Source organism: Echeneis naucrates, chromosome 22 (assembly GCF_900963305.1).
Source record: "Echeneis naucrates chromosome 22, fEcheNa1.1, whole genome shotgun sequence".
Taxonomy (NCBI): domain Eukaryota; kingdom Metazoa; phylum Chordata; class Actinopteri; order Carangiformes; family Echeneidae; genus Echeneis; species Echeneis naucrates.
In genome coordinates this window covers 16,674,085-16,798,127 of record NC_042532.1, presented here as the reverse complement: position 1 = coordinate 16,798,127, position 124,043 = coordinate 16,674,085, and the positions used below count along the sequence as shown (strand labels likewise).

Below are 124,043 nucleotides of genomic sequence, written 5' to 3'. Positions count from 1 at the left end.
TGTCATTGTGTCCTAATTATAGCCTTTTGCAACTCGCTCAAAAGCTGATTTACAGCGTGTGCTGCTTCTGTGTGTCATCTGTGACTGCACACATGGCTCAGTTGGAAGCACTCAGCTTCACTTTGAAAGCCTCACAAGAAACCTTGGCCCTAATCCAAAGAGATTAGCCATATTGCGCTTGTGGGCTACTGATACCCCGACCCTCATCGAATAAAAAAGGAATGACCAGGGGACTGAGAAGAAGACCGTCTTAGATATTTGATGCAGACAGAACGAAATGTGGCACTGGAAAAGATGCCCTTGGTAGAGCCCAGGCCACACCTCGCAGGAGAATCCTGTGGCTGTGTGTCATGTGCCAAGATGCCAGGAGCCGCCATAAGAGAGTAAAACTTTTTTTTCTTTTGTGAAACAGCAGGTGATCCTCCAAATGTGTCCCCATCATGAGAGAAAGGCACCAGCAGTTGGTGAGTGGATGGTGTCGCGTGGGGAAAACCCACAACCATTAAACATAAAAAAAGGAATTAATGGAATGACAAATGGCTCCTAAAAGTCACGTACTGAATTTCAATCTCCCTACAGCAAGAATGTTTGTCATTTTATAAGTTGACACCATCAATCCAGAGCTGCACCAGCTGATGTCAAGAACAACGATTCAGCATCTTGTGATAGTCAGTGGGGTCCAAAAATGTGCATCCAATGGGAATACTGATTCCATGGCCTGAATCAGGAAAGACCTCCTCCAGGCAGCTATATTGCATGAACTGAACACAAATGTTTACATTTCTAGTTGCTATGTCAAATTGAACGGTGTACAGTATTTATTAAAAGGGGCCGTTTACAATTAGAGTTTTGTCTTTAGGGACATTTGATTACGCAATGAGCATCGATTCAGGACTTTAGATGGTAAATTAGATTTATTTTAATCAGGTTAATCAGTTCAATAAAAATGTTTCCAAAGCCTCTCTAATAAAAAAAAAATCTGCTTTTAACCACAATGTATCAATTTTTTTTATTACAACATGTACAAATCACCAATCCATCATTCAGAGACAAACAACTGTTCATGGTCAACACAGAAAGGACCCAAGCCTGAGAACTGAATTTAAATATAAATATATTTTTCACTTTGTCTGCCTAGTCTGAGAGCATTATTGTATTCTTTTTACTGGTTTTTGTTAAGTGGACCACATGAAGGCATGATTGATCATTCTTGTGAGATTTATGTCACACATGAAAAGCTTCTTCACACGGATCACTAACCCTATAATGTATTAGTATTTCATGAGGTGGGCGCATATGCCTTGGAGATTGACATGATCACATGAACGATTGATGTAAAAATCTATTGCACGCTATGGATTTGCTCAACGTTCGTTACACAACCGTGGCTTTTGTTTCCTGCTGAGTGATATTAGCAGAGAGTGAGGCATCACTCACTTCTTTCATCCTGCAGATAACATTGTGAGGGAAAGAATAAAGGCTGGTCTCTTAAGGAGCCTTACAAACACCTGAAACAGGATGGGACCTGGAGGAGTGTGCTTTGTTTTCCACTGCAGCGCCGCCCATGTCATGAGGGGTCTAATTATACGCCAAAAGAGACTCGACTCAGAGCACACAGCAGGTTTTTTTGCCAAGTGGAACAAAATGTTTTATAGTCATCTAGCTTCGACCAAAGCTGCGTAAGGCAGTTACATCTAGAATGTCCCTGGATGTGTAGACCAAACAGGCAGGCTTTTGTTTAATGCTGAGGCAAAGAAGATTTTTCCATTGCTGAGCTTTTCAATATGAACTCTGGGCTGAAGAGAGGCCAAGCAGGCTAGACTCTGCCACAGAGGCTGATATTGTTTGGGCGTACTCAGACTTGGATGGGAGCGCCTGACAGATAAAAGACACGAAGTTCCTTCAGGGGTCTTCCAGCACGTATCATTTCAAATACTTCTGTTTGCAGTAGTCAATGTTAGGGAGAAAAACATACCACGAAACATATTCTTCATTACCAAGAGTGTAAAAGCTATTCGCCGAAAATACCAATGCCTTGCAAGTTGGTGCCAAAACAATTTGTTTTTGTGAGAGTTGGTGCTGAAATCAAACACTTTATTGTGTGGAACATTTATTCAGACTGATAGCTGACCAGTTGTCAGTATAGACTGTGGCTGCACTGAGTGACTTGGCTGCTGATGGCTGCTCGATGAATGAAGCTCACACAGCACAATCACCACTGATGTATCGGCTGAGTAAGAGGGAGCCTTTAGACTGTATTGGTTGTTAAGAAGTCACACTTCAATAGCATGATGATGAATGTCTTAATTAGCCAGACACAAAATCTCTTCTCTTCAGTCTTGAGTATGAAAAGGTCGGGGATGTTGAAACCTAAAAGCGACCGTCTCTAAGTGGGTACTTTATTAAAGTGTCATCCTGTTGATAATGCTATATTAAAACATGATGGCATAAAGGTTTCTTTGTATTAACAGCCTAACTTAACTGTGTACATCAATAGAGATTGCCTCGGAAATGACAGGGAGGTCTGTGTGAGGGAGGATCACAGGGCATGTAGATAGAGAGATCAAAACCTCCAAAAACTCATACCAGCTGCTTCTGCCCCACCCTCCCTCCACAGGGGCCCTCACTAGGACTCAACGTGGGTGCCGCGCCCCTATTACACCCCTTAGGCACAGCGCAGCACACGTGTGACCCCTCTACAAACCCTTACTTCATGTTTTGAACAAACACTGGGTAGAAAATGAAATGAAATGACAGATTAATTGAATATATGCAGTATACAGCAGCTAAAAATAGGCTGATTAGGTTAGACAAGGGAGCAGCGAGAGTACATACAGCGGAACCGTTTAAGTCATTTGCCAAGTAAAACAATACACCCACATCACTAAAAATGGCATTCAGTGGAATCTAACCCCTTCCAGTCCCAGTGGGGGTAAAATACTTCAAAATTGACTGTTCACAGCTGAGGAAAACACAGGGACACTCTTTTGGAACTATTATAATGGAGCCACCAATAGACTTGTTTTGTCTGTGAGAGACAGAGGTTCAAAAGGTTCGCTGTGTATGCACATGATGGGTCAGAGATGAAGAAATAACTGGGGCAGGGATGTGATGAGCAGACCAGAGGGGAGGACTTAAACAGACAAGACCCCCATGCTGATTAGCATCATGATAAATCATACGGACAGAGCTCGACCGTTATTTGTTATTGAAAGTTTCCAGCTGCTGTGACTTCAAGACCACCTTAAGGACCTTAAGGAGGAAATTATCTTCAAAGAATTACTTTATAAACACAAATCTAAGAGGACTGCTTGTTGTTTCGGGAAAAGGCGCATTTTACTTTTACAGCATAGCCACAGATTCTAGCGAAGGTAACTATTAACAATAACAATTTAGGCGGATTGAACATTATTACGTGATCTTGGTTTTGTTATATTAGCATGAACTCTCTTTTTAACTTTAATTATGTGTACTCGGGGCCTGCAAACCTGGAGCCCCTAATGGCAGTTGGACCATTTTGGCTGGAAGTTAATCCAGCCCAAGTCTAGGCAGAAACAACATGATTAAAACAATCAATCAGAAATGAGCAGGGTTGCAGGTTTATATTTAGTAGAACACTTCAATCAGAAAGTTCTTTTGCATACTTTTACTGTTGATAAAAGCTTGTTATATACAAACCAATTACAGGGACAGAGTCTGATTATCTCTGGGGACAAAGGCCGTCGCATTTTTCAGCAGAGAAAGAATGTAAACAAAGCTGCTCCTCCGTCTTATCCACAGATACAGTATCAGTCCATTGAAATCAAGGGTCACTCACCTAACATATATCTTATCATCTGCTGAGCGTGTTCAATCGTACCGCTGTCTCCCAGCAGAGCTAAACACAGGCTGCTGTTTCTAAAATAATAGTCACTCAGGAGTGTGTGTCATGGGAACATTTCAATAATTAATTCAGCTTCTTTTTTCTCTCTCTTACTCAAAGACATGCACACGCTGCGCCGGCAGTCACGTGTCCTCCATCCAAACACTGTATTCTTACATTTTCAGAAATTCCACAGCTGTCTGAGCACTTTTAAATGATGTGCTTGTGCGCCTTAAATAGAGGCCTCAGAACCCCTCAATCTGGCCTAAATCATCTGGTTGCCTCGCTCTTGTGCTCGTGCCCGTTTGCTGGAAGGAGCAGCCTGCTGTGGTCTTGGGCTGGGCTCAGGCGGGCCGTTATGTCGGCTCCTTAGAGCAAACAAAACGTCACGTGGCTCCTGTTGATTATGTTGCATTTACATCTGTAAAGAGTTTGTGGGTGGTTGTGAGACGGACAGGAAGGAAAAAGGAAGGGAGTGAAGACAAAGACAGTCGAGTTCCACTGTCTGAGGCCAGGGGTGGCTCTGGCACCTGTTTGGCTTTGGGACACAGGGCTTATGTAATGCGTGTTTGGGGCAGGTGTGCAGCTAGAATCCATAAACACCCCAGTCCTGCTGGCTGGGCCGCTGTCGCGCCTGAGAAGTGTCTGTCGAAACCATTTTTTGAAAAAGTTACTGTGTTTTCAACAACAGCTAACCAAATTCACAATAGGATTCACACACACACACACACAAAAAAAAAAGAAATCATATGGCTGGTACCTCTGTGAGATTAAATCATGACCGAAAGTTCGCTATTTTAATCCATTTAATTCACACATTGCACATCCTACGTCAAATTATTAGAGTATGGTTGCATTTGTTGGTTATGCAATAAAATTTAAATTATTAATGGACAAAATTATTGAATTGTTTAAATGCATAAGCCTGGGCTGACACTGTATTTATGTATACAGGGTATATTTGCATTTTTTTCTGATTTGAATTGGCCCTCAGTCTTCTCAAAAGGTTTGCTTTGAATATTATATAATTATATTACTGAATAATAAAATAATCAAATCCCACCACAAATTCAATCAGCCACGTTATGAGAGCGTTTGCATGTAATATTTGTGAAGAACTAGTGAAGCTTTAAGAATGATAAATAAAAGATAAGGACATGTCAAGCTGTCACTTTTTAAACCTTGGGTTTCTTTATCCTAAATTTATCAGAGGAAAGGACTAACGTGCTTCCAGGCCCAGAGGCCCAGCTCACCCTTCTCCCTCCAACCCTTTCCTGTCTATTCCTGTCTTTCCCCGTGGGGCTGGATGCTTGATCTGCTCTGGAGAAACAGCGTTAGTGTGAACCCAGCGCCGGATCAGAAGCAAGTTAAAAGTAAAACTAGTGGCCTGGATATGTCCACCTCAGGCTCCCTGGGATTACCCATTCATCAGAAGCATCAACTCATAACGCCTCAGAGAACAAGCCTGTCAGACGCATGTCCTTCACTTATCATTCAGTTTGCTCCTACAGCATTTGCAACCTTGGATTGTTTTTAATATTGTTTTTCAAGGGATTTGCTAACTGTAGTATCATCCTCTCACACAGTTAATGTTTTGTGCCGGTAGTACACCATTGCTTTCATCTCTATGGCATGCACTCAGTGATCCAAGAGCGCCGGCACTCCTCAGTTTCAGTCTGCTACCTCCTCTTTGTCTCCATTTTGCTCTGTAGTGTATTTCACCTCCTCTCCTCTCAGCAGGTTCGAGGTTGATAATGCGACACAGCTGAACTGGCAAAAAACCTGCAACCACAGCAAGCAATTGGAGGTGAATGGTAATTGGAACTTATGTCCTCTGCGAGACAAGCTGTGAAAGATGCAGAAAAAATGTTGTACTTTTACTGGACAGATATATTATCTGGCAACTTTGTCAACCAGCTTTTACTTTGAGCATTAAGGCCAGATTACCTAATAGGCAAAGCTGCCATCCGGCCAGCCCGGTTTTTATAATTTGACTAATTACAAAGCCCTCTATTCTACATTCTACACCACAATCAGGCATCAGAATCCAACTGAGAAGGTGTACGTTTATTTGGGACCTCTTGTTTTAAATATGTAATTCATTGAAATGGCTCCAGTGTTTTCTATTTGCCATCTAATTAATACTTGGAAAAACCTCAAGTAGGGTAGTACGTCAGAGTATTAGTGTAAAATACAAAGACACTGAGCTTATTATCAACGAAAACTATGAAACTAGCGATCATCAACATTTAAGAAGCTGGCGTGTAGGAAAATGTGCCAGAAATGTCTCACTAAAAACAATTAATCAGTTATGAAAAACACATTTTCACCCTGAGGTCCCATAGGAAGTTAATCTGGCCAGAACTGTTACTGATCAGGAATGCCCCAGAAGCTGCCCAGTTTTTGCTGTTTGTTTTTTGTTTTTTTACTTGCGAGGCCGTTAGCCCCCCAGCTAACCCTTCTGTTCAAAACAGTGAAGTCAGAGATAAGGAGGAACCGGTTACAGGCATGCTGATGGGTGCTAATCAGCCGGGACACAGATGTGGGAAATATCAGTGTCTGTTCCTTGATCAGGACCTGCACTGTGTCACCCAGCAGACAGACCAGACAGCACTGATGTGTGAAAGAGATGAACTTAGTTGCTCTCAAGAGGCCTGGGTGGAAATAGTCTCCAGTCAACGGGTCTTTTAATTTTGTCATCATCAGGGAATGCTACAACTGTAAGTCAACCCGGATTGTGAGAAATTCAGAAACTGTTTCCCTTCGTTGGCTGAATTTGTCATGAAGCCAGCCGCCCTTCTTCAGGGGAAAGCTGATCCACCCCAGCCACGTCTCAGCGTCTTCCTTTGCCTAACAAATTCCTACGAGTCACTCACTCTGAAAGGGTGCATTGTAATTCGACCAAGAACTGCCTACTGCTCTCTGGAAACGGGGAAAAAGGGAAATGGTAGTGCATGTGCCTCTGTGGACTGCTTCTCCACTGGCCCACAACTTTTCCCGCCTGCCTTGGCCTGCCTGTGAAATCCACAGCCTTGCCATTGGAAAAGGAATGGTGCCTTCAATGCTGCTCGTAAAATTCACAACTTTTAGCCGACAGCAGTGATTTTATTTATTTTTGAAGATAGTACACTTGACATAAATTTGAGTATAGATCAGATCATTCAACCGAGTCTAAATGTGTCAGTGTGTTTAAAGGTGCTGCCACTGAGCCTGGTTCTGCCTCATAAAGGATCTGGGGTCTGTTGGGTCTCTTTAAATCATTTTTTAAAGAGTTTGATCTAGAACTGCTCGATGTGTAAAGTGCCTTGATGTAACTTTGTTATGATTTGGCGCTGTGTAAGGAAATAAGATTTGATTTGATTTGAATCGTGGGAAAATATGATTTATTTTACTAAAGGAAGTCACCATAAAAACGTTCGTGACACCGAAACATGATTAGAAATAACTGTCTCAGTAAAAATGATTTGAAGTATGTTTCTTTTTTCATAAATATGAATAGCTAAAATGAAAACGGACCACGTGGCTAGTGTTTTCAGTAAAAAGCTCCCTAAAACATTGAGGTAAAATACAAAGTGAGCTGTCTGGCCAGTTAGACATTTGACTCAAGTAAAATATTTTGTTCAGATTGAAAAAAAAAATGAGAACAGAGCGAATCAAAGAGAATCACACTGTTTTTATTTCGTGCTCCCACAAATTCCGACAACACTTGAAGCGGACGGAGGGGGGGAGGGGGCGGGGTTATGTTAATGAGCCGCTGGCTGAATAGACGCTCCAGCCTCTGAAGGGGAAGCAGGACACTTGCTGCTGGAGAGAGGACAGACCCAGACAAACAAAACACAACACCTCCACTCGACCCACAACACCCACAACACCCACAACATGGCCTCAAAGTGCCCCAAGTGCGAGAAGACCGTGTATTTCGGTAAGCGATGTCCGCTCTCATTTATTATTATTATTATTATTATTATTATTTACTTATTATTTTTAGGGGGGGACTGTTGAAATTACTTTTGCCTCATGATGGGGATCCCGCTCGTTTGGCAGAGGAAAGCGATCCTTTTCCTTTGATGCTTTTGATCTCACATGTTTAACACTCACTTAAAATATATGCTAATTGTAAATACAAAATAAGACGTGCACAGAAACCGAGTTCACGTAAATTAAAAATACCTAGTTTTCAAATTAAAGTTCTGTGGTGGACCTATAAAGGCCAATAACTGCTTTAAGGTTGTTGTTGTTGTTGTTGTTTTTTGTCTAATGGTGGGAAAAATCCTAAATTACTAAAATTTTCTCACGTAAATGAAGTTAATAGCATTTTTTAGATTAGACCACTGTGTTGGGAAAATATTTGCTGGAAATTTAAGTGATTGACGGGGATAAAGAGAGGCGAAGGAATTAGTGCAAACAAAGCCTAAATGATCAAATGTTTTCAAAAATCCAGACTTTTTAAGATTAAAGGCTGAATGAAAACATGCCCTTTCTGCACTGACCTCACAAAACTGGATGGATGATTTATCTTATTTTGACACTGATCTGTGCCTTTTTTTCTTTTTTTTTTTTAATTTGTTGTCTTTGGTAAACATCCAAGGCTGGCAGTTGGCTTTGGAGGTTTGCTGACGAAGGCCATTGCCAAGAGTGCAGAAATGCCATATGCTTAGATTGCCCACTCACAGATAAGCGCAACAACATCATGCTGCGTCAGTGGGATGAAAACCTCTAAACATGTATATTCTGCATCCTTCTGCATGAAGGTGGGAAAACAAAAACACCCACTCGGGCAGAGAGCTTCTGACACACACTTGCAGTCACAATGAGGAAGGTGGCACCTTAGATCTTCCTGTAACAGATGCTCACAGTGAGAGGAATTCACACAGGCGAGAGCAAAGCAGAAGATTAAAGGAGCTCAGATTGGTAAAATAAACAAAAACTGACATCTCTGCTTCTGAATCTGTCTTGGATTATTTTTAGGAAGCATGTTGCCGTTCTGTTGAACTTCGAATAATACAGTGGTTAAAAAAAAACAAAAAAACAGAAAAACTGATGCTGTCTGCACTTTGCAGCACACAATCAGAGCTGTCACGGGGGGTCAAATTCAATTATGTGAGTGGATGGAAGGCCTCTTATGTAACGGGAGTGGCAGCGAACAACACAGCTGCTGCTCATCCTATGGGTTCCCGAGAGTCATTGGCATGGAATAATATCTGCAAAATAAGATTTATTTGTGTCCAATACAGATTTTATGCACGTCTGAATATTCCTTTGCAGCCTGGCCTTAATTCGCTGCAGCCAGTGAGTCACAGCTTCTTGGTGATGTATGTTTTTTTTTTTTTTTTTATGTAACATAGTGAGCTCCAGCCTCATGGAGTTATTTTTGGTCAGGGTGTGTCTTTGTGGATGGAGAGCGCCACTATAAAGATGAGGTGGAGGAGGTGGATGATCATGATGATGATGAAGTGCTACCGGAAAGCCAGCATGGGTGGACTCAGCTGCGAACCGTGAAGATGTAGAAAGTGAAGGGAGGTGTTAATGACAATGTTGAAGTCATTGCGAAGGGAGGCAAGGAAAACCTATCACAAGACATGGGAGAGGTCAGGGAGGGAGAAGAGTTCAGCTGCTGCCCACGGCTCGAGGAATCAGAATGACATCAGCGACGAATCCCACCTACATACATCCTCCTATTAGCCTCTCCGTAGATGCCAGAAATCTAACTAGTGAGGGGAAATTTCAAGTTAAAAGTGAGAAAACAGACGTGCTTCTGATCTTCACCGGGACACGTGTTATTGATAGAGAGAACTGTCTGTTTCCTGTCTCATTTCGCTCCCATTTTTCCTTCTTCTGGTGGTTTGTGGTGTGCCATATACTGCGTTGATTGGCCCAAGTGGTAGTTACCCACCTGGTGTTGCCCAATATTGGATTTTGCAGGAAAGGCCCTCAACACTCGACTATCACCTCCTTTTACTTCTGCGAAGAACAACCACAACCCCCACCCGAATCGCCGCCCCCCTCCAAAAAAAAAAAAAACAAAACACAGAAGTGGCAGCGGTGAGCCACAGTCTGGGCTGGAAAATCTTTTGCTTTCATTATTTTCCAGCTGTTGCTTTACAGGCAGCTGTTTCAGAGTTGCGACGGTTCGGTTTCACTGCCACCAAAGGGAAATGTTGCCGTTGCTACTGCCTTTCTCCCGTGTGTTCAAAGTGTTGTAATGTTTTTTTTTTTTCTCCAGGAAACCAAACGATGGCAGCAAAGACAGAAATGAAAAAAATCGTTTGTTGCTGGTGTTAATTGTGGGGTTGAATTCAAATTCCCAGCGTGCACACTGAGGGCCTTGCATCTGTTAGTTCCTGTGCTCGTAATACACCAGGGACCACTGACAGACACGTGACCAGGCCAGCACAGCACAGCACGGCTCAGTAAATCTACCAAATCTAGACTCGAATTCAGCTGAGCGATCTAACTCTCATTCATGACAGATCGGAGCGATGCATCTTTGTGCAGCTGAGTGAATGGACAAGAACTTAATGGGAGCTAATGGCGCTCTGCTCTGAGTTTCTCTTTCATTCACCAACTTCTCTCACTGTGGCTCTCTTTCCTCTTCTTCAATCGCTTGGTTTTGCCTCAGGTCCTGAATTCCTCTTCCACTGATTTTTTTTTTTTTTTTTTTCTCGGACTGGGGGAAAATGGGGTGAAATGGTTTGCCGTTATTTAAATGGAGACTCTCAAAGCGCCTCATGCATTATAATGAGAGACGACATCTCTATTAACACAAGGTTCTTTCTGTCTCTGCACGTTCGTCGTCCCGTTGAGGGAGAATACCTTCGACCTCTCAGCCTGAAGATACGGAGCGGTGCACTGATTCCCACACACCTCTTTTTATCCTACTTTCACACCAAACATCCACACAATACCTTTTTCTCCCCCCCCCCCCCCCCCCCCCCCCGCTTTTCTGTCAACACTAGAGTACCCTGTTTTCCACTTGGCTGCCCAGTCGACTGTGTGAATGTGCCCTGTCAGTTATGTAACATCATTTCTTGAGTCGTTGCCTCCTGTTCTGTGCCATTGCATAACCTGCCAGATACCGTGCACCAGTCAGTGAGGGTGCTTTTTTCGCTGCCTTTTTGAGGCACAAATATGATCCCCTAATGGAGAGGGCATTAAGCTTGGCGATGAAAGTCAGACTGCCCCCCCCCCCCGCCCGCCCCCGTCATCCTCTTCCAACACAGGTGAAACCATTCCACCTCCAGCAAGATGACCTGTTAGGTAACTGCACAGAGGAACAAAGACTCTTCTGTATAGTTCATTCAAAAGATGAAAAAACATTTTATCTCATTTTTTGTTATAATTTTAAAATCCTTTCTATATAATATTCCACTGTAGGCATGAAGGCTGAAGATCTGCTGTCAGTGAGTTTTCTCTGATGCTGGCAGTAGGTGACAGTGATTGTGGTTTGATTAAAGGTTGGCTGCGTGTTAACATTGGACTCACCATTCGCTTGATGAAGTCAAGCAAATCACGTCATATACATAACTATGAATTACACTTGGGTAGGATGGAGGATGCTGAACGGTAAACATTCATAATACTGGCCTGATAATCTTTTTTTGCTCTGCTCCAGACAGAGTTTGACTGAAAATGCCAAGTATATGAATGCAAAGGACAAATGTAAAGAGGATGTGAAGACAGAAACTCATCCAGTTTACAAAATAATATAAATCCTTTATGTTTATCATAAAATTGGCTCTTATCCTCTCACTTTATGGCTCCATGAACAGACAAACCAAGAGGAAAAGAAAGAAAATGATGAAAGAATGGATGTTGTGAGTTGGATCAGATTAATTACAGACGTCATGTGACGTTGGATTCAGCATTAGACCTCATCAGTCCGGTGTCTGTGTCCTCTGACAAAGGCACGCTATGTTTTCTTCATTCCCTTCCTCTTGATGAAAAAATGTGGCAGGCACATGGTTTGTTTGAGATACTGCTGTGCTTCTAACAGCAGGCTCTTAAGGCGGGTTTGCTGGCCTGAAATGTCAATCCAGGTGTTGCTGGGATGTATTTTCTCATTAAAAAAGCACTTATTAATTCTGCCACAGGTGTGTTGCCAAATTGACACTTACCACTAAGTTCTACTGATACAGCCCTACTTCCTCTTGTGGTCCAATACTTTGTAAGCAAGTCATGCACAGTGGATTTTTTTGAAGACCCTGTAGCTGGGACACTGTGTCCTCACTGTTTAGATGAGATGTGGTGTAAGCAGACTTGGGGTTTTGGGGTCGGGGGGGCCAACTCGTCACCCCGACGGGGACTGTGAGGCAGTGCTTTGCCTGTGGCTCCTCTGACCAGCACAGACAGGATGCGAGTTTAGCTGCAGCCCATTTACGTCAGCCAGCAGGATTCACAAGGTCAGCCTCTTTTATTCGCAGAGGGGGGGTGAGACAGAGAAGGGGGAGAAAGCCCGGGGAGGAAACCTCACCGAGGCGACAGACGACCTCCAGAGCGAAGTTTTGCCACAGGGTTGCATCAGCCGAAAGGAGAGTTGGGCGTCCAAATACATGTTTCTTAGAAGCTGTTCAGCGTCGGCCTTTAACGCTGCACAGCCAGAGTGAGCTGCATGCACACATTGACCCAGAACAAATTGATTCTAATGTTCAACAGCACAGCACCGCCGGGCTCAACCCACTTTTAGTTTACACATAGATATTTGAGGATGGTCTTTTAAAAGCCCAAAACATCCTTTTTGGAAACTTTTACAATTTCTTCTAATAGCTGTCTGTCAAAAGTAGTTTTATTTCACCAGTTAACGTTAATGTCCACTGTTGTGCGTACTGTTCTTCATAATGATAAAGAAATGAGAAGAAATTATAAATTCATAAAGAAATTTCTCCTTCTCATGAGGACAGTAAAATCTAATACTGCTTTTTTAAATCTCATACCACTAAGAGCCCAATTGGTAAAAATAACAACTCAGCCAACATTTGTTTGCAGTTTTAATTTTTAGATCTTCCAATAGATGCATTTTGGTCTCTAAATATGCAATTATGTCGGCTCTTAGACATTTTGAAGTCACTTCCTTTGGTGGAGCAGAATTCCTCTGTGTGCCCGACTGAATGGCCATTGTCTTTAAGTTAAGTAAAAGGTCACAAATCCTTTAGGGTGTTTGTGCTCCAGAGAGCAGAATAGTAAGAGGATGCAAAGAAGGAAACACAGGCTGCTTGTTTTTTCCTTTCTTACATCTCTCCCGAGAAATGTACCTTTCTTGTGTTTGACTCTTGCTCTGCCCTTGACGGGCCTCCAGTCAGTCAGGCGCACCATGTTTATTAGGGCGCGCAGTTATCACACTGCTGCGACAAAAACCCAAACAAGAAAACACCCGCGTGGACTCAGCTGTCACTGATGGATGAAGGGAATGAGAGAGGGAGTCTGTATGTGGCAGGAAAAGCTGAACAGATGGGTCCATATCACCGAAGGCTGCAAACAGAGCAGCATCTATCCAAGTGAGATTTAGAAATATTTACTATAACATCGGTTACATCATGAGCACGACTTGTGCAAAAGTGTTCCTAAGCCAGTGATTTGATACACGAATGAGTCCTTCGATGATTATATTTCGCGCCACGCTTGTTTAAAGGGGGGGGGGGGGCGTCTGTGTGTGCTGCTCTGAAAGCTGTTAACGATACGGAAACTGAAGCTTCTGCAGCGGCTGCCAGTTTAATCAATTTATAGAGTCAAGATCCGGTAGCTTGCTGAGGAGCGCCGCTGCTGCCCCCACCCTCCTCCTCCGTGCTGCACCCTAATCGAATTATTGAGTAATAACAGCATCCAGCCTGCTTTAGCTGTCTAACTGTTGCTGTGTAACTTTGTAGAGCTTGTTTATCTGTTAGGACTCAGAGTAAGACTGAGGACAAGTTAGCTCCTGACCTGAGGTCAAACCCCGTCCACTGTCTGCCCAGAGGTTTCGATGATTAGGAGAAATGGGCCCCCGTAATGCTCCGTCTTCATGCTCTGTCCATTACGGTGCTGGCAGACCTACTCCCGTTACACGCCGTGCAGCTCCGCCTGAGGTGGAATTGGTTTCACTCCTAACGTGATTTGAAGTTTATATGCATCATGTAACAGAACAAACAAAATAAATCAAATCACTGTCTGCTCCAAGTTCTCTGATGTCCCTCTACGGTTGGATTGGATTACTGTTACTGTTGAAAGTCTTTTATATCTAGTTTGTTGGTTTTTTTTCCTTTTTATTACATTATTTTTGTCTCAAATTTTTCTCTTAAAAAAAAAAAAAAAGTCAGCCTCAGTGAGTGACTCCTCTTCGTCAGGGATTATTGAAAACTGAAAGCTAACGGTATGGCTGCGGATAAACCTCAGTCTTCTGGATTAATGTGGAACAATATGCTACTACAACAACAGGAGAGGCTAACGCCAGCTAAAGCTGTTGTAACAGTTATGGTCTGCTAAATGTGTTTGTAGCTTTGAAATGGATTTACGTCTGCGTAAACTGTAAACATGTCTCACCAAATTAAATCTGAAATCTGAAGCTCTTCTAAAATCACTTCCTCAAGCTTTTAACTGAAGATCCGTGCAGAGCTAATAGTCGTGCTGTTAATGTTAATGTTATTTTCATTGGATGTGAACTTTCTCTCTTTTCCTTTTCCTTTCCTATTTGGTAATTTCCTGGCTGCAAGTCAACTTAATCTCCGTTGGTGTGGCTGAAGGGCGGCGGCGACGGAGGCTGTTTTCATGCACATCAGGAGTTAACAGTTCTGCTACAAGTCGGCTGACAGGCACGCACAGACAAAACGCTGTCAGCCGGGTTCAGCAGTTCCTCCTTTGCTCCGGTTAATTATCAGTTGGACCAACTGTAAACACTGAGGCTGGATCAGTTGGGGGGTCAGCAGTCTACTGTTTCACTGATTTAAACCGCATTGACAGCACAGTCAGAGTCCAGAAGCTTAGACCAGGAATTTCCAAACGAAGTTAAGCAGCTTAAGCAGCGGTGCAGGTATCATATGGTTTTGGTGATGACCTCCGACTAGCACCGACTTTTAATTTCTCTCTCTCTCTCTCGCCTCAACTGTAGCTCAGCGTCCCTGCAGCCGCAGCATCTGTCTGCCAATCAGGTCTTCACATCGGTAAAGGCTAAACTACAGTCACTTTTATTCCCTGATTTATACGACGTGGCGACTTTATCAAACAAGCACATCCGACTGCCGAGCTTTTTTTGTTTTTCGTCCAATCTTTCGCTCAGGAATGGTTTCCTCTTTTCCAGCTTGCAAATGTACAGAAACAGTGTTGACTGATGATTACATATATGTATATATATTTTTTATTAATTAATTAATTTATTTTTATTTAGAATTAGGCTACAACATAAAATGGGAAACAAAATATGAAGCGGCCTGAAGATAGAAGTTGAAACAGCATCTAGAAAGTAACCTTTCAAAGCGCTTCCAATGTGAATCAAGGGGGGAAATCCTGTGTTGTGTGTGTGTGTGTGAGGCGAACTGCAAACTACAATGAGGAAACACAGTTTGGCTAAAAGGATTTGGCACATTCTCATCAGTGTTGACAGTGTAAATGTTAATTTCCGGGGAGACATCTCTGTTCACAGGAGCTTGTTTGTTTGCACAAGTGGGTGCCTTTTCCCTCCTGTTGTTTTTTGTAATGAGGTAGGAATATGTGGTGGCGTTTGAGTCGCCCACGTTTACTATTTTGGGGCACCGAGAACTGACTAGCATTACGCAATTTAGATATTTTAATTGAGCCTTTTCTTTATGCTTGTATCGACACACTGCCAACCCAAATGCATATTTAATAAGCACAGAGGCTGGCTCCGAGTTGGGGGTATAAACATCTGGGCCAGATGCTGATCCCCTTCACCTCCCCCACTGTATATCCCCCCCCCCAACACATTGTACACATTGTACACATTGTTACAATAGCAAGCAGGGGGCTGTTAAACAGGAGGCTTTGTTAGCGCACAGTCGTATACAGAGGAATGAGGACGGACTGGTGTGGTTCTGACGTCTGTCTCCATTCATGCACCGACTCCTCAGAGCTGTCTGGACGTGTGTCAGTAGCAGATACACGTTACATTGCCGATGCACTGGCCGCTGCTGCCTTTGTAAAACTGCGGCGGTGTGGGGGGGTTTATGGCCATCCTCAGATTTAGCAGGAAATAAATCAGACGAACGTGCTCGCTGCTTCCTCTCTGTCTTTAAACGTCAAGGTGTTGCGATGGTTCCTTTTGGTACCACTCAAGGCCCGACCACCATCAGGTTCAGGTTTTTGAAGTGGTTTGGCATAGAAAGAAACAAAATGCCATTTCTTGAACAGACACCTGACGGGTTGAAGAGAGCGCTCTCTTGCATGAGCACCAACGATTTGGACATAAACAATCCAGCGTATTCTTCCTCTTGAAGAACAATCCAATGGGCTCTCCTGTTTATTTGAAGCAGACAATGGTGGATGTCTCCAGTTTGTATAATAAAACCAGGACTTTTTTTTTTCTCCCATGTTTTGACTGGAGCACAGTCTTTGGATACAGCTGCAGGATCAGTGCAGCTCTCAGCGGGTCTACACAACATCACTGATGTTGTTTCAGTATTAAATGAACATTTCCCTTTAACTCTATTTCCTCTGACTGTATTTACACTTTACATTTACAGCAGTTGATTGATTTATTACAGACTCTTTAGTCTGATTAACTGTGCGTTTAAGGATGACATCACATTTCCGGCAGTATCTTCTGGACAAGTTCACATTCCTCTGTCCTCAAGCAGTGACAGGCAGCCCCCACTTGTCACCCCTCACCCTGCACCCAGCCCTCGGCTGTTCTCCAGGGTGTTGTCAGCCATTTGTCTCATTGTTGCAATCGACACGGAGAGCTGATGGTGAAACTGACTGGAGGGTAAACAGAAATCTCTGCAGGGAGTCGTCGAGCATTTGCCACATGACGTGGTTTTTGTCTGTCAGGTCAAATCTAATTAAACTTTATGTCCCTACAGTTGGCCCCTTTGCTAATAATTTTTTAATACATGCCTCCATCAATTTCGTGTTTTCATTTCTGTAACATCAATGTTTAGTTATGTTTCGCCTCCAGTTTTGTTCTTCCATAGCGTTTTATGGACTCCGGGCTGTTGAGAAATTAACTTTAAATGTCTCATTTGTTTTGCTTCCTGTCACGAAGGAATGAAGGAATTCTGCATTACTTTAACAGGTTATGCAGGAAACAGGAGGAATCAATTGTCTGTATGTCTGCATACATACATACATGCTGTATGTGTGTGTATGTTTGTGTATGAAGGTTTGTAGGAAACTGACTCCAGCATGCAGCTATTTGTGCCCTACCCTGATAAGAGAAGGTGTTTCCTCTGCTGCCTGCACAACTCCTTAGAGCCCATTGTGTGGACGCAGGGGAGATTTATTGTTGAAGTGGGTATAATTATATAATCCTTTGCCTGTCTGGAGTAAAAAGGCGACGGAAAAGGGGTTGAAGAGTTTGTCTGCAGAGGGAGGGCGACCCTGTAAACTGGGGGATGGGTGTGTGTATGTTTTGGAGGGGTAACACAAAGGATCTGGGTTAGAAGTGGACCCCCCCCCCTCCCACTACTCCAGCTGGACTGGGACTCACGCCACTGTCTGTGCCGATGTGACATCATGACAACATCCTGTATGGCACACCAGGCATTCCCAGCATCCCCGCCCCCACCCATCCGGAAAACAATCACTCGTTGACACGATGACAGGATTTCCATCAGGGCACAGCAGCTCAGAGATGCAGAGCACAAGTCAATCATTACTGCAGAGAGTGATGCAATGAGAGGACGTCATGCCGCTCTGCGACGAGCAACAAAGCGCGACACAAGTGATGGGAGAAGATAGTAACCGTCGCTGGGATTAATGTATACAGATTCAGCTTTATGTGAACGTTTGCACTCACTCTGTCTTTTGTCTTTCATGTGCAGCTGAAAAGGTGTCATCACTGGGCAAAGACTGGCACAAGTTGTGTCTAAAGTGCGACCGCTGCAACAGGCTTCTTAATGCTGGAGGCCACGCTGAGGTCAGTGCACACAAACAGTCCTTCGCTGTCCTGTCAACACAGAAATGTTACACATTTTCTTTTCTAGCTTTTATCCTCTGCAGTTCTGCAAGTCACAGTTCGTTCATCATCAACGCATTGTGTTTTCAATGCATCAATGCAAGGTTTATTCAGACTGCCAATGCTCATTCATGGAGAGCTGTCCGGTTTTGAGCCTCTTCATTTTTTGCTCTCTGCCAAAGCTAGAGGAGAGAAAATCACATTCCTGCTGGAGGAAAAATGGGAACCACTGACTAAAACTACCAAATGTAGCTTTTAGCTCTGCAACTGGAGGCTCTCTGTAACCGATAGTCATGAGACAACTCTAACGTTGCCCGGGGTTCAAAGGGCAACAAACTCTGTGCCATAGTTCACTGACTTACTGTGAAATCGAACAAAGGAAAGCCCGTGTAGCCTGGTTATTTGTTGATTTATTGGTAGATTTGACAAAAGTCAATCCTCAGAGAAGAAGGTAAACAGTTCAACAAAGAGGTTTAACTTCTTGTTAGAAAATAAAGCAATGTGATTGACTGGCAGGGAGGAATGTCAGTACTACAGTGGAAGAGGATCTTTTTCAGTTTTTTTATTTTTTTTTTTTCATATCACAGACATTTCAACAGGAAATTGCTGAGTGAATCGCCTTTTTTCAGTGTTAACCCCCTTCGTGCCACAGACTGCAGTTGCTTTCAGAGCCCTTTTCCTTTTCATGTTACATAATCAGAGTGCAGTATCACGAATAAACACGGATTCCCCTGACTGTGACCCCTGAATGTGCTCTGCTCACTATCTTGTGCTGTCACCCTGAGGATTTTCTCATCACTTCCCTCCATGATCCAGCCAGCGCTCTCTCTCTCTCTCTCTCTCCATACCTGCATTAGGGTGAATATCACTTTTCTTAGTTTCCCGCCTCTTTTTTCCCCACTTTGTGCAAGGAGGAAGCAAGGAAGCAAGGAGGATTTCAGCCTCTTCTGTACAAAAAAGCAATGTCCCTGAAGACCCCAAAGGAAGCTGCTGCTGCTGTTTAATCTAGCCGTGATTACAGTAACGTAGTCACACAATCTCTGAGGCCGGCTCTGTCAGCACTAACCAATCCCCTCCGTCCATCCTCCCTCCCCATGCACGGCTTTCCAATCCCGCCCTGGGCTGCACCGCTGTGCCACGAGCCTCACGCTTGTAGGGAAAAAGGTCGATGCTCAGGCTTGGGCATGGAAACAGAGTGAGGCTGATGGAAACTGTATATTAAGAAATGAACTGGAGGATCATTGGGGAGGGTGTTCGGTGTCATCTTGGGCACGGTACGCAGACGGTTATGAACCTCAGAGCAGTAACGGCTGCCGGGGCTGGGTGGGAGCAGGCAGGATGAAGCACACTGTGGCCTGTCAGCTGCAGAGCAAGGGACAGCAGCAGCTTCTTGAAGCTGGTGGCAGAAAGCCATGCTGGAAAAGACAAAGTGACTTTTCACCCCGACGGATCATGGCTGCGTATCAAAAATCACATAACTTGTTTGCTGAGTCCAAACCAGAACATTTATAGAACTATAATTAATGTCATCTGTGAAAATTCCTAAACTGTTCCCAAAATAACTGACAGCTATGACATTTGAAACACATTTGTAAATAAAGGAAGTGAAAGAGGAGAATGCAACTAGACAAGTGGATTAAATCCAACTTCACAGAGAAGATGTGAAAGGACTGGAAACTCCCGGAGAGATTATTAACGTTGAGGTCTGATGACCTGAATGTCTTCTGTGAAGGATGGACACTTCAATCTATAAACATGCTGAGAAATCATAAGAATACCTTGCAACTTAAATTTCACCACATAATCACATTTGTTTCAATTTTTTTTTTTTTTACATCAGAGGTTATCCACAGTATTCACCAAAAAAAAAAAAAACAAAACGCTGATGCAGAATGACTTTCACGGTGCAGTTAACATGTTAAATATGGAAAAAATAACAGGAGACAGGTAACACCTACAGTTAACGCCCCATCACTGTGGCAATAATCTCATTAATCATGGTGAAATGCTCTAAAAACTCACAATTAGAATCTACAGTAAGCTGCGCTCTCTCTATCACACACTGATAGTTCAGTCACAGGTATGTGTGTGTTCTGCTGGTTGCAGCTAAACCTTCAGCCTGCGGCAGAAATGAGGAGTGGCCTACAGAGATCTGGTAAAATCACTTCTATTTCTCTAACCCCACACTCCCGGATTATTTTCCAGTCCTTCGGACTCGAGCCACAAGAGAATTTATACAATCTTTTTCAAATGCGCAGTGATGTCGTTCAACATCTGTAAACGTATCGACTATGAAACTGGAGCTTTGCAGCTTTTCAGTGTGAGGGCAAGCACCGCCCACTAAAAGACAAATGTTCTCGTCATCCAGAAAGTATCATCAGACCTCAGACATTTCTCTGTTTTTACGAATGACTTCCGGAGGATTCAGGAGGAGGATATGGGAGCGTCCAAGTTTAGTCTGAGTCACCATGTTTTTCTTTTGAGACATCCCAACCTGAAAACGACAAACGGGGATGTTTTAGAGAAGCTTAACCTGATCGTAAAAGAAGTGAGAACTGAGACATGTTGTCACTTTCGTGGGTAAATAAAGGAAGTAAAAAGCTAAACGAATCCCCCGTCATTGGCCTTGAATTCTGAAGCAGGTCATAAAGGGATGATGAGGTAGGAGAGCAGGTCAGGAAAGGATTGAAAGGACAGATGCAGAAGACATATTTCAGTGTCAGGATGTGGGAAGTTAACTGCTGAGAACAGAGTGGGCTGTGCAGCAGCAGTGGATAATCCATTTTTAGGTTCACTCTGCCTCTTAGTGTTTCACAGCCAGACCCACAGAGATGATGTCCAGCATCTGCTCACTCGACAATGAAGCCCAGTGTGTCCTGTCCCTGAGAAAGTCATCAGCCGAACCTTTAAATGTCCAACAGGGTTAGACTGCTTCAACGGCGGCCAATCCTATCGCAGTTAATGCATTATTAACGGCGAGAGAACAATCCTTTTCACTGCGGCATCACCTTCTGAGGTGAGGGAGCTCACGTGGCTGAAGCAGAAGTGTCGTTTGTTTGCCCCCCCCCCTCCCCCCCACCCGACCACCCGACCACCCAACCACCCAGGGCCTGGCGTCTTGCCCGTAGGTTCCCTCTCATGTATGGGCATTGGGCTGTGGACCAGTGGCCACCCTGGCTCTCAGCCCTGATCCCCCACCGAAGCCGGTCACATGCTCCTGCCACAGTCCCAGCATGCATCGCCAACAGGCCATCTATGTCGCAGACCAGGTCCTCTCCACCACCACCCCCCCCCCTTCAAGTGGCAGCCAGTCATGTAGGTAGCACCGAAGTGTGGCGATGAATTCATCAACACTGAGCTGTTTCCTGGAAACATCTGCTGTCGTTATTGTCTGTTGAAACAACCTGTGACTGTGACGTCATCATCAGGCAGCAGTGAGCTGGAAAAAAATGCTCTCTCTTTCCCGTTTTTGGACACAAACTTCTCTCCATCTCCTTTTCACATAATAAAAAAAATTATTCAAACCAAAATATATGATGTCAGAAAAATGATGTCCGCTCATTAACATCACGGCTCAATCTTCCTGTGCGTCATCGGGCTTTATTTTAATCCTTCCAGGCCTTTTGAGCTGGTTTCTATATGTCATGGCGTTTCTTTTTTTTTTGTCTCCCACAGCACGATGGAAGGCCTTACTGCCACAAACCGTGCTATGCTGCCCTCTTTGGCCCAAAAGGTAAAGCGCAAGTCAATTCAGGAAAGACATGGTGAACTTTTCACTGTTAAACACGACAGCACAGTGCGTCATGTTGAGCGTTAACGATGATTTATGCAGCAGTCAGTGAATCAGTAAAAGGTCAACAGTTCACTTCATCATCCAAATCAACCAACGCTGTTTGCATCAACATTTTAGTGAACGGGGGAAATAAGTCTACAAAGAAGAAAAACAATCAAAGTTTCAAGAAAGAAAAAAAATAAATAAATAAATCAGGGATAAATATATAAAGATGACATTTTACTACATTAATCACACACAATTTATTCACTTGTGTTGACATTGTAGATTTGATTGTGTGTCTATTCTCACACTACCTGGAATATCTTTACTTTCAAATTAAATATACTTATTTGTCTTAATTCATCCATTTATCCCATAAAGTTACCGTCAGTGAAAATGCAGAGCTCAGTACTGATTACTTTCTTGCCCTTTAGGTGTGAACATCGGCGGAGCCGGCTCTTACGTGTACGACGCTCCAGCCAACAGTAACTCTACCGGTGTGGACTCGGCCCCCAAAGCTGAGGAGAAGAGAGTCTACGCACCGAAGGCACCGTCGAAAGGTGAGAAAGACGTGCGGCCATGGGATTTTTAAAAAAAGAAAGCTATTTGACAGGGATGTTTTTCCCAGCAGGATTTAATGTTTTCACTGTTAGTCAGACGGAAAGCGGCTGCTGACTCAGTGATAAGACCATCGACACACAAAGTCTCCTGGGACGTGAGGCAGATTTTCTCAGATGTGCTAGATAAGGATTTTCCAGGAAACACACCCTGCCAGCTGCCACAAAATAACTCAACTATAATAACTCCTCATTTGATTTTAGAAGCCAGTATTTTTAGTCTTTTCTTTTCTTTCTTTTTTTTTTTAAAACCTTTCCCGGGTTCTGTGTTTGGACAATATTTAAATATCACTGAAATCAATTAAACATTTCATTCATTCAAGCAGAAATATGAGAAAATAAATATCGCATCTTTCAGATTTTCTGTGGCTTCCATCCAGGTGCTTTTGTCTAATGCTGTCATGAAAAAGAGAATTGTGCAGGGCTTTACTGTGCCAAAATGAAACTAAAACAAACCTCACCTTTTGGCACCATCTGCAGTTCCCAGCACAGCACTACATGCAATCACTCGTCACGTACACACTTTAACTTGCTTGCTGGGCGTTTTCTAAAATGGCATTTTCCTTTTCAGTCAGTAATTCCTCTCCCTAAAATATAAAGACTGTTTCGTATTTGGCTCGGCCTGTTGCACTTTATTCTTCCATGTTATTTGTACTCCGGATTTCATGCCTAACTGCAAAGGTCAGGGGTCATCTGTGGAACCGGTTTCCTCACTGTGCTGTCATGTGTGTGCGATGTGTCTGCAGCTGGCAGCATCACCACTTTCTCCGGAGAGGCCAACTTGTGTCCCCGGTGTAACACAAAGGTGTATTTTGGTGAGTAGCTCCACATTTTAATGATGAGGCGGCGTGGGCATGGGTGTATGGAACAGATGTGGGCCTGCAGAGTGATTGACATGGTGTCTCACACGTGCGTTTATGTGTTGATGTGTCGCACAATAGCTGAGAAGGTGACATCACTGGGAAAGGACTGGCATCGACCCTGTCTGCGCTGCGAGAGGTGCGGCAAGACGCTGTCTGCCGGCGGCCACGCAGAGGTGAGAGAAAGACATGTTTTTAAGGAGGGAGGGGGGAGGAAGGAAAGGAAAATACTGAAAAGGTAAAAAAAAAATATTTAAAAAAAGAGCACATGATTGGAAAGTCACAACAGAAGTGGAGGCTGTTGACAATAGCTTTGGTTTTTAAAGTTTTTTTTAAAGCAGAAAAATTTATTTTAGAAATAAAATCAAAAGCAGAAAGAACAAAAACACAGCACACAACAGTTGATTTCATTTCTGTGGCGTGCACATATTTTCAGCCTGTCACCAACTCTTACAATTCAATTCAGTTCATTCATGAGCACATGTAACTCCTGCGACTTGACTCACGGACAGAGAAACGCCGCTCTGATTGCATTAACGTTTACAATCCTTCCTGTTGCAGCACGATGGCCAGCCTTACTGCCACAAACCCTGCTACGCCGTTCTCTTCGGGCCCAAAGGTAACCGCTAGGGGGTGTTGTCGACCCACCGCTTATCAGCTACACTTGAAACAGAATGTCAAACGCTTGATCCAACTTGCACATGTTGCACAAATTAAGTGTTACTCAACAGTCATGTCATCATAAGCATTGTCGGCTTCTTCTTGAGCCCGAGGGCAGCTGTTACAGCGCACCGTTTCGCAGCCTCTCCTGCTCATGTTGCACCTTCTCTTGCCTGCCCCCCCCCTCCCCTCTCTCTTGACCTCCTGATGACCCTGTTCTGTCCCTGTGGTTTTTCCAGGCGTGAACACCGGCGGTGTGGGCAGCTACATCTATGACAAGGAGCCCAGCGCAGTCACCCAGCCTTGAACCTTTGTCCCCTTCAGCCTCATCCCTCCTCTCTACACAACACTGATCATCAACCACAGTATTATTTGTAGGCTTTGTTTTTTTTTCTGCCCCCTCCCCCCACCTGTATGTTCATCCCTTAGAAGACCAGCCTTCTTCTCCAGATCCTATGCCCCCCCCCTCTACCCACAACAGCCCTGGATCAGATGATTTATTTATGATTTATTTTTATTTCTCCAGAATTTCCGTCTATACATCCAGTAAATTCCTAATTGATCGACTTGCTATTCGTTAAATAATTTCCTTTTTTTTTTTTTTTTTTTGTATGTCAACACTTTAAATGTCACCACATTAAAACCTGAATGTCTCATAATTAGATCCTTGCACCAAGAGGACATTGTTTGGATGTGCGGACATGATGGATGTTCAGAAAGAGAAAAAAAATATAAATATATATATATACACACAATCAGTGAATCACTGTGCTGCTGACAGCCAGAGGAATTTCACCTGGGAGCCTGCAGCGCACAGGTGGTGCTCAGGAGAACCACGCTGCCAGTAATAATAATGAAAATAAAAAAAAAAAAATCAATATTTTACTAATGCCATATTTACACTGGGCCGCCTGACAACATTCCTAATGTTAAAAAAGAAAGAAAGAAAAGTAATTTAATTTTTAAAAATAACAATAAATCTCAGAAAAGTGGGAAAGTGGAACTCTGAGATAACCTTTACATGATTTTCAACATCCCTTATTGAGACTTTGTACTTTTTGAGCACACATTGATAAGCAGTTTTATGGCAGAATCAAGATTATACAGCACGTTGTGCTAATCAATAACAGGAACGGTTAGATCCGGCCGTTCGATACGGATCGACTGCGCGGCAGGATGGGGGTGAACGGGGGAGAAAGTAAAATGTATTTATTGGTTTAATTGAAGCATTCAAATATTTCCCTTCATGGGACCGATTATGAAGGAGCTCAGATGAGGTGATGGAAGCTGTATAATTCTCTATGATAAAGATTTTTATTGTTATTTTTAGATAAACAACCCTGCTGTTATTTTCCAAGAGGTGACCTGCTATTGGAACTATTCTCTTTAATCGTTTCTTATTTGGCCATTAGCAGAAACAGTAGCTCAGCTTGTAGAAACAGAGACAAGTCATTCTGTAAGAATGTGCTCTAGTATTGTTGTATGACTGTTACTGGGTTTGTTCGTCGCCTGTCGTGCTTCGTCGACGCGGCAGGGCTCACTGTTTGTAGATCTGAAACTGTATTTTGTCTTTTTTAATCCCTCATAAATATTTCAGACACCTTACACTATGATTATTGTTTGACAGATGACGAACTCCTCTTTTTTTGTTTCTGAACTGCAATAAACAAAAATTACGTGCTATGACTTTGTGGTTTTGGGTTTTTTTTTGTTTTTTTTTTTTGTTTTTTTTAAACTGTACCATTCAGCCATTATGTTATGAACCTGTTCGCCTGTGAATGAAGGAAGCAGAGACTGTTAAGAAGTCACTATGAAAGCAGCGCAAGCTTTCCCTGAATGACTCACTGGGTTAAATAAAGTCATTCGTCTCAGGTCGGTCTTAACTGCCAGAACGGTAACACGCTGTGGTTAATGATGCAAAAAAAAAATAATAATAACTGGGCTTTCCCCCCATTTAGTACTTAAAGTGGTGCACAAAGAGCTGTGCATAAAATGACTGCATGCATCTTAACTCAACAGGTTTGACTGGCTGAATTTGTGGATAATTCAACTGCAGCGTGGACTCAAGTGACTTTGCTTTGAATTTGAAGGCCACACTGAAGAGAAAACCTAAAGAAAGAAGCCTCAAGGAGTGACCGGACTTTGCCTCTTATCCAAACCCGATCAGTGACAGCAGGAAAAAAAAAAAAAAAAAAAAATTCTGATTCACCCCACAGCGCAGTTTCACCCCTCCACAGGTTTGGTAGCATGGCTGCTGCATGTTCAGGCTGCATGCTTGCTCACGATGTCGTCATCTTATTCACAGAATCAAAGTATGAGCTACCACTTTTCCCACATTTGGTCACATTCAATAACGCTACGGAAACATCACTGTACGGCTGCACTGGGCCGCACCCAGGAAACTGTTCTGTATGTGTTCTTGCCTGGATACCAAACAGATGTCATCATATATGCAGCCCCAGGGCCGCCTACATGTGAGCCCTTTATTATGTTCAGATCAGTGACGACAGACTCACACACACACACACACCTCGGACTGACTGTGGCCTTGTGATGGAGACGGCCGAGCGAAACCATCTGGTTCAGATAAAATTAGACACACAGGACTTAACAGAGAGGACAGTTCGTCATCACCTGTAGGATCTGCTGTGTTGCAGGATTAAAGAGTTCACAGCTCTAGTTAAGTCCGGCCCGTCTCTGGTTTCTGTTCAGAACTTCAGCAGATTGAGAAAACCAGCACACGTTTCATATTTGGGAGTTTCAACTAAAGAACGCAGAGAAATATATTTTCCTTTTTCATGAATCAATCATGCAGACAAATCTCCCACTGACTAATTAACCAAGTATGCAACAAAAATTATTTACAAAAAGTTTTCTTTGTTGAGGAGACAAGGTGTTGAAATGTTGCACCAGTAAATGCACATTTATTTTGCAAAATAGTAATAACATCACAGCTTTTTAACAAGACTGATGTACAGAAGGTAGAAGCAGGAAATTGGATAAGTCGGACATGTTTTCATCTACTGGTGTGGAGCCACGTTGGAGGTTTAACTCTTCAGGATAATAATCTAGGAGCCAAAGCCCCACATGGACTCCTGGGAAGGTAAACAATCCTTTCTGTATTTTACACATCATTTCTGATGTGGAGCAGAATATTTTTGAGTCGCTACGCTACACTGCGTAGCTCCTTTGGTCCAGACGGTAAAATATTTTGATAAAATGAGCTGGGTGGACTCCCAGCCAAATCTGAACGGACATTTCCATTTCCCACCGGATGACTTGCAATAACTTTTTACCACCGTCACCATCATCACCAGTATACCTGGCACATTTATGGCCTAGTGCTGTTAATTGGGCCTAAACATATTACAGGTGAATCACTGTGAGAGCGTTTTAAGATGTTTGCTAAAAGCTGTGCTCGATATGAGAGCTTCACGCTAACCCCAGCGGGACAGGCCTAACGTGGCGTTGAGCAGATAAACTGATCCTGCATCAGCGCTGGTGTGGGAATAGCTGCTCTTGATGTAATATTTTTCATAACTGTATTTCCAGTGAAGAGATATAATTTCCTACTCATGTCTCTTTTTTTTTCTCCCCTCCCTCTCCTGGACCGTTCCCCATTCATTGAGGTGAGCGAGACTTTGTCTCACATCATAAAACAATATTTCCAGCATCTACAGTTATTCCCTAAATAGATCTTACATACTGAGGCTGTGAACGCTCCACGGGCACAAACCATCTAACAGATGTCCGAATGCCTCACTAAAGTGACCCAACCGGCAGCGTTGGAAAGGAGGGAGCGTAGGACTCGTTTTAATAGAACCAGGACAAGTCACTGGGGACGACTTTGTCACGTTCCCTAGCAGTCTGATACTGCAAACACAAAGCAGCGAGCACCAGCATCCAACAACCAAAAGTGGTTTTCTATCAAAACTCTCCTTTCATCTAAAGAAACAATTACAGTTTCCTTTCCTGAAGACCTTGAAGCGTTTGGAGGGCAAAGGCCATCCCCAGGAGTTATTTACTGGGAATAAAAATAAAATTTGGCTTTAATTATGCAAAAAGAAAAAAGAAAAAACAGGTGTTTGGCTGATGTGAGGTGAGAATATTTGTTTTCAGGCACTTCTCTGTCGAAATTAGTGTCAGGAGGTTCAAGTGTTGCATTGCATCATGATTCCTGGTCTGGATAAGCATTGGGTGTTTCAGCTCACAGAGTCATTAACACCATATGCTGCTATGAAAGGAAAAGAGTGTGCATCATTACGTCATTAAAATGCAACACTGAAAGCCGCATGAAGCCAACATCCAATTTTAATTCAAGAAACTTACTGTGAGTGTCGATTCTTGGTGCTTACCTTTACGATTAATTCAACAAAAACCTCCCAACTCGACTATACAATGTTGTTTCAGCACAGAAATGGAGGCAATAATCACTCTTTCATAACCTTTACTAAACTTTATATCCCTTGTTAATTATTGACCAGCATGCCACGATTAAACTTTGATATTGAGCTGAACGCTGTTTACAAATTGGAAATTTGGAATTAGTCCAACTTTGAAACTGCAAAAATGCTGCACGTCACATTAAAACCAAGACTGTGATCGACCAGATCCGACTGACTGGTACATAGAACGTGATTAGTGGCATCACCCTCCTGACTCCAGAGGAAAATGTTCCCATCTTTGACGCCGAGGAGCTGATGTATGCAGAGACACTCCACGGCACGGTCACATTTCTCTAACACCTAATACGGTGTCAGTCTGATCGTGATGCTGTAAAGCAGCTGTACTCTGGATCTGGATCTCGCCCATGCTAGATTAAGTCCAGTCCCAGTCAGGTGGCTGACAGACTGCCTGGGAGTCGCTGCTTTGTTCCCCAGTCGGTTCGGCAGCCTGTGGAAATTATTGAGGCGCCTTTTTGTAATTAGACTTGATCTGCAGTGATTATAAGAGACTCTGTCATCATAGAAAATTTGCATGGAAGTCGCGGTTCTGATTTTTTCCAATAGCCTCCGATCCAACAGCCAAGCGTTGAATTCGGCAACAGAATCTGACGGGAGGGGCCCGCTTAATGACTCAGGTCGCACGTGTGCCTGGTTATTATACGAGGACTCAATCTGGTTTAACAGTACAGTTACCTCAGATCCTGCACATTAGTAAAAGGCGTCAGGGGTTTTACAAGCATTGTCCTCCTGGTCGCAGAGGCAATGCCATCTGTGTCCACATCCTTCCACCATCCCTGATGGTTTTCCAAAACCACAGATGTCATCTCACTGCAAAAAACATACCCCCCCCCCCCCCCCTTTTTTTTTTCTTCTCTAATGTGGCACTTATCGATATAGAGAGTGTGAAATTATCAGAGAGAAGCAGATGTGAGAGTTTAATCACAGCCAGCCGGGCCGGCCGGCCTCTCCCTCCTCCTGCTCGTAACATCCTCCCTATGGCTCCAACAGCTCAGACCTGCCTCAACACAGCCAGAGAGCCCTGCATTAAAAATGTGACGACTATATAATATTGCAGCCATCTTGATTTAAAAAAAAAAAAAAAAAAAAAAAAAGAACCCCAGAACTTCCTTGCTACCCCGACGGCCCAAACTCTATTCTCTAGCAACCCCACATGAACAATCACTCAGCACAGGTGGGCCGTCTGCTGTTTCCCCGCTGACAGGAGCAGCAGAGAAGAGGCACGAAACCCATGGCAAGCTGCCGTCATCCGGGCCCGAAGCCAAGACCTTCCACCCCTCCTTATCGTCTCCTACACTCTGAATCCTCCGTATTTCTCTATCCCACAGGTCCCTGAGGGCCTGCCCGGCCCACGATGAGGGGATTTTTATCATGCTTTAGCTAAAAGGAGCTCCAATCTGCACACATATCAGTAACAGGGCGAGAGCAGCTGCCCCGTTCAGGTCATCTCAGACCTACAGTATCTGCAAAACAACATGGCAAGGATAAGTGAAGGAAAAGCAAATGTAAAAAAGAACAGAGCAAAGAATAAGCTTTGATTTTGGCTGATGGAACCAAAACACATCAAGGTAGACAAAGACAGCCGGTTTGGTTGAAAAGCTGCAGAGCTTTCCGGTGCAATTCATTGGGGGCAGGGGGGGGGGAGATAAAACTGTAACCCAGACTGTGAAAACAGTATAAAAAAAGTCTGATATCAAATGGATGCTTTCAGGGTTACATGCCATTCTTGCCAGACGCTCCTGTTCCACTCCCATATTTGGCCTTCCTGTCTGCCCTGTTGGCAAGCAAAGAAAAGCTCTCAGGCGACACAAGCTGCCCATTCTCACTTCTGAAAATGTGTGTTTTCTGATGTCGGATCGGTTATGTAATGTTCAGCCACACCCTTCAGACAGCCAGGAAGCAGCTGCTAAAATGATCACATGGAACAGAAGTTATTATCACATATCAAGTATCTTTCCCCTCTTCTCACCCTTTCCTGTTTGTTTTGTGTTTTTCCCCCCTTTCTTTTCTTTTTTGCAGGTTTTCATACCTAGAGGATTTATGGGAGACTCGGGGACGCAGATGAATAAAAGAACTGAAGATTAATATGGAAAATCCGGTGGCTTCTGATGACATGCTTTTAAATAGGAAAGTTGGCAGTCCATTCATCTTTTTCGGATTTTTTTTTTTTCTAATTTTGTGAAGGCTGTTGGAAAAGCAGAGCTGGTGCTAGGACCGAGGAGAGAGAGAGGATGGGATTCGGTCCAACGTTCTGTTGGTGGGCTGCTGCACTCGGATCTGTTTGTGCGTCATGGTTTTATGAAAAATTCATTGAAAGAAAAAAAAAAAAAAGGGAAGGGTGGTGGGGAAGTTCCTCTGACTTTAACATTTGACTGTCAGTTCTTTCACCAAGACTTCTCTGAGCTCCATAAACCCCACTAGAAAGAACAGCAAACATAACACAACTTGTGGGTGAACATTGTGCACCAGCGATTTGCATCTCCATCAACTCCCTCATTTCAGCTCAAAACGAAGCTAAAGCTAGCGTTACTATTGAGCTCACATCTGTCAGGCTGACACAAACACGACTTCCCATGAACCCTAATGTTGTTCCACATCTGCCAGATGCGTAAACAGGCGACCGTTCTCCAAAACACTTGTTCAGTAATATATGAACGCATGCACCAAATGATTGATGATGAACATGAAGGACGAATTTTAACCTTTATAAAATGATAGAAAACTCTCCCTGTCAGTGAGTTTCTAGACTCCCTCTATATTTCAAATTTCGAGTTTAGGCCCCGCCGGTGTTGCAGCAGGACTCCTGGATGTCAGTCGGTGGAGGACGTGTGCCTGAAGAAAAGGCCGGACCCGCTGAGGTCACAGCGGCTTCGCTCATTGTCGAGTATCCACTAAAGCCTTCGCTGACAATGGACCCAGTGTGCACAGCGGCAGGCTGAGATGGAAAACAAGCGAGGAAGGGGCACCGAGCTAAAGAGCTGCAGAGGAGGAGGACGAGCGATGCCTGGAATGTCGACGAGACGAGGCGATCTGCACAAACACTGCAGTGACACACGACGTGAGACGATGTGTTTGACAAGCACTCAGACCCGACACAGGAGGGGCACTGTTCCGAAACAAGAGGTGGAAGGTTGCTGCCGTGATTGCAGCTCCTGCATCCGTGAAGTCTTGGCAGACAGGCTGTTGACTTTTAGCTGTTGAGCTGCTGAAGTAACCCAACTACCCATTCCTGTTTTATCTTTTTCTGAATGCATATCCAAAGCTGCACCCTGATACTCCCCCAGTGCCCTGTGCCCATTCATAGCACTGCGACAAAGATGTATTTTCCCCCATAGGCTGCTTCTGTCTGTAAACACTTGCCAGGAATCCTCAAATAAAATTCAGATCAGACCTGTTGAGTTCATTGAAACCCTGACCCCATTTTTGGGGGGTGTTTTATTGGGTTTAGTGAACCAATAAAACTTTGATGTGCATTTGGAGGTTAAGTTTGAGACTGGGGGGGGCAAAAAAAAAAAAAAAAATTAGCGTCAAGCGGCAACTTTTCATGATCCTGCGTGGCTGATAAATAATACTGATGAAATATTTTACTGGCACAGTTTGCCAGGAGGCAAAGTTTGATTTTCTAACAGTTGTAGCGGATGTTGATTTGTCTGAGAACATGCAAAGTGAAACCCAAGAAGAAAAAAAATGCTAAACAGGACACTGAGTTGAAGTGAGTGGAAGCAGTGGAACCGACTACAGGATCGAAGCTGACGCACGTCTGCTGTTTTACATTAAATGAATTACTCACATCAGCTTCAAAAGAACTCTGGATCCTATTTCTTTGTATGAAGGTTTGGATTCAGTGAAGGTTTTCTTGTGTTTTTACTTCTTTAATCCAGGAACTCTGGACCGTGCACAGGCGAGCTATAAATGTGAGGCGCTGGACGGAAAGTGAACTGGAGCAAATGTCCAAAAAAGTGGGCACTGACCAGATCTTAGCCCCGCAAAGACCCCAGCTGTCGCTCTGATATTATTTCACAGGCTTCTTCAGCGGTCTCAGAGTGTTCCCACATAGTGAAAGCCCACCACAGGGACCCTTCAGGGCCTATCACTTGGGAAAACATTTTCTCTGCTATTGCCTTTTATTTCCCTGGCGAGGGAATGGCGGCCTGTTTGTGTTGTAGGGAGGCGGTAGCCAAGGAGATGAGGATTTCTCAGACGAGCAGCATTCCTGATTATTTCTAAGATCTCTTATTTTCTGTATGACTTGGAGAGCCTCCTAACTCACAGAGCATACCTTCAGGCATACATTACAGCTGAAAAAATGTATCGATAGAAACGCATCCAGCTCCAGATCCAAACACGTCTGCAGAACCATACATCTTACAGAAATAACATGCTATTAGGGCTTGCTCATTGTCTGGTCTGCGGTTGGGTGAATTTGGTGGTGTTGCCAGAAATGTGGCTGAAAAATCCGCCCTCCTCACATGAACCTTTATTTGAGGTGGCCTAAGAAGAAATGTAATAAGGAAAACCGCAACATTTTTATGATTACTTTCTCCTGGAAAAAAATAAGTGTCTTGCCTTATTTAAAAAAAAAAAAACACGGAAAAGGTCTTTTGGACACACTAATAAGTTCCCCTTTGGATTTTCTGATGATACATTTGGATATTTTATATGGAGCTTTAGTGGGTGCAGTGTGTCTTTTTAAGGATGCCAAGCGTTGGATTCCTCCACATGCTGAGTTTTGAGTTTGGCGCAAAAATGGTGCCTAAAAAGTTTTGAGGGTGGAGGTTTTTTTATTGAGCAAACCCAGAAGAAGAAAAGGGGGAAAGAATGGATTATCATGCATGTCATTGCTACCACCAACTAGCTCTACACGGGTCGGCCGCTGACGAGGCTGAAGAGGCACCATTTAGCTTTTAGCATTAGCCATCCAGGGCATATTTAAGACGTCCTTTTTCACAGGAATCTTTAGGATCATCTTCTCCTGCAGAAGAGGAGCAGGAATCTCAGTCAAGCATCAGTGCTGCTGATCACAAATCTAATTAAAAAAAAAAAAAAAAGAAAAAGGGGGGGGGCATGTTAACACATCATCTGCTGCTGTTGTGTGCAGCAATGCTTGCTTGAGTTCAGCAAATTCACATTATTACACGATCAAGTCATTAAAAACAGAGTAAAAGGAAACGCCTGTATTCGGCAAACTATTCAAATTACAGAAACACCCAGAGAGAGCGCATTAATGCATTGACCTCATAAATCATGGCATTTCTCTGCTTTTCATGGCTGGCCATTAGCTGCTTTTTTAAATAAACCTTTAGATGCATGGACGCTTGAAAATGTAAAAGTGCCGAGCTCAATTATGGCGCCGCAATAATTTAAACGGCAAGTCAGCTCCTCACTGGAAGCTCTGGACTTGAAAGTGACACCACTCTTCATCACCACGTACCACTAACAAGTAAGGCATTATATCATCGATCCCTCCAGTGCAGCAGCTGATGACGCAGGAACAATACGGCAGATGTGAGTTTGTATGGAGCGCACTAACTTCCCTGGACAATCAAAGCTTGAAAACATCCCACAGTGGAGCCGTTTGCGTGTTGAGCTTTGTCAGAATCCATTAACATCTTAACACACATCAAAAACACATCTCAGTATCTGGCGTTCCACTCAGTGCAACATCCAGATTCCTCGCTGAGAGATAGCCCACAGCAGAGCCGAGCTTCCCGAGGAAGAATCGCCACATCACAAACTGCAATTACAAAATCTAAAGCGTCGATATATCAAGATGGAGGCCGCTGTAGTCAAGTCGCAGGAGGGCGTGTGGTTTCCCAGTTTCCTGGACTTGGGCCTCGCTGAACCCTGACGACAGAATTAAAGCACCGACACGGTATTTGTTGTAAAACTACGATCCTGATGCCACGTGCATGCTTCGAAATTTCTGAAACAAGAGAAGAAATGGAGGGCACCTGCCAAATTAAGTCTGTAATAAGAAACAGCAAACAAAACAAGGAATTATATTCACATGAAGTCCTTACTTACACATAAAAAAAATAAATCTCCTCACTGGGTGCACAAAGTTGCCTTTTCACATATTTTTACTTTGCGCTTGGGCAGTCTCATACTTCCAACGCTCAGCAGCTGTTTTAATATTTCAGATGCAGATGCCAAACCGACTTTATGAAAAGACAAACGAACGTGCCGTCCGCAGACTCTGTCCGGAGGAAAGGCCTGTTGGTTTTCCAGCAGTGCTGAGGCCTACATCTCATGTGATCCGGTATGTTTCTGGCCCCGTTCACTCAGTGGACTCCCTGGTTGTAGAAGGAACAGCCTACTGTAGGCCATACTGGTAAATGTCTGAAACAGCAGCTTTCAGTCATTTTCTAAAAATGGCACATGGGAAAGTGTGACGGAGCAGATAATAGGCCCATTAAATACCTCAAATGTGAGAAATTACTAAATCTACTGAGAATTCCTTCAGGGTGAAAGCTGATTGTTTTTGGTGTGATTAGTGGCTTTAATACTTTGTGCTTCTGCACACACAGCAGGCTCATTAGACTCATGCTGGTTCAATTTTCCTCTGATTATCAGAAACAAAACATTTGTGACCTCATTCTAATTTTGGATATTAATACATGCATCCTCCTGAATTTCCCCCCGTCCCTGCTGCGTAAACGTAACAAAGCATTAGGGCGTGACTGCCTCAGTTATTGATCAACCACACAGCGGTCTCTCATCAGTCATCTATCAATACTTCGTTTGAACGTGACTTGTGAGGAGATGGAGCGCACAAGCATGTAATTCCAGGCACTCTGTGACTCATTAGCCCGGTGATTGATCTGAAGTGGGGCTTGTGTGGCATTTACAGGATAAAAATAGCTCTTCAGAGCAGTTGTGGCGGTGATCGCTTACAGTGTTTAGGATTTATGCGTCGTTTCGGCTGAGATTGAAACCAGGCATGAAGCTTTTAAGGGAATTTCTTTAAAAAGAAAGTAAGAAAACCACTGTGTGATGAAAATTGCCTGTTGGGAGCAGTGGATGAGGAAAGCCACTTTTATTAGTGGGTTTTTGTACCAGAACTGCAGTGTGTGTGTGTGTGTGGGTGTTTATTTCTGTTTACAGAGAACCAAACCATTACTTTCTCCAGCTGTCACCTGCCCCTAAGAAATTCAGCCATTAAGTGACTTAACCCTAAATAACACCTAAAGACGGTTTCCTTTTTACCTTCTTGTATTCGACGGACAGATTCTTACGAGAAGCAAATGCACCTGATGGCTGGACGTTAAACTTAACTGGCGGCAGACAGCCCTGCAGATGCTGGTGTTTTTGTACCAGAACAAAATACAGCCATCAGCAACCAGCTCAAACTGATGATGTGAAGTCCAGACCAGCCTCCGTCTCACCAGCTTCTGTAACCAAATCCAATTAAAATTGATCCATCTTTCTGAATAAAAAGGAAGCGTGTTCCTGGACTAACATTTTACATAATTATAGAAATCAGCCTCAGAAATGAGCTCAGAAACGTAAACCTATTTACAAAAAAGAAAAAGAGCACAGCAGATTTTCATAAAACTCACCCTTCAAGTTTCCAACTCGTCAACGTTTTGGCTTCACGCTCTGCTGTCTGATAAATGTCCGTCTGTCCTGCTCTTACTATCTAAAGTTTGATAGTTTAGTCAGAAGCAGCTGTTGCTATCAAAACATTCGCTACATGACGCGCTGCTGAGAAAAGTTTCAAGGTTGGATTAGTGACAGCAACAAGCGCTGCGATTGGGAACAAGGTTCTTACCTCAAGAGTGAACCTGGAAGTGCTGCGTTCCCTTCAGCTCTCTGTGCTCAGTGGAGTTCACGCTGAATAGGCCACAAACAAAAGTGAAATGAACAGAGTGTTTTCAGGGGATATTCTAGTTGAACAACTTCAGGTTAAGATGTGTATTTGCTGGCATGTCAAACAAAAGCAAGGGAATACATGTAGAGCATTAAGTTGACCTAATAAAAAGACGTTTAAATCGTGATGTGTGAAATACTCAAAAGGCTTTCTCAACCCAATAAAAGCAAAGCCATAATGATTTAAAACCTCGTGATCAGGAACTCAGATATATTACTTCAAACCGCAATATACCTCTTTCTGGCAACCAGTCTGCCCAGAAACACCAGAGCTGACTAACATTTCCTCCCCTTGCAGACGGCACTAATTACTGGAGTAACTGCAGGTGAGGTAGGGAGCAGTGGGGTTGTGTTCAAGAACCTCCAGTACATCACAGCACCCTTCAGCTATCCTTTCAAAGGCAGGGAGTCTGCACATAGCGAAGGCCTTTCACAGAAAACCTTGCTCATGATTGATTTGACTCATATCTACAATAAAACCGTAAAGACGGCAGCATCTTAAACAGAAGCAGAGCTCCCTCTCTAAACATTATGAAGAGGTTTTAGTCACCATGGTAAAAGTATCCAAAAAAAATCTAATTTAACACAATCTAAAATTTAACACAAGTCCAGCCTAGAAGGCCAAACTGGCTCCACAACAGATCCTGGATGTTGCACAAGGTGGATTTACGAACCATCTTTTGTCCGAGTCAAGCCTGGTGATGTAGCAGCGAACCATGTGGCCTTCTTCTGTAAACTTTTTACAAGGCCAAGAACTAGAAAAGAAAGCAGAGGCCTGTAGCTGCTCAGCGGGAAATGCTTTCAGACACGACATTGTTTGGACCGGCGGCAAAGTCCACAATGAGGTTCGACGGGACCCACTGAGTTCCTAAAAACCGGCTCATGAGTCCTGATTGAACTGTGAAGCCCACGTTTTGAGTGTTAATGTGCTGCTTTTAATGTTCCAAAAACACGTCTAAAGATCTTCTGCACACCTTCTCTTGCCTCTAATAGTCCCACTGCTGATGAAATAAAGCAGCCTGAGTTGGCCTCACGGCCCCAAAATTAGGCTCTAATGAGCACAATCACGTTCAGAGATTTTGGAGGTAACAGGGAGGAAATCAGCAGCAGCTAAGAGACTGTCAACAGGTGCTAAACTGTACGGCTTCGGTGAAGATGGTTTTTTTATTGACTGCTTTTAATGAAAAGTGATTTAAGGATGGATGTTTTCAGAGGAGGGCTGTTCTGGCTTCAGTGACTTGGAGAGGAGAAAGAGGGAACTGCGTCACTTATTAAAACGGACAAAACAATTCCAATCTAAGAAAAAGTGTAAGTATTTAACCAACAGCGTTGGAGAAAGAGCTGCAATCAGAAAAGTAGCAAATAAAAAAAAGACACTATTTATAAAATAAATGTATAAACTAAGAAAATAAAAGGAATGTTAACTAGGCAGTTTGACTTCAGTGGGAACCAGAGCTGCAAAAACAAGTCTACCACTGAAAGCTATTAAAACCTGCGGGTCTTAATAAGCCTTAACTGATCTCTTATATAAAGTAATTGTCTGATTGTGGAAAATTGTCGTCATGCCTTTTTTTTTTTCTTTTTTTTTAAGAAAAGAAAAACGCTGTTTAATTTGATCCAGCATGCCATTCAGTTAACGAGTTCCAGTAAAACTGTTTTTGACACTCGATATGAGCCGATATTGTAGAATAGAATAGAAACAGGTTTGGAGCTGTTGTTGTTGTTGTTGTTGTTGCTGTTGTGATACCTGAGGCTGAGTGATGTCCATGCGATGTGACAGGTGTCACTGCAGCGTTGTGGGAAGTGTGTCAAAAAAAGGTGACTCATCACTGAGCGCTTCATGCCGAAATGAGTAAAACATCAGACTGTGCGTCAGAATCCTGAACACAGAGCGGCTGCTGCAAACCAGAAAAAAAAAAAAAAAAAAGGATTCACATAGTTCAGGGTGAAATATGACATTTCCCTCTCCGCCAGAGAGCAAATTATACGATGCAGGTTACGCAGCAATGAATCGACAAGCGTGTGCAACAAATCTTAAGGCCCAAAACGTGAAACTAACAACCGTCCTGTCAAAAGCAGATGTTGATGATATGCAAGCATGCTGGGTGAAATACATTTTCTTATGTGTCCACCCAGCAGGCTACTTGTTTTATTCGAGCACACGTCCAAATTTGAATCCATTAATTTATGACAGTGAAACTATATTTCTGTATTTTTTCAGCTGGATGCGGCGTCCACGGTGGCGAAGCTTTCTATTTCCTAACGGCAAAGTTGCAGATTATATCTCTTCAAATGATTGCTAATGTTTTAAACATATCAGTGTGAAGATGGATGTCGTCATGAGCAGAAGAGTGAGCCTCCACCTTTGGGTGCCCTCGCTGTGAGTGAAAAGCTGATCCTTGGTAGAAAATATCTGATGTTTGTCTTTTATATTAGTAAGATAGTTACAACAAGGGAGTCAAGGGTGAATTTTCCTTCATATCTTTGAAAGGAAATGATCACATCGTATCCACAGCCTCGTCGTTTCCTGTTATTGAGGAACTCACTGTTGCCATGGCAGCGAACACAACCTGCCTAACAAACAATTACCAGTTGTCAAGGAAATTACAGTTTACCACAGTGTTTATTTGTTTAGCCTCTCTTGTCCTGCTACATGCTTGAGCCCGCGCCAGCTCTCAACATTAAACAGGCCTTACTGGAGCGCTGTGGGTTTAAATGGCTTTTCTCAATTGGTACAATCTGACTGGCTTTTTTTTTTTGTTTTTTTTTTATGAAAAACGTCTGTAACCATGTTGTCCTCTTGATGATGCCCAATTTCCTGCCCTTACTTTTCCCATGGTGATTCAAATGCTGAAATTCAAATTGTTTTGATTGAGGGGCCACGGCTGAAAGCCGTCCAAGCCAAAATCGGCCCAGACTTGCCTGCCATCTCTGACTTCTTGCGCAGACGAGCTGGAATATTTAGGTGACAGCATGGGAAGAAAAGGAGTCTCAGAGTGCGCTGTGCACGCTGCTGGACACAAATAAATCACGACAAGAGTGCTGTTTGTTCAAATATGGCACACACACATCCCTCTCTTTAGAACTATAAGGCCTAAATAAACAGAAAATTACAAGTAAGCATGTTTGTTTTTCACACTGAGCAAAGAAACAGGCTTGTACCAGATGTGCTCAGATGCCATTTATAATGCAAGAGCCAATCAGAAGTGATTTAAACCTTCCAGCTGTAAATACCAACAGTAATTTTTTAAAAGCAGCTCTAAGGAGCCAGTGCAAAGAGAGATGGAGGTCAGGAGCAGAGCCGCAGAGAAACCATTACAATGGTCCAAATAGCTCAGTGCTGCTGATGAATTGTGCATCATGTTGATTGTGTTAAAGGATTCACTTTCTGTCACAAGAGTTAGTACACTTAGTCCGATTGTGTCCAAACAGCATTGTGCAAGAGGGTGTTTCCGCACAGAAGAACAGTGAGAGGCATATTCAGTATCAGCCGTTCAAAGGGTGAGAGACAAAGAGCCGAAGATGACATCATGGCAGGTAAATGACTCCTCTGACATAACACAGTGTGTGCATCACCTTGACATGAATCTTTGCCGTCTTGACTGACAGCAAAGTGCCGGAGGAATGGAGACTTTGAGTTGTCATGTGGGGACAAAGAATCAAAGAGCACAGATGCTCAGTATTTCCAGATGACGCTGATTTTGGAGAATCTTGATGTAACGGGAGCATCAGAGGTGAGCGGAGATAAAGGGGACAGAAAGAACCCGGAAGAAACGGTGTGTGAATCTGTGTGGGTCAAATCAGGTCACTTCAAACTTCACACTTCACTGCTAAATAAGAGCGCCGATCACTGCCGTAGAATTCCTTCTATCTGGCCGTCTGTCTGTATTGGCATTGAGGTGAACTAAACTGTATAACCAGATACATCCGTGTGTGGACGGGAATTCTGCCAAACTGAAGCACTTCCCTCAGCGACACCTCGATCTCCACTGAGCGGACACGGTGTCCTCCAGCTAGCCGTGCTGCCGCTCGGACTCGTCTCCTTCCCAGTCTCCTCTCCGTCCTCCGGGTCTCCACCCGGCTGAGGTCTGGCCAAACACCCTGCTATGCCCTGATTTCCCTAAAAACAGCTGGTGTTTGCTTATGTTGCCGTCCACCACTGTGCCTAGCTACAGTATAAATTCAACTAAACCCAGGAAACATTTAGCAGAATCGAAACAAGCAGGGCGAGGACTCGTTTTCAGATCCATGATGGGAAATTTGGGCTTTCATCTTTTCTGCTCTGGAAGTAATTCTGGACTCTCCTCTGATAATCTTCCAGTAAATTAAGAGGCCTGTGTCCGTTTTCCTTTTACATTTTAACATCTAATTAAACCTTTTTTTTTGGATCCTTTGAATGACAAACCACTTTCTCCGCTTTCATAGGGAGCAGATCTCCCTCCACCAAATACGGATGTGATTTCATGCTTCAAAATGCATGAGCTCCCAGAGGTAAAAAAAAATAATCTTAATGTGACAGTCGCTGCTCTTACGGTAGCTCCTGTGTGTTTGGTGATTGAAAGCTAAAGGGTCCCACCACATCGCTTTTGATCTGGCCCGTTTAAATCATACAAATTCAGCTTCTGAGGTCACTGCACAGCCTCCATCACTTCGACTGATGCGAATGAAACATGAAACAGTCCTGTGATTATTATCTCAGAGGGAATGTGGTGTCCCACACTTGGACTGTCTGACATAATCAGACAGTCCAAGTGTGGGACACCACATCCAACCCACGCTTTCAGTCAGAAAATGAATAAGGCTTCCAGATGACAGCTTAATAAAATTTAAATGTGCAGCATTGTCGGCCGATTCTGATGGTTTTGAACAGACATCCATAATAGTCAGCCGAGCTGGTAGAGCACCTTTGGGATAAAAATGTTGATAGTGATGAGATAGACTGAAATAGAAAAAAATATTGAAGTTGTCCACAGGGACTGAGGTCAGGTCAGGTCATAATTATCTGCTGTTCACATTCCAATTATTTATATGATCTATTACTGACAGAAAGATAATAACTGAAGCCCCCAAAAACTCAATTCTCCTTTGAATTCATTTGCCTAAAACTTTCTAAGTGTTTCATCATCCAAAGTAACTCACATGTTTCTCAAACCCGGAATAATACCGACGACACTAAAGCCATAATTTGTCCGACCAACCAGTGAAATCTCTCCTTCCGTCTGCCTGTTTGGCTCAACAAATGTTGGAGCATAAACTGGGATGTGCATGTCTGCAGCAGATTATGCACTGTAATGTTTTTGTGTATGTGCCATACGGAAACGGTGAGCATCAAACCGTTCATTTTACTGCACCCTGATGATTTGTTGATGCCAATTCATTCCTTTTCAGCAAAGGTTGTGTTGATGGTTAAAAAAAAAAAAAACTACAACAACCTTCTTTAGGTGTATAAAAGAAAAAACCAAATTGATGCAGCAGGTGGGAGCAGACCGTAACGCTCCAAAAATCTGATGTCCCACAGTGTCAACACATCACACGTAGCCATTTTTCTGTCTATATGACGGAATTACCAGAAATAGTAAGAAAAATTGATCAAAAACACAAATTTATCAAAACCAAAAGTCTTGGTTTTGCAATTTTTTGATTAGCACATAATTCATGTTCAAATTTTGGGCCATCTATGAGTAACGTTGGCGGTTTTCAGTTTCAGGGGTGTATCCCTGGATTGCCACAGTAAAATCGATTAATGATTTCGATGATGAAAGTTGGTCTCTTCTAATTTAAAGGAGAAGGAATGAGCGCTGAGAGGTGTAATTATAAGGCAGCAACAGAGACGTAAGCTGGACATAAACCTCAGAATCCACCCTGAGGCAGCGCAGCCACCTGGGTGGATGAATCTGCAGCAGGGCAGAGCTTCTGTGTCGCCTCCCAGAAAAAAATTGCAAGACAAACTTTGGGGATCCCCCCCCCCCCAGGTAAATTTGTCACAGTAGACCAGATCTGAAATGAATTTAATGGTATATCATTAAAGTGAATCTCAGTAGTCTGATTTTCCCACATGGAGTCCGTCCAATGCAAAGATTTAAAAACAAGTTCAAGCATTATTTTTTTGTTTTTCTTCTGTTTTAGATACTGTTGTCATATAGTATTTCTTCTTCAGCTTTCGCTGACGCTGGGAGTTTCCTCTCAAAGATATCAGGTAAATTAATGTTGTGTGTTGTGCAGTCAGAGGTCAGAGGTTAATAAAGACTAAGGAGGAAAACACGGTTAGCTCAGACAGTGAACTACTGCAAAATGTTCCAGCCAAAAAAAAAATGGGACCAAATGACGGTGTTACAATCAGACTGACATCATTTTTTTTGTTTGGTTTCCATGACAGTTTTAGAAGAAAAAAAAAAAAAACATCCTCAGGAGGTTTGTTATCTTTTAGAAATCATTCAGCTATGGTGGAGATCTGACATAAACACACTTTGCCCTGAAGGCACGCCCGTATGTTAAGACGCCATATAAAAGGGAGCATAACAACATAACAACCCTCATATAAGTGCACGCACAAGCAAATGACAACAGCTATTCAACCACACAGATCAGGTGTGATCAGAATCACTCCCAGGAGACGCAGGCCGACCTTCTGCATCCAAATCTAATCAACTGAAATCATTATAAAAACGTTAACGCTCATCAGCAGTTATCCATCTGTCCGTGTTTAGGTTGGCTTTTTCATGGACAGCTTTGGGCTGCGGCAGAATTTCTACCTTTTGACCATTTTAACCATTTATCTGCCGCTTTCAGCAAACGAAACAAACTAGCTCAAATGTCTTCTTTAACCCATTTCAGCTGTTTTAACCAATTACTTTTATTTACATTTCAATCATCAAGCGAACCTTTCACTTATTTATTGCTTTGTATTCTGCTATTTTGTATTATTTCACCTGAATTTCAATCTCTTATCCCACCAAGAGCAAAATCCACTGTATCATTTAGCTGCTTCGACTCCTTGTAGCTTCTTCTCTTGCCAACTAAACTCTGCTCTGTTGCTGAGGGACCGGAGAGAATAGATAAATCAGGACTTCCAGGAAAGTTGAAGCTGTGGTGTTTGCAGTTTGGATTATTTCCCAGGTTGATGTGGCCACTGTCGGTGTATGAGATTCCAATATCTGCTGCAGAGAAAATGCAAAGACTAGTAAGCTTTTACTTCAGGAAGGGGCTCGGTGTTCTGAGATGTTTAAGCACTGTGGGACTGTATGGGAAAGGCATACTTCAGCTCCCAGCATCTAATCTAGTGGAGGAGTTTAAATGTACTAAGGTTAGGACAGAGCTCCTGTTGTCTGGGAGTAAAGATGTGGTAGTTAGTAAGGTGGTTCCAAACCCATCCAAGGGCAGAAAATGGAATCCAAGAATGGCAGTGCAGGAAGTGAAAGCAACTCTTAGGCATGCAGAGATTGTGGGTAATGTACAGATAGGCCAGGGAGGCCTGATATAATGTTGTGGTCTAGGAGTAGAAAGAAAGTATATTTCATAGAGCTGACTGTGCCGTGGGAGGATTCAGTTGAAGAAGCATATGAAAGGAAAAAGCTCAGGTATGCAGATCTTGGTAAGGATGCTGAGCAGCGAGGGTGGAAGGTTAGGATTTGTCCAGTGGAAGTAGGACGTAGAGGGTTTGTAGCCAGATCTGTTGTTGCTTTGTTGAGCGAGTTAGGAGGAAGGGGACAGAGGGTGAGGAAGATGAAGATGAGTAAGAAGTCAGTGGATTTGGGTTAGAAGAAGTAATAGTAGCTGGGGGCCCAGCAGGGGGAGCTCTTAAGACAGACAGACCCTTGGGAGGAGCAGAGGAAGAAATCCAGGAAGAGGAAGTGTATTTAAGTGGAGGGTGTGGCCTGTTTGAGCCTGTTTGAGCCTCTTTGAGACCAGGCGGTTAGTCCAGGTGAGTTGGCCTGTGTTGGTTTGATTTGGTTTGATTATAGGACTGTTCAGGTGAGTTTGTTTGCTGAATCTGTGAGTGTAGCTTGTCCTCCACCTCCTGCACCCTCTACACTTTCATGCCCCCTACCCAAACCAGGGTCTGTATCCCCAGTTGGTGAGAGGTCAGAGGTCAGACTAGTTGACGGTAGTGCTGTTTGAGATAGTTGTCTTTGTGTGAGGAGCGGTGATGGCTGGCGTTAGGGGCCGACTCTGGGACGCCAGTGATCACGGTCTAGCCTCCTTTGTTCGTTTGTTGTAAGGGAGTTAATCACTGAGTCTGCTCCATTTTTGGTTGCACATGTTTTTGTGTTTGCTCTAAATGTTAATGAATTATTCAGCCACCTAAATGCTTTTTTTTGTTGCTTTAAGTCCAAGTGTTTAAGCTGTTTATTCATTATTCAGCTATTCATTTAACCATTTAGCTCCACGTCTTTTAGTTTTCTCACCACATCCTCCATCTGTTTGAGCTGCTAATGTATTATTTGTAGGTTGTTATTCCAACAACTAATCCTTGACTTTTAATTATTGATCGAGAAGTAATTGCGATGCCCCCAAACGACTTGAGCCTCCCCAGAGTCTCCTTGTAGTTGGTGGTTTAAAGACACAGCAGAGAAAGTAAAGCTGTATGATTTCTTTCTTCCTTTTTTTTTTTTTTACAACATGTCATAAACAGAGATACAGAGTTACAGCTGCGTACAGATGGGCTGGACTGCCGACTTCAGCAAGGTGTGTGTTTGTCTGAAGGTCAGCGTGATTTGGATTATTCATCAGGGTGGGTTATCTTCCCGTTCAGTAAATAGACCGGCGTCACATATCAAGTTGATTATGAGACTCAGGGAGCTCCTCTTACTCATGTCACTCACACCACAGAGTAAACAATGACGCAATGCAATGCAAGTTGGAAAAACAAAAAATAAGGAAAGTCTGTTTTATCGAAGGTTTTACTTTTAGAGCGGTTATTCATTCCAAATAATCTGTAATAAGTGATGTTTGATTGGGAGGAGATTGCTGTGATTATCATCATTTAATGGTGGCATGAAGTGAAACTTGAACATTTATATTTTACCTAAAATTTAAGCACAAACCCCTTGAGAGGGAAGTTACCATAAACATCCCTCTTCACACAGCAGCTCAAATCGTGATTCATGTGTTAGTGTGCTTGTGATAATCGCATCATAATTGCTCACGCATTTTTCTGCAGCTACTCGGTTTGTTGAAGTCCCAGAATGTGTGCAATAACGTTGAGCAAAAGGGAACTGAGTCCAAATAGAAAGACAACAGAAACGCATTCACATTTAATCTGTTTTATTCTGTGGGATTAATTTGTGGACTACAGTCTGCAATCCCTTCAACACTTAAGTCCACATGATGACACAATGAAGCAGGACCTTTAAATGTTTACATAGAAATCACTGCATTTCAAGGCTCGTTCGTCTATTTTCCTTCTATCTTGTGACCCAATTCTGCTGCAAATGCAGCTTCTTTAAACTTTTAATGATACATACCTCAAAATACTGCATTTCATTTCTTTGGTTCGTTTTACGAGCCTGAAGCTGGAAATCTATTCAACACTCCAAAAGCAAACAAAAGATGAGTGAAATGTTTAGAAAGAAACCAAATAAATGTCATAATATATATTCCAGCTTTAACTGCTCCAGGCTGCAAAAATTAAAACGATTACAGTTTAACGTAAAAGATTTTAGTTTCTGTCCATTACATGAAATCTTTCTGCTCATACTCTGAAGCCTCTCCCCCCAGAAAAAAAAAAAAAGAAAAGAGAGAAAGCTGTAGAGTTTCAGATGCGCTCTTCCCCTCGGTGGTATAAATAGGAAGGGGAGCGCACATCTGCACTTCAGTCCGAGCCGACAGGTACAACCGCTGGATACCTTCTGCACATCAGCACCACATACTGCAAAATGCCCAAGTGCCCCAAGTGCCAGAAGGAGGTTTACTTCGGTAAGATTCATGGTTTTTTTTTTTTTGTTTTTTGTTTAGTTTTGAATCTCCCTCCCTGATCGTCCTCTGTGACTGATCATTTCCTGGTTTAATGAGAAACTGGCGTAAATGCGCAAACAGGAAGCTGAATTCAACTGACCGACATGACAAGAAGCACGTTTTTTTTTCTCTCTCTCTCTCTCAGCAAAAGTCTGCTTAGAAATAAAAGCCTTGTATGCAGAGTTTTATTATTTATTTATTTTTGCAAAAACTCACAAGACTCCCGTTAATATTAACACACGTCCTTTACATTAGAGTGGATTCTGTTTGTTTCACTTGACGTCTGTCTGGGTGTGTAGAAGAATGAGTGCAGTTAAAAAAAAACAAAACCAAAAGAAAACACAATATTGACCACTAAATGTACAAAAGATAAGCACAACTGCCTTTAAGAAGGGAGTGAATGTACTTGTTGGATTATTATGACTCTTGGACAGGCTACTAACTTTTAAAACTTGGATATTTTGCTCATCTCGACTTTACTCGATTTACTTGATCTGTCGTATTTTTACATTCTGGTATTGATACTTTTCTCAGATCAATGACCTGAATGTTTTTTTTTTTTTTTTCTTTCCATTTGTGATTGTTGGAGATCCGTAACGACCACAGCTGGAACTTGTCCGCGGAGCCACATTGAATGGCTCTCTTTGGTTTTTCAAAGCAGTACGCTGTGTGATACTGTGTGAACTGGAGGTGTGCATGTAAAATCTGAGTCTGGAAAAGGTGGCTGTGGGTGAAATGTCAAGGACGGTACTTCACTGGAGCAGCAGAAGCAGGAAAAACCAAGAGTCAGAGTCACTTTTTAGTGTCCTGGCTGTCCACATTTACTGGCTCTGTTTGCGTTTTGCAGATGAATATCTGGTATCCTCCCTGCTTTCTGCAGGCCGCCTTGTTATCACGTTACTGAGGACTTTAAAGTCCACGCTTCCTGCAGGTGCCAAACTGTCTCTGGTGATGCTTCATGAGCTACGTTTGGATGGAGCAGAGGAAGCAGGTCGTGCAATGCAGTCGTTCTGTCTCGCAAGGACGCTATCAAACCAGGGGAGGAAAGGGACAGCTCCATTTTATCTCGCCTCTTAATTCACTGAGCATATTGTCTGACAGCGAATCTTCTCCAGAGAGATGCTCTGAGACTGAGGCCAATGCGAAGTCTTTAGACTGTCAGTCAGATGAGTTATCTGAGAGTCTGGGGAGCCGCATTTTCCTTCCTCCCTGTTCATGGACAAACCTTTGCCTTCCTGCCAAAACAAGCAAAACAGTTTGTTTGGGCCAGAACAAGCCAACCAATCAGTTTTGAATTCATCTTGTTTCTGTGAAACAGAAACTGAGGGGAGGGAAAAAAGCTGAAACATTGCCGAGGGGAGTCGTAGGCCTCCCTTTTTTCTGCTCGTGGCTGAGCAGTCTTGTCACAACTTCCCACCAAACCTCTTCAGTTTTTAAATCTTCAACGTCTCCGTCCGATCACCTCCCTGCTCCACTCCCCTCGTCCTCCTCTGCTCTTCATCTGTCTTTGTGTTATCCAGCTCTCAGATGGAAACAATCGGGCTACTGCTGCTTCACAAAATGATGAGGAAAGGGGAATCTGGTCCAAGTCCAAACAAAAGAGAGAAAATACTTTTGTTCTTGTTGGAAATTCTGTAGACGTGTTGAAAGCAGAGACACTAACATGTAGCGGAGGTTGTGTGATGATGTATTGAGGCACACACTGGCGATAAATCAACCAAAGAACTGAATGCCTTTAATGTAAGAACAGCTACAGTTTATCAGCCTTAAAAATGTTGTTTTATCAAGAAGATCGATACCTCGCTCCTATCTGGCTGTCACGTTTAGGGCTACAGTTCGAAGCCAGTTAGTTCAGCAGAAGATAAAGTCTGGAAATGGTGGAATAGAAACAAGCCTGGCTTTGTTCAAAGGGAACAAAATCTGCCTCCTGGTTTTTTTTTTTTTTTGTTTTTTTTTTTAAGTTAAGTGTCTGCTGGCTGTGGCATCATGACAGCTGAGCCAAAACGTCGAACTGTTCTCAACAGAAGTTCGTCAGACTTAAACTTTAACATTTAGTTGACGTGAAGAGGTTATTCACTTAAATCTAAGTGTTGTACAACCCACCCGTGAGTCTTTTTTCTGGCGGATTGAAGCCCGTAGCTGAACAGCCTCCCCTCTCAGTGGGTTTTTCCATTCAGATTTATGTGCTTGTGTGTACTGGACTGCTTCCATAAAGCTCCCAGTTGGTGCGAGCTGATGAAGAGGGCAGATTGGATTATTCTTCAGGCCGTCACGCCTCATTTCTCTTTCATATCAGAAGGTAAAACAAATAAGCCATGTGAAGAGACAAAAAAAACAGTGCTCTCTGACCTCTGGGCCGTCAGCTCAGGCCTCTGCTTTGGTATTTGGAGTTAAGTGCAGTCATTCCTTTGGGTCAGACTTGCCTTCCAAGTCCCACCACATTTAGCTAAAATGTTTTCATGGAGCTGGCCTGAGCGGCTGACCACACCCCAGAGCACATTCCCTGTTTCCACAGCCGCTTGCATAATCTCATGCCCCATCAGGCTATTTTTAGAGATCAAATATGTCATATCCTAACATTGTGGGAAGATCTTGAGACTTGTGGCATCACCTGAACTCAGTTATTTACATTGGCTGCCTGTACGGATTTTTATTTATTTATTTTTTTTGAGCTGCAATAGTTCGGGATCGGATCATGATAATCCTTCTACATCTTCTACATTTTGTACACTTCCTGTGCTTGAATTGAAACGCTGCATCAACACTGTTAGCCTTTTATGACATTCTGACCAGACGTCGTCCATTTCCTTCAGTAAAGTTTTGTCCCCTCCAACCTCCCCGTCTGCATCGTCTGCGCTGATCAGCCCTGCAGATGAAGATGGCCTTTATCAGACTACGTGACTCATCAGGGACACTCGGCCCTCACCCTCAGGCAACACGCCCAGACAATGTTCTCAAACTAATCTCCACAGAGGACGACTTGATGCTCTTAAACTGAAACATTTGCGGCCTTATGAGCTCATAACTGAACTGATCAGCAGACGAACGTGTTGACCCCCTGACGCTTCCCCTCTCCTCTGCAAACAGTAACTCTCTTAGTGGTGAACGTTTGAGGATGTGATCATTAATGTTTGGATGTGTTTGGCAGCTGAGAGGGTGACGTCACTGGGTAAGGACTGGCACAGGCCCTGTCTGAAATGTGAGAAGTGCAACAAGACGCTGTCGCCAGGCTCACATGCAGAGGTGAGAAACCTGAACGACACAACACAGATAACTTTATGTCTGATATTTCATCTGCTATCCAACCTGCAGTACGTAAGTTTTATTTTCCAACGAGCCACAAATGAAAAAACAAATTTAAGGATTTAAGAAGTGAATTGACATGGTTGAAAATATTGTTGTTGCTTAATTTGGTTGAATGAAATTGATACATCCACATTTTCTAAATATCTGAAATAAAAAAAAAGATAATTACTAATTATTAATTATTAATTATATTATTTCTTTTGAATGGCCTTAATATTGTAATATATAATTAATGTAATTTCTTGATGTTTTGACATTTCTATCATAACTAAGTGTAAATTTCACTCTGCCTGTTACAGCACGATGGGAAGCCATACTGTAACAACCCTTGTTACGGTGCACTGTTCGGACCAAAAGGTGAGCTCACTCCCCGCACGTTATCTGCTCTTACACAGCTTGAATGAGCTCAGTTTGGCACCACAATCACAACAGCTACGACTTGACATACTATAATAAACACGACCTTTGGCCCCAAGACTTTGTGTCGTGCAGACACGCCCCTCTACGAGGATCATGTTTCGCATGTGGCAGCGCTGAGGCTGTGAACACTTCTGTGAAATCACACTGTCAGCTGATATGAACCTGTTGTAACGTAATTGCAGCCAGATGCATCTCTGAAGGCCTTCAAGCCTTCTCCAGCTACTTTAACTTAGTCTTGAATCGTAGTTCACAATGCAATTCTTTCTCCCCTCTCAGGATTTGGGCGCGGTGGAACCGAGAGCCACTCATATAAATAGACAGGTATTGTCCACGCGTGCATCCGTTCATTTATCAACCGTAGCATTTGCATGAATTTGTTCCTGTCATACATTTTCATGGCATTTGTTAAGACAAACAAAGACCGCTGACAAGAGCAAATCCGCCCTTTTGCTTCGCAATGTCTGACGTGTGTTTCTCCGCTTCACCGCCAGGTTCAGGCCTCGCAGTAAAATGTTGCTCGGAAAACAAGATTGAAAGGCTCCAAAGTGTCAATTTAAAAAAAAAAATCTGCAAAAACAAACTGCACTGCAGTTTAGAGGAAACATTTTCGGTTCATGTGTTTTTATGACTTTTTTTTTTTTTTTTTTTTTTTTTGCCCTGCTTTCTGAAGACGATGTGTATTCTCATGAAGTGGTTGTCATCTGACCCCTGATCCTTCTGATTAAACACTTTTTAAAATTTGTGTCATTTCTTTTTTTTGTGTGTATATACTATTATGCTTAGATCCTGTGTTATCTAATAACATCCTTTAGCATGTATGGAACTTTCCTTATACTTAAATCACGCTTTTTATAAGGATAGAATTTCTAATACATCTGATTTTCATCTGACTGCATGATGTGCAGTCCTAGTTATTAGTAAAACAATCTCACCACAACTTCAAAGGTCTGGAGCTTTCAGATATGTCACATGATCTTCCTCAGAAGATCTGTACTGTCACATAATTCAATACTGAATTTGTTTAATGACTTCACAAACAGAACCTGAGAGTAATTTATAAACGGGCTGAAACTTTAAAGATCAGTGGGAATGAAGAGTCGCTTGAGCCTTAGATAGATGGTAGATGACATGACATCAGCTGATGATGCCGTTATTAGCTGCGCTTTAAATCCTACACAGAAATGTTTTTAACTTGATTTATTTATGGTTCAACTGGAGAAAAAAAAAAAAAACAGTGAGAGCAGTTATTTCAAGCACAGTCTGAATATTTTAATACACAACTGTTTTTTTTTTGTTGTTTTTTTTTTTTCAATCAGGTTGAAGAATTCGTCAGTCTAAGTTCAAACCAAAGCAATAAATCATGAAAGCAACAACAGATGGTTAGCACAAGTTTAATTTCCCAAAATTAGCTTTTTATCTTTCCCATATACAAATCCTGACTTGACCTTTGAGTCACTCCCTCCTGTTTATCTCAGTGTCACATATGACATTATCCTTTTATTGCTTCAATTTCATTCTTGACCTTGGAAACTGTAAAACTGTACAAACACCATCTGCTGAGGAAGACTGGGTCAGCCCACTGAAAGCTCCAGAACAGCTACTCAAAGGACCTGTCTCCAAACCCAAGAGCCTCCTTTTGATCTTTAATTGATGTTTCATTTGGTGGATGAATATGTGCGCCCTGGCTGTTGCATTGTGGGTAGCAGCTGGGGCAACTGAGGCCAACCTGAGTCTGTGCAGATCCAGCAGATGCTTCCACTGCCAAAAACCTTCCGCGCTGCTCGGCCGCCCTCGGAGTCCATGAATCACGTAGCAGCCGCCGCCTCTGCCGGGCCTCCACCATTGCAGCTTGACAGTTGCTACGGCAACAGACACAAACAGGCCCCAACAGACAGCCGGTGTGCCCGTCCGTCTGGCCGTCACCCTTTTCTCTGCAACAAAGACATTCACTGTCACAGGAAAATCTCGACCGAGGCAACTGGTGAAAACATGCAGAGGATGTTTGGCAGCAAAGAATATTTCAGCTTTTTCCTCAAAGTTGGCTGCGAAAAGTACAAAAGAAAAACAGCTTGTTTTGCAAAGTTGCAGGTACAAAGTATGGCTTCCACCAACACATTTCCAGTGTTCACTAGAATTCACATTCTTGTATTTATCTAAATAAAACTGCATGAACTGAACTACCAAAGAGCAGAATATCCAGATTTTACACCGAGGATGTCGAAGGGGACTCGACAAAATATAACAAAGATGTAGACTGAGGAGAAAAGTTGAGCTTCGCCTCATTTCAGCTCAACAGAAGAAGAAAGAAGGGGATTTTACACGCTTCCTGTGTCTACGCAGTGTTTTGACACAGTCTGCTGGAGTGCGTTAAGATTTCTCCTCTGATAATTACAGTGCACTTTTTGGTATTCAAATACTTCTCCCTCAGTCCTCTTTAGGCCGGAAGCATTGCATCTCTGTTGCCATGGCGACACATCCTGATGTTGTGATTATGTATGAAATCTGCAGCAATTGTGTTCTGGTGTTTAAAATTAGTCTGTTTAAACAAACACCAAAAAAAAAAGAAAAAAGAAAAAGAAACAAGCAGCAAATGTTTTCTAGTTCTGCCTCAGAACAGACTCACTGGACGCTCTGGGTTCAGCTTGAAGCCTGAAGCAATAGGCTGAGCCTCAATTACCTGATGGGACCACCGTGCACACAGTAAGCACATTAATAAAGCAGTTATGTTGACTTTTAAGCTGTTTTTTTTTTTTTTTATTGTCAAACAGGAGGAGGGGGAAGCCGGAGTAGGACGCGTTGTGTCAGCATGAATAACAGCCCTCAGTCATGAAGCTGTAAAATTAGACCCATAAGCCTATTAAGGCCTGGAAAATAAGGGGGCTGAAACTCAAGTATGCAGGATGGTCATGACTCCTCCAGCCATGAGGTTGGTGGGAAATGTGTTCAAATCCCAGATTAATTTGTAATGTGAGCAAGCCAAAGACATTTCACACTTAAAAAAAACAAAACAAAAACACATTAACCCGAAAAGAAAGAATAAATAAAGCTAATTAAACTTCCAAATGTCCCATCAATAACAAATGACTCCTCTCTCTACAGCTCCTGGAAAACTTTCTGACTTTGGTGTCTCCTAGTGGTTGTATGATGAAAGAGACTGCAGTGGGGAAAAAAATGTCCACGGCATCACCTCCCATTCCTCTCTGTGACGAATGGGCTGGAAACACCACATATCACACTGCTGTCCTGAGCTGGGCTCCGACTTCTAGCACAAACATGTGGGACCAATGTATTTTTTGCATTTATGACAACCACCAGCTGCAACACAATCCAGGCATAACATGCAAGAGAAGGGTCGACTAATTGACTCAAGGAGTGAAGATTTAAAGCAGCAGATAAAAATGAATGAAAAAAGTTCACCTCATGGAGCCAGAACTTTGTGGCATCTGAATCATTTCAGAGATGACGCAAGCTCATGCATCTCTCAAAAGCTTTCTCCAAATAGAGGCGTGACAAAGACAAAGGAACAACAACTGCTGCTGTAAAACCTGAAATGTGTGAGAAGCATCTTTGTAACTCAGGTAAACGTACTTCCATCTCTGTGTGTGTGTGTGTGTGTGTGTGTGTGTGTGTGTGTGTGTTAACGTGCACAAGGCTTTGAAAGGCTCGCTCAGGAAGATTTCCATATCACCTCTGCTCTTCCTGGTTATAACGGCACATCTCTCACGGACAAATAGTGAGACAACACAGCACCTCTGGAGTTTCCATCATTCTCTTAAACCTGTCTACCACTTCATCTTAAATAATTTCTAATTGTTAATAGAAATGTCAGACAAGATATTTACTCTTTTCCTCATTAGTGTTAGCTTGATCTAAAATATTGTTTAAATGGGGAAACAAGACCGCATAGAATATACAAGACCGCATTTAAATATTTCATGATGCAGAGTTTAAACCTTTGAAACTGCAGTGTAACTCAGGTGAATGCTTGCATGCACAACATAAAGGTTTAGATAGGTGACATATATTACAGCTAAAAGAAAATATTCCTGACTAATTAGCTATTACAAGTACATGTCTGATGAGAAACACAAACTCGGGCCGGGAGATATCTCCCAGTGTCCTGTTTCGATCCCGTGGCTCCAGCAGGATTTGAGTTATGGTGGATGAACATTGGACTGATTGGAGAGAACTGTGGTGATTACTGAGCAGAATCTGTTCCTCATTTCTCCTCAGTTCCTTTATCTTCTGCATTCTCTCACTTCCTTTTCCTGCCGCCTCTCTTGTTTTGGTCTTTTCACCCTCCATAACCCCCCCACCCCACCCCCTTTATATTACCCCCTACCTTCGACTGCCCTCCCTCTCCTTTAATTTGCCAGGCCTTCCCTGCAGTTGAATCGAGCTGCTTGCATGTATCTGTTTCCACTGCAGCACCTCACTCTCAGCAGATGTGTATAAATAGGCCCTCTGGTGTTGTAATAGCTAATATGGAGCCAACGTGTGTGTGCAGACAGGGGAGCTGCTGCCATGAACATTTGTATGGGAGCCAGCTCCCTGTAAACACACACAGAAGGGATTCATCAGCAACACCAAGCCCAGGAGGAAGCCTCTGTGCTGGGGAAGATAATGAGGTAGCCAGGCCTCTAAGCCTCAGCCTGGATCTCCAAAATAAAATACCATTCTGGTACATCAGTCATGTTTTTTCCCCTGCTCGAGCCAAAGGGTACAAATCTGGCAGACATGGCTGTCTTCTAATTAGGCCTCAAAAATAAGGCTCTCCCCAACAGAGTGCAATTAAACTAAGGACCCACATTAGCGTAGTCCGTTTCGCACACAATTCCCACCTTCTGCCCCCCCCATGTCAAAAAAAGAAAGGTTCATAATTCCAGTTTGACCTTGCATTGTAAAAGCTGGTGGATCAGTAGAAATCAGTAAAAATGTAACAATGAGTTTGAAACAGTGCCTGAATGGACCAATAGCATCAGTCATTTGAATTTGGAATAAATTGTTTAATTGCAAAATCTGGGAATGGCGGAAGAAAAGTGTAATTAATGAAATCTGGAGGATGAGAATGGAGATGTCGAGTAATTTTGATGTAGTCTTCCCCACACAGGATAGTTTTATTACCAGTCATCCCGTCTCCATGGTGTGATCACATTTAGACCACTTTAGGCTTCAAACCCAAAGCAAAGTGCATCAAAGTTCCCGCTTCAGGTTAGAAATCAAGCTCATGGATGAAAGTCTTTCCTAGCGTGATGAGAAAACCAGATTGTTGTACTTCTTTTTAGAACCGATAAGCTGTTCAGCCTGTCCGCCACTTTGCACAACATTTTGGGGCAGTCCAAGTCCAAACATTTATGTCTGTAGCAGACATTTGTGCTTCCCAGAAGATCAACCCTTTTGTGATCCATTTACTTCTCATGCTGAGCTGCCAGTAGATCACGATGTGCCCAGAAACCTCGGCATGTTTGCAGGCTAGCCTAACATGGTTAATGTTATTCAGGAGTTGAAAATAGCAAATTTTCTAAAATAATATCTGGACGAAAAACAAACACGCACACACAATAAAAACATCTCCATGGCCTTCATTTTAGTGGCATTGTCACTATTTTCTTACATTTTATATAACAACCACTTGCAGCCTTACTGTAGCTGTAAATATTACTGAATATAGCTACTGCATTTCACAGAGATCTCTTGTGGCAGATCCTTCCCCGCCTTGGCAGGATATTGGCCTCAGGCTAAGCTCTGCTAGCCAGGAACATACTGTACACGGGCTGGAGCAGAATGATGGAACTGATGAGTGAGAGAAACTGCAAAAAAAGAAGGAAAGATAAAAGAAATCAGTATTTATTTCTTCTCTCTAACTCCCGCACACACAGAGAGGGGAAGAGCACCTGGCCACATTCGCCAGGATGTCGTGGACATGTTAAGTGAGCCTCGACAGGAATTGGAGACGGTCTGATTGCATATCAGTCATGAAAAATAACCTGGAGTCTCCCTGCTCTCCAGAACCAGAACTCATCAAATGCAAAAGATGAATGCCACTTTTCAGAGCCAAACAGGCACTGAGGTCCATGTGAACGAGCTTTTGTGAATTTTATTTCCCACTGAAACCTTCTGAGTCTTCACTCTGATCTCTTCATTTTCTCCAGGTGTAAGATAGACGGGCGAAGTTGAGATGCCTTTTGTGTCCAATCTTCAACTCCCATCCCTCCTATTTGTCTTCCTGCTCCTGTTCCTCCCACGGGTTGGAACAGACAAAAAAGGAGAACAGGAGGACACATCTGAGCCGCATGCTGTTCTTGTTTGCCTTTCCTGCACTGCCATGCTGCTCGCCCCGGTGCTGCTGGGAGTTTGTTGTTTCAGATCCGAATCATCCTACACGGTCACAGGAACAGACACCAAAACATGGCTGCTATACAAACCTGAACTCTTCCATTTTCCATCTCTATTTTTGTGTTTTTACACATTTTTAACTGAACACAATGTCTCATGAAAACCAACTATGGAAATATGCGAAGCAGTAAATAATGTGCCATTGTATTGGAGATCCAAAGCATAAGAAGGCGACTGACACATGAAAAAGGCCGGTCACAACGTCAACTGTGACCAGACTGCAGCACACTGTTTTACACTTCTCAAACTTATAATCAGCACATTTATACATTTTCAATTTAAATATGGGATCACGTGACAACAAATGGGAGACCAGGGACGAACCAGGGAGCTTTGCAGTTTTGCTTTACAAAAGAAATGATACTCACTCGCCACACTCGGGAACAATGACGGAAGAGAACCAGCCGAGCTGAAAGGCAAACATACAATGAGCTCAGAACAAAAAGTATTCAACACACCTGTGTCCATGTCGTCTCCACTCACGACACCACGTCACACAGCATTTACGTAAAAACTAAATCTAGTTTACCCGTGTGGTTGTTCTGTGACCACTCTGGACAATACTCACAAAAAGCAAACAGCCCATTCATTTCCATGTACAATGAGCCAAACCTTCCTACTGAGGTGAATCATGGGAAGAATTTCTAGCTGAAAGCAGGAATCAGCATAAAGGGGTGAAAACTGGAGATTTTTAACATTCAATAGATTCATCTTGAATGGCAAAAATGCTACAAACAAATGAGCACTTTTGGAAAGGATGTGAAAACTGAAATAAAGTGGAAAACGGCCAAAGCGAGCTGAATGCATGCTGGGCAGGTCCAGTCCAACCTAATGAAACCGATGCATCTACAGCAGCCCCAGATGAGTCGGGACAAAAAGTACAGCAAAGAAACACAAAGTACACTTCTCTGAGTCAATCTTGTGACTTTCTGATAAAGACATTTAGTTTGAAACCTCAAAGGACGCCACAGTATCTGAAAAAAATGAGTCTGTGTGTCCGAGTGCATCAGGACTCGGCTGCAGGAATAGCTGTAATATGCTGCCCCCTTGTGTAACTTAAACAGGCTACGCTCTAAAATGGTATCGACAAAAACACCTGTTCCCCCCCCCCCCCCCCCCCCAAGGGGTTTGGTGTGGAGTGAAAAGATGAAAACACATTTAAAGGTTTGCTGAATATTTTAAAACTTTAATATACAGTGCTTCATGAATCATCTAAAAACACAGGTGGTAAAAATCAAATTGAAACAAATAACTTACACTGTAGTAAAAAGCACTTGAGATTCCTTTCTGTTTTCATCATTAGTGTGAACCCCATATGAAAATAGCATAGAAAGTATGCAAACATAGAATTTCAATCATATATATTTTCTAATATTTAGCTAAATAAACCTTTTTATTCCCAAATTCCTTTAACCAACCGGATGAAATGAAAGTTTACAGCTGTGTTTGAGTCGTGGCATCAATGTTATTCATTATTCTGCTTTTTAAACAGCTTGAAAGCCTCTTTTTTTTTCCCGCAACAACGTTCCCCGCAAGAACCTCAAGAGAAACCCAAATAAAAAAAAAACAACAACAAAGAAATAGAAATTAACATACCAAACATGTGAACAGTCTGCAAATCGTGTTATTTTTCCATTGACTGGCATACAGTTAGACATTAGACCTCAAAGCAGTCACTCATGCACACACACACACACACACACACACACACACAGCCACACACACTCACACAGTCTGTGCATAGACCCAGGTTTGACTTGTGGAGTAACCGGTAATTGGAGCCGTTTCTCCCTCAACTCCCCGCTGTGGTTTTTCCTTTAAAAGGAAAATAACCATTTAACCCATTTGTTGCTACGGCAACAGAAGCTGGCTCCAGGCCGAAGGGCTTAGCATCGAGATATGTAGAGAGAGAGAGAGACAGATCAAAACATCTCGTTTCCATAGCCCAATTCAGTGCCTGCTATCAGTAACGAGGTAAACAGAACAAAAAAGGCAACCATAGATACACACTGCCGGGTTACACTGACGATAGAGAGGTTTCAAAATCTATTCATCCTTTCCAAATCACCACCATCCTTTGGCAGACAAATCAAATCTACATTTAATATTACTGATTGCACGTTTTCCTCATTAAATCATTCAATCGTTTCCCTTACTCATACACACAGTGGCCCAGAAAGTCAACGTTTCAACTGAGTACGTTAGTGTCACAATGACCTCAGAGCATTTTGAAAACACACCTGCAGGCAGGCAAAACAGGAGCGACAGCCTGGCATAAAAAGTTTCAATTCAGGAGAAACCAAACAGATGGATCTGATAGTAGACTGTAAAAAACAAATAACGCAGCAAGCAATGTTTAGCTTAAAGATGGTTTTCAGAATGCTTCTGCCTCCAAAGGCCTGTTTGTCAATGACAAATAACTGCTGACAAAAATGTTTACACTTTGGGTCAAGTATACAGAGTAAACTAAAACTGCTGCATTCAGAATCCCACAGAAAAAAATGTGGATCAGGTAAGGTATGTTTGAGTCAGGGTTGCACATATAAATGCAACTACAACCGAAAATTTAACTTCACAAATTCCTCTGAAATTATTGATTTCATTGTGAAAAAAAAAAAAAAAAAACAAAGAAAAAACTGTGAAATTTAAATTAGGTGTGGTTTGTGTTAGAATGCTTCTCTTACTCCTCGTTAATTATGATAAATAATTTAGTCTGAGGTAAGTTGAAAAGAGTAAACAAAGAAAACAGTAAACTAAAAACTTGAATTTGGTTTGCATTGAAAAGGGATTTTTTTTTTTGCCTTTTTGTCCAAATGCCAATTAACTGTTCATTACCATCAAGAGAATAAGTAAACTCTGGCAAAATTTCAGGATGGTTATCGTATCAGACGTGTCAATATTTATTTCAAAATGAACTTGTTTGTGCTGTTTGTTGTCTTCCTCACTTAGTTATGTGTATCTATAGAGACCTGCAGAGTCGGGGCCTGCGATCAGTTACAGGGTTGACAGGGAGGCATCCAGAGCAGCCAGCCACAAGCATGACACAGAGAGGGAGGGGGGAGGCTTCGACGCTCTGGTGAAGGGGGGTGAACTTGTTCTATTGCACATACGGTTCTGCCTTTTCTTCACACCTGGCTTAAAAAAAAAAAAAAAAGGAAAAAAAAAATCTCACAGTTATAAACAGGCAGCAAGTAGCATTATTTTAGTTTTTGTAAAAAGGGAAATAAAGAAGAAGCAGCTACAAGTAAGGGAAAAAGCGCTCAATTAAATTGCAGCCAAAACCAGGATATAATAATATTAATAATATTAATAATCATCAACAAGAATATTCACAAAACAACAACAATAACCATACATAGCTACACAGGCATAAAAGGTAACATTTACCTGTATATATATATATATATATATATATATATATATATATATATATATTTCATATATATATATATATAAAAAAAAACAAAAACAAAAGAACAACAGTGTAAAATTGATTGTCATTTCAAGATAAAAAGCATCAAAACATCCAAGGCATCAACAGTGAGGAACAAACCGAACTATAAAAAGTGACGAGGGCCGAAGGGGAGTTTCACAGAACTGAAGCCCAAATGAACAACAGAAAGCACGAGGAGGGAACACGTTTGGTGCACATCATGCGTCGGAGAAAGCTTTCGGCAGCCTTGAATGCAGAACAGCAGCGAAACAGAGGCAACAGTTTAGCACAGGCCCACGCCCCCCTCTGTCCGCCTTTAGGTACCTCTGCTTGCTCCGACTCCCCTTCTCCAACCGTTGGGCTGCGGCGTTCACGTGGTCAAGAAAAAAATGGAAAAATTCATCCGATGCCGGAGAGCTGAGACACAGCTTGGGCAAGTGGCTCATTGAGGGAAAAAGGGGAAGTGGTGGTGGTGGTGGTGGGGGGCTCCAGCAAGTTCCACGCCTCACAAACGAAGAGCACAGCAAAGTGCTGAGGAAGGCTTTGGCCTGGCGTGGAGGGTAGGACAGCGCCGAAAGGAGCGGCATGGCTTTGATTTGACCGAGCCCTGTGACCAAGAGAGGTAACTCCTGAAAAGCTTTTGAAGCAGAGTAAAGGGGCGTTGGTGAGTTAACACACACACACACACACTCACACTCAGTCCATACATTCACACACAAACATACACAGGAGAGTAAATCCGTCCCTGAATGTGCCACGCAACGGAAGTCTTCTTGTTCCACTAAATCTACAGGGAGCTCACAGGAGGGAGAGAAAAGTTCCTCCTTCCATCCCAGAGAACCAACCACAGAGCGTGCAGCCTCTCTTTTACTGCCAGTCCTCATCGTCCTCATCCTCCCTGTCTGATGAGTCGTCGTTGGTGCTGTCCCCACTCGCTTGCCGTGTCCCATTCTGCTGCCGAGCAGCCAGGATGGCGGCGGCTTCAGCCGCTGCTCTCGCCGCCGCTCGTTCCTCGGCCTCTTTCTGACGCAGCGCTGCCGCCTTCTTCTCCTGCTCGGCGTGGCTCTTCATGTGGGCGCTGCGGCTCTTCACCTTGTAGAAAATCCTGCAGGAAGAGGTCAGAGAGGTTATTAATGACAGCACTAATAAACTCAGGGCTAGAAATGGCAATATGATTCTGTGACTATGTAATCGGGCCTCTTGATCAGAAAAAATGTAATCATATCAATTCCTTTAACGAAATGAGCAGTTGTGATGCTGCAGGGGTGACGATGCAGAAAGCAGAGAAAGAAGTGCTTTGTATAAAACTGAGCTGGAATGATGCCACGTTGCACTGCCATTCAAATACATGCAAATACCTCGCAGATACTACTATTTACCTCACAACCGTTGCAACTGGAGAGAAACTGCCACCATGCTAACTGCCTTGATTTGTAAAGTCTTTGTTCATATTGTACACACATAATTTTGAGTATTATTCTACACCAGATGGACGAGGTTCTTTCACTGCAACATTTTCTCTTTCTGCATTTGGTACTTTTTTCCCCCCACGGAGGCTCCACAAAACACTGAGCTCAAAGTTCAGTACGATGCTTGGAGATAAACTCTGGTAACTGAGAGCCGACTAGGCCAGGTTACTCTCCAACTCAAGATTCACAACAAAGCACCAGGCCTTACAACAAGAATTACTGACATCATCGATTGATCTGCTAATTATTTATTCATTAGGGTCTCAAATTGCTAATTTTGCTGGATTCACGTTTAGCTTCCAGTTCTATAAAACAGAGATTGGCTGGTAATACCTCTACCAAAAGGGTGACTGAAAATGAAGAGCGAGTAATTGGCTCATTAGTATACTTCTATAATAAAAACACTGCAGTGGTTCTGCACTGGGGACAAACTCTTTTGTACTAAACCTTAAAATTTCTGCAAAATGGCTGATAAACCTGGTTGGATTTCTCTAATATAGCTCATCAGCCTCTGTGGTGGTGGATATAATGAGCACACTTCGGGCAGGTGGGCTCTTCAGGCGATAAAGTGTAGATCTTGTCGTGTCACCGGCTAGAGCGGCATTGACATGAGCCACGATGCACCATATCTACTCTGTGTTTCAGTTGCTAGGACACAGTTGGCAATAACAGGCCCTGTGTTGCCAGAGGACAAGCCGCTATTTAATCATAGCATGGCAGGACAGTTCGATTCTTTCAAACAGACATCACAAGACACAGTTGCCTCTATTTACGAATAAATACCCGAGTGGGCACGAATAATCCTTCCTGCAGAGTCTCTGAATTTTACACCTGGCTCGTTCACGCTAAAGCTGCTTAGTGACTTTGGTGTAACTCTCAGCTTTGCGCAAGTAAACGGAGCTAGAGCAGCGTCTACAACACATCAGCAGTGACTGATCACCGACCTGCCACATTTCTTGCAGGGGAACTCTCCCTCCTGAGCGGCCGAGCCTTTGTTGCCCGTGGAGGGGCTCGTCCGGCGTGGGTTGCCGTCGTAGCGTGGTTTAGAGCTGGGATGTGGTGGAGGTGGGGCGTGGACGACCCGGGACAGCGGCTGGTCCTTCCCCATGTCCTCCTGGCTTTTCATGATCAGGACGGTCCCAGGCTGTGCATGCACACACAGAATAAGAGGGAAGTGTAGTTAACAAGAAAGCTCAGATTTAACACGGTCACTAAGAGCTGTTGAAAAGATAATAATGAGCCTGAAACTACTTTATGATGACTTTTTACGCAGTTTAGTGTTACTAATGGCATGCAAACACATGGCAGTAAACAAACTCATGGACACAGAGTTAGAGAAATCAGCAACATTAGCAGCCCGAAACTTTTGCCAAATGATGTGTACTTGCTGATGAAATGCAATGGAAATTTGTTTTGGTGTTTTTTTTGCCAAGTCATTGTTTACTGACATACATAATGGAGTTACACAATCCTGAGAGGGCTGACATCAGGTTACGCCCTCTAAACATCCAGCAGGGGGAAGCAGATTCACTCAGGATAGGTCCACAAAGGGCTCAAAGGGGACAAAGTGAAATCTGCTGAGGCAAACTGAGGATCATTTGATCATTTCCTCTGAAAATAATTATTTTTTTTCCCTTTTGTGTGAGCTTAGAAGAGATCTTTGTGTAACGCAGCCTTTGATTTTGTTTAATTTCACATTTATCTGACTGTATCTATGTGAATGGAAGTGTGTCCAAGAGGCATGCGGGTTTAGGTTAATCTGTGACTCTAGATTTGCCCCCAAGTGTGAGTGTGAGTGGTTGTGTGTCTCTGTATGTCTATATGTCAGCTGCCCTGCAGCCCTAAGAGAGATCAGCAGTACAGCTAGCGGGTGGATTTCGGAACAATTCTACCTCTACGGTGAGACTGCAAACATGCTTTACTTGAGTCATATTGAAATTAAATTGTAGTCAGTTACGTCAAATGAGACCTCCAGGATGAAGACCGTCTTACCCTTACTTTGCTAGTATTTCAAGGGAAATTTCCCAACAGGAAGTGCCAAAGTGTGTTATTATCAAAAAGATTTTTCCTTTTGGAAGATATTTATGCGAGCGCAGAGACTAGGTCAACATGAATGCAGGGACTTTCATCAGGGGCACTGTCACCTCCGACCAAATGGGAAATGGCCATTGTTGGAAAGTACAAATGACTGATGTCACTGTTGCAGGATGAAATCTCATTCCAAAAACATTTTTATCTTATCAGCGGAGGCAAAGATCCACGAACAGGAACGTGATGGTGAGATGCCAAACAGCAAAACCTGTTCGATCCTTTTATCTGCTTGTTCTACTTAAGAGTCTTAGCTGAACCATTGGTTTGTTTCACATGCGAGAGCCAATAATCAATTGCACACTCACGTTTTCCGTGGACTGCAGCGTATGTCTCACCCTGGTGGGGCCGACATCCTGTTTCCTGTCAGCTGACCCTTCCCACTTCCTGCTGTCCTCCTCCCGCTGTGGCTCCAGCCTCTGAGAGCTCTGTTTACCCAAGGAATTTGAGTTTTAAGACACAAGCTTCTGGGAAAGAAACTCAGAGCTCCACGCTGAGTGATAAAATCTCTGTCTCATACATGTTGTCTTTCACTTTGTGACTTTTATAAAGACGTTTATTACTTGTACTTATTTAAAGACAGCTAGTGTTGCAGGAGGAAAGAAGGTTACTTGATGAACATGGGAAGGTTTCAAACTTTCCCATGACCATGCCACACACATTGCTGTGTGTGCATGTAGCACAGTTTCCTGAACAACCACAAACTTTGCACCTGCATTGTTTCCATGGTGGGAAGAAATCTCAGCATCTAATGTTAATAAAAGGAGAAGTGCGCTGTGTGAAGAGTCAACTGATCAGTGAAGACTTTCTGAGTAGTTATTTCTGAATTCACGTTTTGCAGTTTCACATCTAAATAAAACACTGCTGTCCCTTCCTGTTTAATCATATCGCTCTGCCAGAAAACAGCCAGATTCATCCACGTACAACCATTTTAACTTGTTTAATTTGTCAGTTAAAAAAATTTGCATATTGGTTGTTACAGTGAAGTAACTTTGGGCAGCTTCAGGTCTATATATCAGGAACAAGACATTGGTTCCTGCACTACATGCTATAGAAGACTTAACTGACCTTCTGGTCCATCTCCTCCTCAGTGGTCCTGCTCTCCAGAGGCTCCGTCTCCCCGTAGCTCAGCGTCCCGTTGCGTCCAATCTTGACATGTTTTTTGTACGTGTAGTAAAACTCCACACACTGTGCCACTGTCTTCGTGGACACCTGTAAACACACACACACACACACACACACACACAGTTAGTGTGTAGGTGTTAGTGTCTTAATTTGATTTCATGTTAATGCATGTTATTAAGTACACACATACAAGACTTTTAATGGCAATAGAGAGCAGGAAAATACCAGGAGAGCTGTACTGTTTGATCAATTACCTTTAATCTGCTGTTCAGTTCATTGTATCTTTTATATGATGACCACTTGAGTGACTTACACATATTTAAAAAAGGAAACCCTGAAAACTTTTACACTCGAATGACCAAAGCGGTTTCTGATCAATATCCCAAAGTTTCCCACAGGCTAAGAACACACTTGTGGCAGTGGGAGACCAATGTGCTTTCAGACTCATGAGAAAGTCGAATAGTTTTGCATTGTTGTGGAAAAGCAGTAATTGATTGTGGCATGGGAAATGATTAAACATGGAGACAACATTGTTCTAGGGTGACTATATTTTCCCCTTCCCTGCCCGGCCAAAGGATGTCATTATGTGCGCACAGTGCAAAGTGGGACGTTTTGTTGACTGTGAAACTACCAGGTGTCGTACTGTCAGCCATGACAGCAGAGGGGTTTTGATTTTGCTGTCCTTTTATGTGAAAGTGCAACATGTACCTGTTTCTGCACCATGAAGAAGTCCTTCTTGTACGCTGTGATGCCTTTGTTGAACTGGCGCCTCTCAGCTGCCGTCCAGCTGTCTGATCCTGAGGGGGGCCGAGGAAGATGTTTCAACAGGGAGGAGAGAGAAGCAGCCAGTTTAGAAACACTAAATCACATAGCTGCATCTTCGCTTCATTCTGGGTGTGAGAAGACCCAGACAAGTTCAGTGTCCCTCCTCCCCCCTTCCTTTTAAAACCAAACACATTCACTCAAATCACTTGATGAACAATGACTCTCCTGTCTGCTGCTTGGGATTAGCAGCATGCTGTAAACCCCCCTCCCTGTTCCCCTCCTTCCCTCATCAAGTTGACCCTGACAATCCTCCACAGTCACCCCCTACCCCCACCATCGACTCCAACAACAGCAGCACCACACTGTCGCTACTGCAGCTGCCACGACTCTGAGACTCAGAGAGTCCATTACTGTTTATTGATAATAAGACAGAAACGGGCGGGGACTGACAGCAAGCACAGACACACACGGATGCGGATTTTCCTGGTAGAAATTTGGATTTTTAGCAAATTATGAACATTGGTTTTAAACTTCTTCGTGCACCAGACTGGTAGGTTTACCTGACGGGGAGCCAGAAAAATACATCTAAAACAGTTTTGTCAACTTTCTGTTACAGAGCCTGTGGCACAAAAAATATTGGTGCAATAAATCTAAATCTGAATATTATAATGACCACTTAAACAGTTATCTTTTTTCTTAAGTCATCCATGGACAAAACTGCAACTTTGTAATGTGTAATCACAGTCACATTACATTTCTGTATTTCTTTCACCTGTTTCAGTTTTTGGCAAGTCATATCCACTTATTATAAAAAAGGGGTGAAAAAAACAAAACAAAAAAACCAACAATCCCAAACATAAATTCTGATAACATTTTTATATGACATACCTGAGTAGTGGTAGTTTGACAGATGATTAGACTTTGGAAAAATTGGATTCTTCAGCATGAGGAGCGACAGAGCAGCCTGAAAAATAAATAAATAATAAACATTACTTGAAGGCGACACTAGGCCCATTCGCTGCCTTACTGCACAACAGAGATTGATATGAGCCTTGATAGAGATTTCTGCCAAGCAGCCTTGCTTTGGCTGTATTAAACCCTCCAACTGTGCTTTGTAAAGTTGCAAAAACACTTGGAGCCAAACAATGACTCTCACAGGTAGGCAGGGAGTGAGATAACCATCGTTCTTATTTTCCTACAAGCATAAAGTACCTGAGTGCATCATACTATGATGATCCACTCTGTGGTACTGTCGAAAAAAGAAACTGTATCACTGTGTATGAATGCTGAAAGATGAGACCGCTGCAGAGAGTAGGCGCTTTGACAGCAAACCCCCCTTCCCCAGCTCCCCTCCCCTCCTAATGGTTTCCTTGACAACGCTGGACCAGAGCTGGTCGCTAGGGCCTGATATCTCCAACAGTATAGTAGCACAAAGCTCTGACAGCTCTGAGGCAGGCATCGAGTCAAGTCCCGCTTGTGCTCCTCTTCAACCATAGAAGAAGTAGTTTAGGATCACTGCTTAAGTCACTCCAGAGACGGTGTAACACCAAATTTAAACATTCACTTTCTCTATGAAATTAGGTCTTTCTGTGCTGATTTTTTTTTTTTTTTATGACCACAATTTTTCTGAAATGTGACCATAGTCCAAAACTGTTACATCACTGCAAATTGAATAGCTTTGGGGTTTGGGCATTCAGGGAAAAATAAATAAATAAATAAATCATAGATATCCGATGGCATTAGAAAGATAAAAATTGTGCTGGTGATGTTAATACATCTAGCAATCAATCATATGGGGGTGTGACAGCCAATATGTTTAAGAATGAAAGTAATTGTTAGTTGCAGCAATAATCTCTATTTAGTAATATTGTTATTACTTGCATTCAGATGACTCAGATAAACTTTCCAACGTTTAAGATGAAAGCTGGTCACGTGTGTATCAACTCTATTCTGAGATACGGAGGGCTCGATTTTTCTTTTAATATTCCAGCATCCATCTGTAGCCATTGTTTCAAACCTCCTACTGTCATATTCCCTGACTGTATCTGATTTTGTTTTGTTGGTATTTAAATGGGGGTGATGTGACCGGGAAACAACCACTTGAGAGGTAGCCTTGCAGCACTTTACAATGACAGCTATTTGGCCTTATAACCACAACCAGCACAGTACACATTGTTCCTTTTTTACTGTTAAATCCACTCAGCGGCACAAAGATTTCTCCCCTTAAGTCATTATTGTAGCTCTTTTATACAGCAGTTAAAGATGAGGTCTGGTTTCTCTTGTAGGGTTACAGGCTCGCTGTGCAAACTGAAACTGAACTGTCCCTGATAGTGATCGCTCATGTAATTAGTGGTCTGACAGTGATGCAGTAGTTATGAGATACAGGATGTATCATTGCTGCAGTGCAGGTTGGGGACCCGTCTGGCCAGTCTTGGTGACATCTGACTTGGTTTGTGAATGCAAGCTGGAATATTCACAGCTTTTCCTGACCTTTCTGGAGTATCCAGGACTTGGGTGTTTTATTTGGCAAGTTGCTTTAAGGAAATGCATGCAAATTTGACACATGCATCAAAAAAATGTGCACGGTAACCAGAAGTGCAGGATATTGTACAATGTTCTGCATTTCACCTGACATCCTGAAGATAGAAATCTCACCCTTTCAGTATGTAACATGAGGGCTTGACATTTGTGTTCTAGAATATGGCTACACCACATGAACATTGAAACCTTTAGTTTATTAAATGTCAAAAGAAAATAACAAAAAAATAAAACAAACAAACAAAATTGATTAATTAATGAATTAATAATTAATCAATTATAAAAAAAACTGATCCTTGCTAATTTTCTGCCAATTGACTGAGCAGTCAACTGTTGTTGCTGCTTATGTGTTTGACACACGGCAGCATCACTTTGCCTCTGGCTAAATAACCAACCTGGTGTCAGAATACCACAGAGTTTCAGTATGGAGTAAAAGTGAAAATCTGCAGATCAGTCACTTCCGTTCAGTAATCCCTATGAGCTCAGACAAAGGCATTATAATGCACTCACTACATCTACATGAGGACAAGAAATCACGTTAGTTGGAAATAGCCAGTAAGAAGACGTGAGCTTGGGCACGTGAGTTTAAAGTAATCAGACTGTTTGGATCAGTCTGATTACATGCAGCCGGTAATTAATAAGATTCCTCCTTTACAACGCATCATATTTTGGAATTGCGATAGCTAGATGTAACACTTGGACATGTTTTTGTCATTAATTGTAGTTCATATTGAATTCTTTTGGCTACAAGGCCATGCACTTGCACGAATGAAACCACAACCCAGTTAGAACAAGGTGAAAGGTTCCCCCCCCCAAAAAAAAAAAAAAAAAAAAAAGAAAATCTGACAAAAAATAAAGCTGTGGGCTGGGGGAACCAGTTTCCATGTGTACATGACACCTGAGGTTGGTGCAGAAAAACAGTCAGTAATGAGCTTCTGCCCTCTGAATATCCACGGTAATAAATTATATCTAGGCTTGATGTAAACAGCAAAGTGTAACTACAATATTTATCTGTGGACTGTGCATATATATATATATATATATATATATATCTCCAAGCTGATGGCATTTTGTTTCATTAATCTTTCTTTAAGTGTGGGATGTGGTTCATGTCTGAAATCTTTTAAGTTCTACTAAACAGGAATGCAGATGTTGCTCTTTTTATGAGTCAAATTGATCTACAAGAGGAAAACAGGCTGCTGTCGTGTGTGGGCCAGAGGGAAACGTGAATAAATCGGAACATATAGCACATTTCCTGTTCATTTTTCTTTTTAATCTGTCAAATCCCTGTCCTGCCGATCAATACGGATTGTTCTGCCAGACTCACCATTATGTCCCCTTTGCATTTGTACAGACAATGGTGGGCTAACTCCTGATTGGTGCCTCCTCCACACAAAACGCTGGAGCAGGCCATGTGCATGAGGTCTTCCACTGAAAGGGACAATGCATGATGAACAACAAAGACGAATAATACAAACATAATCTCATAAAAATGATACTAAAACTCGCCAGAGTACTGAAACAATGACATATGCTTCATAGTACATATTTTATTGTCTCATTTCCAGTGTTATCTGCAGGCTTAAAACCGGTTGCACAGAAATAGACCCGTATTGCAACAGTCTGATCATGAATCATGTCGAAATCATTATCTACAAACTGATAAAAGTTACTTCTTTATATTTCAAAAAAGGAAATGACACATTTTAGTCTAGAAGGAAAACTGAGAGTGTTTCAGACAAAAAGAAACTGGTGATTGATACATGTATATTTCTAATAGACAACCTGTCTGAGAAAATTCATGCTCCTGGTTTCAGGTGATGTAGCAATAGTGAAATTATTGGTAGTTACCTTTCTCATGGAAATCAGGCTTTTCCTCCAGCTCATTCAGCGGAGCCCAGACCAGATCGGCACAATGGTGATCCAGCTCGACAGCTGAGCGCTGCCTCAGCTCTGGCACCTCGGCCTGGTACCGTGACCCAATATTTATCCGTCTGGGAACAGGACATCAGTGTGAGCGACAAGGCTGGAGGCCGTTCAATTTGAGTTTGATCAAAAATTAATCAAGTCATTCTGCAGTTAAGAGGCTTTTATTTACTCTTAAAATATTCACTAAGTCAAGACATCATATGTCAATATCAAATTTCTTGCGGGAGTTAAGTTTTATTTCTCATATCCTATTTTGCTTTCCAAGCTTTACTTTCTGCTGTGATCTTTAAATAGCCATCAGGAGATTGCTGAGGTCACTTGTGCTCTCAGTGCTGCAATTCTTGCACTGTTTTGAATTCGAGCTGGTGATACAGCTCTACTGTGCTCTTGGCATAATGAGTAAAATGCAAATGCATTTCAGAATTTGTATTTTTTAAAAAAAGAGAACGCATTTCTGGAATTGACTGAATTGAAAGTAAATGGATCCTCTTTCTGCTGTGAGACAAAAGGTCGTGGCAATACAAAAGAGAGTCTCATAATCCAGCCATTGCATAAAGTCACAAATTATTTCTCAAGAGTCTGAATACAGAGATGCAAGTAGTGAAAATCAGTGTCTGTGTTCAAACAGACAATCCTGTTCAAGCACGTTCGTTCCCTCCCTCCCCTGCATTTCCAGTGGGTGTGCAGTATTTCCAGCTGAGTGAGAGTATGTGTATTCTGGCTGCCTCCCCCAGGGAAGGTGGGCTGCAAACAGTTGAACTGTGATGCCTCTTGTGTGTTTGGTACACCGTACCCAGCTGAAACTGTGATTTATGAGAAGCCTCGCTGGCTCAGCCACAAACTAAGTGCTGAGCAGCTGGCACTAGTCAGGCAACAGCTTGCACAATGCAACCCCCCAAACCACCACCACCACCCCGTAAACAGCACCTCACTGTGAGTGCAACTACAAAAAAGATTTGTTGACCAGTGTTTACTGGGTCAAACACCCGGGTCTCTCTGATGCTCTAATTGTCATGAACACCCCAGAAATCAATGGCCCTCTTTAACTGTTGGATAGCTTGATTGTTGGTGATCTGCTTTAGATTTTTATTAAATTGAATTTATGCTTCTGTTTAGCAGCTTTGATTGTATTTGGAGCAGTTGCTGTTTGCAGTTGCACTTCCTAACGCAGACCCTTCACATTAAAAGTGCCTGAACTGGTGACTTTTGTTGTGAAACAGCCACAGGAAAGGCTATATTTCATAGGTTAGAATATACACAAACGACAATGTAAATTTTTTAAGTATATTTTCTGTATAAAAAGCAAAACTATATTTGTACATCACAAATGTTTTGCGATAAGGCCTTCACATATCATTAAGTTGTATAGAAGTATGCCTTAAAGATTTTGTATTGAAAATGGGAATATCACGCATGTGCGGTTTAAAAGGTGCAAAACAAAGAGAAAGATGAATATTCAAAAGTCAACCCGAGTATGTTTGACTGAAATGTTAACAGATAAACCAGTTCTTCTTGTGTCGTCATTTTAGCCGTAATTTGATCAGCTTCATGTTAAAGCATTCACCGAAGAGCTCGAGTGCAGGCCTCTGGTGCATTTACTGCCATGAGTGTTTTGTCATTTGACCGATAACAGGGACTTGTTGTGGCAGGATGCGTTACACTGAGGGAGACATTAAGCTGGGCAGTGAGATCAGAAGGTGAATGCTGCCACTAATACTGGCTGTGGATGACGGGGCAAAAGATTCCAGTGGTAACAGTGGTAAATGGGCGGGACGCTTTAAAGGATGGGTTTAGAATTTCAAGTAGTCCAAGCTCTCTTTCAAGACATTTCATGATTCTGCCCAGTGTTATGTTTTGAATAATTGATTGCAGAATTACTACACCAGCATGCGCTTGAGAAACCATGTCATTTATCTGAAAATTACACCATAATATCGCCCCCCTCCCCCACGCTTTCCATGATGGAAGATGATGACTTTGGGATGTGGAGAGGGAAAATACTCACGGCTCAATGCTGACAGGAGTGGCCTCACTCATAGCAGACAGAACTGGTGGTGTGATGTCGCAGCTGTCTAGAGGGGCAGCAACACAGATTTCACCTCAGTGATAGTTTCAGAAAAGGTTTGTATCATAATCAGTTTTATTTTGATTTACAGTAAAGGAAGTAGGTTTAAAAACCAGAATTTTAACTGGCGAAGTCTGTCAGCCATGTTTAATCTAAACAATTTACTTACAAATCATACATTACTGCTAGATGTTCATTTGTCCATGTTTGAATTTACAGTTTAAATGTCCTGTGGTGAATTCAGTGAGGTTTTGTGTACTCTCTGTTTTTTTTTTTTCCCCTACTTACTTGAACGCAACAAGCTGCGCGTGGCTGATTTGGGTGTTGCAGGTGGTGGCAGGCCTTGGCCGCTGGCTGCAGCAGCCGCAGCAGAAGACAGGAAAGTGGAGAAGTAGAGGCCTGAACCCTCACGAACAGGGCTGAGGATTGGCGGAGGTGTGTAAGGGGGCATGGTGAGGGGGTTGTCAGCCAGGCGCACGGGGGAACGTAGGTGGCTCTGGTACGGTGTGATGGTGGAGTAGACAGGCGGAGCGATGAATAAGCCTGGTTTAGGTGGCGGGATGAAGAGAGGCTCAGGGCGGGGACGCCGTTTGGACTTTTTGCCATCGTCGTCTTTCTCGCCCTCTGTGGCGCCGTTCTGGCGAGAAAGGCAAAATTATTTCAAAAAAGGAATTTCTTTGTGCACTTAGACTCATCGTATTTCATTTCATGAAGGAGCACACACATACCCACACAAAACTCAACATTTACACACAGCAACACAGCTGCCTTTATATATGTCTATCCAGAGAAATCCCAGAGAACAAGGCACCCTGAACCTCAACTGTGTGGTACATAATGTACAGTATGGGAGTGCTAAACCCTGATAATCTGCCTGATCTGGGACAGGGCAACCAGTTTACAAAAGCCCCCTCCCCAAATGATAGAGAGAGAAAGGAAGAAAAGTGTTGACAACTAAAATGGGGGCAGGGGAGACATTGAGCTTGGTGGGGGGAAGGGAGAGCATGTTGGTGGGGCGATTTGTTATAAATGCTGGGATCTAACAGCTGGAGTCGAGGCCAACTGAAGTTGGATCCAAAACCATTATTTGACTGAGATTAACAGTGATAAACAAATGTATGGAGGTGTACGTTTATATAGTTTAAAAACCTTCCTGGGGTGTGAATTATTAAAATGAAAAGCCAGCAAAAAGAAACCAGCTCAGAACTAAAGTGCACCGACCTGCTCTGGGCTCTCGGATGAGGAGTTCCTAAGGGAGCGCCTTCGGGTGACAATGACCGAGGGTTTGTGGTCTGCACAGCCGAGTTCCTGGGCGTTCGAAGGCCTGTGGGGCCAGTTGGAGACCAGGGTTGCTTCATCTCTGTCAGGGGAGGAGGGATCCTGCAGCCGAACCGGAACAGACACAGGGATGACAAGCGGCAGAAGGTTGTCATCTCGAGTCCGCTTCGCCTCCGATTCAGTAGGGCTCCATGGTCTGTGGGGCTCCTGTTAAGGTGGATTTAAATGTTACAGTGCGATTTTGCCTAAGATTTGTCTTAACTGTAAATAATAATAGACACATTTCACTGTATTTTTATATTTTTTACTTATTCATTCATAAAACAACAATCAGATTAATGAATGATGAAAAAGAATGGTTAGATGCAGCCCCGGAATAAAGGACAATAGTACATCCTCAATGTTAAATACCTCTCGGGGGCCACTCAGGTTACTGTAAAAGCTAAAGACTGAACTACAGTGAATACCAAAGGTGATTTTATCCTGTTGTTGGTTTGCTATAAAGCCATCACAGGAAACTGCAGCTCACAACATCAACATTTAGGTGACACATTTTCAAATGCAACATTTCATGAAATCAACTGGTGTAGCTGATGCAGTGAACCACCCCATCAAAAACACCACCACAAGTAACGACAATTCAGTCAACACGCTAAACAGACTGTTACCAAGTAGCTCAAGTCACCACTAAACCAGTCTGTGATGTATTATTAGAGAATAGAAACACTTCGGAAGAGACATCTATACCAAGCATTTCAAAATAAAGCAGGATTAAGATGAAAAATGTGATATTTCCATGTTTCAGCTTGATGTTGCACTGCTATGTGTAGTACTTCAGTGACAGATCTGACGCACATGTCAAAGAAACCATCCACATAGGCATTCTTCAGATTTTTTTTCCTTTGAGAAACCATAATGAGTGAGCACGAGGAGCCTGCTTGCTTTAGAGTGACAATCGACCCCAGAGCAACTTCAAAGCAGACCACCACATCAGAGGCCTTTTAAAGACGAGTGTGTTCTGCTGCTGCTTGCTGCATCTTCATGGGCAGAGAGGCATGCGGCAGTGTGGGCTACGCTGAGTCTCTGCTCATTATTGCTGGTGGAAAACTCCAGTCCCTACACCGGAGTGGTGGAGAGATATTCTGCTGAGCACTGCATGCAGGACAACCATGCACCCCTCCCTGCTCAGAGCTCAGAGAGAGAGAGAGAGAAGGGTGGGGGTTGGCAGGCAAGGCCAGGCTGGAGTTTCTCTCCTTTGATGGGGTGGGGGGAGGTGTGTGTAGGCATGTAACCAAACACACCGTCTGTATGATCAGCTACCAATGAGGCAAATCCAGGGCACAGCCGTGCTGAACTACAGACATACTGACTGTGTACTGTTTGGAAACAGGACTTGTTGCACAATCAAGACATTCAGCAGATAAACAGAGATAAGTTTAAGCCTTCACATGGCTCAGTTAGAGGCTAAATGCTTCCTTCAAAACATTTTAAGGGAGCTGGGAAGTCACAAGTGAAATAATTTATGAAATATGTGTGACAATATTCACAATGTAAAGACTGTGGTCTCAGATTTTCCCCACAAGGCAGAGCTGTATCCTTCATTGGTCTTCATTAGTCTCCACATTTCTTCTAGCCACACATTAATCACAAACAAAACAAGTTTTGGCAGAGTTTTCTTGGCAGTGGGCTGTGTGTTCCAGTTCCCGCTCTTGTTCAGAGAGCTGAAGTCCCACTACAATTATAACCTAGGATAACACTAGAAAAATAGATCTCTGGTTCTCACCAAGATTTTCGCAATTAAGACTTCCAGCTTGCAGCGATGCTTTTAGATATAATTTGCTATGTAATGATTGGGATTGAGAACATTCAGCCCTTTTCTATTTAAGGTTATTTCTGTGGTTCTTTTCCTTGAAAGGAAACAGCTGAGAAACAGATGACTGAGCAAAAGGGCTAGGAAAAGAGTCGCAAAAAGGAAAAGGCAAAGAAAACCCTAGAACAAAAACTAGATGAAGAACAGTAAAATGGCTGAGCATTTACCTTGACGACATTAGATGGCAGGGACTCCATTTCTGAGGCTTTCTGAGCAAGGGTTTCCAGGTTGACTTCCTGGGACACCCTGCGTTTCCTGCGTGTGCTCTGGATGACGCCCGTCGGTGCTGCCTGAATGTCACGGGCCCCGTTCTGGGAGCCCTGCAACCCTGGGGCCGCCTGTTCCGAAGAGACGGTGAGGAAAGGGTTGTCTGATGGCGCCCCTCCTTCCTTGGAGAGCCGTCGTGATCTTCGAAGCTGCTGCGATTGAAGCTGCGTCTGAGGTTGTGACTGCGACAAGGGATCACACTGGAGAGGGGGCTGCAGGGGATCTGATGACTGCAGGGGTTCTGGGGTGATATCTTGGATGATGGGTTCCTGGATCTTTGGGGGACCTGGAGCAGAGGACTCCTGGGAGTGTACCACCACAGGCTGTGGATGTGGGTGTGCATTTTGTGCGCCAGTGTAATAGTCAAGCACATGAGGGTTTTGTTGTTGCAACTGCTGATGTTGCATTTGGTGCTGAATATGGAGCTGTTGCTGCTGCTGCTGTTGTTGTTGCTGTAGCTTTTGTTGCTGTTGCTCATGCTGTATTTGTTGCTGCTGCTGTAGCTGTTGCTGTACATGCTGAATGATTTGTTGTTGGTGCACATGCTGATGGTGCTGCGCCTGAATTTGCTGCTGGATTACATGATGTTGCTGGCGCTGTATTTGCTCCTGCTTCTGCAGCTGCTGTAGCTGATGTTGGGGTTTTGTTTGAGTTGAGTAGTTTGGAGGGTTCGGTAGAGTTGTCCGGTTACCTTGAAAGGTCTGATAGTAGGCTGGCAGGTGCTGTTTGGGCTGACCAAAGGCCAACTGGAAGGGCTGCAAAACTGAGCTTCCTCCTGGATGGGATGTGCTGTGCTGCTGCGTGTTCAGTGCCCCAGGTTTTAAGGTTTCCTTAAAGGCCTGGGCCTGCTGTTGCTGCTGCTGCTGTTGGTGGTGTTGGTGTTGTTGGTGTTGGTGTTGTTGCTGTTGTTGTTGGTGTTGTTGGTGTTGTTGTTGGTGTTGTTGTTGGTGTTGCTGTTGTTGTTGCTGTTGTTGTTGGTGTTGTTGCTGTTGTTGCTGTTGCTGCTGTTGCTGCTGCTGCTGATCCCCCCACTCCATAACTCGAGCTTTGACTACATCCCGGTAGGCATCCACTGCAGGGTTGGCCCCGAGAGGTTGCTTGTCCGCAAGTCTGTTTGGGGGCTGTTGATGTGGCTGTAAGCCAGAAGTCTCGTGCATTGACTTCACAAATGCATTTTGGGTCCTTGAGTCTGTAACATTCACTCCTCCTATGTAGTTTGTAAAGTTTTGTCCCCAGTTACTCATGGCAGTCCAGGAGGCAGTTCTCTGCTGCAGGGACTGTGATGGCTGCTGTTGACTTGGCTCCTGGTGGGCCCACTTCATAGGAACAGTCTGCTGATAATGACCCCTGCTCTGGTCCCCCTTATCTGGGCTAAAGATAACAGAATTGAGAAACATGTGAGGGCCTTCTGGATTGGAGGTCACAGTACTTGCAGCCTCACTCTGTCCAGGATCTGAGGCAGTAACACCTGGGACATAATAGGACCCTTCAGGGTGCTGAGTAGTCTCCTTCATTGCTACAGTTTGATCGTTGAAAAATGTGATGCGTTTGCCTGTTCTCTTGGTGCTTGCTTTCTGCTGGGCTGGTACACTCATGACGGGCATGAATAAGCCGAGTTGTGTGAATATTTTCAACCAAACCAACTGCTAAACTACCCCTAAGAGTCACTTCAATACACAGAAAAAAATTAAAATAAAATAAATAAAAAAAATAAAAAAAGCACAAAACTACATTGGCATCAGTGGAAGTAGGAGTCAGGTCGACCAAGATAATCTTTTCTTCTTCTCTAAAGTTCTTTGTGGCCCATTCAGAGTTTGTCTGCCTGGGGTGGGTAGATCCAAAGAAGTCTGTGTGTTTTTCTCACTCATGGGCAACACCCTGCATAGAGAAAAAGAGAGGGGTCAAGCATTGAACCATCAGACTAAAGGGGTCCCCCACAGGGGGCTCTCATTATCATCCCTGCCTCAGCCATGTAAAAACCTGTTGTTTGCTTTTTCAACAATAGACCTCCACTGAAAGGTATCGGGTGTGAGGATAGAAGAGGGGAGGGGGTAGGGTTTAAATGGTGTCATTATTCGCTAAGCTCACATGATACAGGGATAAGGTCCTGCATGCAACTGTACACGATTACCAAAGCATCGGTACATAACATTCCTTAGGACAGCAGCTAGCAGAGACAGCTAGATCAATAGTTCCTGGAAATGTCATTACAGGATATAACTGCACTTCATTTCATGATAGGCCATGACAGCAGCACTGAAACACAAACACACACTTAAAAATTGTTGATCAAGGCCCACTTGCAACTTTAGCACCTTTATACACCTTCGACAGAGAGGAAGCTTCCTTTCCCGCCAAATAACCCGAACAAAGCGGCAGGTAGATCATGACAGAAACCACTCTGCTTTTTACAACTATGTGACTCATCATAGGCAAAAGAGGGAACTTGTGCCCTTTGAACCGTGGCTGCAGACTCAGAAAGTAAGGGCAACTGAAAGTGAGCATGCATGAGTCACGGTGAAAAGATCTACACAAGCGCGAAAAAGTCACAGTGGCCTTGGAGGTTTAGATAGCCTGAAGGGAGATCCAGACAATTGCTATGGTAACCTGTTATGATTAGTGAAAGGGAGAAACTACAACCAGGATTTGGAGCAGATTTTTTGACACAGTGCCGTCTGCCAAGGCTTGAGATGCACACAGATTGCTGGTGTTTCTGTAAAAAAAAAAAAAAAAAATCAATCCTTGCTCAGTCTGTATAAAAACTGGAATCCTGCCTCTGTTATGCAGCAGGCAACAACCTAAACAGAAAAAGAGCTACAACTTTCTAATTGCTGCAAAACCTCCAATAATCAAAGCCCTGCAGGACTCATGTTTCACAAAACTATTTGTCAAGGTAATTATAAAAATGAGTAAGAGAATCTCTGCAACATGGGCCTTGGCTGTGGCTTTTTCTGAGGACTTGGTGACTGGCAGTTGTCACCCTTAACTCCGTTGGCCCAGTAAAACACAAGCTCCCTAAAATAGACAGCTGCAGCTGTTCAGACCCTGCACTGGCTCGGAGGCACCGCTGACTGGGGAAACTGAATGGCCATGCAACGTTGCTGTGCGAGTCCGTGTGTGCATCAGCAACGCCATGTGATGTTACACACGCCTGTTGTCATCCTCTTTGTGGAGGGGGGGGGGCGCAAACAAAAAAGTGCACGTCGGAAAGCCCATTTGTTTCTTGCAGACCGACCATGCATCGCTCCACCTGAGGTGAGGAATTATCGTGACGCATCACAAGTGCAACCTTACACAAGCCAGGGGTTTAGCCCAATAAACACACCAACACGTTAAATTGGCTTAAAATAAATGTCAGAGCATCATTAGCCGCTCTAATCCATCGCCGTTTCCTAATTTACATCAGCCGACATATGCGGCCCGCTCTGTGCCACAGACGACAGATAAAGAAGACAGAAGAATAAAATAAAACGTAAAAGAACATGCTGAGTCCTTCCACGACAGGACTCTTCCTGGACACCTTCCTTCCTTCCCTCCCTACATCACTTTCCGCGGCCAGCCAGCTCAGCGCTATTTACGAGAAAGCCTTTGTTGCAGAAAACGGATTATCCAGCCACTAATGCCCGAGTCCCGCTGCAACAGCCCGGACCGACAATGCAACACCGGCACGACCCACACAACCAAAACACCGTCGATCGATTCAACTTGTCAACGCGGTTAATACGTCATATGTCTCCTTCTGTTGCAGACATCCTCGCCGACCCCCCCCCCCTCCTCCCTCCCTCCCCTTGGCTTCTCTCCGGCGAGGTAAACAAAACTTTGTCAGCGAGCTGCTGCTGCTGCTGAAGCCACAATAACACGCACCGTCGAGCCCCGACCATCGACCGTCGGACCCCCCCCCCCCCCCAAAGATACTCACCGTGTTTTGCGGGAGAAGCTGTCGATAACGCACACTCCACAAGGCCCGCACAAAACCGACCTGCGGGGATGACTGCATACATCCCCAAGGTTGACTCATGCTATGCTGCTGACCTCACTCACTGGCACTTTTTTTTTTTTTTTTTTAAATCTCCCCTCCCCTCCAACCTTCTACAACCAACACACCTCCCCTCCTACTAAGTCAAGAGGTGTGTGTGTGTGTGTGGGGGGGTTGTCGGTGCGTAAACACAACACAGTCCTGCTCGATTGGAGACGGAGAGTTAATGCGCACGGACGTGAACGCACCACCACCGCTGTCTGTTGCACGTTATTGCATTAAGATTGCACAGTAAAAAAAAAAAAAAAAAACTCTCACTAGCAAAGCGGCCTTTTGCTGATCAGCGACTCTCTCCGTGTTTGTCTTCTAATCCCCCCCCCCCCCTTCACCACCATCATCACCACCACCACCACCGCCGCCGCCATCATCATCATCATCATCATCTACTTCCCTCCCTCCCTCTGCCACTAGCTCACTAGGCCACACCCACTTCCATGCCCATAAAAGGACTTCCTCTGACATGGAGGGCGCCGTAATTTACTGAGCAAGATCCTTCTCAGTCCATGCGGGAAATTCCAGCACACATGGGAGGACGGCGGTGCTGGAGGGGAAGGGCGCACCCGGTTACACATTCACTTTCCTTAACACACACACACACAGAAAAGAAATCGCACCCCCCTCCCCCCAGCGTCTTCTTTTTAATGAGGATTTTCGTGTGTGTGTGTGTGTGTGTGTGTGTGTGCGCGCGCACATGACACATCACACAGCTTCTTATTCATGGAGGCGGCAGAAGAAGGCTAATGCTCAGCGTGTGTAAGGAAAATAAATGTTTATATTAAGCTCACTCGAAATTAATTACGATTTTGAAACTGAAAAAAAAAAACAAAAAACATTTTGAATCAAATCTGATTACATTTAAAAGATTTACTCATTTAAATTGAGAGGAGAGAGAAAGGATGCATTTTGAGGGTCCATTCAGTTTTGGCATTTTCGTGTTGATAAATCTTTCCTTCATGCATTAGATGATTTGGAAGATGTCAGAAAATTGAGCCAAATGTCTGTCACCACTTCCAAGAGCCCATGGTGCCATCTGCAGCTGTCTCATTTTTTATTATATCAAATTTGTCCAACTTAAATTGATTAAAAACAGAGAATGGAAGCAAAACTCGACACTGACGCGCAGGCTTGTCTGTCATATTTGCTTGGGAAAATGGCTTAGACAATATATTGTAAACTAGGCCAAGATGTTGCAAGGTGATCTGTGGCCTATATTCAATGTCAAACAAATAAAGCAATAGCCAAGATTTTTTTTTTTTTTTGAAGTGACTATGATCATCAAACAGCCAACTCTATAAAGCAGCCATGACACGAATATACAATCAGTTCACTCTTGAACTTACTGAAAATGACTTAGCACTGATAATTTATATTAGACCTAAACTCACTGAACTGTGTGGGCAGTTTTGACAGAAAACATCTGGATATAAAAAAAATAAAAAATAAAATCCCAGGTGTAAATGATAAAATGAACAACTGCTGAATTACATTTAGCTGACTTACTTTAAGGGTCTTCATATTGTGTAGAGTGGGACACCTACGCTTCATCTACAATGACAAGTATTAAAGTCCTCTGTGAAAATGACCTATAAACAATAGGAAGTCAAACTGAATCACTATTGGTATATGATGACACCATATCTTGTCACTGGACATGACAAAGCATGTGCCAGTCAGACTGTGCAGGACTGTAGTCTCTCTAGTGGACTCTCTCTTCTTTCTGGCCCTTAAAATAACATGCAAAGCCTAAAAACATTCACAGATGCAGTCGACAAGAAGTGGAGTCAGCCTGACATGGCTGAGACAGATGAAACTGTAACTGCACTGGGAATTGTAGTGTGAGAGTGTGTGCTGGCTTTTGCTGGAGACACTACAACAATTAGCCAGTTTATCAATTTGTCGACAGACAGAACATCAACTGGCCATTAATAATATGAATAAATCTTCCTGTATTATTTTTCATGCGATAAATAAACAAATAATCCAAAATTTTCATTTTGTCAGCCTCGCAAATCTTCATATTTGGGCAGCTGAAAACATTTTTGGGAGGTTCTGTCTATTTGCCCAATAAAACTATCAATATGAACACACCAAAAAGGGCTCTGGGAAGTTCTGATCTTTTAGCCCCTGAATTGAGAAATATGTTAGCAATTCAATCAGTAATTAAAGTACTCAATAGCTGCAGCTCTAGATACCAATCCTGTGAAAATCTTTGCAGTAAATTAACATTTGAGCAGGACTGATGCTATACATAAAAATTCACAACATAATACAAACTTTTAGCTACTGGTGATATCAGGAAGTAGTAATAGTCCAAAATTACTCTTCTCTAAAAGTAAAACTACACATCCTGGACTCAGGCACCGTTAGATTTTCACATTTAATACTAATTATGAATGCTTTATCATGTTAGAAGTGTATAAATATTGTATAACTTGTGCCACCCCCTTTTTGCACACTATCCTGGTGGCCTAGTTCTCTGCATATTAATCTGGAAAGAAACTTCAGTTCTAATGAAATAAAAATAATAACAATTGGAAAAAAAAAAAAAAAAGAAAAGATACAATACTGTAATGCTGCAAAGCAAAGACACAATCAAAACATTTGTGTAGTTTTCACCACCACATGCTGGGTGTTTCTTTTCTGGTATTTTAGGGGGATTCTGACATTTCGTTTGTGGGGTGGGGAGGGGAGGAGAGGGAGGGGGGGGGCAATTGGGGTTAAGGCAGGTGAATCTAGCTACATAGCTTCGAGTTAAGTGCAAATAAATGATGAGTAGCTGCATTAAGAAGAACACCTAGCATGAGTTGGCATGTACAGACCATTAGCTTTGCAGTACTTACATTAAACTCTGCCCCTCCATGTGACACCAGCCTTCATTTCCCTGTTTTCTGACGGCGTCCTGCAGCTGCCCCACTCAACAGTGAGCCCCCGTGGCTGCACTTACTGATGATAATCCTAGAAACTTTTATTCTCAATATTATTTCAGATTCCTCCACAAGGCGTAACTTCCCAGTTCCACTCGGAGACACTTTTCAAGCTAGCAACAATCGATACTGTATCACTCGTTTTGTCACGTTTGACGAGAGACGGAGGCCGTTTCCTATGAAAACGTCGATCGTGATAGTAAAAATAATAATAATAATTATTAATAAAAAAACAATTCTGCCGATGATCGATCGCTGCAGCATTGATGAGCCGGGATAATGATCAGAGCTGCTGCGGAGGGCGCGTACCGTTTCTGATTCTCTGTAGCTGCCTTAACGGCTCAACTGCAAGTTAGGGGAGAGAGCAAATATGTCTACCAAGATGGTAAAGCCCCTGCTACACCAGGACGTTGGGGGAACAATGTCCACTTTCCTTTAACCGCAGCACATTACCACATTTAGAGACAGCAAGCATCACCCGTGTTTTTCATTCAATGTGATTTAACGGTAGATGCGTAATCAAATACGAGATGGTAGTTGATTCTCAGCCAAAAAAAAAAAAAAAAAAAACTAAAATAAAATAAATCATCGGTCCAACTGCGTAACGGATTTTAAGCGAGGGCGGATGTTGCTAACAGGGTGGTATCTCGCTGTGAGCTCAATGAGTCACAGGCTAACTGTTTGCTAACGTAAACAGACCGGAGCAGATTTTGGAAGTTGTTGGTTGTTTTATTTTCGCGTGTTGTATGACCTGAGGTAACACTAATTCCTGTAAAAGAACTGACTTTTTGGTTGTTGTTTTATAATTATTATTACTTATTAAAAAAAAATTTGTAGTTAACAAAGTATGCTACTTTTTAAATTCAAGGGCACGTTTGGAGGATGCAAGTGCAACGAGTCGTTCTCAACTCAAGACCAGGTCGGGACCTTCATTCATTATTCATCTCATCATCTCAAATGTAGAGACATAAAGATGACCCATCCGCCTTTTTCTGCTCTGATGCAACGCTGCAGCACCGTGTGACCAAAGTTTGTTACTCATACTGCATGTATTTACATCCAGGTAACAATGGGGCGCCAGTTCCTGAAAATTTCCGCCTGGAGGACACAACTTTAGCAGCTGACCTGTCAGATGGGGAGGTCCTCGTCCGGACGCTTTACCTTTCAGTCGACCCTTACATGGTACGGATTCTGTTAAAATGGGCTCAATAAATGACCCTTTTGTACCTTACCGTGCACATTTAGGCTACAGATTGTATAATAATTATACTAGATGCATATGTTATGTATAGATGGTATTAATGTTGCAATTACACAACCAAAACTGTCCCTTTGAAATCAATTACTTCACCCATATTTGTAATTTACAGGTGCCATTGGAGATACAGTATGTGATTTATAAAACCATCTTCATCACTGTTGTCACTCTCATCTTTCTGTCTTTGCTCCGTAGCGATGCAGAATGAATGAGGACACCGGTGCCGATTACCTGACTCCGTGGCAGCTGTCTAAGTGTTTGGATGGTGGAGGTGTTGGCGTGGTCGAGTCCAGCCACTGCAGCAGCTATGCTGTGGGAGATGTGGTCACCTCATTCAACTGGCCATGGCAGACCCACGCTGTTATGAAAGGAAGTGTCTTACAGAAGGTATGTGTGGACCGTCACTGCAAAAGAGCACAATGACTGACACACTGCACATATAACGGCTGAGGTGTGCTACGCCAGTTGTAAATACTGATGTCTCTCAATTGCAGGTTAATCCACAGTTGGTTGATGGGCACTTGTCTTACTTTTTGGGTGCTGTTGGCATGACAGGCCTCACTGCACTGCTGGGTGTAAGGGAGAGGGGTCATGTGACCAAAGGAGCCAATCACACCATGGTGGTGAGCGGTGCGGCTGGGGCCTGTGGCTCCATAGCTGGACAGGTATATGCAGGAAACTCCAGATTTGGTTCTCGTAAGGCTCAGCTGTCTTGTATAGTTTGGAGGTCTATGTATTTAAAGTGCTTTCAAACTCAACAGCAATGATTACATTCATATGAACCACTTGAAGTAAGAAACACACTTTTAAGTTTTAGAATAAAAAGAAGCAAAAGCCCAGTTTCATCAGGGGACCCTGCAATTCTGTTCCAGATTGGCAAAATGGATGGCTGTGTGAGGGTTGTTGGGATCTGTGGATCTGATGAAAAATGCAGAGCTTTAGTGGAAGATCTTGACTTCTCAGCTGCCATCAACTATCGCCAAGAGGATGTACCAGCAAGGCTCAAGGAGTGCTGCCCTGATGGCGTGGATGTTTATTTTGACAACGTGGGAGGTGTCACTAGTGATACTGTAATATCACAGGTAGTCCCTGGATTGTATCTGAAATAGTTTCTAGCTTTTGCAGAGTTAAATGTGATTGCTGCAGATTGACACATTGACCTTTACCTCCTTCTTCACCTCCAGATGAACAGTGGCAGCCATGTGATCTTGTGTGGGCAGATTTCTCAGTATAACAAGGATGTTCCGTATCCTCCACCTTTGACTGTGGAGACTCAGGAAGTCCTGCAAAGAAAGAACATCACCCGAGAGCGATTTGTGGTGCTTAACCACATGAGCAAAGCAGATGCTGCTCTCTGTGAGCTCAGCCAGTGTGTTAAATCAGGTCAAATCAAGGTAAGGAATTTGCTTGGGTATCAAATTGCATTACTCTTCCATGCCATTTTGTTTCTTTTTTCTTCTTCTTCCATTTTGCAGGTCCTGGAAACAGTGGTGAATGGCATTGGAAATATGGGAGGTATGTAAATTGTAATTTTGGCATTTTTGCCCAATTTTAGCACCATTTCTTTGCCTTTAAGAGTTTAATCCATCACTTAATTTTCTTGCAGAGGCATTTTGCTCTATGATGAAAGGCGGGAACATTGGCAAGCAAGTTATAAAAATATCAGAGTGACGGAAATATCTGTCATTTCCTGTAGTGACTACACTATTGGTACTCCTGGGGAAGTTGCCCAGTTGCCCACAGTTGCCTTTTATTACTGCCACTAACACTAACTTAATGAACTCTTGTAAGATATTACATTGAGTGGCTGACATCAGTTGATTACAACTATGAAACTTGGTTCGTGAAATTAATTTTAAACCTTTTTGAATGTCAGTCACAAATTCTAATAATTAATTATTTAGATTTCTAGAAATATAAATAAACCCTTACATATAAACAGAATAAATTCAAATGACTGTTGCCCGAACAATACTAGTACCAAATTGATGAAATCAACAGAAACTCTATTGTTTAGCCCTGAAGCTATAACGTGGTATTATGTAATGACGTTTATTAAAATGGAATGAAAAAAACATCTTTAGTCTCTCCTTTGTTGACTAATCAGTTGAACTTAAAATTAATAAGTCAAAATAACCAACATTGCAATGTCCTGGCTTGAAGCATCAGCCTTGAGCTGAAGTTTGAAACATAACTTTATGAAACTGCAAAACCTTAGAATTTTTTCCCATCACTCAAATCGTTTACTGTAGCCCATCTTTACCATTACTGTGTGAACTCTTGTAGTGTTTGACTTAGAAGTAAAAAAAATCCATGCTAGTAGCATTTCTCATGTTTTAACTAAAAACTAAAAAATGTATTTGGTCTTCAGCATCAGAGAAGACAGAATACACGTGTATGCGTTTGCAGTACTTGGTTACATTTATTGAATAAGATCAGCTTTGTTAGCTAACGTAAAAGAATCACCAGAAGACAAACACAAAGTTTATGATTCAGTGTAATGAACACTTTTATTCCACAGCACTGTAAACCATTAAATAAAATTGTGGTTGGCTCCACGTTCATTTGTCACAAGAAAAATATGTGGCAGGTGTAAAATCATCATCATCTTCATTCATATACTTGAGTATGTCAACATAGGAGGGGATTCAGAATAAGAGTGCGGACCAGTACGTCACTTACATATCCTCCTCCTCATAGGTTTAATCGTGGTCGTTTTCTTGTGAACAGTCAATTTGATGTAAAGTACAAAAAAAAATAAATCACAATCAGATTTATATACCTTCACCACTTTGTGTGAATTAACTCATGGAAAATAACATTTGGGGGAAAAAAAAATAATAATAAAAAAAAAAAAATCAGTCCTTTGCATTATTTGTAGGTGGAAGTGAATTTTAGCACAATATTCTCTAAATTCATTCAATGCTGCCTCCTAGTGGTCAAACAACAAAGCTTTTGAAAGGTGCAGAGTGAAAACTCTTAAGTCCATAAATTTCAAATATCAGTCTTTCTGCTGGAATGGTAGTGATCCTGCACAAATGAAAGAGACCCGTCTGCAGAGAGGAAAAAGTTATTAAACCATTGCCAGCATGACTAAAATAACTGAATTTTCCCAATGTCTGGCAGATTTATTAATATTTAAACTGCATGTCTGATAACACAGCAATTATTCTGCACACACTGGGTATGGTTTGACAAGAATACTTGGATAACTGCTGGAACATTGCTTATATTAAAAGATTTGGTAAATGTGGTCTTCACCCTTTCTGAGTTCTGTTTTAGGGCAGTTTCTCCTCGTGGAAATGAGGGACCTGCTACTAGAGTGCAACACACGCAACGTACATCTCTCACACCTTCACCTTCCAAAAAAAAAAAAAAAAGAAAAAGTAAGAAAAGACGAACATTCATTTCAATTAGACACATGCGATTCACACTGTCAGATTAACTTCCAACACAAGGAATGCCCTTCTAGCTTCGTAGCCGCGCTCACCACGACCAGGGGGAATCAGGTGAAGGAGATGAATGCCCATTTCAGTGCCATTTTATATCACATGGGGGGGGGGGATAAAGAAATCACACAGTACAATCAGAATGAATAAATAAAAAATAAAAAACAGCATAGTACTGATTCATCTCATTTCATCACATCTAGCACATTCATTTATTTATTTTTTTGTTTTTTTGTTTTTTTTTTTGCCACCACACAACTGGATTCTTTTTAAACCTGTTTTTCTTGAAGTTCACTGAGCTACTATGGAGTATAAAAACATTGTCCTGAAACACTACTGGGACCAGCCTATTGTTCAAGTGCTCACATTCCTGAGAAACAAACAGCTGCTTTCTGTAGTCACGTTTGAAGGAGCATCAGGAGTCAGGCCAGCTTCTGTGTTTTGGTGAAACGTGGCATTGAAGTTTTTGATATGAATATTCAAATGAGAATATTTAGGAGCTTTTAGTGGCAGTTGTGTGCAATTGAATTAATTAGATTTAAAAACACTTTTAATCATGAACTACTTGTACACAGCTCAACCACAGCGCTTGATTGATTCAGGATTTTTCTTCCTTGGATTCTGTCTTGGTTGAACTAGTCTGTCATCTCCACCTAAGTAGCCACCGCTCTGTCAGCTATGGGTAGTTAGGAAATGCTTATGGCATATAAAATGAGGCGCACACCTTTGTTATCTGCAAGATTTGTCTGACGAAAGGTAAACTCAAGGATCGGTTTGGCACATTCAGCCTTCTTTAGTGAATGAACATGGTTTTACAGAGGGAAGAATAAAAGATGAAATCTTTCTTATTCATCCTTTGGCAGTGGTGAAGTTGCATTCGGCCAAGGCAACACTTTGAACAAGTGCTAAAGCTCAAGTAAATGACTCAGCTTAAACAACAGTAGAATACAGATCTTGTCCAGTGTATGCTGCAGTTGACAGTGCACTGGACAAGTCCTCTATTGAACCCTTAATGTATCCAAGGTGATTGTTGTTGTTTTTTTTTTTAAACACTGTACACATTCCCATGAATATGACCAGAAATGTGCTCACCGGTGCTTTACAATAACATGCATATTAATTAAACAATATTAGAAACAGGATAGTGAGTGACGCACTCTGAAGTGGCTGTGGAAGGAGAGAAACAAAGGAAGATGCTGCGGCAGGGAAGGAGAATTGAGGCTTTCAGGGTGGATAGAGACAGCAAAACATATCTGTCAGTCAGGCTCAAGATAAATTGTTGCGGTACAGTGCAATTACTGTCAAGAGGAAGAGACGCTCTTGCTGTTGTCACGAATGAGAGGGGCGGGGCCTGTCCAGGCGCGGTAGACCAATAACAGACTGAGCCCCAACGCCCATGTGCGGACAGGAGACAGGAAAAAGGCCATGGGGCCGTAGGTCTCCAGGAGAAAGTAGCAGGAGTGGGTCTGCCAGGTGAGCAGCAGCAGCATGAACAGGTGAACCGCCAGGGTCCGCCAGCGGCAGCCCGGCCGCAGGAAGTGGGATCGGAAGGTGTTGCCGTGGCAACGTTGGTGGAGGCTCCAGCAGAGGTAAGAAGTGAGGGGCATGTTGAAGAACAGTAACTGGAAATTAGTTGAGTTAAATGTGATTAGGGCTTTACAATAAGATGCCGAGATAATGGCTGAGGATGGTTTGGATGGAAAACACTGGCAAAGCATCGTGACAACAATAATAATAAAAAGCATTACAAAACCAATTTAGTATAAATTTATAAGGTACATAGCATGTTTGGTATAAGATCTATTAATATTAAGAGGCATCAACATGACCCCAGGTAGTCAGAGAGTTTAGTTTGAAAGATTTTTACTTTGTCTTTAAGTTAAGGTTAAGTGTTTCCAAAAAAAGATAAAAATTAAAAATGTGACAAATCAAAGAAAGAAAGCAAAGAAAGCTAAAAATGGTATATGGCCAAATTGGGGGATTGATATTAAGAAAAGATATAGACTGTAGTTGATTATATGACTTCCAAAAAGGACATTTCTGTCATTACAAAAATCTGTGATATAGTCTGTAAGATTTCAGGAAAATCCCCCAACACTCCCTAAAAACCAAGTTGCTCTGAAATTGCCTGCTTGTCCAAGTTAACAGCCCAAAATCCAAAGATGTTATACTACACACAAGGGACAGGGCAACTGAGATCTTTGGTATTTTTGCCAGAAAATAAATATCAAAATAGTTGCAATTTTTTGTGAGCTGACTAGATGTTTCGGCTTGAGATAAGAGATAAGTTAAATGAAAACAATTTTCTTACCTGAACAACTCCGACAACGTAAGTGAGACTGCCCTCCAGGAAGTGTCCATCGATGAAAACCCCGAAGGCAAAGCAGGCACCACTATGGCCATCTATCAATTCGCCTATGAACCACGGACCTGTTGGAAGAGATGGGGAAATGGTACCGGAGATAATGACTCCACATGAACCTACGCAGGATTACTGAAAAGCATCATTTCTATGTAGATGCACTTTTTTTTATGTTTTTTTGGGTGCACAGAATCATATTATGTTGGGATTGACAGTATTCTATAGTTTTGTTTTACAAGAGTAGGCCCGATGTGTATGAAAAATTAGCTGACCCACCTAAGGCTGTACACAGGTTGAAGAGCAACAGAGTGTAGTAGAAAGTGTCCATTTTACTGACGAGGTGGAGCGACACACACGCTTGAGACATCAATCCTGTAGATGAAGAATGAAAATCAAAAATGTATAGTAGTACATATTAAAATAAATACATAGCTCTACATGTCAATGTCAATGATATTTAATGACGTACTCATCTCCTGTAATTTGAAATGGCACAATTATGTTCAGTAACAGCTCACCTCTGCCAGACGGAACTCGCAGGAACCTAAAGGCCAGCAGCACACCAACATTCAGCAGCATCATGAATATGAAGGCCACCCGGCCCAGGATGTAATGGTCTGTGAGGAGGATGAAGGACTGGACAAAACCAAAGCTGGGGGTCCGGTTGTCTTCCAGAGTAAAGTGCTGCTCCCGCACAGTCGCCCGGCCTGCCGAGTCCTGAGCCAATAAAAAAGTCTGCATTAATGCTAAATAGTTTCAAAGCCAGCATATGTAACACAGTATCTGTTGAATCATAATTCCACTCAGGCCAAACAAACGTAATCAGGAGCTAGAAAATATTTGTAATATTCTCAAAACACTTTTCACTTAAAATGGATAATAAGAGAATCGCTTTCTGACCTCCACCTTCACTTTGATTGTGTGCAGTCCAGTGAGGTAGAGCGATGGATCCCATGGCAAAACATACAGAGGACCACCAGCAGAGTGGCCTTTCCCCAGAGGCTGCCCATCTACACTCACATGCACCGCTGTGATTGGAGCCTCTGAGAAGGCCAACACCCTGGTGACAAGCAAAAAAATAAACATTTTACTATTGAAAACTGGGGAAAGGCACTGCTGTGCTGTTTGTTAAAAAAAGAGAAATCTAAATTTAATTTGAATACAGATGATTCAGTTCAAATATCAGATCATAATACATTAAATTTAATTTAAGTTAATCTACTTATTTATAAAAAATAGCCAAGATGTTTATGGCTATCTTGTTACCTAATCTTAAAATGCACTGGAGCCCAAAAAAGGGATTTGAAAGCTTCCTGGACACTGATCTAACTAACCAACCTGTGACCCAACTTTCTACCTAATGACACCGAAGTGCGATACTGCTACTACCAAACACACACCAACACAGAGAGTGCATGACATAATAAGCTAAGCATCTTTGCAGGGGGATATGCTCTGTAAATTATATCACAGAAACCAGAAACAGAGACAGCCAACACACACACACACACACACACACACACACACACCTGATGTGTGTCGATCTCTGTATCCGACCCAGCGGTTCCACTCCTGGATGCAGGTACTGGGCATCCTTGGGGTTAGTGATGAGCACAGCAGGCCACTGCTCAAACCTCAGGTCAGAGAAACTCAGCAGGTCGTGGTCAAAGGCCAGAACCCGGTACCTGGAAACAGGCATGAGAAGATGGGCTGAGCCCCTAAGTACGTTTCTTTATGTAGGGGAATGAAATAAAAACTGACCAATACCAATAAAATGGACACACACACACACACACACACACACACACACACACACACAGTTCATGTTGTATTGCAAACCTGCGATTGTCCATCCAATCACCCAGCTCCAGCTCCAGGGTGCCCTGGGGGTGTCGGCTGTGGAGAACAGGCATCAAACCGCCCAGTGTGTGCAGGTGACCACAGAGATAGGCAACTGCCGATCTAGTCACACGGAAAAATAAAAATCCCTGATAATATCAACATAATTTAACATAAAAATAAGCATCTTGAAAGCATTATGAGATTTAGCGATTAACATTTGGCTTTAAAAGACAACAGCTGTTGAGTGTTTGCACAATCACTGGGGTGACGAGAGTGCATTTCTCCACCCATTGTCTGCAAACCGGTTTAACATGCAAGCTTTTCTTACCTCATCATATTTCGAAGCCCGGGAGAAGGGGAGAGAACAGTGGAGGTGGTGTAATGGCCAAACCAGATGGACTGGTTGCTTTTTAGACTCTCAAGCCTGAATGTGTCCAGTAAGTCCATTTGAGTCTGTCATATATTGAGAAAAGAACTGAATATGAACAATCTACTGTGTATTTACTGTAATTGCTGCATTTGTAAAAAAAAAAAAAAAAAAAAAGCCTGTTTGCTTCGTGACAAGATTTTTCCTTTTTGTTTCTCACTTACCTATTCAGTAGCCACATTTCCTTACAGTTCAAAGTGCCATCATATCAGTCAAACCTCTCTTATGTTCAATAAATTAAACTGTGCATTTTGCCACATATCCAGAGAAAGTCAATGTTCTGTCAAGAGAGAATGCTGACAGTCGTACCTGGTTGAGAATACCAAAGAAATTGTACGGCCTCTTGGGTCCGGGAGTCAGAGTGGCATCCGCGCAGACAAAGGAGTAATTGCCAAAGGGAGTTTTGTGAACATAGTGGAAAGAGCCCACTTTCTGATTTGCCGAGTATTTCCTAAAGAAAATTAAGAAACACCAATGTGAGCAACCAGATAATGTTAAGCAGACTGGGATGGAGACAGTCGCTCCAATCCTAGAGCAGCCCTGAGATAATTTAACGCTTATTGAATAAATAAATTAGGCTTGGGTAGGAGGCAGACTCAGTCTCCAAGAGGATGACCACAACATTAGGATTGTTAGGGAGACAAAGGATCAATCAACATTGACAGAGGTAGAAATTTCACATAAAGCACAATTTCTTTTCAAAAGACAAGTGAGCCGCTCTGTCCATGTAGATTCTGCTTCTATTTTGGTTGTTTGGGCTCAGACAGCTTGGAATATTGTCAATAAATAGGTCTGCCACTACTCGTGTTTCAGAGGCACTGAAGTCCTAACATATTCAGACTGACTTCACGTTCTGCCTACTACGATGAGACATGCAGAATATCGCCTCTGCATGTCTAATAGTAGTCAGAGTAAGCTCTGGCCTCATCTAAATCAGGCATTTACCGCGGCACTGACTTTTTCATACTGACCGGTAATAATTGTTGACGCTGTCCAATGAAATAATATTGAAGGCATCTGTCAGAAAAAATGAAATGATGGTGAGATTGAGCAGAACAGAAGCTTAAAAAAGTCACACTGACCAGAATGTCAAATGAGGTGATGCATATTTCATTGAGGCATCAGATTGCTTCATTATATAGGGAGAAATCGAACTAAATATGTTGCAATCATATCATAGAAATGGCAGGAGAGACATCAACAGCTGTGAACTGTAACAGCAGAGTGGCTGTCCGAGAAGCTGCAGATCCAATAACTAGCTTTCTTTTATAGACAGTTACAAAGCGAGGATATCTTGTTTCACATCTAATAGCTCACGATCCAATAACAGGGAAGAAAGCAGCAATGAGGAGTGGGTGGGATGACTTCCTGTGTGATTCTAAAATGCACCACAGCTTATGAATTCTTATTAGTGGAAGGATATTAGAGGACAATAATGTAACAAAGTGCTGCAGTTTATCACCATGATTCCCACGGATGTCTATCCACCGAGTCCGCTCCATCACGTGCGACCTCTTCAATACGTTGTGGTAGGCCTGCCACTCCACCTCATGCTGGAGGGAGCCCACTTTACTCTCCGTTTTAGCATCTGTCAAATCCCCTGTGGAGGAGAGAGGGAAACTGTGAGACGCAGAATGAAAGATATGAGGCACATCAGCCAATTTATGCTCTAGACTGATGTGAGGGCTACACTCAGTGGATGTTAAAATAACAATAATAATAATAAAAAGACTTTCCAAGCAGCACAAACTAGCTGAAGGTGGAGGGATTACTGTACCTGTTGCGAGCACTACAGCCGGCTTGATCACTTCAATGGTATCTGTGCAGAACTTTTCAAAATCAGGAATTCGTCTTGGGTCGTGAAATCGGCTTATGTGAATGTCAGACACCTTGAGAATGGGGGATAGAGAACAGATTAACACCGATCTGGCTGGTTTTATACCTGAATTATGTTTTTTTTTTTGTTTGTTTTTAAACAGAGCAGTATGAGAGCTGCAAAACACAAAAGAGGGCAAAGTCTGACTACAACTTACTGTGTTGCTGAGCCACCTGTTTAACCTACCTGACAATGTCACACTTCTGTAGTCAGTGACCCCTTTCAGTCAGTCATAGTGGCTGGCACTTTGACAGCAGAGCAAACCCACTTACATACAGGATGTGAAACTAAAGGAACCGATGTCTGCGGAAAAAGGCACATAGCAGGTCGGATTGCTAAACACCTACCTGTATAAACCAGAAAACATTGTCCAGTTCGCCGCCGGGAAATGGTGGCAGGCTCCCCGCAGGTCGATGCCCGTCGCCGGCGGTCCGGAGCTGGAGGCTTCGTTTCGGGTGCCAAGCCGTGTCATAGCTGTCCAACACCCAGGAGGTGATGCAGGCCAGGGCCAGTCCGAGGACCACCAGAGACCCGAACAGCTTCAGCATCCTCCTGTGGTGGCGAGAGAGGGGAGAGGGGGAGGGAGGGGGGCCAGCTACCGCCGTCTGTCCCGGACAGAAAAAAAGCTAGCTACCGGTGGAAACGGCTAAGAGCGCTAACTAACATCGACTACAACAACAAACATACATACACACACACACACACGCACGCACGCACGCACGCACACGCCCGGCTGGACCGGTCAGCTACATGGCTAAGAGCCGGAGCTCACACCGTTTCTGCCGCTGCGGCCACAGGAGACTCATGGAGGAGCGGGGTGCATTCACGGGTCCGTTCGGCTGCCTTCAGCGGCGGGTTAGCTCCGCGGCTAGCTCCGCAGCCAGCTCCGGCGTCGGCGGAAGACGGCGCGCTTTGACCCGCCGGGCGGAGGAGGACACGTAACCCGAGGACCGAAGGAGGGCGAGTGCGGAGACAGAGCTCCCACTCTGGCCCCGTTTTCCGAGCACCGCAGCAGACCGCGAACTCACCGCTCCTAACATCGCGAGAAGTTACGGGAATTACCCCCAAATCATCTGGAGTCATTTAAAGTACACACAGACCGAGACAGGAGGTTGTTTAGATGATCTCTTTTTATTTTTCACTCTATGTTTTTATATTGTACAGTGTCTATCTATCTATAAATCTATCAAACAACATTCACAAACAAATTCGTTTTATAGGTTAGTGCTGTAGGAATTATCCAGGTGTATTTAATATCAAAATAATACCGATTAATAGAATGAATTATACTTTTGCAACTATTATTTTATGGTTTGTGTACAACAGGTAGGGAGATTTATTTGACTTGGCAGCGCCTCTTGGTGGTCTTTTAGAGAACTGCCATTTTTGAAGCGGAAGCGTTCCAAACTAAATCTATATATCCTCAAACACTCCCCAGGGGACTTCCTTTAAATTTGACATGTAACATATGTTGGATTTTCGTTGTACAATGTGTATAAAAAATGTTTATGCAATCAATTGCTGCAGCTCATTAAATAAACACCCAGAATCGATGCGTTGATCTTGTGCCTCTGTGCAGCCTGTGTTGCCAGATGGGTCGGTTTTCCGCAGCTCCATGTAGGCGATCAAAAAAAAAAAAAACCGGAAATTTGTTATCGTTGTTGCAACGTTGCAATGATTGCAGCAGCAGAGGGGAGGGACAGTCAACTCAGGTCGCCACAGTTTGAAGGAATTCGTCAAATCACAAGAATTATATTGTTAGATTCAGTGGAATTTTTGTTTTTCAGAAATATCCCTGCAAATACACACTGAAAACATCTTTAAAATCCATAAATTTCGTCAGTGCTCTCGTTTTCTTCAATGTCAAAGTGACACATTAATATTTGTAAGTACCTATAATGTTAAATATCTTTTGAATAATCTATCTTATAAATAAAATATATTTATCTCTATTTACTGACGACCTTTAATGTTTTCGTCATATATAATGGTCAAGAAAAAGACTTTTACATTTTACATTCTCCAGACTGGCCAACTTTTTTTTCTTTTTTTTTTTTTTTCTGGTCGTAAAATCTGGCAACGCCGTGTGCAGCGCGCGCTCACCGACACGGCTCCGAGAACGAGCTTTAAAGACCCTGCTGCGCGCGCACCCGAGGTTGTTGCGAGGGGCGATGGGATCGGGGCCGCGCGCGCAGGAAAGGTTTGCCGATCATCACAGAGGCGTCACGTCACGGATCCGCAGCGACCGACAGAGATGCTGAGGTGACAGGCAGAAGGAGAAAGGGGACGATCACGTTCAGACACATCACCACCCCCCCACACACACCACCACCGCTCACCGCCCCCCCCCCCTACCACCACGTCCATTTTTTTTCCGCTTGTTTATTTCCAATCGCCGACACCGACTGACCGGACGCTCCCCTCGTTATGGGATTCCGCTCCGTGTGTTCTCCGCCGCCTCCGAGCGTAGACGCTTTTTTCTAACCACACCCGGCTCTGCTTTGGATCAAGCGACCAGAGGTAAGGACTCAAAAACCGGGAGGCCGTGATCCCCCCCCCCCCCCCCCCCCCCCCACACACACACTCCTTCACAAACACACACACACACACACCATCTTTCCTTTGTCGCCTGCAGCTGCATGTGCATTGAGTCTGTTTTATCCCGCATGTTGTCACAGCTTCACTGAATCGCCTCCTCCACGCCAGGCGGGACCAGCTTTGCGTGGCCTGCGGTGGACGGCCGATGTGCGTGGACGCGCCTGAGTAATTCTCGCTGTGACAACCAACCTCGCTATGCAACAGCTCTCCACGGCAAAGCCAGTCGGTCCACTGCGGGGAGGATAGCAGGGGGACGCTTCCATTTTTACTTTTATTTATTTTATTTCATTTATTTTTTTTTTATTTTGTCGCTGCAGCTTGCTGTCTGTCACATCCCACTGAAGACAACAGTAACCCAGCAGAGGTATTTGTGTTTTGTCTTTTTCCATTACTCAAATTCTGTTTTTGCAGAAAATGTGCAAAGATTTGAGAAACCGAATGAATCATTGACTGTAAAACCCTCAGCGGTTCTGTGTTCTTTTGGGCTTTGTTTGTTTGTTTGTTTGTTTTTTTTTTTCACATTAACACACACTTCCAGGTCTCGGCCATCCGTGTGTCTTCAGGCCGGATCAGTTAAAGGGAGCCGGACTGTGGTGGACCACTCCATGCTGGCTCCTCTCCAGTTAGCAGACCAGACACTAATAATTTCATCCAAAGGGGGCTCAGCAAGTCTCCGAGTCTTACCATTGAACCAAGGCTCTCAAAATTAAGCAGTTGGACTTTCACATGTTCTTGCAGATGGACGCTTTTTGGCAACGGATGTCATCAAAGCATCTCCAGGATTTAGTTTTGGGAAGGAGAGAGGGGTCACTCATGATGTTTCATGTAGAGTAACTGTAAACTTGCAGCTCTGGCCAAAAGGGCAACGAGCTGCAGTCAGCAAACAAAAATGGCATTGCACCATTATGGCCATGGAAAAGTCGGGGTCAGGAAGTGTGTGTGATTCAGGATGAGACGGGAACTAACTGTCGTTTTTATTATCCTTTTTTTATATTTTTGGGCTGTTTCTCTTCTTTTCTTCATTGATGTGATGGCTGATTTGTATGGAGGAGGACGACGATCACAGCCGTGCCTCTCTGTGAGGTGTGAGATTAGTCACAGTGTAAAGCGGCCTTGCCTGTGGATAGATATGTTTAGTTCAATTCAAGATGTGTACGAGCCAGTGTGTGTGGAGCACGTGTGACTGGTGGTCTCCCGCCTTTCTGATCCTTTCAGGACTGTTTTTTATTATTATTATTGTTGTTGTTGAAGGGGGGCTCAGACTGTCCCGGACTATGGACCCCAACAGTAAAGTTTAAGTTGAGGAAATGCAAACATCTCCAGACATCCATCCAGTCTTCGGTCAGACGCTTGTCTTTTTCTCACGTTCATCGTCTAAAGTTAAATGTGGCCAAATAGCAGTTGAGCAAAGGTCTGACTCGTCCTGCTGTGTTCGTGCATGAAGAGCCCTGAAAACTGTTGACCTTGAAGTTCTGACACAGGACTCGCTGCTGAGGTTTTTTTAATCACAGTGTTCACAGTGAGTTGTTTATCCCTCGAGGTTAAAGGCGTCTTGTGCAGCATGTTTCTTCTGTGGTTATGATGCGTGTGTGTATTTTTAGCATCATAACAAGAATTCAAATGATGTTTTTAAAGGACAGGTCCAACTTTTACGTAGGTCTTTCAGGTTTTACGGCTTCAGGGTTTAGTTAATCTTTCCTCAGTTCATCTTCAGATCCTGCGTAACTGTATTTTTAGCCATATTAGCCATGTCGATCCGCGGCCTTGCTTAAGGCTGAACGCTTCTTTTTAATGGACTTCTGTGGCATTTTGTGCAGAAGTTGATTGTCCCCAGTGGAGGAAGCCTAATGACTTTTTATCTATCACCACCATCATCAAGTCAAAAATCCACTTGCCCCCATAGTTGTGCTTTGGTTTAAAAGCCAAATTCCTGTAAAGCTAATGGCATTTCTATTGGCCACAACCATAGTTCATATTTAATAGTTATAAGTAAATTGTATCATCCTTACATGCAGGACTGCGGCCAGGGGTAATATTATACCTAAATATCTGTTCACGTTGGCATTTAGTGGAAAGTGCCTCCATGCGTCTATGCTTTGTAGCCTAACATGTGGCAGCTCACACTTTTAAACATTCTTTCATCAGTAGATGAATCAGTATTCTCGGTTTCTCCTCTAGCTCGAATATGATCCAAAGCATCAAATGCACACAAGAGAATCTGAGCAGCATCTGTTTGGCGTTGTTGCCTCTGAAAAGGCAGAAACCAAGATCAAAATGGGAAACTGATTCAATTAAATCGCATTCCACTAATTCATTTTAACTTAACGATTAAGCTCTAAGCTGTTTCACACTATCTTAACATCAGCTTCAGAGAATATGAAGAACTTTATCACAAATTACAAAAAGTCACATGTCAGCTCACAGAAAGAGTTGAGTGAGACTGTAATTAGAATTTCAGATAAATTGATAAAAATTCTGATCATGCTGAAATCTGTTAAAATCTGTAACAACTACATGCAAAGCCTATTACAAGAAACATTATGTATGAAGAAGAGATTTATTATCTTGAAACATCTCATCTAGTTTTACCATCTGTGTGTTGGATCTGTGAAGCTGCTTCAAGGCCACCTAACTCCTGGGATTTAACCCCCGGGTCACATTTCATGCACATCGTTTTGCTGTTATCTAGTGGCACCACGCTTCGCCTCTTCTATCTCCCGACCTCGTCCTGGTACGTGATGAGATTGATTGCCTCCTTGATGTCAGGATCATGCCCTGTAACCAAATAATGTTTTTGAAGGCTTGTTGCATAATCGGAGAAGCCAGTGTGCCGTGTGCAGAATGATGAAGGGAAGTCAGGTTTGCGCTGGGTTGTTTAAAGCCAGACTAAAGGAAGTTACCAGCGTGTGCTCTCCTGAGGAATTCTTATCTATGACACGGATGTTGTATAATATATACAGACTTTACAGACAAATCTTCAGCTCAAACTTGTTGTACAGGCAGCCAGCTCTTGATGTAACTTAAGCTTGTGCTAAACGAGTTCATTAGATATCTATTTATTATTATTTACATCTATCAAAAACTGGTGACTAATTCTTTAAGTTTGGCTTCAAACTGTCTTATCTATCTTTCAATATCTGTTTAAGAGAATTACTGGAATAAAACAAGCAGTTAAAATAAGTCAACTTGGACTTTGGGAAATCATCCATCCATCCATCCATTACCGTTTATCCGTCAGCGTCGGTACATCCTAGATGGGTCACCAGTGTATCCAAGAAATAGTGATGGGATATCATATTGTTTAATCATTTAATGGAAAAGATCATCAGAGGATTACTTTATAATAAAAGAAATCATCAGTTGAAGCCCTAATGATAGATAGTGGATATTGCAAGAATACCGAAAGTGTTTTTCACAAGCTGGCAGCTTGAAAGTCACAGGTTAACATTAATAAGCCAAATTAGAGGTTACCAATTTGTCTGGTGTAGAGACAGTGCTCCAGAGCTGTGTTTTCTGAAATGGCGGGCCACAGGTTTTGTGATTGTTAACTTTGATTTATGAAATGAAACATTGTTACATTTAAATAAAACATTTAGTCTTGCAAGAGCTGCATTTCCAGTCATCCAATGTGAAATTGAGCAGCTTAAGCAGCCTCTATAGCGTATAGCCTGCTCCCTGGCTGGCATGTATGGAAGATAAATGCCTGGGAAAAATGAAACCAAGAAGAAGGCTTTTGTAATCTAAGATGCAGAACTTTTGCCGGCCAGTGTGAATTAGTTTAAGAAGACAGCTGCTGGCAGCAGGTGTGGCAGCTGCAGTGATGGTCAAGTATCAGAAAGCTCCAGACATTAAGCCGGGGGTCTGACTTTGTCTCGAAACTGGGGAGACTTTCATACTTTCATATGTAATCCAAACACTGTTAAAATATTTTAGACACGGTGAAATCATCAACATTGCATTCTCAAGATGCTGGCATGTCTCAATTTGTGCAGATTATCCCAAACAATATTATTCAACTTTATCCCATCATGTCCCCTCTTGGACTTCTGCAGGGTCCTCCTTCAAGGCCCAAATGTCCCGCCCGGTCTGAGCAAGCTGGTCGAGGGGGAAGCAGTGAGGACAACGTCCCTTGTCTGCAGACGGGATGAGCGGGGGAGCGGAGCAAGCTGACATCCTAAGCGTGCTCTCCCTGGTCAAGGAACGATGGAAAGTGGTAAGTGACGTGTCATTCACCGACAATGGGGCAGTGTGTTCGTCGAGCCCCGTCGCTGCCTGTCCCTAGCTCACCCTCTGCCCCGCCAACAACAACTCTTTGTTTGTGAAACAATGCTCTCTCCTGCCTGTGAGTCCTCTTCTTTACTTCTAAAAGAAGCTCACCTGTTCCTTGGACAGTTTAGGGTCGTGTCTCTTTGTCCAGGTTGTGCTGCTGCAATATGTGGGATCCAAAAATAGCCTGTGTGGCTATTTGTGGAAGTGCAGTGTGCTGTGGGCAGCTATAGCACACTGCACTGTGCTCCCTGAGGGCCCACGCCTCTCATTTCTGCTCCAGCCGGGGTGCCATGTGAGGCTGTTATTACTAACTGGCAGCCTGGCACCGCTTCCTGTCTTCTAAGGAGCTGAGTTACATAAGAATGCTGCAGCTAATCCTACGACTTTAGCTCCGAGTGCGACACAAGACTGTGTGTGTGTGTGTGTGTGCCCACGCATGTATGGAGGACAGTAAAGGACACCTGGGAGCTTAGGGGAAATTAAAGCTGTAGTAATACTAAGCAGTGTGCATGAATGTGTGGTTAAAAAAAATTGCGAACAACATAACATTCCTGTCAGGTAACAAAAACAAGTTTAGAAATACCCGACTTCGTTACTCTATATCACAAAATAAAAATGCACTCTTGTCAGCGAAAAATATTCAAAACTGTGTCCAGGTCAGAATGTTTTTGGGCTATTCAGTTTAAATAAAGCTTCCTGTCCATCATATTCATCTTCACCATCTTTCATACTATGTCTTTTTCCATCTTTCATTCATTCAGGAGCTTTCTGACCCCATTCAATGTCCACCTTCTGCCTAAATGAACGCAGATCATACAGGGTATGAGGCAGAGAGGCCCATTGATTTAAACAAGTTCCCTGAATGCAGCACGTGTAGGCACATGGGAGAGGCAGAGCCAAAGCACACATCATCAATGGCCCCACTTAGGAGGATGAGGAGGGCACTATAGTGTCTTTGTAAGATATTTTAGGATGTTTATATTTGTCATGACAGAACGTGCTGATATTAGTTTGAGGTTCGAGAAGACAGTGTTGTGAATTTAATTACTGTAGGAGCTGAAAGACAGATGAAACCCCCACGACTCCACAGTTGCTGACCTTGACCTCTGACCTCCCATTTCCACGTTTTATATACATCCTGCCATTCATGTGCACTTTCAATATGTTATTATTTTTCGTCTCGTTCCAGGTGAAGAAGATCGGGGGTGGAGGCTTTGGCGAGATCTACGAGGCGTTGGACTTGCTGACGCGGGTCAGTGTGGCGTTGAAGGTGGAGTCAGCCCAGCAACCCAAACAGGTGCTCAAGATGGAGGTCGCCGTGCTCAAGAAACTCCAAGGTGAATAAAAATGGATCCTGCAGATTTGATTACACTTCTGGAATTGATTGATTACCTCTTCCCTGGCATGATGACCTATTGAGCTGCCCAAGAAGAGGACACTCATCATTAGCCTTTGTGGCAGGAAGCCAAGTGAAAATATGTCTTTTGACAAATTTTCTTGGATTCATTAAAAATAAATGAATAAATAAATAAACATGACAGTAGACACAAAATGTTATGATTGTCGAAAAGGCAGACTTAGCTGGTGTGGATCAGGCGTATGGTAGAAAAATTTCTCCCTCTGAGACCAGACATAGATCATCTGACTCATCTGAAGAGACAGGTTGAACGAAGGTTTGGCACGGTTTACTTCAGTGTCTGCGTGGAAAACACAGCGCCGTTCAGCAGCAGCTCAATCAGCCCATACTTCACCTCTCGCGTTGTAACGCCAGCTTACGTCTTCGTAGGTTTATTGTAAATGTTTCCTATGACAGTAGCAGAAGAGGCATAGCTGCTCAAATCTGAGGAAGTCTATGTTTGTGTCCCGATCTCACAGTAGAGAAAGTGGATCAACACAAAGAGAGCTCCTTCGGGGGGGCGGGTTGTGTAGCTTTATTCCTTTCTCTCTCACCCCCCCCCCCCCCCCCCATTTCCTTCCTGTCTTTTAGCTACTGTGCCTTTTTTCTGTCTCCTCTCTGAGAGGAAAATCAATGGGCTGGGATCATGTTTGCTGTCTAATGGCTGTGGCCTGGGGCATCATGGTTCTCTTGCTTCCTAAAGAAACCAGCATGTAACTTGAGATGGGCTGAACTCCAGCTCCTCCAAACACTGCTGACCCTCCCCGCCGTAAAGTGTAAACATCAACCCACGGCCTCAGAAAAACTCTCATGGCTTTTTGTCAAGCTAATAAAAGCTTGCTTTGCATTCAATTGGGATCCTTTAAGCTGTATTATTTTAATTTATGTTATATGACTTAGTACTTGGCACTAAAGATGCACCTTTTGTTAGCGTGCTATACGACACGATATGATATGATATGATACACTAGTCCCCGAGGAAAAATTCATCCTGGGCTCAGTAGTGCTGCTTAATAAATCATAGGACAACGTATGGAAAGAACAATTAGTACAATGATAAAGAGCATAAAAAACCCCCACATTGGCTAAATGGAACTCTTTGTATTTGGGGTGTGGCTGCCGGTGCTGCAGTGAGCGCTGAGACCAGACACACAGGTCATTCAGACGTATGTTTAGACAGTGGCCCATAAATCAGCAGGGTCAGAGAGCTGTAGTACTCGGAAACAGGAACACTCATCATCCTGAGTCAGCTGGTGTCAAGTGATCTCATCTTCTCCTGTGAAAGTATCCTGAAACCATCTTTTCCTCTTTTATGTCCCAGGCAAAGACCACGTGTGTCGCTTTGTGGGATGTGGCCGCAACGACCGCTTTAACTATGTGGTGATGGAGCTGCAGGTTGGTTTAATGCAGATGCAGACGATTTAATGGCCCATAAAATGACACATAACACTCATGCTTAAACCATTAACTGAGCATCTGATTTAAAAAAAAATTGGTCTCTTAGAAAATTGTGTCATCCACAAAAATTTCACCATCAGACATTTTATGTACTAAATGATTCAAGAACAAAATACTCAACAAGAAAGAGACCTTCAGCAGCAAGATAATGCTTCTCAGATATATACAGATATTAAAAGCATTGCGAGAACATAAAAGAAATAAAGTAAATAAACATCTGATAAAATAATGTAGCATGACATCATTTCTTCTGCAGCAGATGAAGCCTAAATAAAATGCTAATGCAGCCTACTTCAATACGATACATTCAGGAGCCTTTATTTCATTCAGTGACTGAGATGTTTGGGTAAATAAGCACCGCGCAGTTTACTAGTACGTTGTATGAAACAGACTACAGGTCGGAGCATCAAGCAAACAGAAAAGTATTTATGGAGCAGAACGATATTCTCAGCGTCGAGGTTCAGGCAGCATCCCTGCAGGCTGTTCATATTTACAATGTCACCTGCTGTGAACTTCAGAGGCATCAAGTTAGTTTCAGTAATTGAACGTCCCGCACACGAGGCTGGCATGACATAAGACATCCTCATAAATTCAGTGTTTTGTCTGGTTGTAATTTATGCAAACATGCCCACAGGAATGGCAAATTTATACACATCATATTTTTAATTGCAAAGCAGTGTGGTCGTGTTTATTTTGAGTTGATGTTCAGCTGTTGGCTGTCAGAGTGACAGTCAGAAAAACTGTGATTTTTTTTTTTTTTTTTTATGTTTACATATAATAATATAGACTCTGTGAAGGCAAAATGATAACTGGATACATTTATTTTTAGCTTTAAAAACATCACATTTGTAAAGCTAAGGGAACTGTAAGGCCTTTGGACCGACAGAGCTTTTGCGTGGTCTCTCAGGGTCGTAACCTGGCCGACCTGAGGAGGAGCATGACCCGGGGTACGTTCAGCATCAGCACCACACTACGTCTGGGTCGCCAGATCCTTGAAGCCATCGAGAGCATCCATTCGGTCGGCTTCCTGCACCGTGACATCAAACCGGTGAGTAGTGGAAGCTGCAGCAGAGGATGTTTTCTTATTCCACTACCTACCACTTATGTTCCCTGTATATATTCCAGGCACAGGGGAATATTTTTATTTCTGTTGTCTGGGTGGTGTTTGGGCCCTTTTTTATTATTCCCTGCCAGTATTGTTGCTGATTCAGTGTTTCCCTTTTTTTGTCTGACTCAGTGTGAGTATTGGCTAAATGCCCAAAATGCAACAGAATGTAAATGGTGTCTCCTTATTCTTCCTCCCCTGAATGCAAAATGATTGCAGTTCAGTTTTTGCACCTGATCATGTTTCTTAACCTTTGCGTCCCTGCTTGCCTTTCTTTTTCAGTCTAATTTTGCCATGGGCCGCTTCCCCAGCACCTGTCGTACCTGCTACATGCTTGACTTTGGTTTAGCTCGCCAGTTCACCAACTCTTGCCAGGAGGTCCGGCCTGTGAGTGTTTAACGTTGCTCTTATCAATGTTTGTATGTTAACATTGGATCGAAAAAGGAAGTAAAATATGAGAAATGTTTATTCATTGTTTTATTTTTGGATTTGTTTGTAACTGAGATTCTGCAGAAATGGCTTTTAAGGATCCAGATGTTGGATGTTATCTATTTTAAGATTTGATGGTTGTCTTGTCTTTGTTTGTGCAGCCCCGTCCAGTAGCAGGATTCAGAGGAACAGTCCGCTATGCATCTGTCAATGCACACAAGAATAGGGTCAGTATTGTACATCTATGATGCTGGCCTACAACCGCTTGTTCGTGTGTTTCTCTAGTTTAATTCTCTACTCTAAATCTGCAGGAAATGGGGCGTCATGATGATCTTTGGTCCCTTTTCTACATGCTGGTGGAGTTCCTGGTCGGTCAGTTGCCGTGGAGGAAGATCAAGGACAAAGTAAGGACATCCAATAGCTCTCGCCCTTCACTGAAACTTAACTGCCCTGTCCAGCTGTCTTTGAGAGATGGGATGCCAGGAAATGAAGGTGTGTGTTTGAGTTTGTGTATTTGTCTGCTCCCAGGAACATGTGGGGAAGCTGAAGGAGACTTACGACCATCGTCTGATGCTCAAACACCTGCCGGCAGAATTCGGTGTGTTTTTGGAGCACATCTCCAGCTTGGACTACTTCACCAAGCCTGATTACCAGGTGATGAATTTGGGTTTAACTCTGCAGCTCTTAGTCCTGCTTTTCGGCAGCTGATGATATGGTCCTGTCTGTTCTCATGTTAAAAAGAAAAGACAAAGTGTGTCACCCAAAAGGTGCCTGACTGACGCATCACAAATGTGTCGTACAAAAGTGTCCTAACGAGAAAAGAAATAAGAAAAAAAAAAAAAAAATATATATATATATATATATAATACAGATTTTGTTGTTTTGTTACAGCTGCTGATGTCAGTGTTTGACAACAGTATGAAAACCTACAATGTAGTGGAGAATGACCCCTACGACTGGGAGCGGACAGGCACAGATGGCACCCTGACAATCAGTGCCAGCGCCACAACACCACAACATCACACCCGCCTCACGCCAGCACACATGGGGTAGGTTTTCCTTTTTTGTTAATTGTTTTTTATTCACCTGAGCACTTGAGAATTTCTTTTTTTTTTTTTTTTGGGCAGGTTGATTATTTCTGAATAAAATGACAAACATGGACTAATTTGTGTACTCTTTGTTGTGCCAGCATGGCGAATGCCTCCCTGATACCTGGTGACCTGATGAGGGAAAACACAGATGAGGTTTTACAGGATGAGCAGCTCAGTGACGTGGAGAACAACCCCGCACCTGAGCGTCTACCGGGCTCACCCCTCCACCCGCACCGCAACCAAGAAGCTGATGTCTGGGAGGAGCTGGACCGCAACCGTAATCGCATCAGGACAGCCGTCTGGAAGGTAGCAAACAAGTGAACACACAAACAAGCAACAGTTCCTGTACATTTAATCTGGGAGTTTCAATACCTCTAGCATTCTCAAGATCATTAAGACCTTGGGAATAAATGTAATTTATTCTTTGGTAAATAAGTTAGGAACATTCACTGAATCCCTCAGGCAGCGACAGAGGAGGAACAAAGCAACAACCAGGGCAACCAAGGACACCAGAGCCCCTACACTGGGCCAAGTCTGGGCTCCCCAGTCAAACTGCACTCTGAGGTGATGGCTTCAGACCGTGACGGCCCTTTGCTGAGGAAGCTCCGCAACATCCACAGCTTTGAGCTGGAGAGGAGACTTGGCCTGGAGTCAAAACCTAGTCCCGAGCGCTTTCTGGAGGCCTGGTAGGTCTGATAAAGTGTATTTTTTTTCCCTGACACTTATTTTTCATATTTTTCTTTAGGATGAGTAAGGACCTGATAGTTTACATTTGTTTGGTGTTCAGCCCAGCCAAGCAGCAGCCTGGCAGTCCACACCACGACAAGGAAGCAAATGGAGCTGCAATCATCCCAGTAACTCAGGGTCAGACTGTACCTGCTGGGGACCGTCCCGATAGGGTCTGGCACTTTGACGAGGAGTTCCGGTCTGGCGGTGGTTCTCCGAAGCCTGCATCCCCTGGATCAGTGGAGCAGGGAGAGGGGGCAGCAAGCAGCGGGGAGTTTGTGGCCCTCAATTTGAGCTCTGGGAGGCACGACATAGACTCAAGGGAGTGGGTAATGGTGGAGCGCCCCGGTGGCTCCCCAGGAGCAAAGGTCACCACTAGCCCTTCAGAGGAGGATGAGGAACCGGAGGTGCTCCAGCCAGGGGAACAGTCTCCTGGATGGGAAAAGGGCAGCCCAAGCCCGACTCCTGGCAAACCTAAACAAGAAAGCATGTCTTCCTCCAAGGGAAGCGCAAAAGTGGACAAGTTGGAGCTTAGCGTGGGCCCTGCAGGGGCCATGCCCCCCATCACCCCAACCAGCCCAGCTGAAGCTCTGGCTGAGGGAGTTCTCACTCAGGTAAGCCCATTCATTTGGAGGCCGTCTCACAACATGGCTTACATGAAACTGACTGTAGTCAGCGTTTTACGAAGCTAAAAAGCTGCACAGAGTCAGAGTTCTAGCTATAGAACGTTAATGCTAATGTCATACAGCAATCAGAAATCCACCAGCTGCATCTTGCTGTAGTCTAAAGCTAAATGTTACTGCTTTACGTTTGCTCGCTTCTTCACTTGTTAGTACACTGTTACTAGAAGAAATGTGTGACACAGCTCTAGAGCTTGATCACATGACAGCATGGAGGAAAGGAGAGCTCAAGCCTTTGAAATGCTCTTTGATCTGCTTTATATTTCATGCATAATTTGACCTTATTTTCAGACATTTGCAATGTCTTTAGTTGTTTTTATTTCATTTAGAACTTTATTTTCAGAATACACTTTGATTTGCTAAGTTGAGACTACTTTTAAGACTTTTTTTGCTCCTTTGCTATTCATAACCTTCCACCAGCCCAATTCCAAAATCCCGCTCAAGTTCAACATAAAACGTCTCTAATTAAATGGCAGAGTTGCTTTTTTTTCACGACAAGAGGAGTAACTGTCCGCTCACCCTCTCCTACAACCAGAGCTACTACCTCCAAGTTGAACAAATACGCCTTCCCAACCACCTCCCTCATTATTTTCCTTTCTTAGCTTGAAATCATCACCTAAATTATCTTAGCGATCCTACCGAACAAAAGAAAAACAGCTCTGCGTCGCGCTCCAAACCAGTGCAACCCACCTCGTAACACTCCCACCATGCTTCCTCCTGTTCGTCACTCCCTCACCAATTTCACAACCCCTCCTCTCTCCACCTCCCACTTCTCTCCCTCCCCTCTCTTAGCTCCCCACCTCACCTCCGTCCCTGCCTGAGGAAGTTGCGGCCCGGACATCCAGCCCCATTCCTCTGCGCTCCCCCAGCCCTCACACCCTCCTGACCACCCTGTCGGACCCGCTGCACCAGCGTCACCCACTGGGCATGAGGCGCAGCCAGTCTGCCGACCAACAGCCGCAGGAGCGTCCCAACTCCTCCTCCTCCTGCCATGCTTCCCTTCCACTGCCATCACACCCTGCCCCGGGCGCTCGCTCGCCCAGTCGTAGGAAACTGCCTCCTATCCCGGCGGGAGCGACCAACACCAAGTTTCCCTCCGTCATACGCATCACACGTGCCCAGCTTCAGCAGGTGATGAGCCCGTCACTATAAAAACAGAACTCCATTCATCTTCTTCTACGTCAGTAGCAAAACATCGGCTGTCAACACTTCTTTTCACTCATTTTCTTTTTTTGTTTAAGTTGCTCGTTTTGGCTTCTTTGTTCAGTTGGCTCGCTTATTGTGTTGTTGTCAGGCAACTCTCTCCAAAGACCATGAAGGGCATTGTGCAGGCCAGACAGAGCATGGGTCAGATGTGTCCTTGTGTCTGGACATGTGTTCTTGTGATCTGAATAGGGGTGTGTGTTTGTCTGATTGTGGCATGTGTTTGGAATGTCGAGTCATGACTACAGGTTGCATGGTCTCTTTTGTTTCAGATCGTCTTTGTCCTCTCTATCTTTCTCTTTCTCTCTCTCTCCCTGTATTTGTTCCTCACCCTCTCTTCGCTGAAGCCCCCTGCGAAGTTGCGTGAACGTTTCCTGTCCTACTTGCCGGTTTAGTACTCACAGCTTGACTGACACTGCCATAGCACTTGTGTGTTTCGGTCTGATAATGGTAGCTATGGTATTGCATGCTGTTGCCAAAGTAATCACCATTTATTACGCCATATTCTAAAATTCTTCTCTTTTCACACATGTGCATCAGGCTCTTGCTACAGAACTACAGCACAACTCGACATGTTGTAGTCTATCAGCAACAGGCCTTTAACAATTCGAATATTATTCCCATTTGTAGTGTGAGCTATTTTTAAAGTGACATCTTTTGTGTGTCTTTCTCTTCCCTTCCGTGTCTTCACCTCCCCCTCCCATTCAGTTGACAGCTCAGCGTCCCTCTGGGCTGTCCTCCCAGTCGGGATCGGACAGTGCTCCACAGTGCCTCCTGCTGGAGAGGCGTGGTGAAGCTGAAGGTGAGACTCAGCAGGAGCATGCAGTGGACATCACCTCACCCCAGGACCATGTGCCCACCCATCCAGGGACACCCACAGACCCCCTGGCTGAGACGGTTAATGGAGACAGCTACAACAAAGTGCAAAGCCCCTTGCCAAGCCGTGTGTCTTCCCCCCGCAGCCCACGCTCTCCCTCCTCGCCATGCACCCCTCGCTCCCCTCGGTCCCCTCGCTCTCCTCATTCGCCCCGCAGTCCTGTTTTTGCCAACGGGCACATGTCACCACATGGCACCGGCCAAGGGGATTTAAGTTATGGAGCTTTCCCCAAGCTGAAAGACCCTGACAATGATTCTGGCCTCGCCCCCTGTGCCACAGAGCCTCAACAAAGGAAAGAGGAGAGTGAAGAGGTAAACTGTGGCCAAGATCAGATAAGTGGGCCAGGTTCCGTTTCCCCAGTCATTCCTCGTAAAGACCCCGGCCGCAGGCAAAGTCGCATCCCTGTCCTGGAGCCCTCAAGCCTGCTGGAGCTCCCAACTCCCAGATCTGCCAAGGAGAAACTCCTGCAGAAGAAAGCCAGCCACCAGGGCCCGGTCCCCTCCCCGACTGCTTCCCCGTCCCTCTCCGACAGGCGTGGCCCAATGGTGGCTTCCTTCGCAAGAGATCCTCTGTCCTCAGCCTCCGACCGCTCCCAGGATGAGGACTCCCTCATGGGCTCTCGCTCTGACCGTCAGGGAGATGATGCTCCCTCCCTCTCCTCCTCCTCCAGCCCCCTGTCCCGCAAGAGTAGGATCCCTCGACCCGTTCACTCAACCTCTTCCACTGAGCAGCTGGCCTCCCAGTTCCTGCCTCGCCCGCCCCCTGGAAAGCCGCCTTGCCGTCCAACAGTGGAGGGCAGGTAATTTCGTCCAATAATCAATCCAATCATTATTGTTGTGAGAACAACTTATCATGAAATGCATGAAGGAAAGAGCGTGAAGACTTAAAAAGAAAACTTGAAAAACACTAGCTACAGTTTCTTTTGATTAATGTGTGTGCTAAATATAATAAGAGCAGGTTCAGTTTTACTTTGACTGAAAGCAGAAGCTAGCCATTTAAACTGAGCGTCTGTAGCTGAGAGGTCCTCTAATCTATCGCACTGATTCCTGGTTTGCTTTGAAATGTATGAATTGGCTGTTTTTCATTTCCTGCTTTGCTTTTTGTACTCGCTTAGGCTTAGGCGTTACCGCATCCGAGCCGGCAGCACCAGTGACTCAGACCTCCTGACATGCCTTGCTCAGCTGATGCATGGCTCCCGTGGCTCCCCCCTCCACCACCGCTCCTCAGCCCAGCATGGGGGCTCCAGGATGGGCATCTGCAGCCTCACGAGCTCTCCACACCACCACCGCAGCTCTAGCGCCTCGCCGCGCAGCTCCTCCTCCCTGCAGCGCTCCGTCAGCTCCTCGCCCTCCCGCCACGAGCACCGTGGCAGCGGAGGAGGCGGCTGCCTCGGACGCAGCCGCTCGCCCCCAAGCTTTTCAGGCTCGCCGCCTCCCCGCCGCTTCTACCCCCACCACCAGGACACTTGCTGCAGCCGCCAGGCACGCTCAGGCCCCATCCACCTGTCCAGGGGAAAAGGCTGCAGCCGAGAGGGCAAGTGTTCCAGCAAGCTGAGCAGATAGTTGCCCACCAGGATGGGAAGACTCTGGTCACAATATGGTAGACACCTAAAAATCCCTGTTCTCTGCTCTTAGTCTGAACCTAACAATTGTCTTGCTTCCTCCCGCTGTTGTTTGACTTCTACTATTTCCACACAGGGTTTGTCATCCATTTATGTGCCCAGCGTTAAAGGGGGTACTCCAGCGACTCCGTATTGAATTTAAAATGGGGCTGTAAGAGGATTTGACCTTTGCAGCAGATGAGAGGAGTTCGATAAGCTCCAAAATGCCTCTTCCTCTGTTTCCCTGGCTCCTCTGTGTCTGTAAACTGAATCGTTGGATTGCCCCTTTGTGACAATGCATCACCCAAATTATATTGACTGGTCAGTGTCATTTTATATTTATTAAAATGTTGTAGAGCAAAATAGCGTAGCTGCAGAAGTAAAGGGTTCCCTCCTAATGCAGAAAGTTCAATAATGCATAAATCAATAGTTAGTTGAGCCATTGGGCACATAAATAAATCGGTTTTCTGCGTATTCAACTTTAAACCATCCTGCACCACAATATATAGTAACTTATTTATCCCCTGTATTGATGCACTTGGATCCCACTGATGGAGCATCAGTGTAGCTGAACTTAGCTTAATTAAATATTGGCCTAGGGGTGACTCAGTTATCTCCGCTGCATTTGGAGATTTGCAGGCAGGGTATGATATTAACTTTATGCTATGTGTGTGACGGTATAAAACCGGACTTTTGTGTACAGTTGTATTTAGTGAGATTATTTATTTTGATGCTTAGCCACGCTTAATTACCCTCGTGTGTGTGATCGTGGATGTGCGGTGTTTGTGTCACTCAGATTAGTTTTTAATGTTTAATCGACCGGATCGCTCCGCAGTGATCCTTTATACAATCAATGATGTGGAGTGTGTGAGACACGCACCTTTTTGTGCCTACTGTGTTGCCAAAAGGGACTATGGAGCGATTATAGGTTAGAAGGGCGGGACGCCTTTTTAGATCAAAAGCCGTGAAGGGAACGTGTGTTTCCAGCGTAAGTAGTCATAGCAGCAGTAGTAAGCTTAAAGAACACAAGGAACATTGCTGATGAGTAATGTTCAGACGTAGATATTAGTGCCTTGGCACTTTGGGCAGCTTGAGGATTCACTCTGGTGTGTCTGTAATTTGAAAAAAATAAAATAAAAAAATAATAATAATAATAAAGGAGCCAAAAACAGACTTGTGCCAGCGGTTTCAAGATGGCCCTTTTCACCAGTATTCTTTCATGTAGAAAAGGTAGCAACACAATTGTTTGTAAAATCAAACACAATTTGAGCAACCGTTTACTTGAGGGCCAAGTAGCTATTATTTGTAACTTCAATATGTATCAAGCGAAACCCGTTTCAGCTGCCCTGTATGCACCAGGTCAGGTCAGCGTTGAGATAATAAAACAATTTTGAACAAATGTGAATTTCAGACCTCAAACCAACATTTTGTCAAATGTTCCTAAACATGGAGGCCATATGTACATATATTTCTCACACCAAAATGATGAAGAAAGTCTTTTTTTTTTTTTTTTTTTTCCTCCTGCGCTGGAGAATGTCTTTTATATAATGACATGCAGTATATATGTGCATAAGGCAAAGGAATCAAGAGTATTGTTTGTGTTTAATTTAGTCAGGATCCTTCACTGAAGCTCTCCCCCGCAACCTCTTCCTACTCCTCTGCTTGTAAGATACTGTAAGATAAATTAACTCCGGCTTCCTTCCAGTGCTATTCTTTGCATGCTCAATGGGAAACAGACAGTAAAAAAAAAAAAAAGAATAATCAGAAAACTACTGAGTAAAAACGCTGCATACCAACACCTCCCATTACAAGGCATTTATCTTGTGAAGATATGAACCCAGCAGGGAACTTCATCACACGCTGGGCGAGCAAATGTAATTTCTGTGAATCTCACTATTCATTTCCCGTCTTAGATAGCGAAAGACTGTATTTTTTATCGGTGCAACATGCTTAGGACATCATGCACAAAAAAAAAAAAAACAGAAAGGAGATCGGACTTGCATTTGTATCAAAGGAAAAATACACAACTCAAAAGATGAACAGCAGCCGTAGCCTCTGTCATGTATGGCTGCACAGGAGAAAAGTCCAATTGCCAAATATTTTGATATTACAGTTTTGCAGGTGTGGTTCAATTTGAGATATGATAACTGTAGAAGTGTGTATTGGCTGAATGGGGCATGTTGCTTTGTAGTTCTAAAACGTGCTTGCGCAGATGCTGCAGGTACCCCCGCGCTTCGCCTCACAGAGCAGCTATGATGACTCATCCTGAAGGCAGACAGCGTTCAGTCAGTCAGCCGCCTTAATGTCTTTTCTCTGCCCCTCTGTGCATAGTGAGGGATGACTGAGCCTTGTCTGTTTTGGAGATCATTCCACTATTTTGGGCCGAGCCAAGCCTCCCTGTCACTTATCTACAATAATACCTACGACGTTTCTGTTCTGTTGTCTCCTGTCTGTGAATGGCACGTGCTGCCGTGCCTGTCAGCGTGGTTGGTACTACCCCCCCCCCGTGAAATCAGTGCAGTCAAGCTTTTGTGCTTGTTTTTCCGTGAGAATGCATGACGGGCCATTTACTGATCGGCCGCTGGAAAGGAGAGCATATCAGGCTGCAGTTTTCAAGGCAGGCAAACTTCAATCAATGGCTGAATTCTCCCTATTTTGACTTCTCTTGTTTCCGACTCACAATTTTGAAGATATTTAAAGCTTTCAAAGTTCAGAACGCTGTTGTGCAGACTTTTAATATGTACCTGTAAAACATTCAAATACTTATTTAAATTAAATCATTACTGTTGAACCTTAACTTGTACGCTAACAAGCTTGAGTAAAAGGGAGAAACGGACACTAAAGAGTGCTGCTGGTTTAAAAAGATAATCAGATTTTACATGTTATTTTGTTATTATTATTATTATTATTATTATTATTATCGCACATAAGTGGTGTGTAGTGGTAGTACTAGTGTTACCTTGCAGTTGAGGTTTTATTTTTTATTTTATTTGTTTTTTCAAGTGGCCCACGGATGAAAGTGTCATATTAATAGTAGCTCACCGGTATTTGTTGTTACAGATACCCAGAACCCAACAACAACAACAAAACCCAGCTGTTTTGTTTTATTTTGAAAGGTGAGATGAAAACTAATGAAAGCTTTGGTGTGCACTGGCACACATCTCATGTCATAACATCGAATTTACCTAATACTTGACAGAAATTATTTATTGTGACATTTTTGCTAATTTGCCCATCCATCATTTTCACTTCGATGGTTGATATCTTTGTGTTGTAATGTATGTCTTGGTTTTGAAATGTAACTGTACAGTCTCCAAGAAAGAATGTAACAAGTGGGAGTTTTGCACTGTATATAACTGTAATTATTTATGTTTATTCTATCATTTGTATCATATCAATGCCTTGTACAGTGTTTTTTTTTTTTTCCTTTCTTTTTTTGGTTTAAAATTATTTTGTATTTTATTTTTATAAACTGGTTATAAATAAAATACTCATTCCGCATGCAGACCGAATCTTGTCAGAGGTTCCAGTTATGAATCCATAACATTTTAGTTTAATAGCATATTTCCATATATATATATAATTTCCATATATTCCATTTCATATATATATATTAATTACAATAAGACATCACATACTTTACATGACGTAGGGCAGTGTAATATATAAATAGATTTAAAGTAATACAAAAAAACCTAATACGTAAAAAACATGAAACATAAACAGATTAAAGCTTAATTTGATGTTTGCATATATATTTTGTTGTAAAGTCGTTTTTTGTCAATTTATATCAGGTCTCGTGAGATGGGAAATTGTGCACAGACACAAAATAAAACATCCGGTGTATTTTCAAAATAAAATATCCCGTGTTCACGGATCGTATTTCACACCTTGACAACGTCGTAATGGGCGGAGACAGGCCTGAGGTCAACAGGTCAGAGGTTTTCAGGCGTCATTTCACCCCGTTGACCCCATGGACCAGGAGATGCTGATTCTGGAGGTCCAACATCAGAGTCATGAACGATTACTTAAGTAATATTTTGACCAAGCTACTTTTACTTCTATTGGGGTGATATTTCACCAGGAGTATCTGTACTTTTACTCAAGTAGTGAAGTTGTGCACTCTGTCCACCTCTGATGAGAAATTCTTTGGCCAGCTGTTGCCCTCCGACACAGACGGGCTGATCCCAGCTCAGGGTCTGCCAACAGTAACTGCGGCCGGTACATAGATGGATGGAGGTGGAGCACTTGCCTGAGGAAGAGAGAGTAACCGGAGACCACCTCGGAGTCACAGAGTGAAACTGGGCTGATCAGGTATCTGAGAAATAAAAGACCTAAAGGGGGCGATGGAAAGATGGAGTCACTGGGCTGTGTGGAAGCAGCAAACAAAGCAACAAAGTTATTCGTTGTGATCAGCGATGACAGTGCCCTTAGTAAGTTTGTTTGCCAGGGCCGTGTTTTGTTTGTTGTTTTTACTGTGTGTACCTTTCTCAGTCGAGCTAGAGCTGAAAGCAGAGGCTGACAGGTAAAACCAAAGAAAAGGAGGGGAGATCTGCACAAAGAAGAGGTAAGCAGAGAGGAGGGAAGTGTACAGCAGGGGTCGAGAAAGGGTCCAAAACTTGTTCTCTGCAAGCTGCTTTTCTGCTCTGGATCGGTCCCGCTCTGCGCTGTAAGCCCTTCAGTCTGCCTGCAGCTGAATGTAAGCTCCTTACTTTTCATCTTTCCTTACATAACAGCTTTTTTTTTTTATTCATTCCCAAAACAGTCATTCAACACGACTTCAAAAATGTGTGAACGAGAGTTTTCTAGCATAAACAAGCTGGTCAAATGACACAGATTTAAGAAAAGCATCGTGAGTCCCTGTGAGATTGAGATAGATGAGTATATTTACAACACGGCTCTCCAGTAAAGAATGAGTGCTGCAGAACAGTAAGGCAGTTTAAGTGTCTAAACTCTTTGCCACTCTTTGCGTCAGGTTACAGCCTCCCTCTTTGTGTGGCAGTGAGCTGGGCTGTGCAGGCAAACACATGCCTCATATTTTAAACATGTTGGACAGAAATACAAAGCATGTGACAAAAGATGTCATTACAACAGAGGAACACTCCTTCATCCCAAAAGGTTAACTTTTCTACTAAATCCCACAAGCAGGACATGTACAGTCGCTTCAAAATCATACTGTCAGCTTTCCAGTTAATGAGTAATTGTATGTGAGGATAGTTATGAAGTGATTGAGTAGGATTCGCTGTTTGTGCTTTAGATAAACTGTTTTAAAGGGAATTCGTTGTTACATCTGCGGTTTTTCTGATGCAGAAGTCCAGTCTACAGTTTACTTAAGTTTGTTTCGATTGATCCGGTTGCATTTGTTTGACTTGTATGCAAACATGCATTTTAAGATTTTACTTTTGCATGATCTAGAAAATTAGAAGTGCACCTTCACTTCCATTAGAAGTGCAAATCAATCACCTGGAAGGGAGAATCAGAGGAGGCTCTGTTGAAATTAACATGATGACACAGCTAAGGTGTTAAATGTTAACTGTCGGACTACGCCTGTCCCAGGGTCCAGGCAGGACAAAGGTCCACTTGATGCCTCACCTGAGTGGCTCCTCCTAGGAGAGATAATCACCTCTGTAGCCTCTCTGGGATCCAGCTTCCTCTCTACCCTGGTCTGAAGCCTTACCGAACTCTGGGAGACTCCACTCTCGTTGCTCAGGCCAGAGGGATCGGCACCGAGAGGCCTCTAACTAAAGGCAGGACCAAAAGGGAGCACTTCGGCTCTAATGTAGGTACGTCTCCACTGTTATCTGTTCAAGAAAAGAGACAACAGGATATCTAATATTTAAATTCCAAAAGTCGAGAGGGTTCATACGGATTAGGTTAACTGCGTTTGTATTTGTGTGAACAGTTGGTGCAAATTAAAGCGTGTCTGTGAGAATCTGCCACAGGAGAGATTCCAGAAAATAACCCGACACTTCATGGCTGTTTATCTGTCTTTGTCTCGTTTAACTTGTCAAACTCAGTTCATATTGAGGGGTTAAAGGATTTCTGATGCAGATCTATTTATCTCTGCCTTTGTGGCATGAAAAGAAAAGCCTGCACCCTGAAAGTCAGCTTACTTGATGCCCAGTATGATTTAGAGCTGTGTGTGTGTGTTTGTGTGTTTCAGATACACAAAGAAGAAGCAAACATGGAGCATCATATCACACAGATTTCCCGGGAGGACCTGGAAGATCTGAGAGAGGCCTTTAATAAAATCGGTCAGTTTAGCCTGACAGCATGGATGTGTTGAGGATTATTGTGACCAAAGTAAGACTTTTACAGCCGACCATAAAGCAGGCTGTCATGTAAGAGATTTTTATTGCTCAGCCTGTTGAGGGTAGGTGCTCTGCGGGCATTTATTTTCACTTGCACTAGAGAACATTGCCAGATTTGATCAGATAATCATTGTTAGTGTACAATTAGAAAAAAGACATGATGATAATGAACAATATAAATTATAAAGCATATCGACTTCACATCGATGTATGAATGACAGATCCATGGAAGATACACTGTCCACTTTGACGAATGAGAAGTCGTGGTCTGTCGTCTTGTTACAAGCTTGACGGCTTTAAATATGACATTGTTTGTTTGCTAGTGCACGATTAAAGTCACCTGTGAGATCTTATGATGTAATATTTATTCATTTGTGTGTCATGAAGCATGTATTTCAACTTGGAATGAGAACTAGGTTTGCAATAATAAATAGTGGACATATATCTATTTTGGGGGAATTCCAATCAGCAAGTGTTGAAGAACTCATTGGAGTTTTAATTAAACTCCAATGTTAGTCTTTATTTTCTCATTAATCACTACTAAATTAGAATTACTAGGAAATTGAGAACCTGCTAGTGTAATTTAAACTTCTTTAATTCTGTTTGTTCTATGCAAACAAATCCGTTTTCGGCTCATCTCACTCAGATTAATATTTGTGAGGCGAATTGACTTGTGTGTCTGCCTGTTTGTTTCCAGACATCGATAATAGCGGATATGTGAATGACTTTGAGCTTCAGGAACTGTTCAGAGAGGCAAGTTTCCACCTGCCGGGGTACAAGGTGCGGGAGATCGTCGAGACCTTTATAGCTGGAGATACCAACAAGGACGAGAAGATCAGCTTTGAGGAATTTGTTTCTGTGAGTCATCTGATACCTCTTTAAAGGCAAATGTGCAGACTCGTACACCGGAACGCACACAGTGAGTGACTCTGCATGTTCATGTTCAGATCTACCAGGAGCTGAAGAGCAAAGAGTTCAGTGAGACGTTTAGGAAAAGCATCACGAGGAGAGATGGGATCCGGTCTTTTGGGGGATTGTCGAGAATCTCTAGTGAGGGAACACAGCACTCCTACTCTGGTGAGAGAGAGCATGTGTAATGTGTGTGTGTGTGTGTGTGTGTGTGTGTGTTGGGAACAGTTTCTTGAACATAAATAATCAGTGATCTGGGACAGCCCAGAAGGTAAGGTTAAGGTTAAGGGGTTAAGGTCGGCTTTAATGTCACCAAGGGGCGATTAGTTGCACAGCCAGCAGTGTAACAGGTATACAAGCATACAACAAAACACACATTAAACACATATACAGTCAATGTACATTAAAATCGTGACTGTTGTCGAGGATGGAAATGGCAGATGAGACAAATGATTTTTTTTAAACCTGTTTGTCCTGCATCGTGGCATGGTGTATCTACGTCCTGAGGGAAGAAGAGTGAACTCACTGGACAAGGGGTGACTGGGGTCAGGGAGCTTTCCTGATCGTTCTGATTTTAAAAAGTATTTCCAGACACCTCAAGGACTTTTTTTTAAGCCGTCTGCATGAAAAGACGAAACAAAAAAAAAAAAAAATGTACAACTGTTGCATAATTTTAGATCCGTTACCTCAACTGTGCATGATTTTTATTTAGTAGCAGTGGAATAATAATATAACATTAAGATGGCGTTCTCATCAGATTTATTCACTTAGTCATAAGCAGATGTGTGTGCTTGCAGATGAAGAAAAGGTGGCTTTTGTCAACTGGATCAACAAAGCTTTGGCAAAAGATGAAGACTGCCAACATTTGCTGCCGATGAACCCCAACGACGAAAGTCTCTTCACATCTGTTGGCGACGGCATCTTGTTATGGTAACACACATGCACCCCAAAACGCACGCAAACGCGCACATGTTGCTGATACGCACATTGTGCGTCACATAAATGTGGTGTAACCGGTTTCATCGATACACAAGAGCAGCTGCAATATCAGATACAGGGAGAGTTAATGGCTCTGTGTTTCTGACAGCGGAGGTTTTCAAGTTCAGTGTTGTTCTTTACCTCAAATGTGACTTATTAGAATAACTAAATAAACTGTTTATGTTGCAAGGATGGCAGTTTCAGCATTTTATGTGCCAAGATTGAAGCAGGGATGGTGTGATTCTGTTTTATTGTAGTTTTTACTATACTTCTCCACCCAGTTTAATTTCGGTCACCATATAATGGACATAGTGTATTTGATTGAGGGATATCACAGCGGGGATTACGCAACAGCGAAAAACCAAATGTCGCTCCAAATGTTCACACTTTGTCTCTTTCAGCAAAATGATCAACCTGTCTCAACCAGACACGATAGATGAAAGAGTCATCAACACTAAGAAACTCACCACCTTCAAAATGACAGTGAGTGGCAGCTTTCCAATGATGTTTTATTACCGAAACAGAAATCCACTTAAACTGACCTTCTCACTGGCTGTTTGGGTGCTTTCAAAAGTTAGTGCACCTTTTGCTAAAAAAAATATATACATGCTATAGTATTTATTTTTAGGCAGTATAATCTATTAAAATTGACCACATTTAATCACATATTCCTTATGTCACTACTTTGACATACTTTGACATTTAACTATTCCATTCCTGTGGCTGTGATGTAATCCACAATCAGCCGAGTCTTCCTTGTACAGCGTTAAGCCGAGGTAATGACAGTCACCTATATCTGTGAGGCAAGAATGCTGGTCAGCCAAGAAAAAGATTGTAATACATTAACTTTTTACTGCATGCCTCTGCTCTTTCAAAATTGTTTTATATCATCTGCATTCCTGCAGCTGTCTCCTCTGTGGACGAGTTGATTAAAAAAAAAAAAAAGCATGTTGTACATCTTTTAGTTTTTTGCTTCGTTCAGAGTTTAAAATCCAGCAGCTCAAATAGGTTAGTTATTATTTTGAGGAGTTGAACCACAGTCCACAGTTTGCCGAGTTGTTACAACCACAGGAAATGCAGGTGCTTCACCTTAGACTGAAAAAGGAGCATGTCAGTAGCTGATTGCTTTGGATCCGTAGGAGAATCTGGTCCTGGCTCTCAACTCGGCCTCAGCGATCGGCTGCATGGTGGTGAGCATCGACGCCCATGATCTGATGGCTGGAAAACCCCATCTGGTCTTGGGACTGCTCTGGCAGATTATCAAAGTTGGCCTGTTTGCTGATATAGAAATCAGCAGGAACGAAGGTCAGTGTTCACGCACACACTAACTCTGCACCAGCTATGAGTATCACTTGAATGAAGCTCATGTCTTCGATTGTGAAAGGGAAGATGAGACAAAGTTAACTTTAATAAAATACACAAATACATCAACCTTAAGCAGACAGAAAGCAGAAAAGACATCTGACTAAAGGTGTGCTCCAGCTCAGCATGATTTGGTGATAAAATGGTTATAAAAGTAGTGATGCAATATTGTTCTTTTATAGAATTATTTCTAAATAATGGTGGCAATGAAGAGGTCAGAGGTCAATGTGACATCCTTATTGTATAATTACGTTTGAGCATGTCTCCTTGAAAGTAATTCATTTCTATAATTAATAATAAATAATTTAACACAAATCTAATTAATTTTCCTGCAAAACAAACATTTAAAAGGAAACTATACATTTTAAATATATGGCACTTGTGTGTGTGCATCTAGCTCTCATCGGCCTCCTGACGGATGGAGAACAGCTGGAACATCTACAGTCGCTCTCTCCTGAGGAGCTGCTGCTCCGGTGGGTCAACGATCATCTGCGCAATGCAGGAACACAAACAATCAGCAACTTCAGTGAGGACATTAAGGTATCTTCCAGAAGACAGACACACACACACACAGCATCACCCCTCCCCCCTCCAAAAAAAAAAAGAGTGTAATCCTTTTTGCTGTGCCACTGTAGGACTCGCGGGCCTACTTCTACCTTTTGGACCAGATCGCTTCCCAAAGAGAAAACAGCTACAAAATGAGTGTCAAAATTGACATGAGCGGCCTTCATGTGAGTCTGTTTTTGTTTTCATTTTTAACTTTTCAAATTGTAGGGTGTGGCTCTGAAACTTTTCTCTTGAATTTTTTTTCTTTTTTCTTTTTGTAACTCTTTTGTATGTAATTGACACTAAACGAAGTGACTTCCCTATCAGACTCTAGGATTTCTTTTGTGCACATTGTGTGTTTTTTGTGTATTTACATGTGTGTCTGTGTCATGTGCACATGAAGGAGCCAAATTTGGATAAAAGGGCTGAGCGGATGCTGCAGCAGGCAGCCCGGCTTGACTGCAGACAGTTTGTGTCTCCTTATGACGTCACATCTGGAAACAGCAAACTCAACCTGGCCTTTGTGGCTAATATGTTCAACATGTACCCTGCTATGCAGCGAACTCAGACAAACATCAACGGCATAGACATCGCAAACATAGCAGGTGAGACATGGCTGTTGTTGAGCAAGTGCGGTACTGTCTGGCTGTGATTCTGAAGCTGTTTCCGTAGCTCTCCTAAGAATGGGCATGAAAAACTGCTGTGCAGTCACACACTCAGACCAGAGGATGCGTCATGTAGGAAACTGATGTCACTATAATAAATAAAAAGCTATTATTTAAGTTGTGACAGGTTATGGTGGCCATAAATTTACCATATTTAACCTTTAGCTGGACTCAGCTGCATGGGAGCAGCTGGTTGTGACTTCGCTTTGTCACATATTTGTCTGTTTCCAGGCGAGTCCAGAGAAGAGAAAACATTTCGCAACTGGATGAATTCTCTGGGCGTCTCTCCGTATGTCAACCACCTGTACTGGTATGTCATCAATGTCATAGATCTTGTTTGGAAAGGGGGGAGTGAGACATTTTTTATCACCCCAGCATAAATTCTGCTTCTGGTTAATATCCTCAATAACACTTGAGGCCCTGATCATGAATTACAGTTTTGTTTGTTTGCTTGTTTTTTTTTGCCCAGAGTACATGAGGTCTAAATCTTAAGCTGTACAAATGTAGCTGTATGAATTTGTCCACCGATTCACCAAATGATTTATGTGCGTGTTGTGCAGGGATCTGTGTGATGGTTTGGTGATTCTGCAGCTTTATGAGAGGGTTAATGTGCCTGTGAACTGGAAGAAAGTCAACAACCCGCCTTATCCTGTCCTGGGGGGAAAAATGAAGAAGGTACAACTACCTGCAAACATATTAGGGGAATGCAATAAAATACAGTTTGGCTAGTAAAGAGAGAGAAACATTGTTTTTTTGTTCACATATTCTAGCTGGAGAACTGTAACTATGCTGTGGAGCTGGGCAGGAACGTTGCTCACTTCTCCCTGGTTGGAATTGGAGGAGAAAACATAAACGAGGGGAGCTCCTTGCACACTCTGGCACTGGTCTGGCAGCTGATGAGACGGTACATGCACTTTTTATTTATTTTATTTTATTTTTTTTAGATTTCATTGGTTTGGCTACAGCTGCTCCTTGTCCGGTTTTCGATCGTCACCTCCGATCTGTCATCCTTCAGGTACACGCTGCTGGTTTTGTCCGATTTGGGAGATGGAGAGAAGGTTGGCGATCAGATCATCCTCGCCTGGGTCAACACCACGCTGAGCCAGAGACGCAAAGACACACAGATCAGCAGCTTCAAAGTATGCGTGGATGTACATATTGTATTTGTGTAAATGCATGGCTACATGTACATGTGACATTGTTTCCCTGTTCTCTGCAGGACAAACTGATAAGCACCAGTCTGCCAGTGATCGACCTGATTGATGTCATCGCTCCCGGTACTGTCAGGTGGGAAATGGTGACGAGGACAGAGAGAGGAGTGCTGAAGGAAGAAGATAAACTCAGCAACGCCAAGTAAAAGCAGCATTTTCAAATGTTTTTTTTTCCTCTCTCTTTTGTCTTTGTCACTTTATCGCCATCTCATAACTCCTCATTCTTCCCATTCCAGGTATGCAATCTCTTTGGCTCGAAAGATTGGAGTTCGTGTTTATGCGCTGCCTGATGATTTGGTAGAGGTGAATCCCAAGATGGTGCTGACGATGTTTGCCTGCCTCATGGGCTATGGTCTGAAAAAGGCCAACCGCTGAAAAAAAAAACAAACAAACAAACCTAAACAAAAACAAACCCAGACATACACAAACCAACAAGTGCACTGCAACATTTTAGTTCCCATTTACTATTGCTTTACCTTTATTTCCTCCTTTTCCTCATCATTGTGATTCCTTATTTAGGCTTTGCTGAGTATCACCCAACAGAGCGATTTATGTTCTGGTCATTAAAAAAAGCTCCTCCTCTTCCTGTGTGAAATGACATTACGTGTGATACAACAGATGGAAATGTAGAATCATCCACACACCTCTTCTTTCAGCAATACGTTGAGTCTGTAAATGTTTTGCCTTGAATATTGCTATTTAATAATTAAAAACAATCTATTAAATGTATTAAATAACCTTGTATGTGTGCCAGCTTATTCATAAATTAAAATATTTGTTTCTCCATGAATATATAACAAAAAATCTTTTTACACCATTGATGCAGATTAATTATGATGGTTCATGAATCTTTTTTTGGGGGGGTCACTGTAACACACTGCTGGTCATTCAAGTTGGGTCTAAGGGCTTATTTGTATAAAATTACCCATTTGGGGAGCACTAATTTTTTATGAAATGGAATATATTATGGCCATGTATTGTGTTGATCATTTTATATTTGTGTTTGCTTAAATATATTGAAATATTTCAATGTTACATCTTGCACTGTCCTCTATTAGCACTGGGCTCAGCCATAGAAACCTGCTTTGATATCTCTCACAGCTGCTCAGAAAGGTTTGTGGAAAGTACAGTGGCATTGGTCCCAAAATGGTCCCATTTTATCAGTTTCAGCACAGTCTTAAACAAGGGCACCAATGGCAGGCTGCGGGAGGGAAGGGGTGAAATTAGACAGCTGGAAAATAAACATTCAGGGAACTAACCCTAACCCTAACACCATGATAAAAAAAATAAACTTAATCAATTTTACCTTTATCCTATACTTTGAAGCTTTCTACACAAATCAGCAGAA

The 124,043-nt window shown here is 43.0% G+C and overlaps 7 protein-coding genes and 1 long non-coding RNA gene across 18 annotated transcripts; 5 read left to right on the top strand and 3 right to left on the bottom strand.

Annotated features, from left to right (window-relative positions):
* The first annotated feature begins 7,658 nt into the window (after nucleotides 1-7,658).
* Nucleotides 7,659-25,558, top strand: crip2 (cysteine-rich protein 2). Its single transcript, XM_029493307.1, has 8 exons — nucleotides 7,659-7,784; nucleotides 17,827-17,921; nucleotides 21,636-21,693; nucleotides 22,170-22,295; nucleotides 23,099-23,167; nucleotides 23,294-23,388; nucleotides 23,774-23,831; nucleotides 24,112-25,558. The coding sequence occupies exons 1-8, from the start codon at nucleotides 7,742-7,744 to the stop codon at nucleotides 24,177-24,179; spliced, it is 612 nt and encodes a 203-aa protein (XP_029349167.1). The 5' UTR covers nucleotides 7,659-7,741; the 3' UTR covers nucleotides 24,180-25,558.
* A 20,419-nt stretch (nucleotides 25,559-45,977) lies between these two features.
* On the top strand, nucleotides 45,978-50,536 carry crip1 (cysteine-rich protein 1). Its single transcript, XM_029493509.1, has 5 exons — nucleotides 45,978-46,119; nucleotides 49,307-49,401; nucleotides 49,764-49,821; nucleotides 50,161-50,205; nucleotides 50,376-50,536. Exons 1-4 carry the CDS (start codon nucleotides 46,080-46,082, stop codon nucleotides 50,199-50,201), a joined length of 234 nt encoding a protein of 77 aa, XP_029349369.1. The 5' UTR covers nucleotides 45,978-46,079; the 3' UTR covers nucleotides 50,202-50,205; nucleotides 50,376-50,536.
* Nucleotides 50,537-51,128: 592 nt separating this feature from the next.
* On the bottom strand, nucleotides 51,129-52,173 carry LOC115036282 (uncharacterized). The gene is made up of 2 exons (XR_003840376.1): nucleotides 52,066-52,173; nucleotides 51,129-51,815 (listed from the first exon to the last, which is right to left on the bottom strand). It is a non-coding gene; the product is annotated as an uncharacterized LOC115036282 (long non-coding RNA).
* A 7,597-nt stretch (nucleotides 52,174-59,770) lies between these two features.
* On the bottom strand, nucleotides 59,771-82,390 carry mideasb (mitotic deacetylase associated SANT domain protein b). 7 transcript variants are annotated; one of them, XM_029493085.1, is made up of 14 exons: nucleotides 81,984-82,390; nucleotides 76,839-76,985; nucleotides 75,008-76,478; nucleotides 72,914-73,177; nucleotides 71,981-72,329; nucleotides 71,633-71,699; nucleotides 69,550-69,692; nucleotides 69,026-69,129; nucleotides 66,049-66,124; nucleotides 65,104-65,192; nucleotides 64,339-64,482; nucleotides 63,579-63,698; nucleotides 62,127-62,326; nucleotides 59,771-60,818 (listed from the first exon to the last, which is right to left on the bottom strand). In XM_029493085.1, the coding sequence occupies exons 2-14, from the start codon at nucleotides 76,844-76,846 to the stop codon at nucleotides 60,581-60,583; spliced, it is 3,273 nt and encodes a 1,090-aa protein (XP_029348945.1). In that variant the 5' UTR covers nucleotides 76,847-76,985; nucleotides 81,984-82,390; the 3' UTR covers nucleotides 59,771-60,580. The 7 variants fall into 7 exon arrangements, with proteins under 7 accessions (XP_029348945.1, XP_029348942.1, XP_029348939.1 ...); XM_029493082.1 differs by having other exon boundaries at nucleotides 75,008-77,820; XM_029493079.1 differs by having other exon boundaries at nucleotides 75,008-76,985.
* A 250-nt stretch (nucleotides 82,391-82,640) lies between these two features.
* On the top strand, nucleotides 82,641-86,994 carry ptgr2 (prostaglandin reductase 2). 2 transcript variants are annotated; one of them, XM_029493089.1, is made up of 9 exons: nucleotides 82,641-82,823; nucleotides 82,936-82,986; nucleotides 83,131-83,249; nucleotides 83,521-83,712; nucleotides 83,820-83,990; nucleotides 84,198-84,407; nucleotides 84,510-84,719; nucleotides 84,801-84,840; nucleotides 84,932-86,991. In XM_029493089.1, the coding sequence occupies exons 2-9, from the start codon at nucleotides 82,950-82,952 to the stop codon at nucleotides 84,994-84,996; spliced, it is 1,044 nt and encodes a 347-aa protein (XP_029348949.1). In that variant the 5' UTR covers nucleotides 82,641-82,823; nucleotides 82,936-82,949; the 3' UTR covers nucleotides 84,997-86,991. The 2 variants fall into 2 exon arrangements, with proteins under 2 accessions (XP_029348949.1, XP_029348948.1); XM_029493088.1 differs by having other exon boundaries at nucleotides 84,510-84,840; nucleotides 84,932-86,994.
* Nucleotides 85,817-94,308, bottom strand: tmem62 (transmembrane protein 62). Of its 2 annotated transcripts, XM_029493086.1 has the most exons (13): nucleotides 93,629-94,306; nucleotides 93,183-93,294; nucleotides 92,868-93,005; nucleotides 92,377-92,422; nucleotides 91,715-91,856; nucleotides 91,307-91,431; nucleotides 90,976-91,098; nucleotides 90,666-90,821; nucleotides 90,037-90,196; nucleotides 89,655-89,853; nucleotides 89,413-89,508; nucleotides 89,086-89,204; nucleotides 85,817-88,396 (listed from the first exon to the last, which is right to left on the bottom strand). In XM_029493086.1, the coding sequence occupies exons 1-13, from the start codon at nucleotides 93,827-93,829 to the stop codon at nucleotides 88,076-88,078; spliced, it is 1,938 nt and encodes a 645-aa protein (XP_029348946.1). In that variant the 5' UTR covers nucleotides 93,830-94,306; the 3' UTR covers nucleotides 85,817-88,075. The 2 variants fall into 2 exon arrangements, with proteins under 2 accessions (XP_029348946.1, XP_029348947.1); XM_029493087.1 differs by having other exon boundaries at nucleotides 88,254-89,204; nucleotides 93,629-94,308.
* Nucleotides 94,309-95,630: 1,322 nt separating this feature from the next.
* Nucleotides 95,631-112,708, top strand: ttbk2a (tau tubulin kinase 2a). Of its 3 annotated transcripts, none has more exons than XM_029493910.1 (17): nucleotides 95,631-95,801; nucleotides 96,197-96,243; nucleotides 99,932-100,092; nucleotides 101,338-101,485; nucleotides 102,866-102,939; nucleotides 103,910-104,050; nucleotides 104,390-104,494; nucleotides 104,698-104,763; nucleotides 104,848-104,940; nucleotides 105,065-105,190; nucleotides 105,428-105,585; nucleotides 105,726-105,933; nucleotides 106,090-106,313; nucleotides 106,415-106,967; nucleotides 107,826-108,164; nucleotides 108,945-109,912; nucleotides 110,228-112,708. In XM_029493910.1, exons 3-17 carry the CDS (start codon nucleotides 100,024-100,026, stop codon nucleotides 110,673-110,675), a joined length of 3,720 nt encoding a protein of 1,239 aa, XP_029349770.1. In that variant the 5' UTR covers nucleotides 95,631-95,801; nucleotides 96,197-96,243; nucleotides 99,932-100,023; the 3' UTR covers nucleotides 110,676-112,708. The 3 variants fall into 3 exon arrangements, with proteins under 3 accessions (XP_029349770.1, XP_029349769.1, XP_029349771.1); XM_029493909.1 differs by having other exon boundaries at nucleotides 95,960-96,243; XM_029493911.1 differs by lacking the exon at nucleotides 107,826-108,164 and having other exon boundaries at nucleotides 95,960-96,243.
* A 4,171-nt stretch (nucleotides 112,709-116,879) lies between these two features.
* On the top strand, nucleotides 116,880-123,070 carry LOC115035875 (plastin-1-like). Its single transcript, XM_029493912.1, has 15 exons — nucleotides 116,880-116,967; nucleotides 117,722-117,882; nucleotides 117,972-118,101; nucleotides 118,731-118,863; nucleotides 119,313-119,394; nucleotides 120,051-120,216; nucleotides 120,671-120,813; nucleotides 120,909-121,004; nucleotides 121,223-121,424; nucleotides 121,716-121,794; nucleotides 122,045-122,159; nucleotides 122,255-122,388; nucleotides 122,500-122,623; nucleotides 122,704-122,837; nucleotides 122,932-123,070. The coding sequence occupies exons 1-15, from the start codon at nucleotides 116,898-116,900 to the stop codon at nucleotides 123,068-123,070; spliced, it is 1,908 nt and encodes a 635-aa protein (XP_029349772.1). The 5' UTR covers nucleotides 116,880-116,897.
* The last annotated feature ends 973 nt before the right edge of the window (nucleotides 123,071-124,043 follow it).

Excerpts from the sequence above, each read along its gene's own strand:
- mideasb (XM_029493082.1), bottom strand. The coding sequence starts at position 76,711 with ATGCCCGTCATGAGTGTACCAGCCCAGCAGAAAGCAAGCACCAAGAGA. Across the intron at positions 72,330-72,913 it reads CATCCGAGAGCCCAGAGCAG|AACGGCGCCACAGAGGGCGA; the intron begins GTCGGTGCACTT and ends CTTTCTCGCCAG. Across the intron at positions 69,693-71,632 it reads ACTCCTGTCAGCATTGAGCC|ACGGATAAATATTGGGTCAC; the intron begins GTGAGTATTTTC and ends TCCTGTTCCCAG.
- ttbk2a (XM_029493910.1), top strand. The coding sequence starts at position 100,024 with ATGAGCGGGGGAGCGGAGCAAGCTGACATCCTAAGCGTGCTCTCCCTG. Across the intron at positions 104,764-104,847 it reads TCAATGCACACAAGAATAGG|GAAATGGGGCGTCATGATGA; the intron begins GTCAGTATTGTA and ends CTAAATCTGCAG. Across the intron at positions 108,165-108,944 it reads CACGTGCCCAGCTTCAGCAG|TTGACAGCTCAGCGTCCCTC; the intron begins GTGATGAGCCCG and ends CCTCCCATTCAG.
- crip2 (XM_029493307.1), top strand. The coding sequence starts at position 7,742 with ATGGCCTCAAAGTGCCCCAAGTGCGAGAAGACCGTGTATTTCG. Across the intron at positions 17,922-21,635 it reads ATGCTGGAGGCCACGCTGAG|CACGATGGAAGGCCTTACTG; the intron begins GTCAGTGCACAC and ends TGTCTCCCACAG. Across the intron at positions 23,168-23,293 it reads TAACACAAAGGTGTATTTTG|CTGAGAAGGTGACATCACTG; the intron begins GTGAGTAGCTCC and ends GTCGCACAATAG.
- LOC115035875 (XM_029493912.1), top strand. The coding sequence starts at position 116,898 with ATGGAGCATCATATCACACAGATTTCCCGGGAGGACCTGGAAGATCTG. Across the intron at positions 120,217-120,670 it reads AGAAATCAGCAGGAACGAAG|CTCTCATCGGCCTCCTGACG; the intron begins GTCAGTGTTCAC and ends GTGTGCATCTAG. Across the intron at positions 121,795-122,044 it reads TATGTCAACCACCTGTACTG|GGATCTGTGTGATGGTTTGG; the intron begins GTATGTCATCAA and ends CGTGTTGTGCAG.
- crip1 (XM_029493509.1), top strand. The coding sequence starts at position 46,080 with ATGCCCAAGTGCCCCAAGTGCCAGAAGGAGGTTTACTTCG. Across the intron at positions 46,120-49,306 it reads CCAGAAGGAGGTTTACTTCG|CTGAGAGGGTGACGTCACTG; the intron begins GTAAGATTCATG and ends TGTGTTTGGCAG. Across the intron at positions 49,822-50,160 it reads TGCACTGTTCGGACCAAAAG|GATTTGGGCGCGGTGGAACC; the intron begins GTGAGCTCACTC and ends CTCCCCTCTCAG.
- tmem62 (XM_029493086.1), bottom strand. The coding sequence starts at position 93,829 with ATGCTGAAGCTGTTCGGGTCTCTGGTGGTCCTCGGACTGGCCCTGGCC. Across the intron at positions 91,857-92,376 it reads AGCGTCAACAATTATTACCG|GAAATACTCGGCAAATCAGA; the intron begins GTCAGTATGAAA and ends AATTTTCTTTAG. Across the intron at positions 91,099-91,306 it reads GGGCTTCGAAATATGATGAG|ATCGGCAGTTGCCTATCTCT; the intron begins GTAAGAAAAGCT and ends CCGTGTGACTAG.
- ptgr2 (XM_029493088.1), top strand. The coding sequence starts at position 82,950 with ATGCAAGTGCAACGAGTCGTTCTCAACTCAAGACCAG. Across the intron at positions 83,250-83,520 it reads TTTCAGTCGACCCTTACATG|CGATGCAGAATGAATGAGGA; the intron begins GTACGGATTCTG and ends TTTGCTCCGTAG. Across the intron at positions 84,841-84,931 it reads TGGCATTGGAAATATGGGAG|AGGCATTTTGCTCTATGATG; the intron begins GTATGTAAATTG and ends ATTTTCTTGCAG.